This window comes from Melopsittacus undulatus, chromosome 7 (assembly GCF_012275295.1).
Source record: "Melopsittacus undulatus isolate bMelUnd1 chromosome 7, bMelUnd1.mat.Z, whole genome shotgun sequence".
Classification (NCBI taxonomy): domain Eukaryota; kingdom Metazoa; phylum Chordata; class Aves; order Psittaciformes; family Psittaculidae; genus Melopsittacus; species Melopsittacus undulatus.
In genome coordinates, this window is record NC_047533.1 from 45,390,502 (window position 1) to 45,496,090 (window position 105,589).

General features: G+C 41.6%; 1 protein-coding gene across 8 annotated transcripts; it reads right to left on the reverse strand.

Moving 5' to 3' along the window:
- Window positions 1-4,351: 4,351 nt before the first annotated feature.
- TMEM131L (transmembrane 131 like) lies at window positions 4,352-86,164 on the reverse strand. 8 transcript variants are annotated; one of them, XM_034064617.1, is made up of 36 exons: window positions 86,022-86,164; window positions 85,605-85,675; window positions 78,302-78,345; window positions 50,889-50,960; window positions 49,538-49,661; window positions 48,339-48,455; window positions 46,191-46,301; window positions 44,827-44,886; window positions 40,096-40,173; window positions 38,070-38,223; window positions 35,738-35,796; window positions 35,264-35,372; window positions 34,230-34,332; window positions 33,466-33,619; window positions 32,635-32,805; window positions 32,275-32,341; window positions 30,189-30,306; window positions 29,304-29,445; window positions 28,197-28,306; window positions 26,727-26,799; window positions 24,458-24,600; window positions 23,689-23,831; window positions 23,161-23,347; window positions 22,156-22,341; window positions 20,349-20,498; window positions 19,126-19,742; window positions 16,674-16,825; window positions 15,576-15,700; window positions 13,926-14,083; window positions 12,832-13,017; window positions 11,721-11,799; window positions 10,609-10,694; window positions 8,873-8,993; window positions 7,201-7,289; window positions 6,215-6,357; window positions 4,352-4,764 (listed from the first exon to the last, which is right to left on the reverse strand). In XM_034064617.1, exons 1-36 carry the CDS (start codon window positions 86,143-86,145, stop codon window positions 4,486-4,488), a joined length of 4,905 nt encoding a protein of 1,634 aa, XP_033920508.1. In that variant the 5' UTR covers window positions 86,146-86,164; the 3' UTR covers window positions 4,352-4,485. The 8 variants fall into 8 exon arrangements, with proteins under 8 accessions (XP_033920508.1, XP_033920513.1, XP_033920507.1 ...); XM_034064622.1 differs by having other exon boundaries at window positions 10,609-10,691; window positions 29,304-29,442; window positions 32,275-32,344; XM_034064616.1 differs by having other exon boundaries at window positions 29,304-29,442; window positions 32,275-32,344.
- Window positions 86,165-105,589: the final 19,425 nt, after the last annotated feature.

Consider the following 105,589-nt stretch of genomic DNA (forward strand, 5'->3'; position numbering starts at 1 on the left):
ACCAGCCTACCTCACCTAGTGGGACAGTGGTGCCAGCTCTATAGGAACCTGTGGTGCTGCCGAGGCTTCCCAAGCAGCATCACGGCTTTTCCCGAGGCAGAGAAGTTGGGTGCCGGAGGTGACAGCACTGCCAGCTGCCGTGGAGCACCTCCCATGCCTCGCCCTCTTGAGTGGATTAAGATAGTTAACAGCTCTCTTTAACAAGCTCATTTCCCCCCTGGCAGTCAGATCCCCCAGTTGCCCTCAGAGCTTAGAGGTTCATTTCTGCAAGCCCAACAGCAAGATGCCAAGCTGGTCATTGCTCCTTGGGGCAGCTGCAACAGCCCTGCATGCCCAGGTCCAGCTGCAGGACAGACCTTGTGCTCATGACAAGAGCCATGCTTCAGGGATGAGCCTGCCTGCAGGCACTGGTACCATCCCACATATGCTTTGAACCCCACAGGTGGTATTTGCAGCTCAGTCTGGCCAGTGTGCTGCTCCCATGCAGTTCAGACCTCACTCCCAGGCCAGACTGGTGCCAGCCAGGCTGCTGGCTAGTCCAAATCCCTCCATTCAAAAGCAAGCTCAACACCACTTACCAAGAAACATGGTCCCAGTGGAGCTGCGTTGGATGCTCCTCTTGCTTTAGGTCTCTGGCTTAGTGCTGTGAGGGGCTTGCTGCAGCCTGGCAATGCAACGGCAGCAAAACACCCCTGCAGTAGATGTCGGCTTTGTCCAAATTCTGCCTCTCATAGTACCTATAAACCTTCACAAAAGGTGCTAGTAATATTCTCTGGCTCCAGGATGGAAATACTGGACCAACTGGGCAGTCCTGGCCAAGATGTCCTGAGCAAATCAAGGACAGTGACAACTTGGTAGCTCTGTCCCCTGTGCACATATAAAAGAAGCCACAAGCCCACTGGGAGCAGGGAACAGGACTGGCTGTCTCTTCTCAGGGAAATGCTCTATGTCGTGAGCTATGCAGCATTTGCATTGTGGTAGAAATCAGCACACTTGTTGGACTGCCTGTGTTTTTCCCCCTCTTCCATCACCAGCCCTAGTAGTGAACTGTACAAGCCATTCCTCTTTTATACTGGTATTTTTGTTTCTCCCTTTGCAATCTGAAGCATTTCTTGGGTTAACCGAAAACTTCTTTTGCTGCAGTTTCTCAGAAATTGGTACCAGTTTCAGAGATCAGGGAAGCTCCCGCTGTAAGGAATTCCTGGCACAAGGCAAGAAATTGGGAATTATTTTGCTCACGACAATGCAATGTCTTTAGAGCAACCTCTCCAGTTTCACTCCAGGAGAATTATAATCATCTTGGTACAAAGAAATTTGCAGTGGAACTATTTATTCCATCTTCCCCTTTACTGCAGGAGGAATGATTTTTAACTGAGCCCAAATGCACTTGCATTGAGTGGGTTGCTAATTAAGCTACAGATGTCTCCTGATGGCAGCAATTATTCCTGGTAACTTTAATGAGCTTGTTACATTCCTTAACTATTGTTATGAAAAGTTATATGAAATACTTTGCCTAATACTACACAGCTCCCAGAGGAATGACTTCTTGATCTGTTCTGGTTTGATTAAAGAGAATGGTTGTTTTCTTTCTTAGCAGGATTTCTTCAGTTTGCGGCTCATTTCCCTTGTCTTTTGCTGGCCTTTAACAACTCTGACCAACTTCTTCACAGAGGTCACCTTTTCTAACTTGTGGGTTTTCTTATAACCCTATCCCTGAACTCTACAGTGTCTTTGCCTGACTTATTGCAAGCTTTTTTCCTCCCTTATCCACCAATCTATTCTGTCTCAAACATACATGTTACTTACAACAGGGACCCAATGCTGATTATTACTCTGTGGGGTTTTCTTGTTGTTGTTGTTGTTACAGGTCGTTACAGTTGCAAGAAAAGCATCTATCTATAGTGGTACTTGAGGAAAAACTTCAGTGCACAGAAAATACAGATCTTAAAACAATTAGCAGAATTAACAGAATGAGCTGAGTAAGCTAACTAAGCACAGCTTTGCACGGCCCATTCTTCTCTCCTGTACCTTTGTACACACAAAATTTGATGAAAATGCTATACAACAAGCAAAATCATCACGGCAATAATGAATTTCATAGTGCTTCAAACCAAAAGAACACTTTTTTCTTTTTTTACCCATATTTATGGTGTTGGCACTCCCACTCTATTCCTCCTGAAGCCTCCTAGCATAGGCAAGAGGTGCACAGAAAGCATAACAGTGATTAAGACTATTTCTCATGGCTTAGTACTGATCCCAGGAGCATCAAAGTTCATACGAACATGTGAACTTCCCTTCAGAATCACATGAAATTACGATTAAACTCCAGATTTAAATAGATTCCTGCCCAGCACAACACATTGTGGAAAGCAGCCAAAGATTCCAGTCACTAGTTCCTGATCAAGCCATTAAATCACCATGGTTTTCAAAAGCTCTCAGGGGTGATCCCGTTTTTCTGACAACAAAACCAAAGGAAGCCTTAAGAGCACCTTCCCCACGAGCAGTTAAAGCAAGTAAATGTAGCAGCTTTTGAATATCCCACCCAGTTGGTACCTCCTTCTGAGCTAACTCAAGCACACATGAAAGCATAGCTGGCAGGGTATCTTTCAACAAAGCTTTCTCTGCAGGAGCTGTTGATTCACTGAAATAAACTTCATACGGAAATGCTTCTGATGAAACATTTCAAGCCCCTGGATGGTATTTCTGGCTGAAACCAGTAAGTCAGAGGAGCTGGTGTGATAGCGCAGAGACATGGTGAGACCGGCAGGGCCAGAATTTAGGTCTGGGAACTTAGGCTGCTGAGCAGCCTTGCTTGAAGGCTGTCAGCAGCGCCTCCTCTGCTCTGCCTTCGAATAAAACAAATGGGAAAGCCTCAGCATCTCTCGTCTTCCAGTCTGCGTTCAAAGGGCAAGAGGACACCAACTGAAGCAGCAAAAAGTAAGGAAGTTGCTCAAGCTCTCAGAATCCTAAGAGTGGTAAATGGACAGTGATAGCCTCTAGTCCAACCTCCCACAAAGAGCAGGACTGCCACCACCACTAGCACGGGTCAGTGCAGCTTTGTTCAGCCATGTCATGAATACCTCCAGGCAGAAAGATCTGTCTGCCCCTTGAGGCAGCCTGTTCTGCAGCACCATGCTCCAAGGGAAGTCACTCTTCCTCACGTTCAACCTGAACCTTCCATGTGGCAACCTACCACCACTACCATTTGCCACAATGCCAGCAGACGCCACACAGGATTTGGTTCTGCCATCTTTATTATACAATCACAGAATGGTTTGGGTTGGAAGTGATCTCAAAGATCATTCAGTTCCAAGGCCCTGCCACAGGCAGGGACACCTTCCACTAGACCAGGTTGCTCAAAGCCCCGTCCAACCTGGCCTTGAACACTGCCAGGGGTGGGGCAGCCACAGCATCTCTGGGGAATTTGCACCAGCGCCTTACTACCCTCATAGTGAAGAATTTCTTTCTAATGCCTGTACAAGCCTACTACTGGATCCACCTTCACTCTCTTCAGGCTTAGCTGAGGACATCTCTGAACCTATGGGGCACCTTCCCCTCTTTTTGACGCCTAACAATAAAGATGCCCAGACACACTCTGCCATGCCAGAAGAAAAGGCTCTACAGAAAGATAAGCTGGGATGTGTTGCATGATGGATTCAGCCCTGACACAGGTGGCGGCACTTTCCTGATTGCCTTTCTCACTACAAAGCTTCAGTCTCACAACAAGAGCTAACACAATGATGTTCTGTTTTGGAGAGTGGTGTGAACTCTGCTCTCAAAGAAGTGCTTGTTCCAGTTCAAGCTTTGGCGTTTCAGATAAGGGCAGTTAAATGCACTGAAAATGCTATCGCAACATGAAGGCTAAAAATATAAACACAAAATGTCAGGAGTCACTCAGAAGGAAAAGACCCTGAAGAAATGCCCACTCATCTGCACTGCACAAGCGTAACATCGCCCATGTGATCACTTGCATTTAGAAGCCAGATAAACAAGCCCAATTCAGCCTATTTTTTACTGCCAGAATTTTACATCCTGTCAGCAGTAGAAGTGGGACCACTTGGGAAATCTTTTATCTGCACCAACAGGTAGGTCCCCAGTGCTACTGTTTGGTAGAGATGCGATTGCTTACAGGTGTAAGTTTGTACCTGCAAATCCTAAAGCACTCCTAATTTATAACACAGAACATAAACTTCAGAAGAAACATGTGCAGTACAGGTTAATGGATGCTTTAAAGAACCTAGCAGCATCCTTATCCTTGAAAAAAAATTGAGTTTTAAATTTATAGCCTTCACCTGACAATAACAGCGTCTTGAATACGCTTTGCTTTGTAAAATGCACTGAATGCTCAGACTTCAGTAAAAAAAATTTATTTTCAATATAAAAGTGCCAAAATATCCACCAACATTGTAATCTATTCAACAACCAGCTTACTCTAGCAATCAAAATTGCAAGCATCTTTATTCACATTTTAAACTCAAATTCCTTTCACACGTTTCCACAGTAACCCGAGTCCCTCGAAAGTGGGAAATTTGCATTTCGATTGGCTGCTGTAGTCCATATGTCCAAGTTCATGTAGGCACGGAAAGGGTTAAACCTTGGATAGTATTCCTGCTTACACATAACTGCCTGGTTCTCCACGTGGGTCGAGTGCTGGGTCGTGGCACTGACGGGGCAGCAGCTTTCATAAACATCACTCTGAGGTGCCCAGATGGAACCAAAAAGTCCAGACATGGGAGACAAGCTTCGGGTGCTTGAGAGGTAGGGCTGTAGGGCAAAATAAAATCATCATGGGAAACTGCAAAATGGACCAGCTGGAAGAAAATGTGGACATGTAGTACTGAGTGGGAGGAAGCTGAACCTACACAGAGAACTTGGGAAACACACAAGTAGAAAACTGCACAAGTTTACAAAGCAGTACGTTTGCAGAAAATATTACAACAGCATTAGTGTGTGTGTGTAAAGGCACTTTGCTAACTGAAGCCATATGAGCTCCTCCCTGCATGGCATTGATATTACTGTAACAGGAATACAATATTCAGTTCTGGTCAGGCTGTTATGAAAAATATGGGAGAAATGGAAGATGCAAACTGCACCACACGTGTTTTGAGAGTTAAAAGTGAAGGATGCCTAAGAAATGACAAGAAAAAGGTTGAAGTATGTGTCAGTACTGAAAGCCTGCATGGTGGGAGCAGAGAGGGGTATTCACTGTGGAAAACAGACTGTAATTGGGAGCTAGGGAATTTAGCTAGAAAATTTCAAAAGCTTATAAAGAACTTCCTGGAGGGCAAGATGTGCTAGGCTGTGAGGAAGTCCTCTTGGAGAAGGTCATGGAAGTCTTGGGACTTTTAAAACTGAATGAAACACTGAAATGTATTGTGGGGAAAAGCTCGCCAGGGAAATGAACTGAATTATCTAATGTATTTTCCAATCTTTACCTTCTGTGTTTCCTGGCGTTCCTGAATAAAATATGAAATAAAGCCACGTGTATGTTACCAAACACTCTTCTACCGGTTTTGCCACTTTTTAACACTCAGAATTTTCACTTTTGCAGTTGGAAACATTTCTTGATTTGGTTAGTTTTAGTCAAAATAAATCTACTGTAAATAAAAAAAATCTAAAACAGACTATTTTGAAATATGAGCAGAAAAGAAGGTGGTTACAATTAAAGACCACCTTGAACCAAAGTCACTACATTGCACTATGGGTTGACATAAGCATGGCTAGTCTGGAGCACAACAGGTCAAAGTCAGCACTCGGAAATCTGCACAACTCCAGGTTAAATCACTTGGATTTCCTAGCAAAAAAAGCCTGTCAAAGTCACTGAGAGCAGCTGTCCATTCAGCTCTACAATTTCCAAATCTCTCTGGAGATTTGCTGTCAGCACTTTTTGTGTTTTACCCTCATCTCGAAAGGTTGATTTTGATAGGAAAGTCTCAATAGATTATGTAAGTGCAAAGCATTTTTTCCATATGCAAGATGATTTTAGTCAATTTTCAGGCAAGAGGATCTGTCTTAAAATTTCACAGACATGGTCCAGTAACAACTTTGACCAACAGCTGGGAAAAAGCCAGGCCACCAATGCCAGCATCACATACATACATCAGGCTAAAGGATTCATGAAGAATGAGCAAGCTACAGGCAGAAAAGACAGGAATGCACTGGGAAGGCTCTGGAGAGGTGCACAAAGGCAGAGCCTTGCAAGGACAGCACTCACCGTGGAGCTGACATAACTGGTGGGCTCCCAGGTGGGTGGCATGTTGGGAGGTGCATTCCAGGTGGAGGGACAGTTCTGGTCAATGAAGGCTGTATTCTGCACCGCTGCAGTACCTGGGAAGCCACTGGGGTAGTTCATGTTTTCTGCAGTTTATAAAAGCAGGAAGGCAAAGTAAGACTTTTATAATATAAACTTAACATTTCAGCAGAGAAGCATTGAATCTTCTTGGAGTGAGCCAGGCTGGAACCAGCTTAAGCCTTCAGTGACTTCAGGCAGCTTTTCAGGGCAGCACAGCAGCAAAGCATAACAATTTCTGTTAACAGGACTACCACTCTGTATTAGCGACCCACTAACAAACTGCTAGTTTGTTACCAGGACAGGATAAAGGGCTGGCAATCTCTCTACTGGAGAGCAGAGTCTTTATTAGCAACAGAACTCACATGGCAGAGCCTACCCAGGCTTCACTGCCAACATGCCTCAGCTCTAAGCACCTGAGGGATCATCGTGCTGCCTGCGATACTGTAGCCTGACCTTTAATTATTGTTTAGGTAATGCTAAAGAATTCTAGGTTGCTGCCAGTGTGTGCTCCCCAAGCCAAGAAATTCTAGCCTGGAAAGGTAATTGGTCACAAGAGGCTTTCTGTTTCACACACTTGAAGGCAGAAGCCTACCAGAGGGGAAACAAAGAAAATTATGCAAAAAGATTTGTGTAATGCTGTAGTCACGAAATTTTTTCTCTATTCCCTCTCAGAGCCCTGTATACTGGCTTTGCAGGATTAATAACTCCATACAAAAAACAGTCTTCTCATCCACCACATGCAGACATTGTTTATTACTACACAGCACCCAGTCAGCTGGAAACCATAAAGCCCACTTAAGCAATCAACACCCAGATGTTTATAGACAAGCTCAGCCTTTTGCTCTACAAAAGGTGAGAGGAAAAAACATCATGCCCATTGATAATTCATAAGCATTATTTCAACTTACCTTCTGGGAAAGCACCATATTCATTCATCTCTAGTGGACAATACATGTTGGAAAACTGGCTGTCGCAAGCTGCATTCCAGTCGATGAAGCTGTCCCAGAAAAAAGAAAAATCTGCTGTCAGAAACAATTTGCAGAACTTCTGAAAACTGTTTAGAAATACTTATTTAGCATAAAGCTGTTGGATGCAAAATGACTGCAACTGGTGATGAGGATTTTCACATTCTGCTTGCCAACTCTGCCAGTATCCACTCTGACACACTCTGTAATCGCAACGATTCTCTCAGTGAGCTCTTTTCCCTGTGGGAGGATGAACAACATGTAATGACAGCTCCCAGAGTCCTGCAACACCTAAATGGCTTCAACTTCTTCCTCTGTAAAAAGAAAATAATTGTACTTCTTTCCCACAACCATGGAAATGGTAGATATGAAGTGAAATAATGTAATGTGAGGTAAAAGGTAACCCATTCTCATGCTGGAGAATAGCAATTACAAAGGAGATTTCTAGTTTCCCTACCACACACATTAAAGTCCTGTTAAACAGCATGTTTTCTAAACTACATATTGATTTCTAGGGACTGTACTTGTTTTAATTAGAATAATTTCAGAATCTCAGGAAGAATTTTCAAAAGTAATTCTTGAAGATATGTCAATAGTGAAACAAGCCCTGCTATGCAGAAAGCTTGGAGAAGTCCAAGCCTGGATACAGTCTGGACAAGGTAGGCATATGAAGACAGTATTTCAGTTCAAGTTGTACTAATTCAATTTTACTATTCGGGCAAGAAGCTATTGCAAGTTACCACTACTACGTATGAATAAAGAATTATATGTATTTTTTGCATATAAAGTCCAAATTGAGATAGGCGTATGAAAGCAAATTAGTATAATACATAATCTGCCACAAATCACACGTATTTCATCTGATTCCAGAGTCGGACAGATTGCTGGCCACTGCTCCCAGTCACTAGAGTTGCAGTTTGTTGACACGATAGTCAGAATTGAGGTCAGCAGGTTGATTGGGATCACAAGACTTTCACTAGGGGATTTCCACGTTACCACTGTGTCATTTTGGATGACAGGATCTGACCTGAAGAACTGGCTCTAATTCACTGCTATGTGGTGGAAGAGTATTTCTTCTCTCTAGTTTGTGGTGCATCTTTCATTAGTAAAATTTGCAGCGTGGAGAGTCTAAAGTACAAGAACTACACAAGTTCATTACTACAGGAAGATCAACACAAATCTCCACAGAGCCTGAAATAGTAAGATTAGCTTGCATCCTTACACCACACTGGATTATTTGTCTTTATCTAACAATGTCGGTTCATGCCATTTAACACTGCATAACAGACCCCATGATATGCAGAAGCCATGTATTTAGCAAGAGGGCAATGAATGTAAAAGCCAGGTCCTCTGCCTGGCTGGGCAACAGAAGTGGAAGAAATTAAAAACTTTCCAAAGAGTATTAAATCTGAAAGAAATTCCTGGATATCTGTGTAGGAGCAGAAACACCTTTGTCAGCAAAATTAATCCCAATTTACTAATGGAAGAGCATAAACAACTAGAACTGAGATTGAAATGGAAGCAAGAATTTAACTATCATCTGCTTTTCAGATATTGTAAGATAAGCTCAAGTGCAAGTGCAGTCCTCTGTATGTTCACATGAAACATAACTTGCCTGTTGTGGACAGAGGGGGTTTCTTGGATCATGCATGGTATATTATTCTCAAGGTTGTAGTTTAAACTGTTTGTCAGGCAGACTGGCTGGGCAGGCCACAAGTCTCCTGTTGGATAAAGACCTAAAAAGGAAAAAGGGAATGAAATGCAGAACAATAGGCAGGAGGCTCCACAAACTCCAAGTATCACAATGCCACTTTATTCTCAGATCCATAAATAAGGATTGTATGTTAGACTAAAATAAAATCCAGTTAGCAACCAATTTATTATTTTGTGATGAATGTCCATCTTTAAACAAATCTCAACATTTCTATGTATTAAAATATATATACATAAAAAGACTTGAACTGAGAAGCAGAAATTCAACAAAACAGGGCAAGAAATTCCTACAGACTGCCCTTAATTCATCAGCCACCAGCATTAAGGCAGCACCCTTCCTCACAGCAGGAAAGACAGCAGGGATACCAGCCTCTCTCTCACTCATGAGTCAGTAACCATCTCTGAAGTCTACCCAAGACTAACAGGGTCCATTCTTAATGGACTAGAGCTATTCATGACCAAACAATTTGTGAACTCCTTATGGCTGTATTTAGCCCCTAGGGCAGATTTTCATTGTGCTGCTCTCTATGGACTAAGTCCTCTGACTGCCCACAGATACTTGGTTTCTATCAATCCTGGGAGAACCGGCAGATGGAGAAAAGAATAATTCAAAATTAGCAGTCTCCACAAGAAAAGAGTTGCAAAGTTGGTTCTACTTCATTATTTCACATGATAGATATTATGGATATTGCTACCATGGGAAAAGTTTAATCAGCATTTGTGACCTACAAGATTCAGGTTAAACCTACAGCAGAATGGACAGTCACAGGCAAGCCTGTGAAATTGCCTGAAAGAACCATGTGTCCTAACCATCTTTCAAACTCCACCTCACCATGCCTGATGCTTTTATGAATCCCACTCAACAAGATAGTGTTACTTCCCTTAGAGATACAAACAATAAAAACTCAGAGAGCTTCAACAGCCCAACCCAGCTTCATTCATTACTGCTTTCAAAGACACCAAGTCCCAACTGACTAAATTTAGAGACAAAAGGTCATATTTGATTTGATGCCTGGCTTCATTTTAACACAACAACCAGTGCTCTTCATCTTCCAACCACGTTACTTTTGGACATAAATCTTGCAAAGCATGAGGATGAACAAAACCCCCAAAAATACCTAAAACAAGTTGAAACCCAAATGTCATCTCCTCCCAAGTAACAAGCGATAGGACAACAGGTAACAGCCTCAAGCTGCATCAGCGGAGGTTTAGACTGGATATTAGGAAAATTTCTTCACAGAGAGGGTAATCAGATATTAGAACAGGCTGCCCATGGCAGTAGTGGTATCACCACCCCTGGAAGTGTTAAAAAAAACATGTAGATGAGGCCCTCAGTGATATGGTTTAGTGGTGGTCTTGGCAGTCCTGGGGTAATGGCTGGATTTGACCTTAAAGGTCTTTTCCAACCTAGTTGTTGCTATTATTAATATAGAGTAGATCCAGCAAAAAAAAAAAAAAAATCAAAGTTATAAGCATTCATTTAGCTAAGCCAACTTTGCTCTTAACTGGTTTAGAAGTCAAGTTCTAATAACAACATGTCTACCAAGTTGGTGTATGGAAGTATTATTAGCAACATCAATAAAACTGCATGACAAAGCGTGCAAAAACCAGCTTCAGTTGTTAGTAAAAGTAACTGACCTTTATTTTTGTCAGGATCTGCAGCTATGTCAGTGAAATTGGGACATAAGGTTTCAGGATACTGAGGGATGCTGTTCATGTCTCTGCTGGAAGAAAAGCAAATTTAATTTCTTAAGTCTAGACATTTATGTTTCATAATCCAAAGTATATTGAATGAAATATACAGAGATGTAAAAAATATTCTAATGAACATCATGATTGCTATTGCTTTCCCACTTTCCTGATTTTTCATATTTTGAATTACCACTGGGCAATTTTATAAAAGTATTTTTTTCTCAATTAAAACACATGCAAAATGAGCAAGATTAATACATTTTAATTACCCAATTTCTATTATCCAAGTATCAACCTATTGCAAATTAATTCAACAGCTCTTCTCTAAAACTGGAAGATGAGTAGGATCTCTCATGTTTCAATGCTCCCAACAACTTTCAGGGAAGTTTACTTTTATGTCCATGAAGATACATAAGTGCACATAAATATCAATTTCATATTTGTCAAAACCCATCAAAGGAACTAGTCAAAATGAATGGAAAGGGAACATTTGCAAGCACCAGAATCTCAGGGGATTAACTTATTTCTGCTAGAAAAAAGAGAGTTATGAATGAGAAGTGAAATGAGGGCTCACAGTAAAAATTGTAAATGCTATCACTACTACAGTAAAAAGGTAGAAAGGAATGTGGGGGAGGGGGAATCAATTTTCATGCTGTATATCCTAGGAGAACATTATTCCCATTAAAAGAACAGCATCAACTTGAAAGTCTCATTCCCACTTTTTTTTTTAACTGGTATTACTTTAATATAACAAAGTGGTAATGGAAATGTAGTAAGTTCTTAAGCTCTAAAAAAAGTGAGAGGGGAAAAACACTTTCCTTTTTTTCCCGATTTTATATACAGTTGGAAGCACTTATTGTATTCTCCCAGCATAATACACTTTGCATATCTCTTTTCATGTACTGAAGAAGATTCTTTTTCTTCTAACCAGTAAGTACAATTAGATGATCACAAAAAATGACAATAGAACAGGTAGGTATAATTTCTCAAACTGAGACAGGATTTCAAGTTGGTGGTGTTTCTTTAATGCCTTACAGGTGTAGATTCATTTTTTTTACCTGGTATTGCAGATGTTATGAGACAGATTTAAAGTGATAGGAGTTTCAGATGGAAAATCATTTTGTGAAATATTCTCTCCTAAAGAAAAGAATGACTGTGAAAATCAAAGATCCTAAAAAAAGAGTATGCACAGAATATACTGTACACAGAAATAGAATCATCAATGGCATTTATCAAGTTTTCTCTCACACCAGAGTATCACTAACTGCATTAATTTCAAAGCATGCTATCCATGTCCACATGGTCTTAAACATATTTTATAAGTGATTATCAAACTCTTAATGGAGAGGTTCTTTGTGACTACCAAATCAATTCTGAATTTGAAATCACTTATTTTCTTAAGGGGCATCACAATTTGAACAAACAGAAAAGTCAGGTATGCACAATTCACTATCTATTAGATTGGAGGTTTAGATACATCACATACTATCTTTGTTAATTTAAAGTTTTACACAAATACACATATAAGTACGTGAATATTTTTTAATTATTCAGAATGTCTTTTTTCAGGTAAGCTGGGCTTACTTTCTTTAAAATTCAATTCTAGTGCCATGTCAGTCTGGATAGTGATGGCAATGACAGGGCTTAGGCTTTCAACTACTTAAATGATATTCAGGTACTCAAAAAACTGTAGTAAAGAACCACAGTTCCCATTTCATGTATTAGTCAAGTGGCTCGAGTATCCCGGCTATTTATGCCTCAAATACAGCTATGTAATCCTAACATCCTCAGATCTGGACTGTTTTCACACATTCCTCATTTGTGGATTTCTTAGCTGTAATATTTTTCAAAGAATAATGTGATATAACAGAAATACAAAGGAAGAAATTGCTTTGACTAGTTACTCTCAGTTCTTCCATCTTTCCATGAAAATAAATTGAGCAAGTGAGCAGCCTGACACTTTCTCTGTAACCTGACAGCTCATCTTTATCCTCACAAAACTTGTGGTACTTTTTTCCAAGTAATGAGTTCTTGATATCTCTCTCCATGTTTGAGAGGTGCCCTACAGAAGGCAGTTTACATGTCCCATGTCACAATACCTCTTTCCATTCAGAAGGAAGGCTAATACTCTGCCCAGTACTGTGCAGAGGTGATATTTGCAGAACTTACTGGATGGAAGAAAATGCCTGGCAGTAATCATAGGCTTTTTATCTCCATCTGAACTGCTGGTACTGCTCCAGCTACCCCAGCTCCCACGACTGGCACGAACGCTTCCTGATGAACTTCCACAATCCGAGCTTGAATCAGAGCAAAACTTCTCCAAACACTTCTTTTTGGACCGCTGATAAAAACTTTCTAAAGAAGTTGTAAAAAAACCCAAAGATACAAAACATTAAAAAAAAAACCTTTCAGCTGAAGATTCAGTAAAAAATTATCTGAAAGATGAATTTACATGGCTTCTCTGAATTTACTGATAATAGAACAGAAAATAGTATTTACTGATAGCCTCAAGATAAATGCATAAGCCCCTACCACAGAGCTTTTAACCTACACAACATCCCCAGTAAAATGATGCAAGTGAGGACACAGTGCAATTAGAGGCATTGGTTTGAAATAAAAAGCCCATACTGTTCTTTGAAATACATAGTTTATATTTTAAATATGAGACACATCCTTGTGGTAGGAACATGCATACTGAAAGCACGGACAAATATTGCGAGTAATGAATTCACAAGCAATAGATTCTCCTTTCTTATTATCTCATCAGGGAGGCAAAGGACAATCCTATAAACATTGATAGATTCTTCAGCCCTCCTCTTCGCTAAAGCCAAGGAAAACAGATGCTTAGCATCTTGACAGAAAGGAAGGAAGCAGGTATCCACACTAGAGGTGGGTTTTAAAAATGACCTGCCTATTCTGAAGGTGCCTCTCACAATACATCCGCTTCAGTTAATACCAGCTTTAATTTGAACACACAAGCAGAGTGTCAGTCCTTCAGCTGGGACTGATGGATTACAACTTTAAACTGACTCCTCTTCTTATTTTCACCACAAACCAACTGCATAGACAAAGCACGCCGAACCCCTCAGAAACCAGCAAGTATTATTTCAGGCACTGCATCATGCCAGTCCTGCCATCTTCATGTCAAGTTTAGAAAGGGAGAGAAGCCCAAGTCTCTCAAGGAAGGAATACAGCCCTACTGCCACAAAAACCACATTATGTTCCCCCCCCCTCCCCCATTTAAGACAATTAAGACTGCATACCTGTTTCTCCCTGTATTGACAGGCTCCCAGGCTTTTGGTCCACTTTACAGTTTTCCCCGTTACCCTGAGGACACCAGGCTCTTATTCCAATATTCGCTCTCAGATCCGGCCTTTCAAATTCACTGCACATATGCTTCAACTCATTCTGCTCAGGGACCCTAATACAACCACACCCAAAGAAACATGTTTGCACTTCAGATTTCTGCTGCATTTTTCCTTTTCAGGCATTAAACACTTCAACTTACACGACCATTGAGGCAGCATACGGGGCAAAGAATAGGTTCAGGAGTCTTAATTCCCACCTTTACAGAAACCTAAAAAACCTTTCCCAAAGTACTCTATCCCACCACACAGACTACTACTTCTCAGGGAGGTAAGCAAAACAATGTATGTACGTTTAACTCCATTCTCTAGTGCACTTGCAGAAACCAATCAGATTTACAGTGATAAGTACAGTCTAGCACTGCACGAAGACCTAGATACACAGAAAAATGTGCCCTATGTCTATTTCACTGGCGTAACTATAACTAGAGTAAAATCACCACCTGAAGTAATCTCGAGTTTTTGCTAGTAAGACCGAAATATCTGGACCCATTATCTTAGTCAGAGAGTATTAAGGAGAAATTAATAAAAGCCATCTGTCGAGTTTCTATGAGAAGGGAATGGTTACATGTTAACTCAGAGAACAGTAACTGCTGAATCAGTTCAAGGAGCAGAATTTTAGTATTTCTCCTCCATTTTCTTTTAATCCTTCCTAGCTACAAAGGTGTGCATCCTACAAAGATTTACACACGCTGACTTCCCACACAATGAATAGTAATTTGTTTATAATGAATTATAACAGCCCCTGCAGATGTACAATCTCCTTGTTAAGTCCACTGACCTCAACAGGACCACTTGCAATAAAAATTAAGTCCATAAAGGCTTTGTAGGATCATGACCTAAGTCAAAGGGCTGGGGGAAGGGAAGGAGGAAGATTTTCTCCTCCTGAGTGTTTCTATTTAAGCAGCAGCTTATAACTGGTATCTTTAACAATAATCCAAATAATTTAAAATACATTAAAAAATATTAAAAGTAGTTTACAACTTACATTAGAAATGCATTTGAACAACCCTTAAGAGGAAACCAAAAGTAACTACCCAAGGTGCTCTCAACATTCTTCTGAGCCTAGTGATGCTGTAACATTTGTAATCATTATGGCAAAAATGCAAGCCACTGTCTCTTTCTACATATTTCTCTTCATCTTCCAGAACTACTAGAAGACAACATTGCCTCAGTTACTCAACACAGCAGATGATTCTCCTGAAGGTGGGACCATTTCAACAATCTTGTCTTCCTTTCTTCACTGAACAGAATACAGGACTAGATTTTATTCACACAATACACAACGGAATTCCAAATTCCAGACTGTAACACAGAGCAACCACAGCTATACAGAACGGGGTGTGCCTATATACATGCAGGTTTACAAATGGAATTTTTTTTTTGTGATACTTAGTACTGCACATTCTTAAAAATAAAGTCTCAGGCCAGGATTAAATTGTGTTTATTTAAACAGATAAAGCAATCCTGCCAAATGTACTATGCAAAACCTACGGAAACATTACAGCAACTCTGGATTTCTTCATGACTTGGTGAGGCAATACATACCTTGTAGATATATTAACATTCTTTTTCTTATTTTTCCTAGATGTTCTATTTCTATTCCAATTCATATTTGGTAAGTTTCCTTCCTTCTTCTCCTGAGGTTTCTTCTTCCTATACACATCTTCTTGCTAAAGGTAAAAATATGAGCCAAGAAAATACATACATTATAAAATGAAGTAAACTCAGTAAATGAACTCCACTGGATTTTTCTAGCTAAATTTCTCTGGACAAAACAACCAGACCCAAATGCATAGTTACTTCATGATTTAGTGCCTTTCCACAGCACATCCTCTTTCCAGCACCATCAATTTGACCAGCCTTTCCAAGACTCTGTCCTTCAAGACACCAGCAGATGATGAGAGAGAAATATCTGAATTCCCAATGTTAGCATTTTCCCCCTCATAGCATCTAGCTCTGACTTCCAGGGAAATAAAGTGGGGGTAGAAAAAGAAAAGCAGTCAATAAAATTCCCAATGCGCTAAAAACAAAACACATCTGCCAGATTTATGATCAGTCTGTGTGCAAGTTCAGCAGCAATAAATCCTCCCTTTCCTCAGCAGCTGGGAGGTGGGAGGGGGTTGGGGTATTCATTTGAATTATAACTGAGGAAATTATGGGGTAAGTTAACCAACAAATAACAGTGATTTTAAAAAATGCAAGAAACAAACTGAGCTCCATCAGCCACACATGGAAAGAAGTTTCCAACAACAGTTCCCAAAACAAGACCAGACCCTGTCTCTTCTGATATATATTCCTCAAAGCACAGTAAGCAATTGCTCCTTACACCTTTTTGCTATGAGATTCCTTTGCAGTAGATAGGACACAAATATAAATCAAATTCTTGGGTTTACCAACTACCTGATGAAGTTCTTTAAGTGTTTTACTCTGCCTGCAATAAATGTACAGTTTGTGGCATTGATATGCAGTGGATGTGGACAGCACATCTGCATACTTCCTTATTCATCTGATTTACAGTGTTTCTGATCTGTGAATAGGTAATAATCCCTATATGCACATACATACCTGTATGTTTATGCATATATAAATAAACAATAAAAAGACCGTTTTAAATTTGGAAAGCAGAAAGATCACAACACAAACCTCAGAAGAAGTAATCTCTTTTCCGCAGCACGGAGTCTCTTCTTTAGGTCCCTTATTCATCTTTTTCTCTGTGGAAGGCTTTAGGTTGATCTGCTTTTTTAAAGTCTCACAGTTTTCTGTTTCATTCCTGAGAGGCACTTGCTGGCTAATCCCTACAATTACAACAGTAACATCAGTTTACTTGGGAAGAGAATAGGCTCCCAGTCATAACACCACAGCATCTTCTACCTTTCCTTAAAAACAGAAGCGTGCTGCTGTCCAAAATGCTCGGAGACCAACATCTAGGCTGAAGATGCTGAAACTTTCAAAACCAAAAGCTAGTAATGTATAAAAATTCTTACAGCAGTTGCAAAAAGTAGCTCTGTACTGATTCAAGAACATGGGCACACCACTCCTAGCACATGCCTGAGTTACCCAAGAACTGCTCATTTCATCTGAATTTGAGCTATTTGGGTCCCAGCCATGGATCTGTAAGATAAGTCAGGGAATACTAAGCCAATAAACAGAAAAAAACCCTGCAAGCTGGGTGGGGAGGAGACCTTTCAAAAATGGGTAGATCAAAATAAGAACAGCCTGTATTTGGTGCATTATGTCTCTGAAGTGCCCTCTGTATTCACTATAAAAACAGAGAAATCATCCTTTCTTTCCACATTAAAAGTTAATTTTCTTGAGAGGCTTGCAAGGAAGAAGAAATATTCTTGTGTAAAAAAAGTCTAAGGAGATGAAGAAAATGAGAGGAAACCCGCCTCAACAACTAGCTGAGTTGCCCAGTTGAGTCACAGCCAATGCTGGATAGGGCAGAACTAACTTCAGCTCTGATTGTTTCAGGTATCTCAGATATCTGGTATACATCCACAGTGATCTGCTATCGAGACTCTCGTCTGCTCTGCATGAGAAATGCCATCACTTACTGGTCTCCTCAAACAGTAAAGGTTCACCCAAACATTTTTTTGTGGTTTCCTATCTATCAACCACCTACAGCATCCTAGCTCTGAGTCAGCCATCTTCTCCTCTCTGCAGCAGGCAGTCACAATGACTGCAAAAGAAGCCCATATGAGTAAGACACTGGAAACATCAAGCAAGGGAGGGTGCCAGAGCTCTAAAAACACTCTATTCTTCTCCAGCATACAAACACAGGAGTATCTGAGATCTTTAAGGGTCTGTTTGCACAAAACCAGGTCTGAAACTAAACTAAGATACAAACACTGCAGCATAGTACTTTTTAGACTTCATTTATCCTACCAAACTTCTTGAATCACATACTCACAACCCTGACAGTACACAAAACAACTGCTCAATAGACAACACATCAGATTACCTGTACTGCTTTACCACTGAATACAAGTACTTCTGAAACACTGCCTCAAGGTGGAAGTTTTGCCAATGAAAATGTCTACTAATCCTCAATTGTTTTATGTACAACCATGATTTCCACAGTACTTCTGAGTTACTTTTTGAGTAACTCAAAGGTACTTTCCTGTGCACATAAATACAGTTAAGATATAATTACAGATTATTCTCCCCTCTATCTGATTTCCTAATTCAAAGCAATGAGTGAATAGCACTCTGCAGTTTTCTTAGAAGCACAAGAAGAATGTAAAAATACTTTGTAAGCATGAGTGAAATTATTCTAGCTCTACCTGAAGACAGCACACTTGTACTTGCTGTATCTCACATATAACAACACGACTGGAAACAACAGGCCCAGGGTAACAACTACACACTACAGCAGGGCCACTGTGATGCCTCACTCACTAAATAACTGCCACAGTTACAGCAAATGCCAGCCTTCAGTATTCAACTACTCTGCTAAGTGCCTAAGTAAAGCCAAGCTTCCAGAGGATGCATTCTCCTATCCTGCTCTTGATTTTCCCCAGGTGCTCTTGAGCTGCTCTTAAAATTCTGAGTTGTGAAGGTAAGAGGTAAGACTTCCCAGGCAGCTTAGTTCCACAGGTGGAAAAAACAACCCATCCGAAAGCAAGATAAAAAATACAGCTATGCAGCTACTAAGAGAAAGGACAATCTGCAAATTCCTACAAAATATAAGTGCACAATGCCCTTTTTGTTATTTTAGGTGGTTTTATCAAAGGGTATCAAAGAATACCCAGTACTAGAGGTGCTGGCTTCGTGACTCTAAAAAGCAGGCATCAGATTTTCAGTGGACCTGAAAATCACAAGCTGGGATGTTTCTGAGTATTTGACAAAGGCAATTTTTGTCTTACATACTACTGCATAAGCTTAAAATCTGTAAGCCAAGGCAAATATATGATTTATGAAACAACTTTTGAATGCAAGCTGTTCCCTTAAGAATGTAAACAGATAAATCATTGTGAAAACATAAGAAACACATCTCCTTGTCCCACACAAGAGACAAAATCCTCACTACAGTGAAAGCAACAGAAGATTTCACCCAACAATTTTGACTGCCAGAAATTAAAAAAAAGAAAAGTACCACTATTTTTCCTAGAAATTTCTTGCAGTTCCGGCTGTTGCTGAGGTGAATTTCTGGACAAGTGACTTTCAGGTAGCTTCTTGGACATCTTCACAGGACAGAACTCCTGTTCTTTGAGCTCGACTAGATTTTCTGAAGCTTTAAGGTTAGTTTCCTTAGGAAACATACATGTTTGAAGATCTTCCTTCAGATCACACTCTGAAGAAGTATTTTTAATGAGAACTGCATTTTTCAGTGCACTTTCTTCTTTACCCAGAAAGTCTTCTGGAAGAGTTAAATTCTTGTTAACATTTATGCCATTTGCATATTTGAGAGTTACCCAGTTCTCACTGACAACATCAGTGTAAATGTCCTCTTTTGGTGCTGAGATTTGGTTCTCTGCAATCTGGTTTTGTTTCTCATCGGTAGCTGCAATGGCACTGCCAGCCACTGTGTTTGGTTTCTGCTTACTGTAGTAAACTGAACATTTGTGTTTCTTCTGAGAGTGACTGTAGGTCGCAGGGCTTCTCTTTGCTGCATTCTGACTTCGGCTGGAAGAAGTGCCTACAGACAGGAAGCCCTTCCCTTTACCTTTATCTGAGGAACTATAGGAATCCATAAATGTCTTGCAGCTTCCCCTTGAGAAAAAAATAAAGTGAGATTTGTTTTTATCTATGAAGCTACCATGAATTAGTTTATAGCATATTTTTGTAAAAGAAGGGGGGAGGGGGAGGGCACAGTCACAAGCTGTGACACTGAATTGGATCTTTAATTTGTCATATCAGCTAAGCGCATTCTGATTTCAGGGGGAGCTGAGAAAGACTCGGACTTCAAACACATTTATATGTTTCAGTAAGTGCCTAACTGACCATTCAAGGGGGGCAGGACTGAGGACCACTAATGTACTGTCAACTCCTTCCATAGCTGCTGTGATGGATCCTTTACTTCTTTTTGTGTGGTTTCCTATGTGCTGCCATCATAGTAAGGATACGTGCTGTATCTTTTACTTCCATCACACAATTTTTACCCTATGCACTACCAACAACAATCAAGATTTATAAAGCTCTTCCATTTCTCTTTAGTGAAGATGAGACCCAACACTAAAAGTTCTCTGAATGAGGCTGCTTGGAACACCATCTCCTCTAAACCAGCCCCCATCAATATCAGAATACAAACAGACAGAAAGCATTATTCCACAATACATAGGGTACCAAAAAAAAAGCAATTCAAAAGAAAATTCTTACTTGTAGGAATCAGAGTTGATTACGTCAATAGAGTTGCTGTTCTGCTGTGGTGAAGAACTAGGATTTGGCCTCTGTCTTGATTTCATGAACTCTGCTAGGATATACTGGGCTTGCTGGAAGGCTATTAGAATCACCCCCAGCAAGGACAAACTGCCAAAGAAAAAAACAGATACTGTTGTCTACAATTTTCAGGAGTATTCAGTGATAGAGTTAAAAAGCTTTAACAAAATGCATTTTCCAAACATTTTGTTAGTAAATTCTAAATAAGGAAACAAACAAGAAAGCTCAAAACACAGTTTAAAAATAAATAATAATTCTAACGGTCTTTTCTTTTCCTTTTTCTTATAGCCCTTGCCAGTTATTCTCTCAATAAAATAATTCAGCCAAGGGAAAGAAAAAAATCTAATAATGAAAAAATCCATCCTAAAAAAGCTAATACTTGATTTGTAGATCAGTTAGAAGGCTCATTACCACACAATAGCAGCATCTTATAGGCTGATACCTACCAGTCTTCTAAGTACTTTCTATTAATTTATGACAGCTGTCATTATTTTGATATTTATTTAATATTTCTTTTCCTAGAGAAAATACTGTCATAAAACGGGCTACAAATGCCACCACACTTTTGAACTAACTTGAAGCTGCAAAATATCCTCTTTCTTTGTGGTCTTAATAAACTGATCAGAATAAAGATCTTTGTAATTCATCACACCACTTTCTCAATCATGCCATATGAATTTTGTCAGCAGGAAAACAGAATGAGAAACTCCTGATCTTTCAGATCCCTGTAGTCTCCTTCTGTTGCACCTAGAACAAGTAATGTGGTCCTTAGTGTTGCTTCACTTATGCTCGTTTTCAGTGTCAAAACATCAATGCAAGCAGAATCACAGCATGCATCAGGATCTCAGTTAGGTATGCATAGGCACATGTATGTATCACCATGACATTCACATTCACCACTTGTCAGTATCGATTATAGCAATTCAGATTGGTGTGATGTAAGCACTGGGGATCATCTGTGAAAAACACAACATTCAGTTCACACTACACAGTGTAAAAGGTTAAAGAAAACAAGAAAAGAATATGTGTAGGAGCAGAACCCTTAATTGTTGTACAAAGGTACTGTCCTCTTAAAAGCCTCTCACCATGTGCAAGCAATGAGTCAGCTAACACAAGCCAATTAATCTTTCTGGACTAGCATGTTTAGCAGTGTGCCTAGCAAAAGCTAACAACAAACACAAGTATTTTTCAACAAGTGAGAGGAGTAAGAAGGCAGAAAGAAAACCAGGTCTTCACTTGGTTGTCTGAAACTTTATAAATAAAATCCATGTTCATTTTTCAGGCATACTTCAAGATAATCTACCAATCCACTTGATTCTATTTACAACATTCAAATACTAATATGCTACATGTTGTCCTGGGTTCAGCAGTAGCAGAAGGACGGGAGTGAGAGAGCGGCTGCATGGTTCTGGGTTGCAGGCTGGGCTTAAACCACGACACATTTGCACCTCTGCTGCGGCAAGAGTAAGTCTTCTTAGCAAGGGTATTCCTGTGGAGGTATCCTAGCCTTTTTTTCTCTGCAGCCTTAACATGGAGTTCATTGTTAGGAGCAGAAAGAAATGCTTGACAACTCTATCACCAGCTACTGCATCACACCTAAGCTGTCCAAGCCATCTGTCAGAAGTCTTGGGATACAGATGCAGTAGAGATTTAGCCCCTATCACCACTAAAAATCTAACACAAGCCAAAAGTGCTTGTGTTAGCCTTGGTCCCTTTTGAACTGGTGCAGGGGCCCCGAAAGCATTACCTTACAAAGAGGACAGTGAGCCTCCAGAAAGACTCTTCCCAGCTGGGTCCTGGCACCACATCTGCACACAGTGGTAACAGATGGTGAGGAAGAGTCACGTTGAGTGTGAAGTGGAACTCCAAATCGGCAGCAGTTACCAGTGTAAGCTCCCGGATTACCCACGAAGATGTAAAGTCAGGAGTAAATCTGTTGGGAAAAGCAGACAGAGATGGTGTTACTTTACCAGTGCTTTAATTTTTTGAAGTCACACCGATATGAAAAATGCAAAATAACTTCTGAGGTCATTAGCCCGTAACAGAGGTAAGACTGTCAAGTTGTCCAGTGTACAGGCAGCATTACTTCAGAAAGGGCCAAATGCTACAGTAAGTCTAGAATAAGACAGGGAAAGCAGAAGAAAACATCAGATTTGTCTCTTCTTCTATGTATTTCCCTGGCCCATACCATTATTCTATCTGACTGCCACAGGTACTGCTAGAAGGTATGACTTGCTTTCCAGTCAGTAGAGGTGATACTTGTATATGAAACCCTAGACACTGCAACACAGTAGTATTAGCTCTACTTGTGTTTAAGTCATGATTCTCACTCAACAGGATTTTTAAAAGAATCAATTTTAGATTACATGCAATTTTAGGAAAACATGACTAGATTGTGGTCAGGCTACTTGGAAAAAGACAGGGAAAAACAATCAAATAATAAGAAAAAGCCAGTGGCAAAGCATTTCTTACTCTTTTATTGTGACAACTGTTGTGCTTTAGTTTATTACTTCATAATGCACTGATAAAAGACATGTAATGCTGCTTTTTAAAAATAATTGTGTCTTACAAAGACACATTATTATCAATTTTCTAGAATTATCCTTACTGAAAAGGGGAAATGCTTACGAAATTTATATTTGAAGCTCACCAAAATTTATGTGAGGATGTGCTATTGGAGGGTCTGTTACTAAGATTAATTACATCAGATTTCTACTTCAGTTAATTTGTCAGCAAATTTGTCAGTGCTTACACAATGCTTATCTCTCGTGATGAGTTCTGAGCCAGGAAAAATTCCTGACAGTCTAACACTTCAAATCCATATCCTTGGCAACTGTAACCATTGATTTTCATTGATGAAATTGTTATAGGAAGAGGTCCAATATTCTCTACTTTGAAGTTCTTCGTAATGGATAGAATTTGCTTGCTGTCTTTCAGTTCTTAAAGGAGAAAAAAAAAGAATTATTTCACAGTGTTTAAAAAATATTTTTCTTATGTTTACAAATAAATTGCTATTTTTACTTTCAATCTAATAGAAAAATCAGAAGTGATCAAGACTGATATAGACTGATTTGCAGTACTATATTTCTAGAATCTGTAACTATCTTCAGTCAGTGTTTTGAGAAAACAGAATCTACAATTCTCATGACCAAGCTTTTCAGCTTTTTCTATTTCAACATTCTGTTTACTTTACAATAATGTAAATAGAAAATGGTATCTGTACCACTACGGGATAATGCAGCCAGCTACAAAATCAAGAGATTTGTTTCTTCTTACTCACGTCGTCTGCAGTCCATTAGTGTAGCTTCTGGCACTTTGAATCGAAGAGATCCTCCTGTACCAGGTAGTCTTCCCCCTACTTTAAGCAATTCTTTGGCTCCAAAGCCTTCTACATTGACCACATCCAGAACAGTCAAGTTGTTTCTGTCACAATACAAAAAACAAGCAATCAGCTGCTAAAATACAAATGAAGTCTGCAAAATCTCTGCTTTGCTATCTGGGTGCCAATCCAAGACAACAGTGTTTCAGTAACAGTTACTGGCCACACCAGGATAGGTTTCCCCTAAATACAGACCAGACCACCCTGGAACCAGTCACCAGTGAATTTCACACACTGAAGGAACAAACTTTGTGACCACTGCCACTGGATAATAACAGTTCCACATAGTGAAAATGGTTGCTTTTTCCATAAACTATCTTTTCCTTCAGAGACAACCAATGAGTGGCTTCACACACTTGATACTCAAATCCTACCATTATGAAGCTAAATTGAAAATAGCAAAGCCACCCAATGTGTTGCTCACTTAAGTCAAAATTACCTCAGTACATTCATATGCATTTTTATAGCTCACCGGTCACATACCCAGGAAAAACAAAGGTGCTTTTTTAATGACTGAGGCATAAGGCACAAAGACCCTTTAAGCAATTTTTATTAAACTGGAGGTATTCTGACTTACAAATTTTGAGCATTTGACTTTGCTTCAAGATTTGGCAAATTCCTTTCCACATTGAGTTATTTGATTCTCACTTACAACTGAAACTTGGCTTACCTGATTAAAATAAGGGAAGCTACTCTTCTGTAGTCAACTGGTGTGAAAATTACACCAACTTTTCTAGTTTCCAGCGGCTGTAAAGTTAACCAAAGCAGCTCAGAACTGCATTTCTGGTTGATGAGATCCTCCCGATATGTGTTCTGTTAAACAAAAATGCACTTCTTATTCACAGAAAACGTGTGTTTAAAGATCTCTATAAAGGAACCACTACAACCTTACTTAGCACCACGTAAGATATTTTTGGCAAGGTGCAGTAACTGCTAACTAACTTGTTATACAAAAGTCTTTCAACTTGACAACATAAAACATCAGATAAGGTTGTTTATTTGAGCAAAAGTTCATATTACTGCATTTATTATTATGAGGAATGTATTACTTCATTTTTTAAAACAGCTTTTATTTGCTCAGATGGAAAAGAAATTATACAGTGTCTTTCATATTCAAGGAACCCTGAAACACTTCACAACACAACGAGAACTGACACTATAGTGATTGCACAGGGAAATGTGGCAACCATTATACCCTCAGCATAAGACTTGCAACTTGATTTAAGTGAGAAAGGGACTGTTGGCAAGTATGTTGACCATTTAAGTCACTGGAAACAAGCCAAAGTGAACTCCCTACCATATTAATTGAAGACCAGAACTACCAGAAGTACACTGAATCTGGAAATAATGTGGGTTTTTTTACACAATACAGCTGTTTATTCTTTTCCCCATAAAAATAAATAACATAAAATAAAAACAAACAAAAACCAGCTCTAAAACTTTATATTTCAGAAGTTGGGGTCTCATCTTAGAAAGGGGTGATCAGCCAGCTAGGGCAGTCAAAACAACCGTAAACGTTACTAAACGTTACAAAACAGGCTCTTGCTTGGTGGTTTTTCAATTCATGGCTGTTGTACTAATGGCTCTTCTGATCTTTTCCAGTCCAAACTGTTTTTATTCTTAGTCCATTTTATGAAAAATGAACATACAAAAACGTATCAGAACCTGCATTTAACAGTCAATATTTAATAAAAGCAAACCACATATGGCATTCGCAAACTTCACCCTGTCACTCCCTACAAACAAAGATACTCATGCACTCAAAATGTGAGCCTAACAATTCATTACACGTGTATATAAAGTGACTAAGGAAAAAATGACAAATTCAAAAAATGTAAATATTAACAGCTAGTGATTTGTTAAACAAGTCAAGATCCATCTCATATGCGCTGCATACCTACCCAACTATACATGATCTTCCTAGCTCTTCAAGTCTCTAATGAAAAACAGGCATTACACACACTGATGTAAAGATCTACTGCTATTTTTCCATTTGGTCAAGCACATGGTGTATGGGACTGTGGAAACTCAGTCCTAAACAAGTACTAGTGGAACTAGCTTCTCTTTTTCAGTGTGTGGCTACAGGCTGTGATTTATGAACTGCTGTCTCCTCTCTTTTACAACAACTCTTACAGCTGTTGCCAGAAAGGAAAGGTCAGCTTAGATTAGTATAGCAAACACAGTCTTTTCTTTTTATAAGGTACTAATGTTTCATTAAGGTTCTAAAGCACATGTGCAGAAATATGTATCTATATAGGACATTTAAGAGGTGACTGCAGCATGCCCAAACTGCAAGGAAAATGTATCAATTCCAGGCTTTTGTATAATCTAGAAGTCTAAGGATAAAATCTCTGGGACCCTGGACAGTACTCTGGGTTGCCAGAATATGCCAATATCCCTGATACAGCATCTTCTCTGTTCCTGTCATCCATGACACAACACCTCAGGGTTTAACCACAGTTCAGTACTGATGTGACACAGTGAAGTGTTATCACACTCATGCTAAAAATGAGGCAATGGGAAACAGAGGTACCTGTAACATCCCAACCTGAACCTGAGGGAGCTGCAATGAGACTGAGCTGAAGTTGAAATCCAGCTTTCTTCTCCCTTCAGCTATTGGACAGTATTTTCCTCTACTGAAAAATTATCAGCCAGCTTCTGACATGACCAGCTGAAAAGCCTGACACTTCATGGACAACCAGCAGCTAAACGTGAGTCCCAACACAGAATGCAAACTGTGGCTCTTCAACATGCACACACATGCATGCACACACTCAAACTCTGGAAAATAAATGTAATTGCAAACATACAAACCTGACAGAGAATCAAGAAAACACAGTTAAATTGCTCTAAATAGCACTTGAGAACAACTCGGATGTAGTGTAGACAGAGCTTGTTTTAGTGCATCAGAACATTTCTATCAAAATCAGCCATCTTACCCTGTAAGAACATCCATCCATGAGCCTGAATTCAGTGGTTGTGAAATTAATAGCTTGCACATTTATGCTGAACCTAAATAAACCAAAACAAAAAAATAAGCACTTCAAACCTAGTCTGTCAGAACTACACTGACATATTTTTAGATACTGGCATTTATTCTTAAATAAAGAATACTTTTACAATTGCACTTTGACAGACGTGAAATAAATATGGGTCTACATTTTAATAGAATACACTACAAATCAGTTTTATGTGGATTCCACACATTTGGAAAACAGACAAATAGCTGGGCGTTTCAGATCTCTCAACAAAAGATCACCACCAAGAAATACAATGTCTAAGCCACACAAACACAAATGCCCCAAAGCTTCTTCTGCCTGTATAATTGTTAAGAAATAATAATTCTCAAATCTCATTAATTACTCAAATATCCTTCTTTCTCCTCGTAATTTGTTTGGGACAAAAATCTTATTTTCTTTCACATACTTTGTAAATTTAATTCTCTTACAGCAGTTATTTGCCTGACTGCATTACACATTAAAGTATTAAAAACAGACATAAGAAAACCAATAGGTAAATTTTTGATTATAGAGCACTAATGGACCTCCAGCCACTGAACTCATAATTCACATGTCACAACTTTCCGTGACATTGGCTTAAAACAAACCAGTTAGTGGACATGATTTCTGGTAATCCTAGAACATCTGCAGATCCAAAAGTGTGCAAATACAGAGAAAATGTAATTTCAAATCACTAGAAAGAGTCTATGTGGAAACTGTATTTAGTATGCAAACAGATGTAGTTATTAATGTGCATATATACCCCCACATATATATGCACATACTAGTACGCATGTAAAGAAATGAGGTTAAGAAAGCAATTATACAGGGATTTGGAACCCAAATCAGTAAGCAACACAAGCATATGAGTAGTCCCACTGGCTCCAACTAAGGAAATAGTCTACCAACAGTTTTTCGAAGTTAAGTGTGACAGACAGGGCTCTTCTTCCACCAGGGATTTTCCTTAAGAAAAAGTGAAGAGGAAAACCTTTTCTGGTAGGAAGGCTCAGATACATTCCTCCTCACTGATCAGTCTACAGACTCTGTATACTTCCCAACTAGCCTTGCAGGGAGATGAGCATCCCCAGTACTGCAAGTTGCTCCCCTCACCTGGGCAGTTTGCACAGGCTTGCACTAAGCCCCAGATCTTAAAAGATGATATAGTCTACAACTGGCAGACATAAACTTGCTGAAAACATGCTCAGTCTGATCAATGACCAGGTACATTACAAGTCATGCTGCTCTGTAAGCTGCTCTGAACAGTATTATATCTTCAGAAATGAGTCAGAACACTGTCCCCACCTAAGCTACACTGAAAAACTAAAACAAACCATAAGTAACAATCAGAAGGCACGGGAAATAGATATTTCAAAAAGAAAAACAGTATCCTGAGATGGTTATACTCATTACCATTTGTTCAGTAGACTCAGTGAAGCTTGGGGATCAGGGTAGTAAGAAAGAGGCAGAAGCTGCAACGTAACTGGGAAGGATGAAGGGTTTCTTAGTACAAAATATTTTACCTAAACAGTTTGGAGGGGAAAAGAAACAGTTAAAAACTACATACTTGAAAACTGGAAGGTAAAATCATTCAGCACTGGTAACATGATCTGCATTTTCAAAGGACTTCAACCTGGCTTCTGTTTTAATGCAATATAATCATATGTGCACAAAACTGCATGGAACAGCAAGACATGTCACTACGATGTCATCATTCGTCAAAACAGCTCAGAGTGCATAAAGAACCACATGTGCAAATATACAGACCTTCCCCAGCCCCTAAACAACTCTTTCATTTGGATTTTGATTTATGCAGGCAGATGTGAAGAAAGTGCTTCCACAGAATAAGGTGAAGTTAGTGAGGTGCTGCCCTTTCTTACAGAAGTTTGAGTGCAAGCAGGTTATACACATTACTATAAAGACTGATAATTAAATGGCACAAATGGAGTATTAAGGTAATCCACAATATGTGCATATGAAAACTATCTCTTTATGACTAGTTCTGCCCCAGGTTAGGTTAGTAGTGACCTAAATCTGACAAACAAGAAAGAGGCAACCATCAGTGTGGTTGAATGACACATTACGGATCTCTCAAGCATTGTACCTCTTGGAAATGTTTTACACACTTCTGTTGCATAAGGCAGTGGCATGAGGAAAGCTATGCTGTAACCACATGCATCCTTAATGACAATACACTCTATCCCTAGTCCCTTGTTCAATTATTTTACCACATGCATGTAACTTATACAATGATGCAAGGAAAGCTTTTTACCATCAACAATTGTTAGTTAAGACCTACACTGCTTTACTCCTCTCCTTGTATTAAATATTACGATTACGTAGCTAGAGAACTTCTCAAAGAGCCATAGGTATACAAGTCTGGTGTCTTAAATTATACTCCAAACACTGTTCTCCAAGCAGTATTAAAATGAAATCACCCAATATTAACTGCAGACAATGCTATTTAAACAAGCTAAACATACACCAACTCAGAAAAAGTGCAACAACAACCATCCTCACCATACTACTTTTAACTGCTGTGGCACTGAAGTTGAGTGTAAGGTCAGGCTCTGTTGTCATCCGTGGCAAGAAAAAGGCAAAGGACTCCTCTTCCGGCTTCTTCTGGTGAATAAAGCGAGATGACCCTAAAATACTTCTCCTGCTTTATTGGAAGAAATAGAAAGCTTTGTTGATTTTATTTTCTCTTTTCTTTCAAATGAAGAACAAAACAAATTATGACTTGCCAGAACCTATAATTACACCAACTAATCTTTCCTTGAAAATATTCTTCACAAAATAAAGTGTATAAAGCTGTAATCTAGTAGTAGAGAGTCAGTGTAACTTATGTGCATCCCTTCAGTCTCCACTTTTACACCTGCAACACAACTGTGGTTTTCACAGCTCTACCTCCTCATTCTGGAAAGGGGCCAGTGCACTCTATCTCCACAAGAGTTGCCCAGTCACAATGATTGCTTCCTTCCCAACATCCCCAATATGCAGCATCCATTAAGCCAGGAACTAAAAAACCTTAAAAAGCTATTCAAAGACCCTGATCCTAAAAAGACTGTTATGAGACCTGCTGATGGAAGACCATGCAACACCATAAACAATCTGGTAAAACATGCTTTGACTGTTTTCACACTGGGTAGCTATGTTGTTATAGTAAGAACATTATTTACATTCTAAAGCCAGGCATCTGAAACATTTACTTCCGGCTGGCAGTGCCTTGAAGTGGAAGCTGGGGGTGTTTGGGGTACTCTGAAACTCCCAGTGCTTCAAATTAACAAACAAGTGCAGGAAGGCCAAAAAAGTTTGTTCTAATTAAGAATATTTCAGAACAGAGGTACTCTTCCCTACAGAACTGTACTGGCTTGAATTAAGAACTTCAACAGATTGTGTACAGACCTGCAGGCTTCCCCATGTCTTATTTTTTGCCATCTTTCATAAAGTTCACTTGCAAGCTCAGAATCCACATCCCACGCAGAACGGTCCAGAGAGAGACTCTTCTGCCAAAGGAGGTTTGCTAAAACGAGAACAGATTTTTTCACATTTTACAGAGATAACATTTGCTCCTTCCATCAATCTACTTCTGAACAGGAGTAACTGGTATCTGCAAAGGGTCCTGACACAAAAATAAAGCAAGCAACCCACTTTTTCCGTTCAAAGCAAGCATATGTGCATGTGAAGGTATATACATGCAAGTGTACACATATTACCATATATATCTTCTTTGCTTAAGATATCTGCAAAACACAATAATTCTATATGCAAACAGAAGTACAGGTATAGCACTGGCTTTGTATGCTCCAGTGAGCCCTTTTTACTGTTACTATTTCTAATGCATGCCATTGAAAAATCATGTTGTTATCAGTAGCCTTTAAACAGAACTCAGCTGATGCCAATACAGCATCAAGATCATACACCATTTTCTACATAGTGGTACAAAATTGTAACATCACAGCACAGCAGGGAGCAAAACAAATCCCACAGTTTGGCAGAAATGGTGTTTATGTGTCAGCTTCTCTTTTTGAGGTGCTGATAATTTTCTCAAATTCTTCTAAAGATAAAATTGCAAGGCCTTACGTCACTCTAAAGATTAATGCCTTTCAGAAAGTCAAGCATTTTCACATAGCAGAAAACAGAAAAGCAAACTTCTTTCAAAAGAAAACAAAAATGGCTTAATTTGAAAATACGTGTACTTTATTTTACAATCCTTAGGGCTTAAAGTAACCAATTGAGATTTATGATGATTAGAATAATCCAGCTACAAGTTCTTTAGGTCAGTATTTTCAGGCTTTTGCATTAGACTTTTTTTTATTTAACAAATACTATACTAGTATCCTGCATTAGAAGGCAGAATACCAGTACATAAAGATCTGATTACGTTCAGATAATCAGATGTGAATGGAAAATAAACAATAACAACTCACTTTTATCAGAAAGATTTCTTTCTAAAGATTAAAAAAAAAAAAAACAAAAAACAAACAAAAAGCAAACACTCGCTTCCAAGATCTGCACCTAAATATGCATATGTATCAGTAATTCTTTAAGCCTTATGTTAGCAGTCATCACCTCAATTCTTCTAGCATTTGGCTAACTACTACTGCCTTCTTCATACCCTCATACAAAATGCATTTCAGGAAAGCATCATCTTGAAAACATGTTTGGGAGAGTACTCAATTTAGCATTTCTTTAAAAGGTACCATGGTACCATTTACCTTTAATGGGTACCTATGGTACCACTACTGGAATTCTCTACTGAGCAGAGATTTAAAAAAACACTATTCAGAATCAGCTTTCATCAGATTCAACATTCTCCAGGCAGTATTATGTCCATGTAAAACCCCACAATATTTGGCAAATGCCAGTCAGGTACTTAGAAAGGCTCCTAGCATTACAGTATCTGGAGGCAGATTCCTCAGTTCCAGAAAGAGTGAGACCCTTTCTTTCTCTTTCACATGATACAGCATTAAGGATGCTATTTTAATGAGCCTGATAAATGGTGTTTTGCAGAAACCTAGGAAATTTCTGTGAGAAACAGGTAAAGAGAAGGCCTTCAAATTTAACTATGGCTAAAGGCAGGATACTGGTCAACATTTGTTTTCTGTTTCAAAGACTTCCCACGATCTGGACTCAGATTATACACATTGTCTAACACTTTGAGCTAGTTGGCAGCTTTATCATTCTACCACAACCTCTCCAGAGAACATGCATATGAAGAAAGAAAGGAGCAGTACACCACCAACAAGAACTTGCAGCAAAGTCTTAAACATTAAGTCCAAAATAATGTTTCAAGACAGAACAATAGCTTATCATGTGCTATGGAATTAGTGGTCTGAAAGCTCCCAGAAAAATGGATATTTTTAAAAGACATAAAACTAAATGCTCATATTAACAATCTCAATATTTTCAATACAACTCCTGCTATATAAAATGGATTTTCTACAATGAAACTACTAGCAGATGCAAAAAATCCCCAAGACAAACCTACCTGAATCAGACTTTCCCAAGTAACACTGAATATCACAGTGGGCAGTGGCTTCAAAATGAAGATCTCCCTGCTGGAAAAACAAAACAGAAACTATAACTGACCACATGACATAACAGGACAAATTCCAGTTTCTCAGTGCATAATTTAGACAAGTCAAGAGAATTAAGGTTGTCTAGAGGACTGCAGTTCCATCACTGTTCAACTCTGGGGGCTTAACTTCTCAAGCTACAGAATGGTTTCACAGAATGGTATGGTACCAAGTTTCTCTTTAGGGACTGACAGATTTCTGGCCTAAGAAAGAGGCTGCTGCATTTTGGTTTGCAGTACATAATAATCATACAACACAATTGAATATGGTACCTTGGACAAAATTGAATATATCTGCAGAGGTATTTCAAACATTATTCCCACATTTGTGACCAAACAAATACTAGAGAGCACATTTGTTACAGTGTCCTTCACACTGAGCTTCAAAGAAAACACGTTCCAGCAGCCTGGAGGCAGAGTCAAAGGTTCGGCAAAGTTCAGAATCTAGAAAGAATTAAATGACAAGTGAATTAAAACTGGTACAGTATTTTGGTGCAAGTGGTACCTTGAAGAATGTAAACTTTCTCTTCCTTCATGTTTTTGCTGTTATTACATACACACATGTGCCCATAACTGATCCGTACAGTGCACATATGTAAATCTCCTATCTAAATATACGAAGAGCCAATTAGATGCCTACATCATGTGCTTATTCATAAACCAGATTTGCCTGGTTTGAATCAAGCAATTGCGCGAGTAAATTATTGGCTTTGCCTTCTAAACTTCAAAGCTCATCTATGTAGTAAAGACTTCTATTACAGACTATGAGGAAATGCTGAATCCTATGGAGCACAAACACACATGCAACAATTCTGAGAACAGAGCAATGGTATATAATTCAATGCATCTGTAGCTGCAACTCAAATGAAAGAACAGTTGTTAATGAAACAACACAAAAACAAGCTGGACAGTGAATAATGCCCATTGAGAGAGTAAGCTCTTCAGAACCTAACATTTATGGACACACAAATACCTTTATTTTTTTAACTGATTTCAACCAGCTCTGAAAACACAGAGTTCTCCAAAGGATCTATTTCATATGTTGAAGGACTGTATCCATAAATCACAGACAAAACAGTATATGAAGCAGAAAAAAAAGCTTACCTTTAAAATGTTTTTTGTTTCTCTGGCTATGAAGACTTCTGTCAGTTCAATGCTGAAGTCAAAATTGTTTGTAAACCATATGGACCAAAATCCTGAAGTATTATGATGTGGTTCTATATGAAACAATGCTGCAGAAGGATCTACATCAAAATACCTGTAAGTAAATGCAGAAGAAAAATAAATACATCTGCAACTGTCTTTGAGCATACATAAGAGGTCCACACAAGAATATAACTGTAGTATTCTTGCATAACGATGCTCCTTGAAGGTTTTAAGGAGAAAAAACAAAATTATTTCCTTTGGAATACTTACGTATAATATCAAAGTAAAAACTGACAGAAGCAATGCAAAAGAGGTAGGCAGGTTTACACTCTTCCTGTGCTAAGTAGTATATCACTACCTACTGCTTTGGATGAAATTTGCAGAAGAAGAAAAGACTACACATTTTCTCTATAACTATCCTGGTTCTGCATAACAAATTTCATCACAGACTCTAAGCAACATTTATATGATATGAGCTGCTAAGGCGTACCTCTTTATTGGCTCCTGAAATAATTCTTGGACAAAATGCAGAACTACTACTTGAAATGTCACAGGTCTGTTTTGGCAAACAACACAGTAACAATAGCAAGAAGTCTTTTCACTTTTCTTGGAATTGTTCAGTGACAAAACAAGCTAACCTCATCTCTTAAAGTAGGGTACAATGTTCTTCTGACAATATCAGTGAATGTTAACAAACAAACAAAAATCCATTGTCAACCTACCCTTCCATCACAGGACAGGAAAGACAGGCTTTTAGTGTTGCAGTGCCTTCCAGTTGATTACTCTTCTTGTCACCATGAGGACTTTCACTGTCACAGGATGCAGCTGGGCAAAGAACAGACAACAGGAGAATACAACATCAGCCAGAACAATTTTCACATGAGGGTTTGGAAGAACACTACAAAGGGGAACATTTGTTAGTCCAATTCTAACACAGGTGAACTAAGTATCTAATCACTTATGTCCCGATTTTCAGAGGTTCCACACTTTGTTTTAAGAAGATTTTATGAATGCTACACACCTTCCAAAAACACACACAAAAAGGCTGTGAAGAGCAACCCAACCAATTTTAGCCATGTGTCACTGGCTCAGCATTCTTACTTATCAGTGCACACTGCCTCCTTTTAATAAATGAAATACTGTTCTGAAAAAAGCAATCACTTAAAATATAGTCCTTTCTTCTTATTTTCCCTCTTTGCTAGGAAAAAATAAGTCCCAGCATTATTGTGAAAGCAGCCTGGTTCATAAACCTTTAAAGTCTATGCACTGCAGTCTAGTGGTCAGAATAGGAAACAGGCTGGAGTCAGGAATGCCTAAATCTTTGCTCTTCCACAAACACGCCTGGTCCCAGGCAAGCCTCTTCAACGATCCTGCCAAGAAATGTCATAGAAAATGACCACCCAAGCACAACAGCCTTTTAGAAAATATATTGGAAACAGAAAAATAACCACAAATTATAAAAGGATGTTGAAAAAGCACATTCGGTAATTATGCTTACCGAAAATCAGCTAACATTTTAGCAAATGCTTTCTTCCCTTTTTTGTAATATGTATAGCTTAGAGCCTTCGATCAGCAAAAGAGAAAGCATATACACATCAAAACGGTGGAAATAATTAGAAGAAAGAGCTCATCCTCCTTCTCAAAAACATCCAAGCAAGTTGATTTTGTGATCTTTCAGGGTCTCTTACCTGATGAAAAAAAAAAGCTACCCTTTTATAATTAAATCCTGTTTGATCATATTATAAGTACACTGTACCTTTACAAGAAATAGAAGCAACTTTTGTAAAGTTAGTGGATGATGAAGATAGCAGTACTGGCTCAAAATCCACAGGTGATGTTTCTTTTTGTGACAACTGCCGTATTTCCTGCATGAAGACAAGACACAATAATCCTTGTAGAAGTACTAACATTATTAGTGTAGCTCCTGTATTAGTGTATCTTCTTGTCAAATTTGCAAGCTAGTATCTGCCATTTTCTCAGATCTTTTAAATGAACCCATGGATTTTTATTCAAGTTAACAACTCTTATGTCTCTTAAAAAACCCCATCACTGAACTACACATCATCATCAAAAAGATCTGTTGGATATCTGGGAACCTTTAAAAACATACGAGGCATGACATTTGCTACCAGGAAAATCAATCTGCTATTACAGAGTAAACCAGTGGGCTAATTAATTCCCCAATCAAATGTAAAACCCTAAAATATAACTTTCTTATGCCCACAATTACCTGTATATGTACAAGGCTGTTCCCAGAATGCATGACGTATACATCTACTGAGGAATCACCTGTCCAAAAGAATGAACACTGATGTAAGTTGACCAAGGACAGAAGCACTCTTGCTTGGTCAGATACTCATGAGAAGCAATCCCAATTTAAGTATAAGAATCTTTGTGCAACAGCTACCCTTGTAAAAAGGAGGAACTATTCACATCTCAAGCTGACACTCATTTCATAAAGGAGTAAAAATCCACTCAAGCATTTTGGCCATAAATATGAAGGCAAACAGGGAATCTTCATTATCTGCTAAATCCAAGATGGAACATTACTACCCCTTTCCTATGGGCAAAGAAACAGGAGGCAGAGCTAAAGGAAACAATGATGGCTGATGCTACCATGACTTTCTAAGTTTAAGGGCCAACCTATCAGTAGCATGGGATTGTCCAGTAAAAACTGTTCTGTATGCATATACAGCTAACTCAAGACCCTGGCACGCCGCTTCAAACAGCAAGCATTATCAGGAGACAGTGAGAAGCCGGATTAGATCCTTAACACCTTTTGGGCTTAAAATAGGAATTGTCCTATCAGCTGGTAGGGTAGTAATCTGTTGACCAGAGCAACAGTATATGGGTATAAGTCAGCTTTCACCTGCCAATGCGATGGTACGACTATACTGGCTAACCACCCTTCATCACTGGAAAAGTTATGTTCACGTCCACAGGACACTACGAACATGCAGAGGACCAAGAGAAGAGCAGCAGGACAGAACAAGAGGTGACTATTATAACAGGTTGGTCATCACCCTTCCATGAACAAGACTACCTGAGCTTTTGCCCTTCCTTATACTTTACATTAGTAGATACAGGCTGACATAAAAAGACATTCTCCCAATTCATCAGGCACAATTTCTAATGAGTGTGCTTTGCTCAGCTGCTTGAAAGCAACACTACAGTTGCCAGCTTCCAAAAGAGAAGCTGGTTCAAGATACTGACTTTGAATGAGCAGATGGTCCACATACCCACAGCTGCTTAAAGCACATACTCTTCAATCTTTCCAGCTGGCTAGCTCCTCTGTGCAGATCTTGCCTATCTGCTGTCCCACTCTAAGTGCTAACGCACGTGCTGTACATGGAGACTAACACAGCACCGTATTCCCTTTTGCTAGATCTTTCTCTCGAGACCACATCTCATTTAATTATACAAATCAGAGGCAAGCAAGCACTGCTGTTTGATATGGTAAAGCACCATATCAAAAGCAAGCATGACCTGGAACTTCCCACTGACAGCAAGTCCAAGGGCTAGCCCAACCTCTAACATAGTGAGGACATATAGAATCATAGAATCATTATATTTAATAAAAAACAGTCTTAAGAGCTTCTATTAGAAGCTTCTTCTTCTATTTAACCATCAAAAATGTTAACAGTAAGCACCCTTGACACAATAGATGTGAACGATTCTCTGCCATTATCAGAATAAATGTATGCCCACAACTCAGCAAAACAAAGCACTGGCATCCCACTGGTAGGGAAACTAGGTTTACAGAGGGTATTCCAGTTTCAGCTCTTTGTAAATATCACATCTCAGAACAGGTCATCAGAAAAAAGCATATATTGTTTTGTGACCAAATGTTAAACAGAACGTCTCAAAAGAAAAATAGATAATGTTCTTTTTTTCACTAGTATTTTAAAAAATATTATTTTAATATGGATTTCTAAGCAGTTCCTTCTTCTTTAATCAGAAAGTAAAACTGGCAGAAATGTCTAAAAAAAAACTATTCAAACAGACTGAAAAGCTCCATAAGTAACGTAAAATCCCCTGGATTTAGAGGATTTGCTCACCCAAATTATGTAGCATAAAAAAACCTGCAAGGAGTTGATTTTTTGCCTGTAGAATTCTAGCTTACAGGGACAAATGATGTGCACATCTATATTACCTCACTACCCTACTTTCCACAACAGCTACTATTCCCAGTGCTGTACAAACCATTCTGCCTTCACAGTTCTATTATGGTCAATTTAATTAATGTGAAACCAGAAATGCAGCTGTAGAAATCAAAGGACCATGACATTTTCCCATACTATGAAGGACTAAAAAATGAAACAGAAGTAGTTTACAACTTTAAAATCATTACCTTCATAAAGAGCACTCTGCTCACAGTAACTGCCTTAAACAAACTAGCTGACAAGCTGTGTTTAACTGAACTCTTAACTGTTAATACTTAGCTTTTCCCCTTACTTGCACAATTTGGCTGTCACTGAATTTGACTAAATTTAGCACATCAAATTGCAATTTATGTATAAAACCAAGTTCTACTACAATTAACAGTCATATTTAGGACTTACCCAAGGTCTTCGTATTTTCCATTGCTACATAAACTACAAAAAGATTCTCCAGTAAGTATTGTCTGTGCTCCACAAAATCTTGTTGGGCATTTTCCATTCTTACCGTTATGCTCATTTCTAGCAGCACTGGGTCATCAGACATGAAACAGCAACTCTGGAGCGAGACAAGGGGATATGGTGTGTATGTGGTGTGAGAGGAGAAAATTAGTACAGTAAGGTATTTTTAGAAGTTAATCAAAGGTATTAGCTAACAGTGAAGGTTACCAGCACCTTGGCGCTGGCAAAACAGGAGTAATTAGGACCTCAGCTAAAATCTCAGCAGAAACCAAAGACAGTGCGGGTACAAGCAGCACAGCAGAAACAAAGACAAAAAACAACTGAAAAGGACACTGAACCTTGAAAGAATGCAAATTTATAAACTGTCTTAGTCAGTCTCACCTCAGGGACTGCAAAACAGTTTCCTTTGTTAAATCCTCTGCCTTCAATAAAATGTGCCATAAACAGACTGATGCATGTGTCTTAATGGTAGGAAGACAGCTCATGTTCACTGGTCTGTTTATAGTTAATTTTTCCAAATCCTGTGTTTTTTGTCTCCATTTCTCACTGAAGTAATTTTAAAAAACAAACATACATGTGCAATTCTTAATAGAAAACACTGTTGTCTGGCTAGAATACTTCAGATAAATACAAATAGGGTCTTATTGCCTTCTCTAAGTAGTGGCTGCTGTTAAGACAGCTGAGTCTCAGCAACTACAAAGACACAGACACCATTTCACAACAAATTCACGCCAACAATGTGAAACAAAACTAGATAATCAACAGTGAATAACATAAACTGGTCCTGCATCACACCATGAAGGTCATTAGGCTTCAATGCCCCACCACGAGGACTACTTTGCTCAGAAGGAAGAGGAGAAAACCACTCCTGGCACATGAAGTGCTCTCATGAAGCGGTAGCAATACACCTTCAGCTAATGTGAAGTGTCGCAAGGAGGTACTGTGGGAGCAGGGAAGAGTCTTTGGGAATGGAATGCCAGTTCACTGCTCAAACAGCACCAAAGAAACCGTCAGCATGTGAAATGGCCATCAGGAGCAGGAGAGGAGGCCACTGTGGAAACTGGAGCACAAGGCTGCTGTGCCCCTGGAAAGCTCACACCAAAGAGCAAGCAGCTGCACTACATGCAATCTCAAAAGTTCAGGTGCACCTCAAGCTTAGCCTTATTCACCAATGTAATGCAAGAATCAAACATGGGAGTAAAACAGCACAGGGTCACTGTAACATGTAACATACAGGAATACAGCTATAGAGTCCAGGCCTTGTCACACTTGATGGAAGATGCTGCAGACCACAGCACAAGCCTATCTATCTGATTCAACCAAATACCCCATCGAATACCATTAGCATTGTGAACCAATACCCATTCACTGTGTAAGGACATTTAAGGAGAGAAGGGAAGAGGAGAATCAGATAGCACTGCCCAGAAGGATAGAGAGACCTACTGTCCTGAATGCTCAGAAGTTTTGGAGGGGGCTTTTCTGCTAACAAGCTCACCCCTCCTTAGCTCTGCCCAACACCAAAGCCACCTTCAAAGCCTCTTGAGCACAGAGTCCAGACTTCAGCTTCCCAGCTCACTGATTTGTCAGTGTGAACCAGAAACTTGTGAAATGCTTCTAGAGATAGGGAATTACAGGCATCCAATCACTTTTGTACTTCATAGAAGTAATATAGCATCTCCACATTAACACACTTAGCCTGCTGGTTTGGTCTTGAGGAAGAGGGGCCATGGAGGTATTTGGTGTCTTTTTCCATCTCCCCTCTTCTAAAGGTTACAGCATAATATATGTGACATTTCATGTATACCACAGGGTACAGTTTTATAAAAGCATAGGTAAAAGCACAATTTCCCTTTAAACTAAGACACTAGATACTGCATTGTTGCTAAAACTTCTAGAGCTGTGGAAAGTGCCCCTCTAAACTACAACTGAAATAAGACTTAAATAGGTAGAAAATGATAATAAAACACACCTTAGCTTGCTGATATGCATCATTAGGTAAACTGCATTCAAGGTGAACACGTAAGAGACTGGCATTTGTAGTTTCTGCCTATAAAAAAGGAAAGTGAAGACAACATCAAACATTTGATTCAAATGTGCTTCAAATCCCATGCACACACCACAATTTATAAGGATAACAGGACTGTTTCCACATATGCATGACACAGAAACATATGAAAATTAAAAGAAATAAATACAATTGCTCTATACACTAGGTGAATAATCAATCTCAAATTCTCAGGAACTCTGTCAATATCTGCTTACTTATCAAACAATTATTCTACATGAATAATTCTCTTGCGATACTTAACTAAATATCTGAGTGGGGTATCTGCAGGTTCAACTTTCTGCACATGTTAATGCGATGGACTTTAAAAAATGTCAATAATGCTAATTATTGACAATGCTAATATATTTATAATAATTATCTTTATATATTATTATATATTTATAGCGATTATCATTACTATACACTATGTCAATATTGCCTTATGTCTATATTATGTCAATAACGTTGAAAAGCTAAACTATGAATCAAAGTTTTTTTTTCAATATCCAGCACCCTATTTTGCATCTCCTTGGGACAGGCAGAAGGGGGCAGGGTGCACCTGAGCAGAAAGTAGATTTACCACACACGTGGCATTTCATGGGGTCCAGTTTTACACAAGCACAGTCAAAAGGAAGCCAATATACAGACATCCTGCATTCCTGATTCAAATTTCATAACAAAATGACTGGGACTTCACGCAAGAGGGCGATGTAACCTCTGCAAAGTGGAGATCCACATCCCAAACCCTGTCCCCATCGCAGCTCTTAGGGGAACATGAACCTCTGCCACCCTTCCTTTCGACAAATGCTTTTGTCCTCATCAAATTTTAAGAGCAGAAATAAAACTCCATTCAGTTCCAAAACCTCTCACAGCCATGACTGCTAGTGTGGTTTTAATGAGGCAGTAAGACTACTCAGAGAGCAATTTTGGGGCTGTTTTTCTGGCCAGATAAACCTTGATGCTTAGGCTTCCTTTCTCAGTGGTTCTTGAGAGAACACTACCACTTTCCTGGTCCTACATAAGGAGTTGATAGCCTTTATTCAATGCCATTGTAGTTTAAAGAAGTTTGAGACCCCACACCCCTATTAAAAAAGCTAAATCATTTTTCCAAACTTTTTTTTTTTTTTTTACTTTTGCCATGGCATATACCTAACAGGAAAAACTGCTGTCACCTTAAAATTGAAGCTGCTAATGTACCACACAGAGATGAAAAAAAATGCAGCTGGGGTGTATTTGATGTTGATCTGTTTTCTGCACGATTGCCACACACACACACTCCTTCCCCCCCTTTGAGAAGCTATCTTCAGAAAAGGAAAAGGGTTTTCATTATCTAAGGCAGACAACAGATGCATAACTGTCATGCCCACTATCTTACAGTACTGGTAGGACAGCTGTGTTAACCATAAAGCAAAGATAACGCATCTGTGAAGAAAACACTGTGAGAGGCTGAGTTTCCAAGACAAAGCCAGGACCATGTCCACATCTCCCAGCAGCACAAGCACTCCGTTTACACTGTAAATATCACTGCCTATGAATCAGAGCAGGGAGCTGAGTTATGCAGCATATGTTTGCACCAGAGAACTGCAACAGAGAGGCAGGGCACAAGGGAAAAGTCAGAGAGTGCTACAAAGCAGTACAACCACTGCCACATCATTACCTGGTGCCTCTAGTTTGTATATGCAGGCATATATACTTGCACATACACACATTCTCAGCACACACAAATCCTATATCAGCTGAACAGAGAAGTCTGATGGAAGCCACACAAACTAAATTTTTGCCAGCTCTGGCAAGTTCTTACACTTTAATTTTAAAGAAACAGAGGCTTCCGTCAAAAAAAAAAAACAACCCAACCCTGAAAACCTGAGCCATCTGATCTGCAAGAAGCCCCACTCTCCTGGCACCGCTCTGGGATTCCCACTGGGGGACACTATAGTAGGCAATTACTTAGGAAATAATTCATCCACCAAAAGAGAGACAGAGCACCCACAGGACAGCTGGCACCGGCCAGCTCAATAGCCACCAAGGAACCACAGATCCAGAGTCACTTTTAGGGAAAGAATTCCTTATTCTGTCTAAAGTGCCTGTTAATGGCTCTAAACAAGATTTTCACAGAGATGTTCTTCCATCATGATCAGGACTGTAGAGTTCAAACCACTTCCTGGAGTTTGGCTACAGTATGATCAAAAAAGAGCAAGCATTGAACAAGCCTCCCCTTCTTCCTGCAGGCTGATACCTCAAAGTTTCTGTCCTGGACTAGCCCTGGCCCTAAAGAGCTTTTTCCACTCTGAATGGTGTTAATTAACTGTCCCTGTAATAATGATTCAGCAGGGTTTCATCAGGTTTTTGCAGGCAGTTATCAGGCTGGCACACCAAGAAAACTCTACCTTCCTTCTCCACACCCAAGCACCACACTTTCGCATTTGCTTCTGTGATCTTCTGTCTCCTGGCACAAAACATAGCTTAAAGTCTTGGATTCTTGCCAGTATTCTCAACGTTACATTGTTCATAAAGTCTGAACTCCTCGGGGAAGTCAGCAAAGTGATACCTGTGTCTCCTACAAAAAGATGCCCCACCTCGCAGGTCACTCCTCCATTGACATTTCCAGTGTGTTACAGAATTTTGAACACAAAGAGGCAGTGATGTAGCTGCCCTGTCAGTGCCATCCAAATAATAAACAATGCCAAAACCCAGACAACTGGAGCAAAGACTACATCCAGAAGTTGGATAAACAAAAGATGACCTATCTACCATCTGTTACTACTTAGTGGTAACTAGCCACTGCTGAACGGCCACGTGGACATACTGTGAATTCACAGTGTTGGGAGACAGGTCTTCTTTCCTCCCAACTGAGTGAGCCAGAAGCCCAGAAATCCTGGGATCCAGGACCACAGCCAGAGCATGCTCATCCTGAACCCTTCAGAAGCTGAAACTTTGAAAAGAATAACAGAAAGAGAGTGAAATTCAGCAGCAGAGAAGGCAACTTTGTCTCTTTTTCTTTCCTTATTAATCTCAGGAGTTTCTGCTAAAAAAAACTGGGGGAATGATGAAGAAAAATAAAAGCCTGTGCACCTTTGTCTATTAAAGGATAAAAACAAGCCATAAAATCAATAGAAGTTTATTTTCCACAAAAAAAAATGCAAACATAAACTGTATTTCCAATGGAAATACTATTATAGAGGTAAACGTTCATCTATAATTCCCACAGATATATCATATTTTAAACATAAATGCTCTGTAGAGACAAAATTTCATCCATATCCCTATGTACAGTTCTGGCCAATCACCTTGAAAAGAAACTTTTACAAATTGGAGAAGCTGCAGAAAGGGTTTGTCAACTTGGTTAAGAAATGGACAACCAATCACTGAAGAAGCATAGACTGTTCAGCTTGGCAAGGTAAACATGCAATGACACCTACAAATGCTTCTGGGCTTATACCATGACAGCAGCAGAAGTTATACAACCTAAATGCATACCCTAACAAATATAAACCATCCACAACGCAATTTACACTGGAAGTCAGGTGTAGGTCTCCAACCATCAAAGGAATAAGAACAAGTATTTGGGGTTATGGTAACAATGCCTACAGCAGTTCTGAGAAGCCACTTTACCAAGCACATGATGGGATTAAATGACGTTACTTTCTTATCAAGGCCTTTATGATCAAGGAAGTCAGTATTACCAAACAAACACAACCACCCTTAAAACAGTAGACACGGAGGCAAAAAACACACACACCACGCAGCACTCAGTAAGTAAGCTGTCTCACAGGTTTCCAAGGAGTAGACTTCAGAGGGAAGGATAGCTATAGTGTACCAAACTAGACACTGCTGCCCAAGGTGACAACTCATGCATCCCAAGATGACAAGAGTGTGTAAATGAGGCTTATGCTATCCTTGAGTGGTATTTTACTTCAGTAAAAATAAACTGGGGAAAGCAAACATACACAGTTAAGTATGACTGGTTTGTTTCAAATGCTTTTTCACTACAGATCTCCACTGTGTGTTTAATAGCTTTGTATCTTTAAGTTTTCCCACGTGCAGTCATTCACTCAAAACTCATATACCTCTCTTCTCCACAGCTTCTGAGCCTATAATATAAACTGGACAATCCAGAATCATATCAATTTTTATGATATCTGGATCAGAATATTAGGAGGGTTAACTGAAGGAGGTACTTCTGGACAGCTGTCTGAAGATAGGCTAAGAGAGTTGGGGTTGTTCAGCCTGGAGAAAAGAAAGCTCCAGGGAGACCTTACAGCAGCCTTCCAATACTTGAAGGGAGTCTACAAGAAATCTGGAGGACTTTTTACAAGGGCATGTAGTGACAGGACAAGGGGTAATGGCTTTAAACTGACAGAGGGGAAAGTTAGATTAGATACTAGGAAAAATTCTTCCCTGTGCAGCTGGTGAGGCCCTGGCACAGGTTGCCTAGAGAAGCTGTGGCTGCCCCATCCCTGGCAGTGTCCAAGGCCAGGTTGAATGGGGCTTTGAGTCCAGGTCTAGTGGAAGGTGTCCCTTGCCCACAGCAGGGGGGGTGGAACTGGATGAACTTTAAGGTCCCTTACAACTCTAACCACTATGATTTTTCTAAATGGAACCAAACTTGAGCCATAAGGTCCCCTTCAGTATTACGTAGATCTTGTCTACTACCTTCAGCTGAGGAGCTGCTCCTACTGCTGCAGCATTTCCATCCAAATTGGTACCTGTGAACTGAAGACAAATTCCTCAATTACAGGAAAATTACACCCAAATAAATGTTCCTCATGATACATTAAGGACAATGTCAAGTGCTTCTCAAAACTTCTCAGGAATTCAGACACTTGTGAAGCAGCAGTCTGCATTCAAACTTCAGACAGTAGCTGACAATCCCTCATTGAGCTAGACATGAAGATGCAGAGACACATCATTAATAGCATCCAAGAAAAGCCTTCTTAGTTCTACCTTTTGCACCCCAAATCACAAAACCTGAAGCCTTTTGGTTCCTTTGCAAGAGTATGTGGACACTCACAAGCAACCACACCTACATGATTTACAACAAAGAGACTGGTACAAAGGACAAGAAAGGAAGAGAAGGAAATTGTGCATTATCCTTAGATAGAGGTAAGACTGACCTAACATATATGCAGCAGACTGAAAAATATTATCTAGGCTGAGAATTTTTCTCAGGTACAGAAAAAGACAAATGAAGGCAATCTAACACAGCTCACATACAGACAGAAGATTAAATTCTGTTACACACTAAGATATTCTAAATATGTGTATGAAAAAACTGAATCTGTGTATAATACAAATGGAAATTTGAAAGATCATTTTTGTCTTTATTCACCTGAAAGGTTCTGTAGGGCCTTTAAGACTACAAAAATACCTGCAACTGCAACCAAATGACAGAAATTGTTAAAACTTCTTTCAATTGACATAGATATGCCTCTTAAATCCACCTTGCTGTATTCTCCAGAGCTCTCTGCTTTAGTCAAGCTGAGGTAAGCAAGCCTGGTTATCTTCAGCACCAATATGAGCAGGAGGGGATACTGCAGCCTGACTCCCACCTCTCATTCTCATCCACACAGTACATCACACCTTTTAACTGCGGCAAGCTGTTGGCACAGCCCTGCTGTGAACTGGCATGGGGAACAGGTCTGAAGTAAAAACCAGAACAAACCAAAACAGCCCTCCTCCCTGCCTTTATAATACAAAGTTTATTTTTTTAAGGACAGGTCAACCCTCCAGTCTAGTTCAGAGCAGGGCCTCACAAATAGTTCTGTTGGCAGAACTGAGACAACAGCACACCACAGGAGTATGAACAAGTAGGAATAGTTTAAATGCCAAAGACTTCTCAGAAAACCAGAACACCAGCTGATCACAGTAGCCCTGTATCTCACAACCTCTTTCCTGCCGTTATCACTGATACTTGGACTCTTTGTTAATGTTCCTTGCATCCCAGCAACTGGAGGACAAAACCCTTTTCATGCCTAAGAAGGTTTATGTTTCATCTCCATTTGAAATGCATACTGTACCAGTGTGTGTGATGCTTGGATGTTTTGAATGTGTGGAAGCAGTAAGTAGGTGTTTGATAGCTGCATTCTAGGTTCTTCTGGAGATGACATCAGAGTTCCTGTTCCAAAAACCTGGTGTTAAAAACAAAAAGTTTTACCGTTAATATTTTAACATTAACAATTAAGATTAACATAACATTAAACATTTTAACATTAACATTTAGTATTTCAGTTATCACAGTAACTTACAAAACTACTTTGCTAATAATAACAATCTTCCAAAGACACAGATCTAGTTTTCACATTAGTCTTCTTTTGAAAGAGAACTTATGTAAGTTCCAATGTGGAAAGTAACTGTACACACTTTAGCATGTTCACTCATTCAGGCACTATTACAAACATAAAACAAAGCGCTTACCAGCAGAGCATCAGGTTATCTCAAAAAGAAAGTATCTAAACTCTCTTACTATTCTTCCAGCAATTACAACACATGTATCACTATTTGGCAGTGCAGCCACTTCTGGGAAAACTTTGTTACTAGTCCCGTTTCATATTCACATTCATATCCAATGGCCTTGCCTTAAAAAACTAGTAAAATATTTTTGATCATTTTAGTTATTAAATTCTACAGTTTTCAGAGCACTATTAAAATTTGCCAGTTGAGTGTTTTTACTGTACTCATGTTCTGCTCCACCAAGATTAGTTTATGACAATAAGAAGCAGGAGAATGGGGAGGGGATAAAATCATTAGACGTTAAGAAAATTACCTTGGAATTTTTCACTTGTATACAAAGATTTTTTTTTTGCTTCTTAGACAAAACATGTTTTTAAGTGGATAATATTCTATGTTCACTGAAGATCTCTGACTACATGGAAAATATCAGAACAAAGGGAATAGGTTTCCTTTTTTTATGGAGGCATTTACAAAGTACATTTTACTATAATGGTACTTCTACTCCATTTGGGTGAATCTTCTGTACATACTCTTGCATAAGTGCATTAGGAACATCACACATATTTCAAGACTTTGGGGCTGTCAAAAGCACTGTAACCACTCAAGTTATGCCCTATTTTGAAACTCTTAAACCTAATGCAAGCTGAAACCATAAGCAGCTACTTCTTCTGTTTCAAGTGGCTGGTGAAACAGCCCATGAAAACCAGTCCATTACTGATTTCACCAGCAGTCCAACAGGAGACAAACTGATTTTCTGGTAGCACTGACAACTGCTTCCCCATGACTTACTTGATAAAAGGCTCTGCCTGAGCTGATCAGGCAGGTCAATAAATCAAGGAGTCAGGAGTGAGTGCAAGGAGAGGAGAGACATCAAAAAGAAAAGGTCACTCACTCTATAATGTACTCTTCCCCCAACCTTGATGAAAAGTTCCTGCCAAATGTAGCATTTCCTCTAATAAACAGTAGATAAATGCAGCATACATATTAAAAAACAGATTTTTCAATTGAAATTACCTATGCTTCAATTTAAGGAGCTTTGTTTTCCAGCACAGTATCTAAGTATGGGAATGAAATAGCTGAGTGGTTGATTACAGCTGGCACTGTAAATCACTGAATTCAGAGACAGATTTTGTCTTTAACAAATTAATAAAAGCAAAGAATTTGGAGTATAAAATGTCCCTCATAAAATAAAAAAGCTTAAGACTTGCTTGTATTCAGTGATTAATCAGACAATAGATGGCTTTAATGCACAACCATTACTTCGACTTTCCTGTTTTAAGGGCCTAAACCTCTCACTCTGTGCTACATCCCCAATGTGTTTACATAAAATCCCCCAGAGTAGCTGAAAACCACCTAAAGTATTTCCTAAATGGGTTTTTCATGACAAATGCATTCCAGCACAGTGCAGTCTAGACTGTAGTATTATATGAAGCCAACTAGTAGGACCATGATCTTTTAAGTACACATATACAAATACACTTTGTTTTACTACTGCAAATAGCCGCACTAACAGTAGTAATTTTAATCATATAGAGAGATGTACGAGTGATCACGAGACTAGTGAGATCTGGTATACAGGATGAATCGTAAACGTTATCCCACCTGGCTTGTATCAGGAATCCAATGTACTTTGAAAGTCTGTAAGTTCTAAATGTATGAAAATCACTTTTTAAAACACAAGTAAATCCAAAACTCAAGCTAAAAAGAGTAGTTACCTGATATGAAAGTACTCCATGAGATGAGGTATTTATAAATAATGAGCTTTCAATACTGCCTTCTTCTGTTGGCAGGAAGAGTACTCTGAAAGAGATTTTTCCCATCGTAGGAATCACCTGCAGAAACCACAAAGAAGTTTTCTTGCTCGGTGCCAGTGATCACAACACTCACCATTCAGTCACAGGGCCCAACAGACACCTCCACATGCACACCCGTGTCTGTCGATCCTATTATGCAGATCTCAGCCCTGAGAAGTTTCTGCTGTCCACAGCTCTCAACAGCTCTTACTTCAGAGAAGAACTGAGACCACGCAACAACTCGCCATATTAATGGCTAGAGTTTGTCAGCTAGCTCAGGCCTCATCAGTCAAGACTCCTTTGTGTTCAAGAAGTTAATCATGCTTTTTTGTGTCTCTGTGTGCATAAAAATTCTTCCTGCATATAGATACCTATTACAAACTGAATCAATCCCCCCCATGATACACAGTTGAATGAGTCAAGGCTGAACTGAGGCAACACAATCAGTAACCAAATTGGTCTAACTATAAAAGAACAATGACGTTCATGTCTGCACAGTAATACCCATTCAGTCATCATAAAAGCACAAATCAGATGAAAGCATAATAAAAACCCTTTGCACATCAGCATAGGATAAAATGTGGGCTACATCAAACTGAGATCACAGTAATTAATTCTTAACATGCATTATATTATTATACACTGTTAAAAAAATCAGTGAAAATAATAGCCTTAGATCATAAGGTAATTATACTCATAATTGCAATATAAAATGCATAAAACATTTCAGTGCAGGTTGTTTTGAGGAATAGGCAAGATCATTCAAAACACTGAGAATTCAAGGCTGTAAAACACCCACATGCCTGTAGATTACTGCATAATGCTGCTTAGAGAAGAATGAGAGTTAAACAGCCTCCTCCTTAACACTGAAAAATTCTTCTTCTCTGTTACTGTAAAACATATTTCCTACTGTAGGTTTTGGATGTCTTTTACCAGTCTCAGGAGAAGTGAGAAAGAAAAAAGAAAAAAAAAAGCTAATAAAACAGAAAAAAAACCCAAACCTTGAAGGTCCTACAAAAAAGTACGAAGAGAAAACACAGTATGAAAAGCTTAGGCCAAAGGAAGCATGAAGGCTTGGCACTTGGCCATTACATAGTTTCCAAAAGTACATCAACACTCACCCGGCTATGAGCAGGAGACACATGAAACTGTCTAGTAGCTGTAAACACTGAATTCACTACAACTTCTATATCTCTACTAGGGTTGTAGGCATGCAGCATTTTAGCTCTGGGTAACCCCAATAACCTACAGAAGGTGGGGGGGGGGGGGGGGAAGAGAAAGAAATTATTCACTTTATAAGCACAGACTATGCACAAAACAGCAACAAACACAAATCACTCTAAAACAGATTAATATGCAATAATTTGCTAGCTGTATCTATTATTTGGAAACATGCCAAACAAATTTTGTCCTTTGGTATCTACAAATAAGCAACACTAGGATGTAGGATGTGCACTTGAACAAAACTCATTTGAGTCACCTGGAATTTAAGAAAACTTACAACGCACAAAGTTTTGAATAAAGAAGTTTCAATAACCAAGGCCTTGTTTTGTCAGCTAATTCTCTCAAGGCTTCTGCTTTAGTTAATACATTCTATACATTCATTCTGTCCACTCCGTGAAATACTCTTTTAGCTCAAAAGGGGACCATGTTCCCTTTGGTTTCTGGTAGACCAAAGGCTGAATATCATTTAAGAATAATCCTTAAAGTTTTCTTAGAGGAGAACATAAAACCAAACCAAACAAATCTGCCTTCCAGTATCTGAAGGGGGCCTACAGGGATGCTGAGGAGGGACTCCTCATTAGGGGCTGTAGTGACAGGACAAGGGATAATGGGTTCAGACTTAAACAGAGGAAGTTTAGATTGGATGTAAGTTCTTTACTGTGAGGGTGGTGAGGCACTGGCATGGGTTGTCCAAGGAAGTTGTGAATACTCCATCCCTGGCAGTGTTCAAGTCCAGGTTGGACAAAGCCTTGGGTGACATGGTTTAGTGTGAGGTGTCCCTGCCCATGGCAGGAGGGTTGGAACTTAATGATCTTAAGGTCCTTTCCAACCCTAACTATTCTATGATTTTACCAGTATGTTTTGCCTGGGACTTTCTGGATTTTATCTTCAGAAGTTAAAGGAAGGAACAAACATGCCCCAGGTACTTCCCTAGGAAGGGAATTTTTCAAGAAATGAACAACCAGCATGCAGAACTGACTGGACATCCACACAGAATCACCTGAAATGTACCCAGAATGTCTGATGGTTCCCTATTCCCTTTTCCTCCTTTTGAAAAGTATGTTGATTTTCATTTACAAAGTATTGCAAGGCAAGAAACACAGTTTCAATTCCACGGCAATTACTTATTATTTCTCTTTCTTTTCAAGAAGACAAGATGCCAGCTAATGATCTTTACCCAAATGTAGGCCAGTGTAGTTGTCCCTCCCTGCTTTGTTATTAATCAAAATAATAATGTAAGATACTTACTGCATTCCAAAATGCAGAACTGACGGGTGAAAATGTAAGGCCTTCCCATTTGGAGGCATCTTTGCTGAGAAGCTGAAAAAAAGAGAAAAGAGGACGCAACTATTATTTAGTGGGTATGATGCTACAACACTGCAGGGAAGGACAGATGCTGACTCTTTATATTCTAACCATACCCTGTTTCCAAATCTTCTCATACATTCTTCTTGCTGCTATAAGACCGACCTTTTAAGGTTTCCATACAATAACACGTGCTGGAAATACCATGCCAATAAAAGCTCAGTTTAAGAAGTATCCCATTTTTAAAACAATGCTGCCTTGGATAACTTTAATCACGCTGATACACCTGTTTATGGGGCTGCACAGTGAACCACAGAGGGAAGACAACTTCAGAGTCCTGGGAAATGAAAACTACACTGGCACGGAGCAGATCCCCAGCCTTGTCAATTCAACATTCACACAAGCACTGGTATGAGCACACCCGAGAGATGCAGAGGTAGAGAAGTAAATAGCAGCATGGGCAAAAGCTGACATCAAGAGAACTGCTTGCTGAGCTGTAGCTTTAATGCAAAAGCCAACTCGTTTCTTATAGGCAAAAGAGAGTTAGAAATAATGTGTAACACACAGACCGTCATCTTTCCTTTGCCCTAGGAAAATTCACAATACAGTTCCCATCAGTTCCAGCACATTTTTACCTTATTTGAACATGAGCTGATGTCTTATTACATAGAAATCTCAGGATATCTTTACCACTCTCTCAATTAAAACCTGTCCTCTGCAAGTCCTAACAACCACAGTGGTAAAAAGCAAGTCCAGCACTTGTTCACTACATGTATGTACCTAGTGCTAAGCTGCTGAAAACTTCCCCAGAAGCAGTCTGCATGCTGCATGGCCAGAACCAGTTTCATCTTTACTGGATGATGCCAATAAGTATCCTAGCAAAGATGAGTCTGAGACGGAGGGATGGACTGTGGTCTCATTAGTTATCCAGCTGCTTTGAATAATGTGTGGTAGTATAGTTAATTGGTCCCCAATTTAAAACTGTAGTTCTGTAACATTACACCTTTAATATATTAAAGTACCTACATAATTCTGTTGTTATATTCCAAACCAATAGACATCATAATTTATTACCACTCAGGAAAAATCAGGTTTATTATTATAAAAACCCACAACTTGTATGAAAACACTGCTCATGCAAGGGAGCAAACTCCCTTGCTGCTGCAGCAGAAGGAACGCCGTATATCCAGGTCACATTTCTGGGGAGCTGCTAGAAAGTAATGAAAGAACAGATGACACAGAACTACAAAGTCTGTGTGAATGACAGCTTCCTTCCAACCATCTTGTCTCTGCACCCCACAACTCTTTCTCCATTCCTCGAAACACCGCAGCAACCAGCATCTTCTTCCTTTTCCAAGTCAGCTCCAGAGACATACCCAGGATGAAAATCTGAACATTGCTGTTGTAAACATATGCAAATTAAAATTGCTACTGCAGTAAAATCCCCAGATGGGGCAAAGAACATTTCTGAAGGGTCCTCTGGTCCTTTTTTTATACGCTCACACATATATGGCAAAATAAAAGTTAAGCCTGTGGTTTATGCACTACAGTATCACCCTGAACCCCATCATGGCTTAAGTTTCTAGCATCTTGCAGGTACTGCTGACATAACCTTTTCCCACCAGAAAAACCTCTGCTGAGAAAGGCAAGAAGCCAAGTAAGTGTAATTGGCAGTGGCTCTCCAAGACTTACTAATCTTCCTTCTGTGGAGCTCTAGCAGCAGCAGCACTTTCCCTCTCAACCCTCACTCTCTGCAAAGGCCCCCCACTGCACAGGCTGCAGATGCAGCTGTGGATGTAGGAAGACTGCATTTCATTCAATTTGGGTGAACAAGGCCATGCTGCAGCACTTATTCTTAGAAGAGCAGTGTGTTACTGTCCAGAAAACAATCACAGTCAACCCTCTCCTAGCCAGAAAAAGGGGAAAACCCTCTGACAGCAGCAGCAGCTGTAGCAGGATCCCAGGGCTGCTGTCCTATTCCTTCTGGAAAAGGCAGCCTGGACCTGGGATGGAGGAAGCTCAGCCTCAGCTGTCAAACTCTCCAGGCTCCAAACTGACTCTTGCGCATGGAGTTAATCCCAGAGCATCCCTGTACACCACTCCCCAGCAACCCCAGGAACAAGTCTGTGGTTACAAGTCATCCAGCTTCTGCTCTACACCCCACAAATGCTGCCAAATTGCCCCAAGCCACAGCCTGGCCACAAAAGTAGAACAGCCACATTCCTAGGGCACTGTGCTCACAACCCTGGCCAGCTCCAGGGCGTCTGCGCCGCTTATCACCAGCCCTGAAGCAGTGCCAAAAAACAACTTGAAAGCTGATGAGTTTATTCAATGGCAGGGCTAGTGGAAAGAGAAATCCACTACTGTTTTGGGGTTCCCCACCTCTCCCAAGGGAGATGACAAGTTGGAATAGCAGGAATGGACAGAGAATCATTCTGCACATCAAAAAGGGAAAGGCCCATCTACATTATAAATGGGTTACCACAAGTCTCCTAAAACCAGCTGGAAGCTGGCAGAACACCCCTTCACATCCCTGAACTCCAAACACCATTCAACACATTCAGATCTCTGCAGGGGATCTGATATGGAAATAAACTTTGAAAGCAATTTATTAAGACATTTAAAAGTTGAAGTAACTTAAGTGACTTTTTATAACAAAACATTTACTTTTGGGTGTTTTTTTTTTTGTCAGTGGTGGTTTGTTGGGGGATTTTTTCCCTTCCTTTAAGAACCTCATCTCACTAACATATTCACCTCAAATTATGCCAAAAATTTCTCTTTCGGCTGTAGACAACATGGCCAAGAAAGTACATGGATCGTTTCATGAGAACTTTACAAGCCTGGGAAAGACACACAAATATCAGCCTGAGAATGGAAGTCTTGAAACAACAAATGTGGAGAAACAGTCTTCTTCTTAGTTGGAAACCAGGCTTCTTCTGTTTCATTGTTTTTAAAATCAGCTAACAGCACATTATGCATGTCGTCTGACAAAGCCGGACTCTCCGCTCATGGCACCTCTGTTTTTTTAGGTAGACCAGTTGAACATCAACTTCTGAATGATAAATTTTGGTATAGCAGGTCAATGCCAACATTTCAGGGGGCATTTTCAATCACAAGTGCAGCACAGAAATGGAGAGGCAGTAAGAAATATAAGAGGGTAAGGAAATTCCTGGCACCTACTCTGAACACTGCAGTAATTGCCTTTGTATCAAAAAGCTAGTTTAACTGGCCTCATTATCACTGCCAACCCAGCAATTTAAAGCCCCTCCTCCTCTCCATCCTCACAATATATCTAAAATGCTGACACCCTGATCATCCATCTATATCAAAAAAGGACAGCTGAAACACTGGGGAGGCAATGGAGGGCCCCACAGGGTCACCCAGAACAGCGGGAAGATGGGGGCAGGCTCTGGTGTGAAGAAGAGGGTGAACCCAAGAGTCCCGCAGCTCCAGTCCGCTCCAGCTCATCACCTGATTCACAGAATCATAGAACAGTTTGGGTTGGAAAGGACCTTAAGATCACACAATCCCAACACCCCTGCCATGGGCAGGGACACCCCACACCAGACCATATTGCCCAAGGCTCTGCCCATCAGATAGGTGATTCACAGAAAACACCCAGCTGAGAGGTAAAAACCCTGAGCATACACACAGCTCCCAGCACCAGGGATGCTTGCCGGGGAGAAAGGTGCACACGGAGCAGACAAAAAGGGACTGGAGGGGAAGGTAGGGTGAGGAGAAGGGATGACACCAGGGCAGAAGAGCTGGTTGGAGGAATGCAAGAACACCCAGACTGCCTGTGCAAACAGAAATGTGTCACTACAGGTCAGCAACTTTGGGTTGTTTTGTTGTTGTTTAAAGGAGTACAAACTGTAAAACCTCAATACATCATATTCCCTCTACTGAGAAGCCTCAGATGTGCTTTTCCGTAGGAAAAAGGGCATCAGAGAACATGGATAAGCTGCTCCAGCCTTTTACAACATTTCCTGCACCAGAAAAGAGCATTCTGGTGTCCTGCTGATGTGGGACTAAAAGGGGATGCCAATACGGTATGCTGAGAGTGCTGTTAAATACAGTTGAAATTGTTTTGCCCTTGCTTCTTTCAGTTCTGATACTCTTCGATGTAACTAGTAAAAACAGGTTAACAACCAGGTCAGCATGATTATATATATATAAATATTCATAGCTCCAAACCCTAATATTTATATGCAGTGTATAGGACACACAAACATTTGTTCCAAATAAGCAAAGACCCTTTTATTTCCCTGAAGAACTTTCTTCCTAACAGATTTAGTCACACTTCACCAGCCAGAATCACAAGAGAAGTATTTCTCCTAAAAATCCCCACAAAAGGCCAAATCTACTCTGGATTTCACCATTTTTGTGTTGCGGCCTGGGTTTTTTGTTTTGTTTTGCCCCTTTAAAAAAACAACCAAACAAAAAACCTTCAAACTGGAGCTAATTCATCTAATGCCACATAGAAAACACTCAGCAATCTGCAGAATAAACTGCGTCTGACCAGAAGCAAAGGAACATTTCCTGGAAGGAAGTTTATCCCAGTGTCACTTTTTCTTCTATTTGCTCCTTCAAGTCTGCCTTGTGTCTTTATTTCTTTACTTTAACTGATTACTCTAGATTAGCTTAGAATGTGTTATCTGACGATTCAGATTGCAAGCCTACTGTAGTTGAGAATAATTGCAATCGCCACTTGGTGGCTTTTCTTCATCCTTCCTTTTTGTGCCCTTTGTTCTCAGCAGATGAAGAAAAAGCAAGTTGGGGGAAGGCATTTTATTGTTGGGTCTTTTTCTTTATGGCTGTGGGGTTTGCTTGGAAACAGCAGGCAAAAAGGTCTGGGCTCTTTAACACACAAGAGGTCCTTTTTGAGTGAAACTCCTTAGGCAGTACTGTTTTATTTTTCAGTGTGCTGATAAAGTAGAATTTGACTTATGTTTGGTATTCTGGCACTTCATACGTTCAGTGCAGAAATATTAGTGAACCCTCAGGATGAGGTTTCGAGATAAGAAAGCATGTATGTATTGCTTAGGGAAATATAATTTTTAATACATAAACTGAAACAAGAGAAATTAAATTAAAATCCCCTCGTTTACTGGTGAATTTTAGATTCATCCCTCTAGATTACAGTTCATAAACAAAAAGCAGACTAAGAGGATGAGATTCACACTATGGGAACAACCAAACCCAAACAGCTTAAATATTTCTGATTTTTAAAATGTCTCTTGACACAGAAAACCAGTTAATTAAGAGGAAACTGACATAGAAACAGCAGCTGAACCAAAAAAGTATTTTGCAGAGTTACTTTAAAGCTTTGGTTTGTCACATCCCCTTGTCCCTCTCTTCTCTCAACCTCCCATTTACCTAAGGCAGTAAAAGCACCAAGCAGGAGTTAGGAAGGTTAAACTGCAGCTCCTGATAAGACACACAGCAGCTTTGAAAGAGATGGTAAAATTGTTCAGAAATGAAAAATTAAAACTTGAGTTCATCAAAACTAAACAACAAAATTAAAACTTGAGTTCATCATAGCAACTCTGCCAAAACCGGAAACAATTTTTAAATTCTGACTTTTTGTAAACAATTTCATCCTTCTTCCTAGAGGCAGAAGGAGAAATCAGAAAAAAAGTTAATCTTGCAACATCCCTATACAGCTCTCAGGAAAACTGTATGTGCTGGCGTCCCTGTAGGGCAGTGGCTCATGTTCAGTACCAGAGCTCAGCACAGCCTCAGCTCCAGAGACTTACGGAACTTCTCTGTACCAACCTAAGACTCAGGTGACAATACATGAACCTCTCAGTCTTTACAGATGTTTTTATTTTTTAAAATATCCAGCAGGTAAAAGAACAAAAATATGGATTTTAAACCCTGGAAACCTAGAAGTCAAAAAACTCCACTATTTTTAGCACTGCATTGTTTAGGAAGAGCTGGAGAACTGACTCACTGCTTCTGAATGCTTGGGGATTGGCAAACCATCCTTAGGAATTCATTTACTACTTTACCAGAGAACAGTGCTGCTTCTGGAAGAAGGATGGCCATCTTTTTCTCTGAGCTATGCTATGTACATCAGGGACTGAATCCTAGACTGTGGAAAGCAGGAAAGGCCAAAATGGTGTTATCCATCAAATAACATGTGTGCATGCATACCTGATATTTGGCATGTTTCGGCTACAGGAAAATAGGAAAGGGGAGCTAAACCAAAATAAACCAGTGAAATGGATGGGATAATCACTTTAAAAACAAATCCCACAGTTTCTGGCAAGGTAATGATCTAAGGGGCAGAGGGGTCTAGCAGTCTTTGTTTTCTTTTTCTAAACTTCTGAAATTGGCAAAGCAGCCTACAGCCAAGACCTGCTCACCAAAGATTCAATGGGCCGCTACTTAGTTTACTTTTTTAAAGTACAGAGATAAAGAGGTAGGTAAGCCTAGCTCAATGTGTAAAGCACAAACCATTCTCCATTACTTTCATTTGGCCCCTTGTCATCTCAACTTAAGCATCCCCTTCTGCTCCCCTTCTCTAGCCCTGGCGTTTCCACTGCCATTATTTGTCCTTCTGGATACCATTCTCTTCTCTCGCTGCTCATACTCTCTTTTCCTATAAAACTCTGCAATAATGTTTATACAAACCCTTTGCAGAACAGTCATTTAAGCTAGCAGTACTTCAGTTTTATTTATTACAAAACTACAACAAAACTGCAATGATCAAATTCACAGGATCTCACAGGATAGCGCTTATAAAGTCACATTTCTCAATGGGATATAAATGGAAGGACACAGATTAAAAAAACCTAACTTTTCCCCCTTACTTTACACCCAAAGTCTCCTTGAAAAACATCCAAAGAAGTCAAATGCAGACAATAAGAACCAGAATAAGACTCATGAAGAAATCTAGCAGATGAGCAGTGTGGCACACAGCATTCTGTGAGCATCCTGGCTAAAAGGCTTTCTTCTCCAGATGTGCCTGTGGTTTGTATTGCAGCAGCAGCAGCAGCACAATAAAGCATGCTTAACAGCAGAATGGAATTACTCCCTCCCATAAATTAGCCCCCAACTTCTGAAATAACTGAAATCTGTACTAAATTAAGAAATTAATTCACAATGACTTGAGTTCATTTGAAGTTGCTTTCTGAAACCTTTCAAAATAGCAGCCTTCCAGTACCTGAAGGGGGCCTGTAAGGATGCTGGGGGGGACTACAGCAATAGGACAAGGGGTAACAGATTAAAACCTAAACAGGGGAAGTTTAGATGGGATATAAGGAGGAAGCTCTTTACTGTAAGGGTGGTGAGGCACTGGAATGGGTTGCTCAAGTAAGTTGTGAATACTCCATCCCTGGTGGTGTTCAAGGTCAGGCTGGACACATCCTTGGGTGACATGGTTTAGTGTGAGGTGTCCCTGCCCACAGTAGGGGGTTTGGAACTAAATGATCCTTTCCAACCCAAGCCATCCCATGATTCTATGAAAATCCTTTAGTTGCCCAGATTTCAAGCAACATCCAATGCCCTCTAGAGATCGTCCAGCAGGACCCTGTATTTTTTAGGCACCTCAGACAGACAGTTACGCTTAAGCAAAAGAAAAGGTAACCCTAGAAACTCACAGACACAGACCTGGGGGAACAAGAAGGGAGTTATCAGTGAACTGGGCATGCAAATCAGGCACTCATGTGGCCTAAGTTGAACCTTCAAGTAACTACTTGTGCACACAAAAAAAGGAATCTTGTTCCAGCGAGGCTGAGAAATATCTAAATTATTTGTTTTGGATGAGTATATAGGGCCCACCAGTTCAAAATGCACATATTTTCCTCTAAGCATCTCTACCACTGCCAGCAAATTCCAAATATCCTGGCAAGCAGAACATTCACCTTCATTTTCCTTTTTGCTTTGCATAATTTAACAGGTGCACGTTCGTTCTGCAATGTTTCATAAGCCAATATCCAAGTACTTAAGACAGCGATAACTGCTCTGAAATAAAACCTTTAGTTTACTTTTAAGCTTCTTTAGATTTCAACTTGAAGAAGTCAGCAACCTTCTCCTAAACTGTTAAAGACATGGAAACAATAAAGTCTGTTCTTTTTTTTTTTTTTCATTCTTCCCAAAACATATTAAGAGTCTCTTGCCTAACACAAACACACACTTCTGGCTCCATCAGAAGCCTTGGCTTTCTCCATGTTTTATCTTGAATTACCAGGTTCTGAACTTCCAGGGATATGAGAAAATACTGTATTTCATGTCTTTTTAAAGAACACTTCAAATCCATCAGTATGCATAACAAAAACACAAATCCCAAAGGCACACAATGCAGCTCCTGCTATTTTTATTTTTTACTTTTTAAACCTCAAAGCTTTTAAACCAAATTCCCTTTTTTCGAGTAATTTGCTTACCCTGTAGTTGCCAAGCCCTCAAAAAAACCCCCAAAACCCGAACAAAACCAAACCAAAAAACCCAAACAAAACCCAAAAACATTTAAACCGCTTGCATAACCCAGGTTTGTTCTTCAAAAACTGACACTAAGATCACAAATAATTTCTTAGATGATAATTCTGCCTATCTTAATTAACAAGCATTAAGAAAGGCAGTCAAACCTGAAAGCACCCAGGCCTCATGTATACATGCAAATAAATGGCTGCTTTTTGAAGAATGCTGCTCAATGCTCACAACTCAAGATCAAGAGCAGCTAGGAGACTCACATTGGTCCTCCAAGCTCCTGCCCAGAGTCTCTAAACTGAAAATGAAACGTTTTCAAGGGGAGGGAGATGTGCTGCTCATAGCCCTTTTCAGACACTCTGAAAACATGAACCCTAGAGAAAAGCACATGGAGAAGTACCTAAAGAAAAGTAGTACCTAAAGAAGTACCTAAAGAAAAGGTTTCTACCATGTCAGTATGGTGCTTTCTCCAGTTAACAGCAAAGAGGAGACTAACTGCAAATGTTGTGCTGAAATACCATGAAATTTAAATAACTATTCCCTATCCACAGTTTTCAAAACATTTTACTGAAAGCAATCAAATTTCACAGCATGGCCCTGTAAAAGAGGTAGGATAAAACAACTTTAAGAAAGGCAGAGAACAGAACACACACCTACCTATCCCGTACCTAGGAAGGGCACACTGATTTTTACTTACTAGGTAGTAAAGTAATGGTGAAACCATGACAGGAGACTTTCGTGACAAGGGCTGTTTTTAAGCACAGTCCTGTACTAACATTATTAGGAATCTAACAAAGAAAGAGAGATATTGCAGAAGAAACAAATACTGATTCTATCACACTCGCCTTTACTAAATTAATTCCCTCAAAAATAACAATAAACTAGTTTTCTGTTCTTGCAGCGTCTACAGGACAGTTAGCAGTATAGACAAAAGAGAATCAAGTGAAAACAGACCTCGACTTTTAACGGATCAATTGCAATTCTGTTTCGACCAGTTAAAATACAAGTTCATTTCATCACGCACACACAATTTTACTTATAAAACTCCCCAAGCTGAAGAGCAGAGGGCAAATTTCTGTCAATTCATCAGCAACCTTCCTCCAAGTGTTTCCTTTCACATGCTGGGGCAATGCAGTATTTCTCCAACTTGGGGAATCTGGCTCCTGCCTTGAGAGAAGGGGGGAAGGCATTGACAGGAAGCACAGTGAAGCTGCAAAGTTCACGGCAATAGGAAGTTACATTCTTGTCAAATATCATTGCACCCAACCATTTCCTTTTTCTACTTACAGCCACAGCCAAAAATTTCCATCTTGACAGAAACCATTTTAAGTTAGAACAGTTCAGCAAAATACATGAAAGAGCTCTGTGGTCGCTGATAAACTTGACCTCCTTAATAATTAAGAGTGATAATCTTCCTACAGCAATTAAGAGTTATAATCTTCCTATAGAGATGCCTTTTACTGTTTCTATGTTAAGCCAAGCCTTTTAGTTTATTTTTATAATGAAAGAGAATAGGCCTACAGGCTAAGGCACAGATCTTAACAGCCCATAAGAAGCCTTTACACTGAACACATTAAGTACTAAAAAAACCTTCCTAATTTTTTGCCAAAACCAGAAAAGAACATTAACTGAAAATGAAACTAAGCAAATACAAGAAAACACATACATAGGACTTAAAAAAAAAAGTAATAATATTTTTTGCCTTTAATTTATTCCCTTTAGTCTGGACAATGCACCTGATACCACCTGCACTGAAAAGAAGACAAGGAAAAGTCAGTAAGTTCACATCTCAAAGGTGCAGGATCCAAGTTTAAAACAATAGTGGAAAACATCAGCCTAGACTTTGCGTGTCTTCTCTTTTGTGGATTTCAGCCCAGATCTTTAAAAGCAAAGTATAACCTTTAAGTATCAATCTTTAAGCATAGTAATTTACCTATGGGCATCCAATACTACTCCTTGTTTAAATCAGCATATGGAGACAGACAACCAAAATGGGTTCGATATGGAAAACTGTACAAGTTACCTCAACAGTACTTCGCCACATAGCTTCATATGGTACAAATGTGGTAAAGCAAAAACTACAATATACAGCTTAGATGTATTAGGCTGGTAAGACACTGGGGAAGTCCCTCTTAGAAACTCAAATACACACATCTCTTTCAAAATCCTCTTAGCAAGCATCTGCTTGAGTCACACTAACACCAGCTTTCTTGGTGCTACAATTCAGCTTTATGAGAAAAACTATTGCTGCTGTTGATGGCCAGACTTATTAAAAACTTGATTCTTTCCTCTAACAGACAAAATTTCATACAAGACTCCCCTTAGCATGTGCACACTACCGAGAATTTAAACTACATCTACTAGCTAAGAATACCCATTTTTTCATGTCATTAAATAGCATTTTCTAAAGCTGTATTATATGACTGCAAAAGTAGGATGCAAAGAAATGTAACAAGGAGCAAGGCTGCACTTTGCTTAAAGGTATTTCACGCATAGTGCTGTAGGGTGAAGCAAAGTCATCCTGCATACAGCAGGCGAACAAAGCTGCTCTCCCACACTCCAGGGGTCACTACCAAATCTTGAGGAAAAGTTAAAAGATAGGTCACTAACCAAGCAAAACTGAAAAGTAGCTTTGGCCCAAAATTGGGGGTATCGCTCCCTTGTTCTTGTTTTCCAGCTCTCCCAGTTGGGATGCATGAATTATTTCTTCTTTAGTCCCCCTTGAAACATTTTGGTGTCACTTGCAAAGCTTTTTGTTTTGGCACATTTAGTAATCTATTGGACCTATGTAATTTTACATATGTGATGTGTAGTATTATTTATGAGATGGGACAATCATTTGCTCCAGAAAAATACACAACTTTATTCTTATGAAGAACCTTCTTAAATTACTATAGTAATAAAAGAAAAAAAAAAGCATACTACTTTTATTGTTCATTCTCTTTATTAACCGATTGCACTGTCATCTATAAGCTTCAACTGCACAGTCATATAAACCTTCTCTCAAACTAAAAGCTTTTCTTTTCCAGCTCCCCATACAACTACAGTTGTACCTCCAAGTACATCCCTTACTGCAGGTAGAAAAAGAAAGCTTCAGATCATTTCTACACACGGCAGGAGGACACTATGCAGACAGCCCACTGAATTCCCCTGCCTGCATGTTCTGAAAAGAGCAGCTTGCTGCACTCTCCTGTCTTGTGTCACTCAGCACTCTGGGTCATGGTATGCAAAATGGGAAGACAGCTCCATGATTTAGCGCTATTAATAAAAGGAAGCGCTCTCACAATGTATTCGTGACTTACTCCTATGTACTACCGTGTATTTATACTTTGTCAGATAACGTTGATAAAGAAAGCAGAGATATGAAAAAATTTATATGAGAAAATTCCAGCTGGCAACATTTCAGAAACTTTGGCATTATTAGGATTAATAGTTACAATGCTTATTGCAGAAATTACCAGGTCTTTACAAAACATCTGGGATCTGCTGAAGCCAATGCACGGCATATGCTCTGAGCCAATTTCTTCTGACATACAAAATGCTGCAACCTTCTGCTATTAAACAAAGCAGAACCATGTGAAACACACCCTGTTTCACAGTTTATTAACAAAATGTCTACCACCAAAAACAACCTCAGGTATCTTATGGCTGCCACGTTAACCTCTAGAGCTCTGACTTCCAACGAGGGGTACCTTGAGCCAACAAGCTAACATTTGTTTCCTTCAGCAGGATTGCTGGTGGGGAAAAGAAAAGGAGAAAGATTAGCCTAGAAAATAAAAAAGCAGGAAGTCAGCTTTTGATTATTCTGTATCAGTTAAGAAAAAGCCCTTGCAATCAAGCACTATATTAAGACTCTGCCTCCCCTAATCTCTTGCATTTCTGCCTTTATTTCAAAGCTAAGAAGCTAACTGGAATTCACCAACTTTAAATCTTCACCTAAGAAACTAAGGGCAAAGAACTAGTAATGCTATTTTGAGTTTCTTAACAAGTCTCAAACCAGAGGTCTTCTTCTACTGCAAGAAAGGATGCACTTTGCTTCTGCACGCTCCAGATATTAACCTGTTTGATATGGGATTTCTCAAGCTGCTTGTGAGAGGAAATGATCCTTCTGACAGGCCAAAAATCTCTCTGCAGCCCAAAGGCACATTAACTGGGCTTAGCGTCTCTCTCCACATCTTCTCCACTGCAAGATAAGCAAATCAATGTCATGATCCCATATGGGAACCCCCTGGGACCTGCACTAAGTCCTCCTAGAGCCAGTGGAGCTTCATGAGCAGAGAGGGGGACCTGGGAGTGGGACTGGGATCACTTTCCCCTTGAGGGTGCATTCTGTACAATACACACTGGACTTAAGTGCATGAAAACAAGTTTGGCAAATGCATTTAACCTCTGAACAGGCTTCTTCATTTCACTCCACAGAAATATTTCACACTAAAACAGGAGCAACAAGGCTTTGTGAAGCAGACTGCTCTTTCAAAATGGAAAACATTGCAAGAAGAGGGAATAAGCAAGCATAAAGTGCTGCCCCAAATCACGTCATGGATTTGCAGCTACAACAAGGTCACGTTTTCATCACCTTTCCACAGCTTGTAAAATGTCATCAGAGAGGGAAAAAAAATAACAAGGTGCGAGTGCTCAAACGAAGTCTCATTGTCCCTAGTCCAGTACTTGCTCCCAAAACAATCTAACCTCCAAGTTGCATGACAAAGCCACAAAAGACATGGACAGGGCAACTTGCAGTTCTCCAAGTCCCAAAGGAGCAAAAGCAAAGATCCACATCTTACAGTCTGGCAGTGTACACTCTTCATGGCTGGGCACTGCTCTCCCCTCCCTGCACAGCAAACATTCAGTAACTATTCCAAGCACAAAACATCCACCAAAACGCATCCCACTGCTTCAGCGACCAGAAAGCGTTAATAATTGGTTTTATTTACAAGGAGGAGGAGAAGAAAAAATCCAAGCAAGGCTGAAAGCATGGGGACCTGGGCTGGGTGGGTGTTTGTTTTAAAGCAGCTACCCGCATCTGCTGGATCAGCCACATTATCCCAGCACACTGGGAACGCTCACAAAGGCCAGAAATGCCCCCTTTTCAAAAGGGCAGTTTAAACGCGGCAGAAACTGGGTCAGCAGCAGGCCACAGAAAATACCTAAGCAGGCAGCAGGCACCTCGTGGGCTGTAGGCAGCAGGCTTGCAGCAAAGGACTCGAATAAAAGACACAACACACCAAGACAGAAATCAGACAATAGCTATTGAAGAAAGGCAGTTAATAGCAACAAAGCACGTAAAGCACGGGTCAAGGAGTCGGTCAAGTACAGGCCCTTCAACTCCCTACCCTCCTCCTGTTGCCAGGAATCAAGATTTAGACGCAAACCAGCGATACACATGGCACACAGGACTAGCAGCCAGGCACAGAAACTAAGCCGGTATGTTAAATCCACAAAACAATAAGGAACTGCAAAACTCATCCTACAATATTTCGGGGCTGCTCACTTCCCGAGGGCAGCACAGTGCTCCTTATTGTTTCAGTCTCATTTAAAAAAAAAACCAAACAACACAAATTGCATGATTTATGCACTTATATATAGTTAGCATATTCTTCATCTCTGTGTTCAGGTCTTTACTGTTTGCATGCTTATTGATGGGCAGAGACCTTAATTTTAAAATGCCAACTCACAACTTCAGTCAATAGGACAATGTAATTCAGCAGAAAAAAATATGTATGTAGGCAAAATATAGGAGGTGACCTAGAAGGTCACTAGTGAGGTCTGACTTGCTGACTGCTTTGTACCCTGTGCAATAGCTGACATTAAACGAGTGTGCAGCAGTCCTGCGGCACACTTCAGACAGGCAGAGTGCAGAGACTTGATTCCATTTTGCACAGATCTTTAAAATCATTTTACACTGAAGTAATTTTACATGTAAGAGGTGGTGGTGGTTACACACAAGGTGCAAGCAGTTATGAATCAGTCACTCCCTCCTTTCTCTCATTTCACTTCCCTTTTGCTATTGTGTCTTTCATGGTTAGATTGCAATCTGCTGTTGTCCCTTATCAGTTTTTCCTACCACTTAAAAAAAACAAGCTTTCATTTTTCCCTTCCTACCAGTATCTTTGCTCACTTTACATTTTTATCAGCAGCAACTTTTTTTTCTTTTTCCCTCTTTTTTTTTCACTTCACAATCTTTAGTCATTTTCTCTCGTTACCACACTCCCCACCTTTCCCCAGGCTCTCAGGCAATGATGCCCTGTCCTTCCTCCACTGCCAGATTCTAGCCCAGACAGGTTCAGCATCACACCTGAGCTGCTTTCAGCACTGTGTTAGGTGACATGTCTCACCAGCACCACGACTCACCAGCTGCCCAGCCTATGCCCATGCACAACCGTGCATGGATGGCGGGCATCCTGTTCTGGTAGGGTTTTGCCTTCACCAACACGCTACTCTGAGCTTCAGTAAGAGGCCACACAGCTGGAGAGCCGTAGGCACCAAAGCTGAGGGAGCTGTAAGCAGCAGCTCCCCAAGAAAGGTCTGGAGGTTGCTGGGGTGCCCTTTGCTTCTGCAGCAGAAAGTCCTGCGGTACCCAAGGTGCAGACTGCCAGTCATAGGCACTGCCCCATAACACCACAGACTGAGGCTGGGTGTCTCAAGCCTCTGAATCCGTACAAAAACCTGAGCAGAGAGGGCAGCCAGGTTCATTGTGCAAGTCAGAAATGCTGCAGGGTTGAAAAAGCTACTGTAGCTGCACCTGCCACCTTGCCCTCAGTGAGAAGGGGAAACTGCGGAGGCAGGAAAGCTCGGGGGGATGCAAGCACTCCCTCATCTGGGTCTCCAAATTTAGGAAACCTGTCATTCCCCCTCCCTAAGCGCTGGGAAAAACAACCTGCTCCTGAGAACAATTCAAAGAAGCTAAATTAAAGTCCCTTTGACCATCCTCTGGTGAAACCTTTCTCACTGCAGGGAGAGCCAAAGGTGACCAGCCTTTCAACATCTAAAGCTCTGTTCCAGAATTAGTCCTCCACTACTGCTCAAGTGCTTCGCCACAGATGAGAACACATACTGATAGTGGGGATGGAACCTGCCTGACACCAAGGGCCAGCCCCAGGTCACAGGGCAGGCAACTTTGACTGGCTACTGTCCTTACAGCTCTTCCATTGCTTTGGAAAACATTTTTATCATGATGCAATCTGACCACTGGCACACTCTCCATCCTTAACGTGCACTCAGGCAACAGATGGGCAGTGCACAGATGCCACAATGGCAACATAGGATATCGCACTGTTGTAATTACAGGGAAACAACACTGCAAAATAGTCTCATGGCCTCAACAACATCACTGGTCTTCCCCATTTAACCACCACTTTGCTGCCCCCTCCTTCTCCTCAGATGCTTGGCCTCTCAGACTCTGGGTCCCCATCAGGTAATGGCTGTGGGCTGCTGCATCCATGGGATTTGTACCAGTCTCTCCAGAGAGAGCTGTGCTGGGACAAGGGTCTGATAAGCCCAGAGGGGACTAAATGGAAAAACCAGTGCTTAGTGCAATTTTGCAGTGTAGTTTGTTGCAAGGCAAACACTGCTGCGTATCCTGCCAGACAGCAGGGATTTAATGAGAGAGGAAAGAAAAATCACCCCTCATCCTCCCACATCACCCAGCAAAACCCCAGTGCCTCTTCACCCAGAGGTGGACAGAGGTATGTAACCCTGATACTGGGCAGTAGTTAGTAATACTGACAGCATCACTCCTCCAAAATGCTTTGGATCTGTGATTAGTGCATGGTGCGGGAGCTGATGTGCTACAGCACTGCTTCAGCCAGGAGCAAGCTCCCAGTGGCCAGACTGCACCTGAACCATGACTGTCCCAGCCCTGTGGGTGATGACAGTCACTTACTAATAACTTTGGTCCTAAATTAAAATCTTTCATGTTTCAATTTCAGAGAGCAACTATACTTTGTAATTTCTGCATTAACTCCTGCAAATGCAACCAAATCTTTCAGGACAGCATCTAGTATTTACAACTGTGAAATTCCATGCAATGCATATATCCATACTCTAAGCAGTGCCTTGGTAGCAGCAATCACAAAAGTAATTAAACTTTAAAATTACAGCTTTTATTGTCTACCAATTCCTTTGTATGAATCCCAACAATTTACCCTTAAAGAAAATAAATCTACTGTACTGTCAGATATTTCAGTATAATTCAACTGACCAGTTTTGCTTTTTATCCTAAACTCTCTAAAGTTTCAGCTCTGTTGTGCAATGACAACTGCTACACTACAACTTGAAGATGGGTTTCAGACAGAGTGAAATGTATCCATAGAACATACTTGTTTATAAAACATCTAGCCTGTAACAGATGATCAGTTAACAGCTTTTACATATTCTCACCAAGAAAAGCTTTGAGAACATGGTGCCCTTTGCTCTGGGTCTCTGACACAGAGTGGCGACGAGGTCCGAGTGCCTTCCTGGCATTTTCTATGGCTTGTGGAAGCTGCACCTCTCCTCCAAGCACACTACAGCCATGGAGTTAAAAGGCAACACAATGTACAGGAACCTCAAGACCCTGGAAACCAGACAAAGGATCCTCCTCACAAATAACACACAAACAAGCACACATCTGTTTTTTCTCTCTCCAGTGCTAAACACATCACACTGAGACTGCTGGCTCAGAGCCCAAGAAGTCTCCGAAGTCCCTCTTTGTCCCAAGTGTATTCCCAAATGCTGCTCCAATAAACATGGACTGATCTTCCAACTGCCAGGAGCTGGCACTCAGGCACATGTATCCGTATAGGCCAACTTCGGTTTGATACACGACTGCTGAGCCTGTTTCTGTCCCCACTGACAAGAAACAAAATACCTACGGCTAAAGGACTACAAAGAGTTGCCTGGTCCCACCAAACCCATGTGCTGTCCATAGAGGAACTAACTGTTCAGAAGTGCTCACAGGGGAAAGAGCATCAGCAGGAAGCTGGATGCCAGGTGGCCTCTTCTTTTTGGCTTAATTTTGATAACTAGAAATCACAGAAATAACTGAAGCACCTTCACGGGAAAGGTCAAGATTTCAGTGCGCCAACACATTTAAAAAGTCATTAAGCACTAACATTTGGATCCACTGCTTGCCAAACACTGTCAGCTCTTTAATAACTGTGCAGGAGTTGATGGCAGCACTTACAGTGACTCAAAGCCAGTCTCTAAAGCTTCCAGAAATATAAGAGTCTGTATAACAATCCCATTCTGGACTCTCTCTTCAGAGTCACAAAAGCTTTTTAATCATATACTCACCACACAGGTGACCAGGAGAAGCCCTCCAGTAAATCAAGAGGGAAAACAGGGCTGTAAGAACATGGCAGAATTCAGGGGGCAAAGAACAAAGAACAGTAGAACAAGAGAGATTATTAGCTTCCACTATATCAGGTATAAGCATTCACACATAATTAAAAGGCAAGGAAATTCCCATGCAGGAGATCAACATGTATATGCTAATAGTAGCAGAAACTAAGGTAAGCAGATCACGAACTGGCCATTTATCTCTTTTTCTGCTTTGCAGAGCTGAAACTGCCTATTTAATTTGGAGTTAACTTTTTCTTTTTTGAGACAGAGGTACAGAGATATGTGACAATGGAATTATGCTTCAGTCTCTCAGAAAATAACCATATCTTGGAGAGGAGCATTAAAACAATGAACAGCAATTAAAAAAACCTGGAAATGATGGAATAGATAACAATTTATATATTCAAAAGAAACAGAATGTATGTCAGAATACTTTTGACTTAAGGTCACTTTTTCTTCTTCAGATATATCATTCAAGGTTTCTGAAAGTTTTCCTAGCACTTTGAAGTGTGTGAAATTATCATTCTATTGATATACAAGTGTCTCCAAAGGCCAGACCAGTTTCAAATCTTAGGGCTGTAAGGGAACAGAGGTCTTTCATAATGCAAACTCAGCTACATTACTGCAAGCATCACCATCTGATCACTCAAAAGAACAATTTCTAGGCTTAAAAAAAGAAGTGAGTTGTTTTCTGTATTTCTCACATTTCCTTTAGGACCTTCCTGTTGTGAGCAAACATTTTAACACTTTTTTTCCCTAGCTCAGAAAGCCAAACTCCTAATTGAAGCACAAAACCACGACCCAGAGTCAACACAGTCCGTACTTTCAACAGAACTGAAAATTATTCACTATCTTTACTTTTTACTTTCAAGTCCTTAGAGCTTCTTCATTTGTCTTCATGAAGTTCTGAAGTAGAAGTTGGCTTTTATTAGGCAAAAAGTATTATTTTGCGCTTCAAAATTCTTAATTTTGACATCTGTGGAGTTCTGGTACCCAGGTAGATGAGATGGTAAACCACTGATTACAGCCTACTAGCTACTGCAACAGTATCCTGAAGCAGACAAGTGGCTGTCAGAAGATGAAAACTTCACCAAAAACAAAACCACAGGGCTACTTTTCAACCTCCTCTTAAAAAACATTTTCCCTTCTCTCTCTACCTCACAATTCCGAGCAAAAGAAAACTTACAGTGACTGGTTTTGAGTGAGGAATTCCCATGTTTCAAATTTATACAAAGTTCACTTTTGCTCTACAGAAAGTAAGGTGTCTCTGTACACATGTGACACTCTCTGTGTCGTATGACACTTTGGGGGCAGGAGATGGAGAAGAAAATAAGCTGACACAGCCAGCTTTGCCCTCTATCTTCCTTATCTCAGGTGGCAGCCTGGACATAACATAGAATGGTGGACCCCTGATAGTAGATACCTAAATTATTCATAGTGATCAACGTGTTTCTCCTAAGCAATCAGCTTATTTGATTAAAGCAAACTCTTCTATAAATACAAAGCCAATTTTTGCAGTGAGCACTCAGAACTCTGCAGAAGGTTAATACACACTGTTGTCAGAAGCAAGTATAATATTTGATGAACTTTTCCTCTCCCTGAAGATTCTGTCATAATGAAGTTGGTCATTCTGCAATACCCACCACAAAGTGAAAGTCTTTTCCCAAAGCAGCTACTCAAGAAAGCGGATAAAAAATGTTTAAGCCAATGTAACTAAGATGGGCTTTTTAAACTTAGGCTTGAATTTATAACAAGACTGAACTGAAAGTGGTAGAGATGAGTTATTTGCTTTGTTTTCACTTATGCTACTATGTCAAACACCAAAATTACTGAAAGGGCTTCTTCACCTACACGCCTACAAGTCATCCACCCAGAGCCACTGCTGGGGTGGGAGTGTAGCTTTCCCTGTCAAACAAAAATACATTAAACAGCACAAGCCAGGTTTGCTTTACCTTTGAGTCTCCAGGAAGATAATAGGCAGGTAACAGCATTGCCTAAAACACTCTAACACACTGCATCAGAAAGACTTCAGGGAACTTTACACCAAGCTTGTAAGACACAAGGTTGGATTTATTCATGAGTGAACAGTGCAAATTCCTGAAAGGAAACAAGCTGTTGTTTTGGGTTTGGGTTGGTTTGTTTGTTTTTGGCTTTTTATTTTTTATTTTGTCATTATTTGCTAATATGCAGCAACAGAAAAACTATGACTCTAAATGCACATAGGGTATCAATTTTCAGATTGCTGACATCAGTCTATTATTCCAGATATCTATCATTTAACTGCATAATATTAAAATTACAGCAAATTAAGCTCTTTTAAGGGCAACTAAGAAGCAGCTATTAAGGAAATAAAAATAATTTATTAATAATAAATTACAGATATAAAGCAAAATCTTTCGTAGCCCACTGCCCACAAATCAGAGGGATCAGCCTGAGATTAACACGCATTTGGAATTCATTATTAGTGTATTAAAATGTAAAAGTAGAAGCATAAGAAGAGAGTTCCTATTCTGAACTACCTATAGAAGCAGTATGCATGGGTTATGGGGACACTGTTTACAAGGATTAGAACAAGGACAAACATGCCACAGCACCTGCTTTTGCCTTCTTTTGCTCTCTAAGCATACAAGCATGTCCTAACACCCCCTTTAATGTCCCCTTTTTCCAAACAAGGAAGGTTAAGTTGAACAAGAAAAATGCCATCTACACAGAGGACCTGCAGGGCACTCGCAGCATGTGGCTGCTTGGCAGCAAGAGCTGACCACCCCCATGTGTTTGCTGAATGACGACACTCACAGCCTGTGTCACCACAAAAACCTGCATCTGCTCCTGTGTAGCTTTGCAGAGAGTACTGAAACTAACACAGAATGATAAATAAGACACCATGTGCTCTTTTGTCCCACCTGCTCAGATCAGCACTGTCCTCATCATAAAGACCATGCATTCTGGGTGGACTTTGCCCCAAAGCATAGGCTACAGGAGAAGCCTCCAAGGCTATTCATCACACAGATGCAAATGGTTTTCCCTTCTCCTACCCAACAGCTATTGATTCAATAAGGCATTACTCCCAACTGAGGATGCTGTCCCTCTCAGCCCCCCACTTTTGGAGACTAATCTGCTCATCTATCTCACCAACAGCGAGCAGAGCAGCAGATTTGGCTGGGCTCCTTTGCAGCTTCTCCTGCACTGCAGTAGATAAGGGAGCAGAGGCAGCCTTGGCACAAGAACCACCACGCAACCCGAAAGTGGGAAAAGTGAAGAAATTAACAGAATAAGAGAAAGATGCAGGACACCAAAATGTAAAGCACTTTATTTGTCCATTTAAAACAGGTTATGTGAGATAGGTTACTTCTGTAGCACATATTCACACATACAGCTTCTTCGCATACACTTGTCCTTGCACAATCAATAACCTCATAGCCCCAGCTGGGATGAGACTGTCACTGCTACTATTTGTACCAGTGTAGAAACTGGGGTAAAGACAGCCTATGTGGCTTTTTGAGGCAGTGTGAGCAATATGAAAGCACAAGTGCCAATTCTCAATTACCACACCAAGACTGCTTTCATTTCTCAAAGTCAAGTTGTCACCCATAGATAATAAAGTCCTTTTTAGGTCAGCATACAAGCCAATGTACAGATCAAACAGTCATCAGGCTTACCATGGAAGAACCAAAGAGGGCTTACAACAGCAAGAGAAATGCACACATACCATCAGGGCTTCTTCAGTGAAAGCAGGCAAGATTTTGACAAGTGGGATTGCAACAGGATATCAATAACAACCTGGCCATGCATCACCTTTAAAGTATTTCAATTAATGTCAAGTAGGACTTATGCCCAGGACAGAAGCAGGTCAGCTCTTTGCAAAACACAGCAGGGCTGTCCCATTTAGGAACTGTAGTGACAGGACAAGGGGCAGGGGGTTTAAACACGGGAAGTTCAGGTTAGATATACAGAAGTCCTTTACTGTGAGGGTGGTGAGGCACTGGAACAGGTTGCCCAAAGAAGTTGAGAATGCTCCACCCCTGGCAGTGTTCAAGACCAGGTTGGATGGGGCTTTGAGCAACCTCTGCTACTGTGAGGCTTCCCTGCCCATGGCAGGGGGGGTGGAAGCAGATGATCTTAAGGTCCTTTCCAACCATTCTATGATTTACCATTAACTCCAGATCTTAGAAGGCCACAGCCTTAGCTCCTCTGTGTCTGATGTGAAACACAATATAGCTGGCCTAGGCCCCTGCTCTCATTTCAGAAGTGACTGAAAGCAACTTAAGGACAAATAAATAACTGGATAGCTTGACTCATTTGCTAGCTGTCATACCTTGTCCCAGAAAAAAAAAAAAAAGAGCACCACAAACAACAGAACTAAACTGTTTTTTTTACAACCCGTATCAACACAACACAATTCTGCAAAAGGAACGGTATTTTGGAAGAAGCAACACACACAAGGGGACAGCTGTCCCTAACAGCATTTAATACAAAGTTCAGCAAGGCAAAGTTCATCAGTGAATGAATTACAACATATAAAACAGAGATAAAAGATTAAAGCAGCAATAGCTCAACCTGTCACCCTGGCTGTTCCTGGTGGAAGCATATTTAAGGGGAAGAAGAGTAACACTGACGGTTACTTCTAGAACAATTTGTTTCTTCATCTATAAGAGGCCCCCAACTTCATCGGCCTTCTAGCTATTTTCTTCTGTAAGCTGTTTTTTGTTCTAGTCTCACATTACCCTCTGTTTTCCCAAATGTGTTTCTGTAGGGATTTTCACCCAAGAATAATAGGTATGTGTGTGGACATCTCATTTCCACTCCTAGCACATTATATAAAGTAAATTCCATTTCTTTAGGCACCCAGCAAAACTTGAAATTAGTAGTCCTTTGGTGATTTGGTGTTAAGTAGGATACAACAGCAGTGACTTATCAAGTAAAAACAAAAGTTAACCAATAGCAAAGCAGGTTTGTGTGCAACCCAGTAAAAACACCCATTCCATACATACTGTAGAAATGTGTTGCTATATGCAAGCGCATTGTTAACTAAAAAGCTTCTTCCACAAGAAATGCAGATTTTTTTTAATACACACAAGGATTTCTACTTCTTTTGTAAAGAAAAAAATTATTAAAACTATTAAAAACTTAATAAAAGCAAATTTCACTATCACAAGTCAGAATCAAGCATATATTCTATGAAGTCTTCATGTAATGGGAAGGTAAATTTAATGACAATCTAAATGATCGTGGTACTCAACACAAGCTTAGGTTGAAAATGTTAGTTCAGGATGGTACCTTTCAAACAGATCAAGCACTCACTGATACTATCAAAACTATCTTTCAGCTCTTCATTTCAAAACACTTCCTCAATGGATACTCAGTTAGACTTTAATCAACATGTTTAAAAAGTAAGCAACATAAAATGTTTTTCTTATAATTTGGATTTTTTTTCTGGCACAAAATCAATTTTTATTTTTATTTTTTATTGTCAATTTTCAGTTAAAAAAAAAAAAAGAAGGAAAATAATCTAGTTGATTCTAACCTATTTTTTTCAATCTTCATTTCCTGGCTTAGCCACCAGCCAAGCTAGTTATCTCATACATAGGCCAGTAGCACCAGTCCCTTGCCATTGCTTCTAAAGAACTGGACTGCCAGAGTTAGGGCACTAAGACCACAGGCTTCGTTGAAGGATGACTCCCCTTCTGAAGAGTCTTAACAGTCCATCCACAGCACCAGACTCATCTGTGTCTCGACTGGAGATGAGATGCAGCTTTGGCCAGTGAGAAATTGCCAGATGTGACCTCATTTGAAGCAGGTGCACCCTCCCCAGCCACTCTGGATTCTTCCTGAGGCAAATGTTATAAACACATCTCTTAAGTATCTGATAAACCCCCAAGTAATTTTGCAGTCAATGCACCTTAACTGCTTTATTGTCTGGGCAACCAGTAAACTACTCCCTTGCTACCTTTACCTTCCAATTTCTCCTCTGTGTCTGGAGTGCTGCTTCAGGAACACAGCAAAAATCACGGGATTAGGAGTAATCAATCCCACTTGGTAACCAGGAGAGGTCAAAGTGCCAGGCACCAGCTGCCACTCCGGGGCTGCACTACCACCCTAGCAAGAACCCACTGGGAGCTGATACCATCTACTTCCCCAAGCAGTTCCAATCCACAGGGTCAAACGCTCTCCCAGTGATCAAAGGCAAAAGTTCAACAGAAATGCTTGACTGAGCTAACTGTATCACATATATCATTTTCCTAGCAGCTGATATCTATCTACTCAAAGCAAAATATGCCCTGTCACAGGTAAGGGCTGGAAATTGTCCTTTTACCAATCGCACACCATACTCTTCATATTGTATGGCATTTCTTTCTCGTGGACTATTAATGCCCATCGCATATTAAGAATGCATGCTCCTCATCTTGAGTACAGCAGCCGAATACAGTGCAAATGTTATTTAACATGTCAGCTGGGAAACAGGATTCTGAAAGGCCTTTCTCCAGAAGTCCTCAAAACCAAGGATTAATAGTGTCATACATATTAAAACTTATTTTTTCTTTTGGTAGTCCAATGTCTACTTTCTTGAAGGGGAGAGCTGAAAATTCTGATAGAACCATTTGTGCATATCACCTGACAGTACTGTCCCTTTATCTGTGCCCGACTTCTGCATTTGACTCATTCTGCTGCTTTAGCAAATACCTAATAAAAAGCAAGCACCTAACTCCTCAAAATTTTCTACTGCCATCTGTGGCAAGTGAACAGTCACCCACGTGAAGAGAGGTTGGAGACAGCAACCACACAAAAAGACAACACCACAAGAAAACCAAACCAAAACAACATTTCTGTCAACACCTGACATTGACTTTCTTCTAATAAAACTTCCTGAGCCACAGTTGTTCTTGGAGACACCTTTTTACTGCTGACTTTCAAACGCAAGAAATGGGTTTTTTTAAGGAAACTAAGCTTTTTTCAATAGGTTAAATCCAAATACATGTGGCTCTAATTCTGTCAAAGACTGTGGCCTGAGGCAGTACATCCAACAACTCAAATAACTACTGTCCAGTATTTCTTATTTCAGAGTCTGATCCAGAGAGACAAAATAGCAGAAAGCAATCTGGGGTAGCCTCGGAGCAACCAGGGAATAGGCTGGAAATTAGGAGTTGCTAATTACCTTTTTCTCAGTCAGGGCAGCTGCAAACCACAGCCCTCCAAATCAACCACTTCTCATTCACCTCTGAAATAGCTCTTTACAAAAACCTGCTATTTTAACAATGTTTTTTTACCTCCATGCAAACTTCTGTATTTGTTAAAGCTAAACCTAAGTCAGAAATAGTGAGACTATATCCTCCCCCCTTGTGCACTTACCACAAAAACAATAGCAAACCAAGAAGCCCACCACAAATGGAAGCTCCTGTGATGCACATGCACAGGAAGTCAGTTTACAGACTGTTAATACATTACTCTTTTTTTGATCTAAAGTAGGTTAGCAAGCTCCCAAGGGAGCCCATTAACCCAGAATTAGAATAAAACAATGTTCTGGGAGAAGACTTTCTCCTTTATGCCCTAAGATACCAAACTACACTTTCTTCAGCTCTGGGAAAAAAAAAAAAATCTGTTTTCTCTATCTCCATTAACTTCTTTTCACACTGCTACTTTAAGGTGCTTTGCTTCTATGAGCTTCAAATCAAATTTCAGTAGCTTTAGCTGATTTCCCTAGGGCACACTGGCAGACAATGAGATGGAGATACTGCAAGCTCTCAGGTTTTGCTGCTACAGGAAAAGGAAATCCCCATGATTTCACCATATAGTAATATAAGCTAAGGGAATGAAAATTCATCTGGAAACAAACTAATAAATTCTAATCTTCTTAATGTACCTTTTCTAGGTCTCCTTTATAAAGTCTACACTACAACATTCCTTCAGTATACAGAGCACACACAGATTGGTGTTTATATATGGCAGCAAACCAGAACGGTTTAAGAGATGCGCAAAACCTAGTGTCTGTTTAGGCAAGTTTCCTGAAGCATTTCAGTATGACAATAGAAGGATGTTTCCATTCATGCAAGTGAACCTCATAAGTTTTACTTATACAAAACAAGTTCATTTTTGGAAATAATTACTAGAAAAATCTTTAAGCACCTGAATGACAAAAAAAAAGTTAAAACCACTTTTTCCTATTTCCTGAGTCTCATAAACTATTTATCTTTCAATGGTATTTTTATTATTGCCATAGTAGCCCGTTACTCCATCCACTTCCAGAGAAAAACAGGCAGGTAGATATTTTTTCCCCAAGCTACATCTCTGCCTACTAATGAAAAATCTCAGAAACCACTTTAAGCATAGCATTTGAGACTGCTGTCTTCTCACTACCTCTCAATAAAGAGAGCATGCAGTGAAAATGTAACATCAAAACCCACTTTAGTCCCCAGATGAAAATCAGGGAAAATGCCAGCTCTCAATGGTTTTATCCTTCTTTTTGCAACACAAGGAGGAAAAGCACAAGCCATCAGTACCAGCTGTCAGAAGCATCAGTAATTGTCCCATTCTGTTTTGATACCACTTCTGTCATTCGCATGGCGATGACGCACAGGAGCCCTAATGGGATGCTGGGTTCAGACAAGGCTCCCAATGGGGCAGAAAGAGGGAGAGGAAAGTTGTGCAAAGAAGTGTTCAGAACAAGTGCTTCAGAACAGACCAAACTCATCATAACCATCCACTTCCCACCCCCAGGCTTACCCCTTCTGCCAGCTCCCAACAAGGCTTGTGTTTTATCAGATCTATTGCCTCTCAAAGCCAAGCTAAGGGCATGGAGATAAATGAGAAAAGCATTTCTGGCTAAATGCAGCCATCAGAGCACAGTGGTGTTACACGTGTTTATTTTAAGTCTTGTGATCTTTCTGGCTGGCATGGCACCGAAAGCTGTACCCACATTAACACATACCAAAGGAAGGAAGTGTTTCACTGGTAGATGTCCAAGCATTTTAATCTGGTTGCTCAGAGGAAACAAAATGTGTATTTAAAAAATAATCTGTGATGCTATTTACCCAACCCTTCAAAACAGTGGAGGCCTGATATTATCAGAAACAGCAGAGTTGAGGCTGTGGTTCTTAAGAGCTTTATTATTTATCTGATTTCAAGAAATAAGGCAGAATATTTATTGTTCCACAGCAAGACACTAGTAAGCATTTGGCTTTAAACCTTCCTTGCCTCTCTCCCTGCCTTAGTATAAATTACAACTCCAAGACTACTTATGTTTGCAAATTTTGGAATGGAAAATTGTCCTCTTGTTTAAATGAATTCACTACAAAATATACAATAGAGCAGAATAAATACCGGGTTGGGTTTTTTTTTTGTGTAAAAGCAAAATCACCTTAGAATAAGAAGAAAGACATGCAAGAGAACAGTTCAGTCTTTCACATGCTGCGCACTATTTTCTCGTTTTGCGAAGAGATTAATATCAACATTAGTAGAGAAAACAGTGAACTACAAGTAATGAAAATCTATTTAATATGCAGCAGAAAAAAATAATTTTTATTAGTTTGTCTAATTACACTTCAGTATTTCCTAAAGCAAAAAACAAAACCAGTTTCACGACTCTTTGTTTTCATTTGAGTTTTGCTTACCTTTGCTCTTGTGGATGCTCTTCCACATCCTCCTCCAAATCAGCCTGACAAACAGAGAAAATACTATGTAAGAATCTCAGAACTGCAAAAGAGTACACTGTACATATGTACTATTTTTAACTCCACTGATGATGGACTCTCATGTGACTTGCTTGCAAAAGAAACTCAGAAATCTTGAATTCCTACAGAGATTCCTTGATGATTCAAGTAAGGTAGGTGCTGGCCATCCTATTTGAGGTTTCAGCTCATTTCACCAAGACAAATGGTGACCTAACATGGCTGCTCCGTTATTTTTTCCCCAAGTGTTCACTTGTGTTCCCCAAGTGTTCACAAGTTTTTTTCCACTTATACAAATACATCTATACAAAACTCTGCTCACTCATACAATTTCAATATAAACCAATCAATTGTCCTCAAACTACAGCGAGACTATTTCCTCCACCTTCAAATTACAGACCCCTATTAGTAACTTTCATTAATGAGCACCTGAGAAAATAGGATGCAGAATGCCTTGAAACTCAGATCATGTGGTAACACCAAAAGCAATGGCAAGGTACCATATTCCAATAGGAACCACAAGATCCCAAACCCAGATCTCATCAGTGATCAGCAGCACATAAAGAAACCAGAGCGCAGAAGCTTTAAACACAACAGCTTAGCTCAGTTGCTGGACCAGAGCAATTTTTGAGACATGCAGTTAACACACTGTGCCAGCTTGCAGTGCACAACTAACCACTTTGAGCTGTCCACAGAAATGAACTCAAGCACTGGTTCAATGAGCTCCCTGCAGGAAAACCATTTAAAGCAAGCAGGTAGCTGCTCTGAACCAGCCAAGATCTCCAGGAAAGCTCTAGGTACAACTCAAAATGGAGCATGTTACAGCCACCCAATCGGTGCTGATGAAACCAGGGACAACTTTAGGGAGATTAACATTTTTCAGGAAGAGGTCACAGTTATCCTGCCAGGAACAGCTGGCAAGTTTTCCCAGCTACTGCTTCTGGTTTCACAGCTACAGATCCTAGCAATGAAAAACTATGGGGGGCAGCAGGGAAAAAGACTTTTAAAATTAAATGAATGCACCTTCCACCACCCCTCCTACACATTTCCCATGTAAGTGCATCACGGAACAGGCCCCAAGTCACCAGCTTTGACTCTTGCTCCTATTTGCACTACATACTGGAAACAGAGAAAAGAATCACCTGCACAAACACTGAACATCTTTCCACAGGCTTCAGATGCTTAAGCAGACCAGGCAGCCCTACTTGTATACTCAAAAAGGCACAGGATTTCTGAACACTTGAGCTTTGTGCAGCTGGGGGAGGGGAAACTGCAACCATACTAAGGCAGCAAATATGGTTAATAATAATAATATTAACAATTCACACTATAGTTAGAATAATGACAATATGGCTAGTATTATCACAGCTCTTGCCAAAAGCTACTAGATGTATCTAAACGTCAATCTTTTTGCCACAAGCAGCTCATCCAACAGCAGTAGCAAAGCCTTCGCCATAGTATAACCTAATCTGCAACTAGACTGACAAGTTAATCTGAGGATTTGACAATCTTTCTGTATGCATGCCCTTAAAGAGTGTTTGGAGACACCATGGTAATTGCCCAGGATCTGCAACATCACACAGCCCTTCAGCACAGACCTACTTATCTAGAGGTCCTAGCTCCTGCCCCTCATGATCATCCAGCCATCTCCTCCAACAACCCAGCTAAGCCTTACTGTCAGACCCTACAGGTAGGGCACAATATAAACCCAACTTCTCAAGGCTCCTTTTGAACTTCAGAACCTCAGTACATACCAAGCAGAATTAGAAAACTCCTCATCCACACCCTCCAGAAACAGCTTCTCTGCCACAAGACGCTGATGAGCTATCCTCATTTTAAATGGCTTAACTCCTCCTTTAAAAGGCTTAACATCTGCCAGGCATCAGAAACCTGTGTCTCCGTCATTGCACAGTGCTCATCCTTAACACTAGCTATCTTGCCACTTCTCCTTTTTGCTTTTTCTCAAGCAACAATGACAAAAACCACCCCAGTCTATAATGCAGCCACAGCATAAAAGATCAACTGTGCAAGAAAAAAAGTAATTACAGAAAGAAAAGTCACCCTTGACTCTTAAGCATGCACAGAGTTCCACATCTTCTCTCCTCCATATGCCACAGGCTACAGTATACTTACACTAGGATTTAACAAGGCAAACCTTCTTAAACTATCATAGGACCAGACAATAGTACAGGGGGATGGCAGAAAGGGAGCAGCTCTGAAACTAAAACACAGGTCCCAGGGGCCTAATCATGACACGAAAAAAAAATCTGCTTCCTCCAAACCTCATCCTGAATACGGGCACGTGCTTATCTTTGTGCTTGAACACCCCTGAAAGTGCCCCCCTCTCCTGTCACAGAAGTGTTAAGAGCCTGGGCTGACAGCTTCTGCATAATCTGCATGGCCAACCAGCCCCAATTCCTATCAGCACCATCCAGAAGCTCAGCTGGGAGGCTGAAGGAGCCCTTTAACAGCCCAAAGAGGAACCCAATTCCCACCCAAGTCTGTCTCGGGCTTTCACACAAATTGTGTGCCTTCCAACAAACCCTGCTTTGAAGTCAGTGACTCCGTACATTTAATTTGTGCATAGCTGATGGGATGCGCCTCTGTTAATGACATACTGCAGTGCTGCATATCTCAGATACATAAGCAAGATCAAGGTCTTCATCAGCTTTCGAAACCACCAGAACAATTAACCTTATTAGCCCCTGAGCTGCACTGAAGAACAGGAACTCAAGATGAGTTGCTACTACATGGGAAAAAACAATAATCTTTCAGAACTGAGCAGAACCTTTAAAGTGAAAACCCAGGCTGCAGCTCTGTATTTGCCCAGCATCTGTAATAATACAGCAAATATTGTGGCATCTTTCTCTTAATCCAAAATTCAAGAGCCCTAAACAGTAAAATGAAATATCTGTCACTGTAATCTCCTATCTGCAAGCAAACTGAAACATACACAAGGCATTCCTCTAATGAAACATCTCACTCATCTCCTACATGCATTGTGCAGGAATGGTAGAAAACCCATCACAGCAGACAGGCATGGCACTGACACCAAAAAGAGTTTGGTCTATGTTGCCTTTGATGACTTACTGTCATTTTCAATCATGACATCAAGACCTCCAATTTAACCTTCATTTCATTTTAAAGTAGTTCCTCCCTCAAAAGTGAAGAGGCTGAAAGAAAAGTGCTGCATGCCCTGCTCTGCAGGTAGTACCCAACCCACCTGCCCATGCCTTCAGATGCTCACAGCAATCACCCACACAGTGCTTCTCCTTTCATACCCTTGTGGCAGTGGAGGCAGCAGGCCCCGTACCCTTACTGTGCTTTTCATTGAGCTCTTTCCTCTCCAGCAAAAAAAATATAACTAATTACCTTTCAGTTTGCACTGAAGTGCTCCACCATGGCTGCTCCTATTTGGAGCTTTTTCAGCCTTTAATGGTGAAGGGCTTAGGTGTCAAGTCCTACACAAAGGAGCTTTTTTACCAAGCATTTTACTTAAGGAAGTATGAACAAGTTACAAACAAACAAGCAAAACCACAAAATTATAAGGAGTCTGAATAAAAACCACAACTGCTCTAATCAAGCCTCTCACACTTGAGATTTTCTGTGTCGAAATCCCACTGGTTTTCCAAGCATCTCCCAACCATCAGGGCAGGCAAGGCTCTACACTTCTCCACAGTGAGGACAAATAATGGGAAGAAAAACAAAATCAAAACCCCAGTCACCCACCACAGGAACATTTGCTATAAAAAGGAGTTCAAGGCAAGGAGAGCAAGGTGACTACCTCACACTTCACACCACCTTCAAAGAGAAAGTGGACCTGGGCACAAAGAAATACGGATACCACATCTGACTGGGAAACCCAGCCTGTCTCAAAGCAAAAAGGGAACCCAGGAAGAAACATTAAAATGCTGGAGGAAGCTGCAGACCAGTGGAAGACCATCAGTATGCTAGATACAGGCAGCTGCTCCTCAGCTCCAGCACGCAAGCCCACGCACACCCTTCAGGCTCGGCTGTGGAGCAAGAGCAGTAGGTGAGCCATCCCCAGACAGCTCTGCAGGCTTCAGGGGAAGCCAAACTCAAAGAATCACAAGCATAAGGGGGTAAGAAAAAAAAGGAAAGCACAAGCACGTGTGAGAGGGAAGCTGGGAGGGGGCACGCGAGAAGCACAAACAATGAAAGGGAAGCAAGAGGAAACAGAAGGTAGAACAACCAACCAGGGTGGAGGCACGGGGGCCCTGGGCGGCTGCGCTCCAGCATGCAAATTCATGCAGTTCACATAGACAAAGCGATGCTGCGAGAGGCCTAGAAAGCAACTACAAATATTAAGATGCTTTGCTTCCCCCTCCCTCGTCTCTTAACACTACGTCTTTATTTGGTACGTGCTCTTGGAACAAAAGCATGCGCTGGCAACCTGACGGCTGAATGGGCTACCAACCCGTCCAACTTTCACCCTCAAGTTCTGCAGGCAGCAAGGAATGCTCAAAACTGCTCTGTCACAGGCAGCTGATGATGAATGGAAAATAAGATAATAGTGCAAAGTCATGTCAGAAAGGGAAAACATCCATCAGGCAGCATTGGTAACCCACCAGAAATGAGCAAAACAGGTGAGCAGACAGAGCATATCCCTGCCTGGAGCCTGCAACACACAGGTTAGAGGGAGACGCTTTGGGAGAGGAGCATGCACAGTTCCCTCTCCAGATTTTTCACTTGTATATGCAAAATCCTTGCCCTCCTGTGCCACGCTCCCTCCTACCCTCCTCCAAAAGGGAACAGGAAGAACCAGATCAAGAAACCACAGCACTTCCAGTTCCCAAAGTCTTCCCTGAGACCCATCTTTAAATACATGAATGAAACAACTTTCAGATATTCCCTATCAAACAATATTTATTATCCACCCAAAAGCAAGGAAGCTCTTCCTCTTACTAGACCCTCATCATCGCATTACCACTGCTGTATTACACAAACACTAGGCAACAACCCTCTGTGAGGGTTTAAGTGAGAAAGTCTGGTTTTGCAACGAAGAGAATATGGGCAACCTCCTTGTACAAGTCAGACAGACCATTTTACTTTAGTGCAGACGTGTAAGCAATAAACCTCTTGCAGTTTAAGCATCCCTCTAAAAAAGAAAGGGCAGTCAGGGGTCAATGGATGAAGTGCTTTCCCAAGTCTCCAGCATCTCTGCTGATGCTCCTCACCAACAGGAAGAGCCACCCCAGAGGATGATGATGCTGAACTGCTTTCCTGCTTTCGGGACCTTGCAGACACCAGAGGGGATCGATCGTGGCAGCGTGGGTAATCCTCGACTCCTTGGGCACTCAGGGAAGAGCCACAACCAGCAACCACAAAGCAATGCCATAGAAACACTCCATGGAAGGGGTGCTAAAGGGTCCCTTGCCGTATCTGCACAGGCTGAGAGGTCTCCTTTTGTTCTCCCTGACAACTAGAAAAGGCAGCTACAAAATCAGCCACAGACACCAAGCCCACAAGGTAACAGAAATCTGGGCATCGGGCTTGGGCCTGGAACCAAGCTTTGGTCTTAAAACTGTGTTTGAAGAGCCGAGGCTCTTCTTCTTCAGCTTGAGCAGTCATGGATGCATCAGATGCTGTTGTGGTCCCCAGGCTAGGAGGGGAAAGGCATGCAAAACAGCTGATGCACCATCAGTGCTCAGGAAATGGTACATCTGGCTTTTAACATCCACCTTGTATTTCAATGAGCCTATTGCAATTTTCACTCCTCACTCCATCGCAACTGAAACCAGAAGACCTGCTCTCTTTCCTGCATACCAACCACAGCATCTAGAGAAACAACAGAGGAGCAGAGCAGCAGCCTCAGCTTTGCCTTTCATGGCTGCAAGGACTCGGCAGGACCATATGCTCAATCACGCCAAGTTCATGGGCCATTTGTGCCTGGTTTTCCTTCAGCCACACCACAGCTCATTTTTATGAGGATGCTCAAGAACAAAGTGTTTTCCAAGTGGACCTAATCTCCTCAGGAAGTAAACATCCCGTCATCAGTCAGTTGCAGCTTCGCTATGAGAAGTGACTATAAAGGACTGCATTACATGCTTCCACATCTAACGCATCTTAAGTCTTCAAGGTAATGAATGCACAAGCAAAAGGTTGAGTTCCTTCAGCATCCTTGGGCACAGAGACTGCACCTTCCCTTAGCTACTGTATTGGCACCAGGCAAATTCTGAACAGTGTAACATATATATATATACATATATACACACATGTATATATATATATATATATATATATAAAATCCTTTGCATATACAGTAAGTGACACTTTCATAACACCACAATACAAAATACTGGGCCCTGGTAAGCAGCATCGATCGTTAGCTCGCTGAGGAAAGAAACAACATTTCTGCTCTTTTTCCCTAATGTTAATAGGTATCAGCGGTTGAGCACTAAACAGAGAATGATATAATGGCTTAAGAGAAATAAATTACCCTCTTTTTCCTCCCTCACATAAGATGATGTCCCCAGGGACTGCTTCTTCCCATTTATGAGCCTGGTGCCTTGAAGTCTAGGAAGGCCCAGCTCAACATATGGCAGAGTCCATGAGTGCAAGTTAAATGACTGCCTCAAATGCCAACAACTCCAGACCCGCACAGCACCCCTCCTCGCTCACCAGCCCACCCCTGCCTTTTACCATTGCGGCTCCTCTTACCAGCACAGAATGTAATAAACCTCATTAGCGCTCAACAGAGCAGCTGAATAAAACAGAACTGAGCTAGGACAGGAGAGGGACAGTATCAGAAATGATGTGTCATTTGGGGGGGGCTGGTGGGGGGGAGAAATGGCTTCACCTGAGCAGGTCTGAGATAGAAATGCAAAATACACGGTATTCCTTGTATGAACATCCAGTATTTACCGTGCACTATTGCATTAATTAAAGAAAGGAGGCACACAGAGAAAATGGGGGGAGGGAAGGGAAGAACACTGGGGAAGGGGGAAGAATAAAGCCTCAGAACCCCACCGTCATTCTCAGCCCGGTAACGGCAACGCGCGGGGAGGGGGAAGCCGCGGCGGCGACGGGGCTGTTGCGTGTGACAACGGGCGAGGCCGCCCCCGATCGCCCCCCGCCGCGGCCCCACACCCGCCCCCCAGCCCCACACACTCCCCCCCTCACCCCGAGGCCCCGTAATGGCTCCTGACCCCCCAGGTCTCATCCCCACTTCACAGCCTTCACCCGGGCTCCAACCTCCCCCACCCCCCCCCAAGCGCCCCCTCACCTGTGCGGGCAGCAGGAGCTCCCCCTCCTCGGCCTGCCACAGCTCCACCACGCCGGGGATGGGCTCGATGGCTGCAGGGGCAGAGAGAGAAACCGCGGGTGGGCCGGCCGCGCTCGCAGGGGGCCAGGAGGCCGGAGCCTGCAGGCAGCGATGCGGGGCCCGGCTGACACCGGGGCGGGAGGAAGGGTGTGGGGGGAGGCTGTGAGCCGCGTCCCGTCTCCCTTTGTGCCCCCGGGCTGCCACCACGGCAGCCGCCCGAGGGACGGGCGTTGGGGGCGGTGGCCGCTCTCGCACACCCGAGGCGGGCAGCTGCTGCTGCTGCTGCTGCTGCTACTGCTGCTGCTGCTGCTGCTGCTGCTGCTGCTGCGGCGGCGGCAGCGGCGCCCCCCGCTCCCTCCCTCCCTCCGGTGCGCTCACCTTGCCCCTGCGCCTCACCGGGTCGGAAGCAGGGCAGGAGGACGTGGAAGACGCCAAGCAGGAGGTTCATGGCGGCGGCCGCGCGGCAGTAGCCGCTCTGCTGCGGGTAACGAAGCCCCGCCATGCCGTGCCGCGCCGTGCTGCAGCTGGGCGGGGGCGCGGGGCGGGGCCGCGGGCACCACGCCGACACGCCCAACGGCACGCCGCGCGGCTGCGCGCTCCCGAGACACGCCTCGGGCACGCCCCCTCCGCCCCTCCCTGGACACGCCCCCCCGGGCGGCAGCGCCGAGCACGTGGCGAGGGGCCGGGAGCGGGTGCCCGGACCCGAGGAGGCTCCGGGGTCCTCGGGGAAGGACAGTGCCGAGTCCGGGTTACGGCCGCGTTTGTGTGTGTGCGGATGGGGCGTGGTTTGAGGGGGGAGCAGGAGCTGCCGGCACCCTTTATCCTGTGCGCTGACATCGGTGCCATCCCTTTCCCCGTGTGGGATGTGGGAACGCCGGTGCTCCCCTGCTGTTTCAGCGGGAAAAAGAGCGAAGGATGGAAAGCAGGGTGCAGCGTGAAGGCGGAGGGGAAGACACGGAGAGGAAAGCTGAATGGAGGGGGGAGGAGAAAAGAAAACTCAAATATCCCTTATGATCCGGTGTTCTGTGTGTGCAGATGTTCCTGGGAAAAGTGCTGCCAAGTCGATACACGGTTGGGAAAAAGAAACAGGTGGAGAGGTTTATCAGCCTCAGTATTCCTTGCTGCTTACCAGCGCTGTGCATCAGCGGATTTCATCTGCTGTCCTTATCTGTTCGGGTTCTCAGTAACTGGCCCGGTGCTTGGTGGGTCTCTGATGGCTGTGGCGTTTATAAAACACAAGTGTAGAACAAAGCCCAGCAGAAGCAGCATGTGCTGCTTGCACAGTCTTAACACACATCTCATATGCCCTTCTTAAACACTTGTCCCTTTTCCTCAAAAAATAAACCCTCAGATGCTTAAATTACAGGGGAAAACAGTTGTTAAACAAGTTCTGCAAACCTTGAGAAAAACAGAAAGCAAATAACCTGCTAACAAGGTTTGCACAAGCCCAGAACTGCATTTGGTTCTCTCCTTACTGATTGCACATAGTAACTCACATAAACAATGGAAACACAGTGCTTACTCACTGAAGGCTCATAAATAAAGCCAAGCAAGTAACAAAACCCATTTTCATCTCTGGACTGAGACAGCATATGAGCATATGAGACCTTGGTCTCCATCAACAACGGGATAGCTACCCTATGCCTGCTCCGCTTAGCAGAGAAAAAAAAAAAAAAGCAGGAAAGCTTTTCCCACCCGGAAGCCACTCAGGTTTGGCCAGAGGTGAGGCTGGCCTGCATGTGGGCAGCACACCTCTCCTCCTGGCAAACACACTGCTGACCTGCTCCCAAAAGGAGAAGACTTTGGTGTCTGCCAGCATTGCACAACAGCTGACATACGGTGATGCAGTCTTGTTTCCTGCCCACATCCTCCTCTCGCTTTCCTCTCTTCCCCCCTTTTTCCTGCTCTCTGCCTGTCAGATGGGTCTTCTGTTTTCCAGCCTGTCTCTCTGCGCTGTTGCACGTGCTTGCTCATGCACAGGCAGAGGAGTGAGTGCTCCGGCACACCCCATGGCACCCCTCTGCCTGCAGCCCAGGTTGCCCGGGGCTTGCAGAGAAACAGCACTGTTTAAAACAGGAATGGCTAGGTGTTTGTCTGCCAGCAGATGTGCAGCCATGCTTGGACAGGTGCTTGAATAGCTGCTTTAGAGAGAAAGAGGGTTATAACAGCATAAACTTCATATACCACCAAGGGGCTGCATGGCACTGGGAGCATTCTGTGCATTCAGCAGGGAGCTGTTCCTGCCAATTTTTTGTATTGGCCCCAGTGAGAACACCAGTTAAAACCATAGGCTGGTATTATTGTAAATTATTAGCTTTTTCTCACAGAATTTTTAAAAGCCAATGTCAGCACGAACTGAAGGGTTTGCCTGTCTAGAATTGAGTCTAGAATTCAACTGTGTTTTCCATGTCTGCAGAATGAGGTCTGGCTGGCAGTGGGTAGGTGCATAGAGGAAAAGTCTCCTAGGCAGTCTTGAGGCTATTTTAGCTGAAAACAAAGTGTTAGGTGAGAAAAGTGGTCTGACCAGGCCCCCTGTGAAAAGCAAGGGGTATGCTCGCATCTTCAGGAAGGATGGAGGGAGGCTGTAAGGCTTTCCGCAGTCATGGTAGAGGCACCCCAATTCCATGGCACTGCTGAACACACTGCTTTCTGAAGGCCTTTTTGGATGCAATGGCAGTACTGGGAGGAAATCAGGGCCACAACGCAGAACACTGCAATCAGATGGGGAGATACATGTTGTGTAACACACATCAGATGGGAGCGGACAACCTAATTACATTCCCTCTCTTCTGCCTCTGTGCATCCCTTTACCAGCAAAATACACCTGGGACTGTTTTTCAAGTGCAAGATGAAATGAAATGAAATGAAAAGTACCTGCTGCTAATTGCTCTGAGATGCTCCCGAGCCTGCCCCAGGAAAGCCTGGAGAGCTGCCACTCACAGTTCGGGGGCTCAGGGGAAGACAGGGCAGGGATGATGCTGAGTGAGCAGAGCAGAAGGGAAGCCGAGAGGGAAGCTTTTCCTCCCCAGTGAGGATCAGAATTACTTCAGAGGGTTGGAGCACTTCTTCAATAAATTCAGGCTGGGAGAGTTTGGCTTGTTCAGCCTGGAGAAGAAAATGCTCCTGGGAGACCTTAGGGCAGCCTTCTAGTACCTAAGGGAGGCTTACAAGAAATGTGGAGAGGGACTTTTTACAAGGGCATGTAGTGACAGGACAAGGGGGCTTTAAACTGAGAGACGATAGGTGTAGATAGATATAAAGAAGAAGTCATCCCTGGCAGCGTTCAAGGACAGGTTGGATGAAGCCTTGGGTGACATGGTTTAGTGTGAGGTGTCCCTGCCCATGGCAGGGGGGTTGGAACTAGATGATCTTAAGGTCCTTTCCAACCCTAACTATTCTATGATTCTATGAGGGCGGTGAGGCACTAGCACAGGTTGCCCAGAGAAGCTGTGGATGCCTCATCTCTGAAGCTTTCAAAGCCAGTTTGGATGGGGCTTTGAGCAACCTGTTGTAATGGAAGGGGTCCCTGCCATGGCAAGGGGGTTGGAAGTGGATGAGTTTTAAGGTCCCTTTCAACCCAAACTATTCTATGATTCTACAGTTGTAAGAAATGGGATATTTTGGTTTCTCCATGCCAAAACACCTGCCTTTATTTGTCTTGGGTGCACGGGAGGGGCTCCAAGACCTGTGTCCCACCACAACCATTACCCATTGGTTTCTGCCACCCCATTTTCTCTTAGCCATGGTTGGTGGGTTCTGGCCTCACACTCCTCCAGGGAGGTTTTGTATTCCCCCACAGTGCAGGGGGCCTGTGCAGCACCTCCTCACTCACAGCACTGCCTGCAGGAACTGGCATGTGAGATGCAGCCCCTCTCTCTGCTCACATCTCCCTTAGGCAGCCTGGGCACCCCTAACACCACATCCATCACCATCTGGTTGTGCACACATCAGTGCTGCAGCCAACGGCTTTCCAACTGCATCTGACATACATTCACTGCTGCCTCACCGGCGCAACTCAGTTTTATTTAGAGCAGCCTCACTCCTCTAGAATCACTGTGGACCGGGAGGTGAGAAGGAGCTTGGTGTGCAGTGGGGGGAAACAAAGGCTGCCGGCATGTCCCTGCTGGCCCTCTTTGACAGGCCACCACAGTACTCTTGCGTTCCACAGGAATTAGTGACTAATACCGAGCAAATAGATTCATCCCACTCAACCTGGAAAAACAAACAACTAAGACATTTGGATGAGGAATGATGGGAGACGCACCAGGAGGGGATGGTCCTGCCGCATGAACCCCGCATGGACCAGTCCGTGCAGCTCCCTCAGCTACATGCAGATGTGTCAGTGGATTTCCAAAACTTGCAGATCTATTGACGAAGCTGTTTCCAGCTAGGGGAGAGTTTCTTGATGCTGTACACACACTTACTATTCATGCAGAACAAATCCCTGTGCTGGCATACTTTAAGATCTTTAACTTTGTTTTCAACAGTAGGATGTGCTGCTGAAATATTTACTTTTTACTGTTTCCATTGCCCTTGAGTTACAAGGAAAAGGAGCTGAGTTTTACCTGCAGCAGACTGGAGATAGTGCTATAAACTTCTGCAAACCGTAAAGCGCACAGCAATTAATCCAGCCCTAAATGCCATTACAAATCCCCATTACTTTCAGCATGGGAATCACAACTTGCCTTTCAGAAAAGACATGAAGCTTTACAGAAACACTAGGCAAAATTAATTCCTGAAGGAGGTGACCCCAGCAGAAGCTTTTCTAGTCAAAGCATGCCATCATTTCATTTGCAGCCACCATATGCTCAACGTAAGCATACCGGTCACCTATACAGGGGTTTCCATTAGGAACAGTTTGAGAGGTGGTATGAACTGAAGGTGATACTTCTTGGTGTTTTAAACCCTCAAGGAAGTACTTAGCCTGCTCTAGAACATTATCTTCACCTTGCCATCCCCAGCCAGGAAATCAGTAGTGATAAGCCCCATTGGTGTGGGCTGAAAGACACCCGTCCTGGGGTCTGCAGCAGGCTCCGGTGGAGCCCAGGGCCTCTCATTGCCCTCCACAGCAGCTTCCCTGCACTGCTGGGCTCCACTTTATCAGCCCTGTGGCTGTACATCCCCACACCCATCCCACACACCCGGGGTCAGCCCTATCGGCAAGTGCAGTGGTGGCCAGTCCCTGCTGATAAAGCTACAAATCCCAAAGAGAGATTGAGGGGGGATAATGCCTTATTTGGGTCACTTCCTCACCCAGCTAGCTCATTCTTCACCAAAGAATGGGGCAGCACTTCTCCAAACACCCTCTGCTAGGTGACAACATGAATCCTCAGGGGCTCAGTTCCACCCAAGCAGAGCTGAGTCCCACCAACTTCTGCCATGGGCTGTGTGCTCCCCAGAGATCATCTCATGGGTGAGTGCACAGGGCAGAGGAACATAAAATAAAGGACCTGGCAGGGCACAGCCATAAATTTCAGTGCTCCCTGTGTGACAACTGAAGATAAGCAGCCCTCCCTTTTCTCCTGATGCTTGCCCTGCTAGCTTACTCAGCCAGCCAGTTCTCAGGGAGCAGAGCCTCTCCTACCACCTCGGTGTTTGTGTAACTCCCAGTGGAGCAGGGCCATGATCTCCATCGGGGTGCCTCTGCATCATTACAATAATAAAACAATACAGGAACAAGAGTTTCTCTCTTCCCCCTGGTGACAATTACCATCGTGTGCTGCCCGCACCGCATCCCTAGCAAAGGTTTATAGCAAAGCTGGTGAGTGCAGCTTGACCTGGGCTGAGCCTAGTTCTTCTAAAACCTAATTCACGCTGATAAGAGTCCCTGGGACAAAGCCTGCCCCGTCTGTGTAATTAAAGAAGTACAAATTGTGTCTAAAACCTCATGCTGGCAGAATTCTGACCATTAATGACCAGTTGTCACTGCTGGGGCTTGTCAGGGAGGAACCACTCTCATCTTACATGCCCGATGTGGGTCAGCAGCCCATCCATTGCCTGTCTGGAGACGGGAAAGCGAACAGGCAGTGTGGCACTGCCCCAGTAAGCTGTTAATGACACCGTACTCATTACTGTGGATGACAAACATCGTGCTCCTGTTTCTAAGCAGAATTTTTGCCAGCTCGCTTTGACTTCATAGGCTGTGATTAAATGCAGCCAGAAGCAGGGTGCCTACCTGGCCTACTTTCTGTCATTTTCCCCTCTTCATGCATTTTTCATTGAAGAAATCTGCACAGCAAAGCAAGCATCTGTATGATCACACAGAAGACTTGATGAATGTTGGACAATATTAAGTTATTCTAATAACACAGCTTATAAAAGATTGAGAAAAAATGATATGGTTAGGTGAGCTATTCAGAAATACCTGCTTGCTTTAGGATCTCAGATAAGAAAACTATAAATACAGCATATATACATATGTATACAAAGCTTCTCCATGTACTAAAGAAAAAAGGATAACAAACACTTTTATTTTCAAAAGCAATGTTACCATTACCCTATCAAATCAAATGCTAGGTAATTCAAAAAATATGCTGACACGCTCTGTCCTTTCCTTGCCCTGCTCTGCCTACATTTTTTAGCACATACACTGCATGCACTTGAAAGCGTGGTGCATCCTTGCACACAGCAGGATTTTGCAGTCTCCTGCGGGACCCACCATGTTACAATAGCGTTCAAAGCTTTATAAGCTTCATTTAGTTTCAGCAAGCCTGATGGAGCATTGTCTGTGCTTAAAGAGGCATTTAAAACTAAAGCGAAGCTTTGAAAGCTTCAGAGACAATGACGCTGAGCTCCCTAAACCCATGAGTTCACTGCACGGTTTGAAGTGATGGCATCATGTAGAAAACATGACACACTACTCTGAGTGCCCTGCGGTACATAAGCACAAAAGAGAGGGGGAGAAGAAAATCTGGGGCGCGCGTGGAGCTTCTATTGCTGAAAATCACTCCTTTACCAGGGGGAAGAAAAGCATCTTTAATTTTTCCTTGCCCTTGGGATTTGTACCCATGCATATTTACTCCCTTGTTCTGGAATGGTTTCTAAGCCATTGCTATGTGCATTTGTAGGCTGCTGTGAATAAAAGAAAACAACGCCTGGAGTGCACGCAATAAAAGCAAGCAGTGACAAGGCAGCAGTGCTGTGCCGTGAGCAGTGCCATAGGATGTACAGCTTCTACTGCAGCTCCAGCCTGCATGGGTGGAAGCTGTTTGCACATCTCTGAGCTGAGAAAAAGGCTGCATTTAATGCAGAGCTACGCTGTCTACGAGCTGATAGAAATGACTGTAAAACAGGCATTCCCAAAAGCACTGATTTTTCAATGTGTGACCCTGCCTGTCACTGTTTCTAGGCAAGAGTGTGTCATTTGTATAAATACAGTGATAAACTGCACCAGTAACATCTTAAGGCGAGAGGAAAACATCCCACTGAGTCCCAAAACTGAGCATCCACCCTACACATGCCACCTGGCTTGGGCTGTGAAGGTCACTTGCATCCTCAGGCTGCAATGGCTCACCTTGTAGGAATTCCCTGGAAAAATCCTGGTGCTCAGCCACAGACCCCAGCCTCTTGGCCACCTCAGCCACCAGAAAGAGTGATAAGCAGAGGGAGACCTATGTAAAAATAGGAATGATCCATGGAAAATAGCACCTAATGGATCAAGTAAGCTATGTGATAGGATTATAGAATCAACTAGGTTGGAAAAGACCTTTAAGATCATCAAGTCCAACCATCACCCCAGGACTGCGAAGTGTACCACTAAACCATATCACTGAGGGCTTCATCTACATGGATTTTGAACACTTCCAGGGAAAGTGATGCCCATAAGCAGATCAAAAGGACAGTCTGTAGCAAACAGGTATAATAAACACTAGCTTTGTGAAAAGCCATTTGGGCCTCAGTGGGTTTAGAAATAAAACAGTAAAATAGGATTTCACAGCATGACAAATGCTGTCAGTGAAAGCTGGATGCACCCCGGTGCCAAGGCAGCCCTTGGAGAGCCGCATCATGTCTGTGGGCTGCATCTTGTTCTCAAGGTACTTGAAGGTATTTCAATGGGGCACAGATGCAGGCAAAGCTCGATGGAACAAAAAAGGAGATGGTGCGAGCCATGGCGGAGTTACTGTGGGGTTTAATTTTCACCTTCAGTAGCTGTGGAAGGTTTTAATAGGAGTAAATGTAGTTTTACTTAACCTCAGTCCAGCAGAGCTGGTTTTCACTGTAAAATGAGAAAAATAAACTAGTTGGAGGGACATAACAGGCCTGGGAAATTTTAGCCCAAAGGGTTAAAACCTGGTAAACCAGAATCAGTTCGGTATCTCAGTATGCCAGAAGAAATCTTAGCTGTCAAAGATGCAGCAGTTCCACATGCATACAGATGCAGTTGGGGGAGGAAGAGGCACTGATGACATTGAATAAACACAGCACAGAAATAAGAAAGACTTCAAAATACATCCAAATTGGAACCGCTACTGTTTAAAGATTACTTAAACACAGTAAAACATTGCTGTAACTCTTTGCTGAAGTCCTGGAGTGCTACTATAACAAAAATAAACCTGCTGATAAAATATTAGAGAGCAGCAATGCCAGACTCACAGAGAAGTGAACGACTGCTTTGCCCGAGCCATGCTTCAGGCCTGGCTCCAAAGCTGGCTTTGCAGCCCGGGATCAGATGTTAATGGGTCACAGATGTTCTGCTGCAAGAAAAAGAGATTGCATGTGTTTATTTCTTTATGGTACAGGCCAGAGGGCAGTTAGGGGAGCAATTGGAAACCTTCGAGTTGCAGTTACTTGATCGAATAACCAGATTGAGGAAAAGATGCTGTTGTGCAAAGTTATTCCCCCCACCTTCCAATTTTGACCGCAAGTAAGAGTTTCACTTCCATCTGAAACCGAGGGGGGATTTAGGTAACCTAGAAAAACCACGTCACATGCACTTTGTGAAGTACCAAGGATTTTTCATGCCACAGACTTAAGTTCCCCTCTTTCTTTTATATTCACAAAGAACCTGGTGGGGCTGGCTGCTGCCATGCTCAGTCCCAGTGCATCATGATGCATGTGCAGGTCAGGCTCTCCAGCCAGGACAGGGGTCACTGCCTGCTGAATGAGAGCTATGATGAGGGGGCATCACCCCTGGGCATGACTGTCTTCTCGCCTCACCTGTTTCCAGATGAGTAGCACAGCTGCAGCCATCAGTTTTCTTACTGAGTTCCCTTCCCTAGCACCTTGCTGTGAATAAATTCAGTGAGGGGCTAATCCTGTAGGGAGAACAGCCGGAGTACTACAAGGGAGAAAACGAATGTGCCGCTGAGGACTGCTACTACAGTGTTTTCCTGACCATCCCAAAACATTGGCATTTGGCTTTACTCCAGTTAGGGCTGGTTTTAACAGACGACAAGGAAAGGCATTGGCTTGCACCTGGGCTGTGTGGGGAGCAATGAGCTGGGCAGCAGGCTAACACGAATCACTGCAATTTCTCTGACATGGAAATGGGAAGGATGACGAAACTCAAACTCAAGCTCAAGCAGTAGCATCAACAACAGTCCTTTCTGGATGCCTATATTACTTAGATCAGGGAAATCCTAGGCGAGAGTTGACTACCTCATGGCAGATACAGGGTACTGAAGTCCCCTTCAGGGCCCCAGTTGACCGGTGAGGTCAAATATCAGATGTGAATATGGATGCTGCTTCCAAAGATGGCAGGCATGGGTGCCCAGGAGCCACATTGCACCCCTCACCAGATGTGGTTTGATTTCTGGAGCAGTCTCTGCAGAAATCCTTGCCATGTGTCGGATCCCAGAGCAGAGTCGGGAGCAGGGATGTCCAGGCTGCCCTGGGAAAAGCAGAAAGAACAATTTTTGTCTCTTATTCCTGTAGCTGGGGATATTGATGACTTTCTAATCCACTTGCAGATGCTACCTAGAAAAGCATTGCAGAAAAACAGATGATTTGGACATTCTGAAGATTTTTTTTTTTATTTCTCAGAAAGCAATTTTAGTCTTGTTTATTTCTTTTTGCAGAACATCTGCAATTTCCTGCAACTGTAATCGCTCTCATTGTCTTCTGCAAATGACACTGGCACTTGTACAGCCTCCTTCCATATAATTGCAAGTACTTTGAATTCCTGTGGGGAGCACATTTCTGATGTGCAGCGCTTCACCTCACAGCACTTCTGCCCTTTCCCTAGGGATGTGCATGCATTCATCTGCTGTGCTGACATGCCAGGGGCTGTGCCCCTTTTCTCACCAGCTATTCCCAGCAGCACAGCACTTGCAGCTGAGTGGGAAGTGGTACAGCGCCAGGACAGCCTGGATGAAGAGCCATGTGGATCCCACCAGCCACAGGACGCGGGTGCCTAATTCTCTGCATGCCATGCCAAAAATATACCGTGCTGGGTGCCTGAAGGCCATGCAGGGTTGCTTTCCCAAACCTATTGTGTATGCTGGGTGACACTCAACTGCAGTGTTGCTCCAAAGAGCTTGATAAAACATTAAACAGGCAGACCTCTGAACCAGCCTACCCATCCTAGGAAATACCTTTTGGTTATTTTAATGAATTATGTGTTTACATCCAAAATCCGTTCAGTTTCCATCAAGAAATCATAAGATGGCTAACATACAGTATTTCCTTAGATTATGCCAAAACAGCCACCTGGGGGCTGGGTAAATGCAGAAGGATTGGGACTTTCTTTAGGATGTTGAAGGCTATCATACAAATAGGTTACAAATAACACTTTGTGTTTCTGTGTGAAACTGTTAGCCTTCTAACACACAACACTCTGGCTTTGCTCCTGGCTTTCTGAAGCATTATTCCTTATGCTGCTGACTGCACACTTGCACTTACATGTTTGCTTATTTTTTGGCTCAGTGGAGCAAGCAAGTCAGCTTTTCCCTCATTCCTGAGGGATATCAGGTTACAACGAATGTTGTTCTGCTCTTATAAATTTACCCAGTGGCATATTAAAAACACATATTTTCCATTTGGTTTTTCTCCTTGCCAGTGTTGGGTTTAAAGCCACTTTTCTTCTCCCACTTGCTAGGTACTGTTAACAAGCTACTAGCTTATTCCTACATGTCAAAAGGCAGGCAACACAACACACACCCTGTTTAACCCCAGTTGGGGATATAGCCCCTGCAGGTTACAAAAGTGCCATTTTTAAACTAAGGAAATTTATATGGCATCCGTACAGCTAAACGACTTCTGAGTGCGTTATTATTGTGAGGAGGAAGGCGAATAGAGGGGCACAGGGAGGCTGCCTGGCAATGCGACAGCCTCCTGCAGCTGTGAGCATTCCTGCCTGGTGATGGACAGCACGTGCTCCCGTGCTCCCATCACAGGCCCCACAGGGGCTCGAGTCCCTGCCTGCACGGTTGGTACAGTGCCTGCCCCTCTGCCCTGCCCTCAAGCTGCATGTGTGGGGCCAAGGGTGAGCACCCGCTGCTGAAGCTCTGTGGGACGTTCAGGGCCTTTTGCTCTCACTTCTTTTCCATCTTTGAGATCCATTCAGTTGTTAAAACTGAGTAGCAAGTTGAAAGAAATAACAGCCAGAATTATAGTGTGGGCTCATTACTGCTGTGTGATGAGGTCTGCGAGGTGGTGGGTAGCCACCTACCTGTTCCTTGCTCACCACTGCCGTGGCTCAGCTTAGCAGTCTTATCCATGTCCTGGAAGAAAAAAATCAGCATGAAGTCCCACAGGAATTATCCACTACTGCTCCAGCAGCCTGGAACACTGTTCAGCTGCCCAAAGCCCATTATTCAACCTGAGGAGAAGCCCAAATATAACAAGGCCAACATCTGCCCATGGCAGAGGGGTTGGAACTTGATGATTTTAAGGTCCTTTCCAAACCTAACCATTCTGTGATTCTACGATCTGCCAATGTTTTCTTCCCCATGTCTGCTCTCCATGCTATAGAAGGGTGGTTCATCAACCCCATGCTCTCACATCAAGGCACTGCAAACCCATCTTCATGTACAGGGGTAACACCAGGATCTTGTTCTCAGCTATCAAAGTCTTCAGGTCCAGGAGCAGGCCATCTGGCTTTCACATCTGTGTGCATTCATCAGTGCAATAGAACAAAACCCCACAACTTACTAAGTAACTTTTTTTCTTGTCTACTATTAAGTTAAACATTTTGAATCATTAAGTAGAACTCATGCTAATAATATTCTTTCACAGAGGCTAGAAACTCTTAGCATAAGAATCTCAAGAGGCAATTTAATCACTGTTATGAGTACCCAAAACACCAAGAGGAGGGATATATATAACTACTTTTCCTACAGCAAAAAAGGGTGAAAGTTTCAGCCTGAAAATACATTTGTGATTTGGTGATTGCCATGTGTGAAGAACATGAGCTACAGGACTAGAGAGAGAGAGGGACAGTAAATTATATGGATATAAAAACGTGATACCACTCAAGCTAAAAATACTGTTTAAAGGAATTATGTTGTTTCGTGGCATAATATTTTATTTTCTCTTAATTGAGCATATAAAGTTGTAGATCACTACTAGATGCAAACTTCTGAATGGGTGCCTTACTACTTGGATTTATCTGTGGCCATCAATTGCAATTATGGATGAACAAAAACGATTAAATGCATTCATTGAGTAATCATCTTACCAACAGAAACTACATTAAACTGAAAGGTCAAAAAAATCATAGGAAAAAATGTTCTAAAATTATTTATATATTTACATTCTAATGTGATATGCAAGAGCAAGAAGGACAGGCTGGTATTTCTAAAAGGTCATTTTTTTTGTGGAAGTAACCATCAAGGAAAATAACAGAATCATATATTCCATGTGATTCATGGTCCTAGCAACCTGAGGTAAGAGTCTGCATGGACATACTGTAACACTTAACCTACAAAGAGACACATCTAGGTTTTATGCCAACTCATGACTCTTTAGCAAGAGAGCAAGGCTGTCTTTCCTTGCTTTATACAAACATAAGCATTTAATTTACACCCATTCCATTAGGGAAAAATTCAAGATATTTTTTATCCTATTTGGCATGACCAGCACGTGAAAAGAAAACAGAAGATGCAGCTTTCTCAAGGAAAAAGAGTGCAAACTCACCTCTAACTTTCCTGGAAACCCTCCAGTTCCAAACCAGAAACAACATAACAGATTAAACTTAGAATCATAGGTTAGGGTTGGAAAGGACCTTAAGATCATCTAGTTCCAATCCCCCTGCCATGGGCAGGGACACCTCACACTAAACCATATCACCCAAGAATCTGTCCAACCTGGCCTTGAAAACTTGGTAGCTGGTTTGTTTGGTTTTCTGCTTTAAGTAGCTGCAGATAATGCATCTATCCTTCAAAAGCATTGAATTGATGAGGCTGATCCTCAAAGTGAAAAAGGACACAAGGCTTCTGTCAATTCCAAATACAGTTATTCAGAAGAAAAATAAATCTGCTTTACAGCCAGTCCCTGTTGAGATTCCAGATCCTATCCAAGGTATTTGGGGCTTTGAAAACAGCAGGAAGCAAAATGACTTTCATCTAGTTTGCATATTCCTGCTGTATTCAGAACCAGGCTCAATTGCCTCTGCATTAAAGGATGATTTACTTAGCAGAGCTATACCCCGAGCCCCCGGGGCTGTCAGGGCAGATGCTGAAAAACACTCAATAACCTGCTGAGAGGCCAGGAGAAAAAGAGATCGTGTTGTGCTTAAAGCACACCAGGAAAGCTTCAGTTAGAGAAATTGCACTGTGGAATACAATCTTTTGCTTAGTTCACAGGTAAAATGGGAGCATAACCAAGAACTAAAAGAATTAGCAGTACTGTTTATGACGCTAATGGAGATACACTAAGGCTGTTCCCTTGCAGAGGCCAGGCTGCAATAGAGCTGTGCTCTAAGTTGCTTTTGGTGGAGGCACGTTTATCAACAAACTGTCTTCAGTCTGAAAGCTCTCTGGTGCTGCAGAGAGAGTTGCTTTTCTCCATAGCGGGTTGAAGCTGCATCTCACATTTCATTTCAACACACGACAGCTGTTTCTGCAGCAAGACATTACAAAGCACGTGGTGTTTGAGGCTTGTTCACAGAGGCTTTGCATGACTAATCTCTGAGCCATCACAAGCTTTCCTCCAGAGAAGCTCCACAGCATACAGCAGATTCAAGGCTTTGCCTTGGCATCAAGTGCTGCTCTGGCTGAAACATGTCCTGGGACGGAGATATAAGAGGGCATCAGCAAGGAGGAAAAGGCCAGTACCCTGTATCATCCTGCATTGCACTGCCTCCCAGACCTGGTTTGATAAAAAGGGTGTGCGAGTGAAGAAGCTTTAGCTGAAAGGTAAGATGGAAGCCACACACCAAGGATTCTGTAGCACAAATATCCCAGATTTGTACCCCTGAGGCAAAGAAGTACCAATTTCAACTCAGAAGGCAAAAAGGAGTGGGAGATGGAAATTGTGGAGGTGAAACCCAGGGCACATTTGGTGGAGGTGAATGAAGGCAAGAATCCCGATTCCCTGGAGGTGAATAGGGTTCAAGTAAAAAGGGAATTTTACTAGGCTGAGCAGAGGATACCTAAAAAGGAAATTATTTTCCTCCTTTTCATCGACAGAAAGATTGTTCCAGTGACAGAGTTACCATGGAAACTGATTTGGAGAATAACAAGAAAGCATTTATGGTACAGAGCTTATTTTTAAAGGATGGTGAACCGGCAGCATCTCATTGCCCTTACTGGGATGATAACCCGATCATATGGTCTGAAGAGCTAAAGTAACACATTTTAAACTGGCACAGAATAGCATGCTAAATGGAGCTTTCACAGCTTCGTATCACTGTGCCTTTATGACCTTCAAAGCTGTGGGCAGGGGCCTTGAAAGAAAGTTTCTCCCAGGATACAGCTTCTGCCAGCTCGACTGGCACCACATCTCTCAATGAGCAAAAGCCAGAGGCTGGTGAGCACCTCTGCATGAGTTAATTTGATTAACCTGCCATTTTCTTCTGTGTCATTCAGTTTTACTAGGAAGGAGCTTGTGTTTCATTCCCCAGCTGAGAAATGCCTGCTGCCCCAAGGGTTACCATGATGCTGAATTGCACACCTTGGTGGCAAACATTTCCTTCACCAGCAGTGAGGAAACTGCTGATAACAGCAAATAACCTCACCTGTAAAATCTGGCATACACTGAAACAAACACATAACCCCAAACTGCCCGCCTGTGATTTACTCCAGCCAAAGCAGAAACAGGTCATCCTTTGACACTGATCTTGGAGGGGTTTTTGCATTATCCCAGCCCTTTGACTTCAAAAAGCCAGGAAGAGCTGTGACCTTTAAGAAGGGCCCATCACCTTGCAAGTCTGCTCTTTACAGTGAAAGGGCTAATTTCCACCAAGGTAACTCAAGTCCTAAAGGAGGAGGAGGTACTATCTTGCACAGCCAGAGAGTATCTCTCTGCAGCAGGGAATAAAAAGCCATTGTAATAATGGTTATTGCAAGCATAAAGTCACTGGCACCTAAAATTTTCATTCTTGTTAAATGGAAATGAGAGGAAATATGAGTGCCTTGTATATATGCCCCAAGGTTTCCCATCTTGGGAGTAGCTGTGTGAGACTGCAAGTGATCATACTCATCATCTGTGAAGGAAAAAAGTGGGTTTATATTGATCTGGGATTCAGCATGAGGTAGAGATAAGATGTTTTTAGGGTCTCTCTCAACACATAGTGTCAAAACATTGACTTCAGAGTAGAAGACATGAGGTGTTTTTTTTTTCCTTCCCCTCATCCTCAGCCTTTGCTCTGTTTTGTATTTAGTTTCCATTTTTATTGCTTCTTCTAGAACTTCAAATGTTGAGGGACAGGAGGCCGGACACATGCATTATCTGAATTTCAGACTTCAGAGGGAAAGAACAAATGGATATGAGCTCTAAAATAAAGGGAATAACGTTGTACTAGCACTGCCACAAAAATTATCATGCAAGGCTATCAGGAGCTTTTCAGCTTTCCAGACAGATACGAGGCTATTCTCCACACACCAGTAACCAAGGAGCAGTATCTGGGCTCACAGCCACCCGCAGTGCTGGAAGGGGAACCTTGCAGCACAAGGTCCCAGGGACAGCCTCTAACGGCCACAACCCAAGATAAGATGACACCTGTCAGCTGGAGCAAAGATGAGAGACAAACTCTGTGCTTGTGCAGGATGTGAGTGCACAAGTGGATGAGAAAGTAAATTACCCCAACCAGATGTGGATGGTCTTCAAAATACTCAGAAGTCAAGCGAGCTGTAAAGACTTAATCACAGACTGGTTTGGGTTGGAAGGGACTATAAAGCTCATCCAGTTCCAACCCCTCCTGCCACAGGCAGGGACACCTTCCACTAGACCAGGTTGCTCCAAGCCCTGTCCAGCCTGGCCTTGAACACTGCCAGGGAAGGGGCAGCCACAGCTTCCCTTGGCAACATGTGCCAGTGCCTTACCACCCTCACAGTAAAGAACTTGTTTCTAATATCTGATCTAAATCTCCCCTCTGTCAGTTTAAAGCCATTTCCCCTTGTCCTGTCACTACATGCCCTTGTAAGAAGTCCCTCTCCAGATTTCCTGTAGACCCCTTTTAGGTACTGGGAGCTGCTCTAAGGTCTCTACTGGAGAATGTTTCTTTTTCAAGCACACTGATTCTGCTCTTCTGGCTTCTTGGCAAAACTTCTTTCATTTCAGTAAAAGCTGAGGCTGTGTATCCCACCATCATTGCCATTGTCCAAGACACAACCATTGGCATTGGCTTGGAGGAAGCTAATGCTCCTGAAATATATTACCTTCAAAAAAAACCCCACATTGTCAAGTAGATAGGTTGACAACAAATGGTTTCTTTTAGTAACCCCATAGAGCAGCTGCAAGCTTGGTCCTCTGCATTTTTGTATTTAACTGAAAATGATTGCATACACTATTATGGACTAGTTTACAGTGCAAAAGCACTTGCATTAGAGCACAATTATTCACCACTCACTTGCCAAGATAAGCATTTGTTAGGGTTACTATGTCAAAAATAAATTTATCTAGGAAGAGTGAAAGGGGAACTGCTATCAAATGTAGATCTAAGTGTAGCTCTTGATAGTGCTTTTAAGCAGTGAACCCTCCTCCCTCTGGCCCTAATTCACGACAGAGACAAACTAACCAGCAATAATAACCATAAAAAGGCAAAAATGTCTACAAAGACCCATCACTGTTGTTTTGTACCTGCTCCTTACCGACAGCTGGATGATGCTGCTGGGGGGGGGGGGGGGGGGGGGGGGAGGGGGGGGGGTATAGGAGATTGTTGCACAGTAAGTCAGGAATCAGTGCTTTTCATTTATGTTTTTCTAATTCAGGGATTGGGTCCAAAACAGAGGTCAGACAATGCCCACTCCATTGGCTCAAGACTGATGAGGAAAAAGCCTACAAAGAACAAAAAATTCCCAATTAAATTCCCCTTTTTCATTCCCCAAGTTCCTCTCAAGTTAACAGCCACATTTGCATATCAGTAAAGGGTGCTTAACAGGAACCTCTGAATTTCAGTAACTAGCATAAACATCAAAGAAGAATAAGAAGAATGAAAATATGCATGCAACCCCAAAATGCAGATTTTATATCATGCCTACTCAAAAGAGCGAAGGCACATGCCCTACTCAGACATGCATGGCTTTCCTAGGTTTGTACAATCTCCTAATGATTTAGATGGTTAATGATAACGAAAGGGCTCCTAGCTTGGTTTGGGGGGTTTGTTTTGATTTTTGGTTTCTTTTCAGAAAGAAAGAGACAGCTTCAAACATGAGCAAACCAGCTTTGAACAAAACATTTTCAATTGTTTTGGTTTTGAACTATTTGAACTGGTTTCATTATTACCATTCTGTCCGATCTAAGGACAGAACAGTAAACCAGTACCTCTGTTACAACTTTACTTGAAAGGACCAGAAAAAGTTGATGGACTCTGAAGATGGATTTGAAGCTGGTTTGTTCAAAATATCTGTTAAAACAAAACAAAGTACTTGCTGAACCTTTGCCAGTAGTTATACCAAAACCAGAACATATCATCCAGGCTTTTCTTCCCTTTATTTTCTTTAATAGCTGAGGATGCTAACAATAAACACCTCGCTGAAATTAGTGCAGAATAGAAAAGTAAAAATAAAGCTGCTTGCCTTTCACCAGATGATACTGAGACACTCTTTGGAGCTCTTGGTATAGTTTTCTTCAGTGTTATTTCTTACATATCTTTCTCAAATAGATACAATATTAATGACCATGCACTAGCAAATGAGTCTGCTACAGAGCCTTGACTTGGGTTTCTTTAATCAGTGATCTCAGTAACTGACTAACATTTAGAAACATAGTCAAAAGCATATTCCCTAGAGTATATTTTGTGGGGAAAGAAAGCCCACAGAGGACTAGAATTTATTATAATGATTAATTAATGTCCATGCAAAAAATTAATCAAAAAGCATTCCTGCCACTGGATTATGTCTTTGACCAAGTACTGAGTAATAGGGAGGGGAACATTATCTGCCTCAGTAGCCAAGTAATTTCTCTAAAAACTGAAAACAAGATATGAAAAACTGACTTTTATCTTGCTTCAAAAATCCCCCAGAATGCTTGGATCAGCCAGAGGCGTTATTTTGCGTAGCTAGTAACGGTAACGCAGGAAAGCTTGATGTGATTGACTTTTTCCTCTCCTTCCTTTTTTTCTTAACAGAAAGGGGAAGAAATAATTATTTTATTTTTTTTCCCCACTGTAGACTGAGTAAATGAGAAAAACCAAACAATTTTGCACCTCAGCATAAGAATATGATCTCTGGAATGCTACTGAAGCACAGCTTGAACACAGGTGACAGGAACAAAGGTGGACAAGGAAAGAGGTGGATGCCTGTAAGACATGGATTTGGTGTGTGGGTGGTAACTTCACATAAGACAGAACCTCTTCCTCCCCTAGCTTTCTCTAGGAGCCATATTTTTAACAGAGTTTCCTTTTGAGCTTCAGCAGTGGCACAGTTGAATTCCATCACCCCACCTGAAGAAAGGTGCCCCTTGGACTGGTTACAGGATTTACTTCGGAGCTGGTTGCTGGTTGGACCAGTTGGGTTTCTGAAACAAGAGGACAAGCTATTTCAGTTAGAATTAAGCCTTTCATGTGGAAAGGCACTTTGTTTCTCAGGATAACTTGGGTTTTCATCAAACGACTTGAAACAGAAAATTGCCCAGCAGGTATTGCTTCAAAGCTGTTCTCTATAAATACATCACCAAGATTATTTTTTCCAAGAGGAAAATATTCCTGACTAGGTTAGGGTGAAATAATGACCAGATGACCACATTGTCCATAGCATAAGAACTCCTTGTTCACTTGCAGGACATTACAAAGCTTCTGAAGTGACCTTGAAAAGTTCAGTGGTGCTTGTGGTGGTGTTCGCAGTCAATTTTGCCCTTCAGTCTTCTTGACACGCAACCTTCTGCACATGCAGTTTAAAGAGGCAAGTCTAAAGCATAGATGCTTGCCTTCCTATATGGCTGTGCACTGGAAGGTGTGCATGCTGACAGGCATGTCAGCAAGCGGAGGAGTAAGACAGACAACCATCTGTACAGACTGCAGTGCTTTGCTCGCTCAGCCCACGTGGTTTCTGTAAGCAGATCTGAAAGGGAAATGACAGTGGAGGGATGGAGGAGAAACCTCGGAAGGGACAAGGAAAAAAGGAAGCTGAAGAGAAAGGATATCACTGCTGTGAAGCAGATCCCTTAAGCAGAAGAATACTTACACAAGCATGGTATCTAGATGGCAGCTAGAAGAGTCCACTCACCTGTTGACACTGAGGATTAGCCAAGGACTTCAGCTGCCAAAGCTAGCAGGCATGTGCTGTTTCTATAGGCTAGGCTAGACACCTAATTGCTGTCTCAGCAAAGCCCTGTGTAAATTTATAGCACCACAAACCCCTAGACTAATAATCATGAGCAGCAGAAGTAATGAAGTCTGTCTGCCAAGA

What these genes read in the sequence shown, in the direction of transcription:
- TMEM131L (XM_034064615.1), bottom strand. Translation starts at nt 86,145, where the DNA reads ATGGCGGGGCTTCGTTACCCGCAGCAGAGCGGCTACTGCCGCGCGGCC. An exon ending in GAGCAGCTCCTCAGCTGAAG is followed by an intron (nt 40,174 to 44,826) that starts GTAGTAGACAAG and finishes CCTTTTTTATAG; the next exon opens with GCAGAAACTACAAATGCCAG. An exon ending in ACTAATGGACTGCAGACGAC is followed by an intron (nt 23,348 to 23,688) that starts GTGAGTAAGAAG and finishes TTCTCCTTTAAG; the next exon opens with AACTGAAAGACAGCAAGCAA.